A 144,179-nucleotide genomic window follows, 5' to 3' on the forward strand; every position below is an offset into this window, starting at 1 on the left:
CCCGGTGGCCCTAACTGGTTGTCCAGGGAATCCATGCCCTCAAGACACTTAGGCTAGGGCCCCAAGAATTCTGAACTGCACAGCCTGGCAGTCATACTGTGCACTGCGCATGCCTCTCTGTCTGCTTGTGATCTCTGTCTCTGTCAAATAAATAAAATCTTTAAAATAAAAAAGAAGTCCAGGTCCAGCACTGTCCCGGAGAAGTAGGTGCCCCGAACTTCAGATCTGACTGACTTCTGCGTGGCAAATATATTATAACGGCTGTTATTTTCATCTAGGCCTCCTTTTCTTTATCTGTAAAATGAGGGGATTAAACAAGACAATGTGGGGAGAGATGTGAAAGATGTTGAAACAGGGCAAAATGATTACCAGGTGTGTGAGTTAAAAACAGGGATAGACTTACAAATATCTATGCTCATGTGTGTATGTTGGGCTTGGGAACCAGACCGACAGGACCATTCTGTGCAAGGTCCCATTTCCTCCCAGCCCTGGCAATGTAGTTGAGATTTCTCTAGCTTTCTCTTCAGAAGGAATATGTGCATTTGTAAAGATTATGGCTTGGAATTAGATAGATGCGGGTACCCCCTGATAACCCCCTCCATGAAACTGCCTCAAGATACATAGTCCTAAAAAAATAAAGATAAACAGTCCTGTTCAAGGACCCTGGGGGCCTTGACCCACGCAGCTTGCATGCACACACACTATGTCCTCCATCAGTCTGGCAAGGGGGCCAGGACACTAAGACCTGTGTACCTGGTATCAGTTGAGTATCACTTGCCTGCCTCTAGGGCAAAGAAAGTCCATCCCACAAGAATCTTTCTTTCTTTCTTTCTTTCTTTTTTTTTAAAGATTTTATGTATTTATTTGACAGAGAGAAATTACAAGTACACTGAGAGGCAGGCAGAGAGAGAGAGAGAGAGAAGGAAGCAGGCTCCCCGCTGAGCAGAGAGCCCTATGCGGGACTCGATCCCAGGACCCTGAGATCATGACCCGAGCCGAAGGCAGCGGCTTAACCCACTGAGCCACCCAGGCAACCCCCCACAAGAATCTTTCTAAGGCAGCATCCTTCATCTGGTGACAGTGCCCATTTGGACTGGCTGCCTGATGAAGTCCCATGCTTTCCAGTAATCAAGTATGCTAGGTGTTTCTCATGGGAGACTATCCCTGCAGCCTCTCAGCACCTGTCTTGGCGAGGCAGTCTAAATTTTCCAGCTTTATCCTAAGGGGGAATAAGTATGTACATTTGTGTATTTTAGACCTTGGAAAGAAGGTAAGATGCCTTGTACCCCAACAGCTCATCTTGTGATCAGCCTATCTGATGGCAGGTCCCTGGCTACCTTGACTTGCCACGCTCCTGAATGAACATTACGACTTTTGATCCTCTAGGATGGGTGGCAAAGAACCCATAGGACTGAAGAGATTCTTTGGTCTGGAAACACTTGCATAGTCCTGGGCAGAGAGATCCCACCCTGAGGGAAACCTGGGAAGCTTGATTGCTGGAGAAGTCCAGGACGGCTGAACACAGTAAGTACCGCTGGGGACTGGCCTCCATCCATTTCAGGGGCTGCCTCCAAGGGAATTTCAGGGGTGGGCCCCTTCCATGTCTGAGGCAATGCAGGCAATTAGGGATGGACCCCAGCGCCATGGGTAGTTGACAGGCTGTGTCCTGCTCAGATGTGAGCCTCACAGGTCAAGGTAGCCTGGGACAGGGGGCCATGTTGGGTAAAGGTGGGTCACAGTAGCAGGCTCTTGGGGATAACTGGTGTCTGCCTAAACCAGCCCTAGAGTGCACACATGCACATGATTCCCCTGACATCTGCTTGGTTTGGGGGGCAAATAATACTCAGACTGATTATGTCTTTGCCAACACTCTCTTTAGTGCTGGTTCCCTGTGTAGATTTCCCCAACCAACAGCATACAGGATCATATTTTAAATTGACAGGATTACAGGGCTACCTGAGGGCTCAGATGGTTCAGCATCTGCCTTTGGTTCAGGTTGTGATCCTGTGGTCCTAGGATTGAGGTCCCGGCTCAGCCGGGAGTCTGCTTCTCCGTTTCTCTCTCACTCTCCCGCTGCTTGTGGGTGCACTCTGTCTCTCTCTCTCTCTCAAATGAATGAATGAAATCTTAAAAAAAAAAATTGACCATTACAGAATTAACATAGTTCCACGTTAGATCAATCCCATTAATCACACTATTGTCCAGGTAAGGAGAGAAGAAAAGAATAAAGTTCAAATTAATTTGAGCTGTATTTTTACAAGTAGGTAATTGGAGAGACATCTGACTGAGCCAATTGAGTTCTCATCTCCAGCTGCCAGGGCAGGAGTAAAAGTCCAGGAATGCTAGGGCACTTTTCAGGGAAGGAGGATGCTGGTGTTGATGGGCAAGATGTACTTTGCTGAGGGGACTTTGCATGGCTTTTACCAGTGCCTGGAAAGTGTCTCCTTTGTTGCAGCAGCAGTGAATTTCTCCAAGGTATTTGGAAAGATACTTTAGATGAGCAAAGTGGAACCTTGCCAGTGAGAGCACTCTCGGAGAGTCCTTATAGCTCCTAGGACTCATGATCTAAATGTCCCTTTGTCTGTCTAGTGGCATCTTCCCATGGGGTCTCTCTGCCGCAGAGCTACTACTGAGTTCTCATGGGTGAGAATAGAAGAGACAATGACATCCTGACACGACTCACTTCTTTCTTAGACCAAAACAACTTTATTACGAAAAATAACTTTTTGGGGGCACTTGGGTGGCTCAGTTGGTTAAGCATCTGCCTTTGATGCAGGTCCTGGTCCCAGGGTCTTGGGATCAAGCCGCATCAGGCTTCCTGCCCAGCGGGGAGCCTGCTTCTCCCTCTCTCTCTGCAGCTCCCCCAGCTTGGGCTCTCTCTCACTTTCCCGCTCTCTCTCAAGTAGATAAATAAAATCTTTAACCCCCCCAAATCCCACAATTTTGTCTTTGCCATAAATGAGTGGATTTGAAATCATATCAAACCACAACAATCCATCCTGTGGTTTCAAGTCACTCAGACACTAATGAATGCTGGGGCCCAATGCCCTAACAAATCCAAGTTCACAAAAATACCAGCCCACCCTCTGATTCTACATCAATTGCAATCTTAATCACACACAATTATATTTTGTTTATCCTCCTACTTTGATGCACATTCTTTTACATCATAAGTTAATCACCAGTGTAAGCAACCATATTCCTAATATTATCAATGAAAGCATGAAAAAGGACTCTTCGACATGGGGCCATATCCAATCACCAACTGACCAAAAATTAAGTGCCTTAAGCCACCTTGTGCAACTTCCTTGACAATTACCTCTCCAAGTAGAGCTCCCAGGATACAAGCTTAACACAGCACTATCAAGCACACGGTCCTTTGTCAAAACATCAGAATCCAAGGTTATCATTATTTTAGGTAATGCATGTGTTTTTTTTTTTCTCTTTTCAATTCCTACAAAGTTATTTTGACTTTAGTCAAAATTAGTCTCATCTTTGAAATGTTTTTAGTTTTCTAATATAAAGTTTGCATTTATTAGATTAACTTTCAAAAATCCAATATGAAATATTCCCTTAGTTATTTGCCTAGTTCCTTTATCCTCTTTAACCCCAAGAAGTGTTTTTTTCCTTCTACTATCACACTCATTTCCTGTTTCAGTTTTATATGCTTTATCATGTTGAGTTCCTTGGTTTTTGCATGACTATAATAGGTTAGCATGAGGCTGGCAGATGCTGTACTTTCCTCCAGTTTCCCCTATTTTGTGTAACTGTTTGGGGAAACATCAAGGTCACAGTCAGAGGTGTAGCCACAGGCATAGCAGTAATAAAGGTATTTTGGTTCCCTTTTGCCAACATATCCTTAAGACTATGTTTTCCTTCTGTCGTGAGAGGCCTATAGGCTCCACTCTCTTATTTGACATTGGGGAGCCACAGAAGTATGGAAACCTAATGTCATATTTCCTCCTTTGGTGCCAGTAATCCGATTCTATAATTGATCAAGGAATCACAATCTACTTTACTTCTGGCTGTGTTGTCACCTTAGATAGGTGACCAGGGTTGTCCTGAGAATATAGCTATTCCACCAATCTGAACAGAAACAATGTCTGTCTACAGTTTGAGAAACATCTTTTATGTCATTTTTTAGTTGTTTCCTTATTTGCATTTTCTCCTCCAGCTTTATAATTAATTTCCATTGCTCTGTTTACTTCTGTATAAAAATCATTAATGGGTTGTAATATATTGCTGCTTTTTTTTTTTTTTTTCAAGACAGGATGGAAGAGAGAGAGAGAGCGAGGGGGAGAATTAGAAGCAGCCTCCATACCCAGAAGCAGATCCTGATGTGGGATTGGATCTCATGACCCCGAGATCATGATCCTGAGATCATGACCTGAGTTGAAATCAAGAGTCCAGCATTTAACTTACTGAGCCACCCAGGTACCCCATGTGGTTTCCTTTTTAATGATGAACTACTTCTACTTCCAGACTTTGAGGGGATACAAAGAAAGGCTTTCAATAATGACAACAAAATAATTTAGCAGTAGCTAGCATTGAGTATGTACTGTGTGGTAAGGAACCTGTCAAGTATTTAATATATTTTATTTAATTTCTGCAGTAAACCTTTGGGGTAGGTAGTATTACATATCTTTAGATGTGAAGAGTGATACTTGGAGATGTTGAATAAATGGCCCAAAGTCACACAGATAATAAATGTTGAAGTTAGAATTCAAAATTTGTCAGTCAGGTTTTATACTGCATGTTTGTGTTCCCCCACAAATTCGTATGTTGGAACCCAAATTCCCAGTGTGATGGTTTTGGAGGTGGGGCATTTGGGAAGTAATTAGATCACACTATGGGATTAGTGCCCTTATAAGAAGAGCCAGGAGAGCATTGCTTCTCTCTGCTTTCTACCACCTGAGGATAAAGGGAAGGACATCTGCAAACCAGGAAGAGGGCCCTCACCTCACCAAGTACCAAATCACACCTCCAAGTACCCACACCTCCATGTTGGACTTTTCAGCCCTCAGAACTATGAGGAATAAATGTTTGTTGTTTAAGTCACCCAGTCTGTGGTATTTTTGTTATAGAAGTTGGAGTAGATGGAAGACATTGGGATTCTAGACATTCTTATCCACTGGATGATACTGCAAGTAAAGAAAACAGACTTAAGACAGTATGTGTGGTAAAATCCAACTTTTGTTGTTTGTATTTTTGTTGGCAGGATCTTTTTTATTCAAAACAAAACAAAGGTCAAAACAAAAAACTTTGGCAACCACACACAGGAGGGGTAGGGGTAGGCGTAGGTGTCTGTCCATCCAGCCCCAGCCCCAGTCCATATGGTTTTGGCAGCAGCTAGGCCTGTGGGGTAACGGCCCTCCAAATAAAAAAGGTGTGTGTATGGGAAGGGTGAAAAAGCAGGAGGGATGGGGGGGAAAGGGGCAGCCCAGGTAACTGGGAGCGCTGCAGGTGGGAGGCCATTTCATCCCATTTCTTGTTGATCTCACCGCGGTGGACACCTTTGTCCGTCAGCAGGACTAGCGGCCTGGCAGTCGTGGTAACAGTGATGTTGACAGTCGGAGCTCCGCAGAAATTCCCGGTCCTGCAGCAGCAAGTCCCGCTTAACAGAACATCTGGGACTCCCCAGTGTCAGTCCATTCACGAAAGAACTTGACGGGTCTTTGCCAACCAGGACACCAACCTCCGCTGGCGTGATGTTGACGAAGTTTCCCCCCTCCCCCCGAGGGCGGTCCCAGCCAAGGGCGAATCCATAGAGCGCGCGGTGGCCACGTCCTGACAGGTCCCTCCCGCCTGGAGGTGGGGGATGGGGGCGTTCCCCCGGGAGGTGGAGAGGCTGCTGCGGCCGGGCGCTGTCCTGGGCTGGGTGGGTGGGAGAGGCCTGGGGGCCTAGGGACCTGGGGCCGGTGGGTGGGAGAGGCGGGCACGAGAGGCCCAGAGCTGGTTGCGGGTGGGGGTGGGGGTGCGGAGTTGTGTGGCCCTCAGGATCTGGCTCTGCTGGCTGCCCAGCGGCCTTCCCACTGCTTCGGAAATCCCGTTTCGGTATGTAATAAGCTGCTCAGCAAGGTAGAATTTTGCATTTTTATTACAGAGCTAATACCATTTAAAATGGACGCTGTTGGGGTGCCTGGGTGGCTCAGTCGGTTAAGCATCTGCCTTCGGCTCAGGTCATGATCCCAGGGTCCTGGAATCAAGCCCCGCATCAGGCTCTTTGCTCAGCGGGAGCCTGCTTCTCCCTCTCCCTCTGCGGCTCTCCCTCATGCTCTCTTTCTCTCTCTCAAATGAAGAAATAAAGTCTTAAAAAAAAAAAAAAATTGACAGGTGTACGCGACCCGGCTGGCTCAATGGGAAGAGCATGGAACTCCCGATCTCCAGGTCCTAAGTTCAATCCCCTCTACACTAGCTATAGAGATAACTAACTAAGTTTAAAAAATAAAATTGACAGCTGTGTCTCTGTTAGTCGAGGTCCTCCACTTATCCTTTGTTCTGGAAGGGGGATTCCTTTTAATTAGGTAGGAGTAAGCCAAGCAGGGGAAGGGTGTAGCTGGGCACTTTGGGAATTGTGAATGCTGCTCCTCTTGTCAGATTCTTTGGGAGCAAGTCAGCCACTTTCGCAAAGACTTCTGGGAGGTCTCCCGGGAAGAAGGAAGGAAGTTCTCAGAAGAAGTTTTTGAGACCCAGGCTGCTTTCTTCAGGAGGGTTAGTGTTATGACAGCACTTTCAACGCCCTCAAGGGGCCCCGACCTGAGACGGCAGCAAGACACAAGGGCCACCCAGGAGCAATTCACCACAAAGGAGAGGGTGGCTTGGACCTAACCTTGCTGGCCCGGAGGACAGGCTTCCTGCTCAGTCTTTATAAATTTCGCTCTTGTGTGTCCTAAGAGAAAGAACCTTGGTGTTTGTAACGTTGGAACTGAATACTTGTTTCAGTAACAGCTCCATCTGGTGAGCGTTGGTGACAGAGCCGATCTTCGGTGTTTCAGCAGTGACACCTTGTGGGGCAGAGGTAGAAGACACTGGGGTCTGTGAGAATGAGCAGTTTCCCCATCTTTCTCATCGTTTCGTTTTCACCTTTTTTTTTTCTCCTTCAACTTTATGGAGGTAGAACTGACAAGTGAGATTGTAATATATTTAACCCCACTTTTTAAAAAAAAGATTTTATTTATTTATTTGACAGAGAGAGATCACAAGTAGACAGAGAGGCAGGCAGAGAGAGAGGAGGAAGCAGGCTCCCCGATGAGCAGAGAGCCCGATGTGGGGCTCAATCCCAGGACCCAGGACCCAAGAGATTGCAATATATTTAAATTGTGCAATGTGATATTTTGATATACATTGTGAAAGAATTCCCACCTTCCATCACTTTCGTGTGTGTGTGAGAACACTTAAGTTTTCTCTTAGCAAATTTCAATGACTGTAGTCCCTATACTGTCATTAGATCCTCATACACTGTTCATCTTATAACTGAAAGTTTGTACCCTTTACCAACCAGCCCTTATCCCCCCACCCCAGCCTCTGTCTACCATTATCCTACTATGTTTCTAGGAGTTTGACTTTTTTTTTTTTTTTTCTCTGAGGCACATATAAATGATAGAATGCAGCATTTCTCCTCCTCTGGCTTATTTCACTTAGCATAATGCCTTTCCATGTTCAATCAGGATTAACTTCTTTTTTTTTTTTTTAAGATTTTATTTATTTGACAGACAGAGATCACAAGTAGGCAGAGAGGCAGGCAGAGAGAGAGAGAGAGGAAGGGAAGCAATCTCCCTGCTGAGCAGATGCAGGGCTCCATCCCAGGACCTTGGGATCATGACCTGAGCCGAAGGCAGAGGCTTTAACCCACTGAGCCACCTAAGCGCCCCAGGATTAATTTCTTCTTATGGCTGAACTTATATATACATAAAATCATACTTACTGTCAGCATATACTTAGGCTGAGGCTATTGCAAATAGTGTGACAATGAATAGTGAGGTACAGATATCTCTTTGAAATAATTATTTTGTTACTTTGGATGTATACCCAAAAGTAGGATTGTTGGATCACATGGTATTTCTATTTTTAATTTCTTGACAAAATTTCATTTTGTTTTCCAGAGTGGTTTTACGTTCTCACAAATGTCCAAGGGTTCCCTTTTCTCCACGTCTTTGCTCGCATTTAATATTTATCTTTTTTTATCATAGCTGTTCTAACAGGTGTGAGCTTATAGCTCACTGTAGTTTTGGTTTGCATTTCCCTGATGATTAGTGAGCATCTTTTCATGTACCTGCTGGCCATTTGTTTATCATCTATTCAGGTCCTTTGCCTGTTTTGTTTTTTTTTTTAACTGGGTTATCTGTTTTGTTTGGTTGTTTTGCTATTGAGTTGTTGAATTCCTTACAGATTTTTTATATTAACCTCTTATTGGACATATGGTCTCAAAGTATTTTCTCTCATTCCATAGTTTCTTTTTGTTGTGCTGATGGTTTTTTTCCTGTTATTTTTTGGTATGCTTTAGTTTGATTTAGTCCCATTTTTATATTTTTGCTTTTGCTCTGTGTCAAGTCCAAAAAAATCATTGCCAAAAATAATGTCAAGGAGCTTATCCCCTGCATTTTCTTCTAAGAGTTCTTCTTAAATTCAAGTCTTTAATCCATGTGGAGTTGGTGTTTGGGTATAGTGTAAGACAGAGGTCCAGTTTCATCCTTTGCAGATGGATATACAATTGTCCCAACACCATTTACTGAAGGGGCTATCCTTTCCTCATTGTATATTCTTGGCTCCCTTGTCAAAAATTAATTGACTAAATATGCATGGATTTATTTCTGGGCTCTGTTCTGTTCCATTGATCTACATATCTGTTTTTATGCCAATACCACACTGGTTTGATTATTACAGCTTTGTAATGTAACTTGAAAGCAGAAAGAGTGATGTCTTCAGCTTTGTTCTTTCTCCAGGTTTGTTTTTGTTTTTTTTCTTTTGGCTTTCTCCAGGGTTTTTTTTTTTTTTCTTTTGGCTATTCGGGGTCTTTTGTAATTTCATATGAATTTTACGGTTGTTTTTCTATTCCTGTAAAAAATGCCATTGGAAATTTTAAAAAAAGATTTTATTTATTTATTTTACAGAGATCACAAGTAGGCAGAGAGGCAGGCAGAGAGAGAGAGGAGGAAGCAGGCTCCCTGATGGGCAGGGCCTGATCCCAGCACCCCGAGATCACGACCCGAGCCGAAGGCAGAGGCCCAACCTACTGAGCCATTGGACTTTTGATAGGAACTGCATTCCATCTACAGATGTACAGTATGGACATTTTATTGTATTTATTTATTTTACTTGTTTGAGAGAGAGTGAGTGAGAGAGAGCATGAGAGGGGAGAAGGTCAGAGGGAGAAGCAGACTCCCCCTGGAGCTGGGGACCCGATGCGGGACTCGATTCCCAGACTCCGGGATCATGACCTGAGCCGAAGGCAGTTGCCCAATGAACTTAGCCACCCAGGCTTCTGGTATTGACATTTTCACAATGCAACTCTTCCAATCCATCGACACAGGCTCTCTTTTCATTCTTGTGCGTCTTCTTCAGTTTCTTTCATCAGCGTTTCCTAGTTTTGAGTGTATAGATCTTTCATCTTCTTGACTAAATTTATTCCTGAGTATTTTGTTTTATTTTTTTTTAAATGATTTTATTTATTTGACAGAGAGAGAGAGAGAACACACGCAGGGGGAGAGGGAGAGGGAGAGGGAGAAGCAGTCTCCCCGCTGAGCCGGATCAGGACCTCAGCTAAAGGCAGACGCCTAACCTACTGAGCCACCCAGGTGCCTCCAACTTGGTGCTTTTAAACTCCATAAATCAAATTTAAAAGCAAAAAACAAACTGGAGAATAAGGCTATTATCCTTATAAGTGAAGGTATTTAGGAGGTCAGAGGACCTTGACATTTACCAGACAGAACAACTTATCTTAAACCCCTTAGTTGTACTCTGTACCCTGCTCTCACATGTGTATTCCTCTCTGGTGCTCTCATTTCCATGTGAACACCTGTCACATTGCTGCTGGTTACCACCTGGAACTTCTGGACATAGTCACCAGGATAGGAGGTAGCTGCTTCTTCCTGGGGTCAGCAGAGGGCTCCTTCATTCTGATTTAGTGAGAATTGGGACAAAAACTACAACAAGTGGGGGCGCCTGGGTGGCTCAGTGAGTTAAAGCCTCTGCCTTCGGCTCAGGTCATGATCCCAGGGTCCTGGGATCGAGTCCTGCATCGGGCTCTCTGCTCAGCAGGGAGCCTGCTTCCCCCTCTCTCTCTGCCTGCCTCTCTGCCTACTTGTGATCTCTGTCTGTCAAATAAATCAATAAAATCTTAAAAAAAAAAAACTACAACAAGTGATAATGCCTTTCTCTTTAGTTTAATGGAAAAGTCCTTATGAAATTCAACCCTCACTGTTATACCCACTTCCTAATTTTTCTCCCCTATTCTTAAGCACCGATCTCTCTAAACAATGCTTCTTTCTTGCCTCTCAGAGAAAGTCTTCTTCATTCTTTGGAACAACCCACCCCTTCCAATGGATTGGATTATACCCCTAGCAGCATATTCCTCAACATTTGGAGCCCGTTCTGAAAAGGGCATTTCTCCAGAGTCAATCTCACCCTTGGTACTATTGACATTTTGGACTAGATGACTTTTTGTTGTGGAGCATTGTATTGTGCATTGTAGGTAGCATGACTAGCTTCTACGCACCTGATACCAGGAGCATGCCTCCCCCATCGTCCTCCACCCCCGCAAACCGTGAAAACCAAAAATGTCCCCAAACATTGCTAAATGTCCTCTGGGGGACAGAATTACTTCTTACTGAGAACCACTAGACCAGTACCCTCTGGGAGAGTGTGGTGGGTAAGAGCAGTAAAGTCCCCTCATAGTCCAAGTTTGGGTGGGGAACTTTGACTATCCAGACCACAAAAAGTAGGTAGATGAGTCACTTTGTTCTCTTAAAGGTACTGCAGATTACTGTTGAATCACCAACTCCCAAAGACAAATACTAATTTTCATAGAGTGCAGCCTAATAACAAAGTAGAATATACCTTCTCATCTGCCCTATAATTTGCAAGGCCACATGTCTCAGAATGAGGTATTATACATTATTACTTTTAATCCACCTACCTTACTTCCAAGTCTATCTTCTTTAAATCATCCCTGAGCAATAGTCCTTTTAATTCCTTTATCTACTCATAGACTTGGCCCAAAGATTTGAAATTATTATTTTTAAAAAATATTTTATTTGTGTATTTGACAGAGATCACAAGTAGGCAGAGAGGCAGGCAGAGAGAGAAGGGGAAGCAGGCTCCCTGGTGCACAGGGAGCCCAATGTGGGATTCGATCCCAGGACTCTGAGATCATGACCTGAGCTGAAGGCAGAGGCTTTAACCCATTGAGCCACAAGATTTGAAATTATTACTTGGAAATTTAATCGTGTAGCTTTTTTGTGATGGCAGTCGTTATTTGGTACATAGTATAAACATATTCGGTACATGGATTTTAGGTTGTCTGATACACAGTTATTAAAAAGTTTTATTTGTAGTCTTTAGTTACATTTTTTTCCTTGGAAATTTTATCTTTTAGGATTGTGAAGTGTTCTTAATTGTATTTAAGTCTTTCTGTCTTCAATTGTCTGATATCAAGATAACAACCTTTGCATTTTTTTTTCTAAAGATTTTATTTATTTGACAGAGAGAGTGAGAGAATGAGCACAAATGGGGGTACTGCAGAGGGAGATGGAGAAGCAGACTCCTGGCTGAGCAGGGAGTCTGCCTCAGAGCTCCATCCCAGGACCTCAGGATCATGACCTGAGCTGAAGCAGATCTTAACCGACTGAGCCACTCAGGCACCCCAACCTTTGCATTCTTGTTTTATCCATTTGTCCAGTGTATAGTCATCTGTTCCTTTCTATTTATCCTTTATGAACCACTTACTTAAGGTGTATCACCTGTATGTACCACAGTGGTGGTATGTCAGTTAATGTTTCCTGCCTAATAAGCCATATCAAAACTTAGTGGTTTAGAACACGAGTCATTTATTTAGCTCATGATTCTGTTGGTTGGGTGGTATGTGTTGTCTGGGATGGTTCCCCCAATCTCTGATGGGCTTGCTCATGTGTCTGGTGTCAGCAGGGGTCTGGCTGGAAGCTAGATTATCTAAGATAGCCTCACTCACATGTCTAATGATTAGCAGATTGTTGGCAAGGGCTAGGAGAATGACTGGGCCATGTGTCTTTCATAACTTGACAGGGTAGACTGCACACACAGAGGTCATAGGGTCTCAAGAGCTGCTAGAGGGGACCAGCCCTAATGAGTGAAGTGTTCACTGGCATGACAATCGCTAATGCCCCCTGGCCAAAGCAATTAAAATCAACAGCCCAGACTTAAGGGGTGGAGAAAAAGATTCCACCCCTTGATGGAAAGATCTATAATATCACACTGCAAAGCCAGAGATGAAGGGAGGGAAGAATTTGTGGCCAATTTTATAATCTATCACATTTGAGTTTTCCTTTCTGAGTCAATATAAAATTTTGTCTTCTCCTTTCATTGGTTCATATAAACCCAATTACACTTATTATATGATTGTTATATTTGATATCAATTTCATCATACCTTTCTGTGCTTTATTTGTTGAGTGTATCATTTTTACTTTTTTCCTCCATATGGCCTACTTGCTCTTTTTAGTTTTCTTTTGGTGTTTAGAAAGTTTATATATATATTTTAATATTTACCTTTATACTAATGCCCTTTTCTTATTTGGTCTCTCCTTTCCTCACTTCCTTCTGCTATTTGATTAGTTGGCTTTAAATGACATTTGATGATATCATTTAAATATCTTTTGATTCTCATCACCTATTCATCAAATTACTTATTCTACTTTTCCTTTTTTATGTTTTCAATGTACCATGAAATATATCCAAAAAGTAAGGTAAATTAATGGATAGATGGATAGACAAATGACTAGATAGATGTGTGATATTATAAATACATATGATAATAAAATATTAATGTTAGAATCTAGGTGGTGGGTATATAGATGTTCGCTTCAAAATTCTATACTGTGTTTGAATTTTTTTTTTTTAACTTTTTTGAAAAAGATTTATTTATTTGAGAGAGAAAGTGCATATAGGTGGGGTTTGGGGTAGAGGGAGAGGGAGAGAAGCAAACTCCTCACTGAGCCCCATGGAGGGCTCAATCCCATAGCCCTGAAATCATGACCTGAGCTAAACCAAGAGTCTGATGATCAACAGACTGAGCCACCAGGTGCCCCTGAAATTTTAAATTCAAATGTTGGGGTAAAAGAACATAGGAGGGACACCTGGGTGGCTCAGTCAGATAAGTATCCGCCTTGGGCTCAGGTCATGATCCCCACATTCTGGGATCAAGCCCAGCATTGTTGGGCTCCCTGCTCCATGGGAGTCTGTTTGTCCCTTGCCCTCTATTACTCTTATGTTCTTGTGCTCTCTCTCTCTCAAATAAATAAACAAATAAAATCTTAAAAAAAAAAAAAAAAAAAAGAACATAGGAAACAGCCTGAAGGTGCTTCCATTGGTTCAATCTTAGACAAAACAGAGTTTTAAATTATATCATAATAGGAATAGATTATGATCTACTTGATAAAATAAAAATTCATGAATCTTTGATGATATAAATATATAACTGAATGAATCAACAAATAAATGGGAGAAAAAAAAACCTCTTCCTTACAAAATAATGCCAACAAATAAATACTGTTTGGAATGATGGGTAAGAACATTTCCATTTTGCAGGCGCCTGGATGGTTCAGTAGGTTAAGCTTCTGCCTTCAGCTCAGATCATTATCCCAAGGTCTTGGGATAGAGCCCGCATCAGGCTCTCTGCTCAGGGGGGAACCTGCTTTCCCCCCTCTCTCTGCCTACTTGTGATCTCTGTTTGTCAAATAAATAATTAAAATCTTAAAAAAAAGAGAACATTTCCATTTTGCAATCATCATCATAATAATAGATTCAGGCAAGAATCATCAAAGCATGAAAAAAACAGTGGAAAAATGTTTAATGAGAAACAACATATTTATACAGTCTCACAGTATATTGCCACAAATTACCTGTTAGTTACAAAGAGAAAACAGTAATTTTTCCAGGAAAAAAACTGGTGGATATCACCTTAAAAAATTACCGTTTAGAAGTACCTGCCTGGCTCAGTTGGTAGAGCATGTGGCTCTTGATTTCAGGATTTTAAGTTCGAGCCCCAAGTTGGGTTTAGGGATTACTTAAAAATAAAATCTTAAAAAAATTAATGTTAATTATGAGTGTAAATTTTGCTAATAGCATACTAGGCTATGTACTATGATTTATTTCCTTACTTGCTCAGTCTTTTTCCTTAAAATATTACTGTCATTCTTTCCTTCTTCCTGATAATATATATATTTCTGAAGACTCCATCATATAAGGTAGTCTATATAATCCCATCAATCTTTTCTTCTCTCTGGACCTTCCTTCTGGAGCCCTTCATCCTTCTGCTTTAATCTGGGCTGGCTAATCTTTAGGTCTGTTGCACAGCTGCTGTTTTAGGACTTTCCTTAACTGTTCTTCTAGACCTCTTCCTATGAACAACTATCTCCCAAACTATTCTCTGTGAGGGGGGAATCAAGACCTCTATAAATATATACAATAGATTGATAGGTTGGTTACAGAATTCTCTTGATTTAAATTTTGCTTGGCATATAGTGGGAACTCAGAGACATTTGCTTAACTTAGTATGGTCATCCAAATGTTACTGATGCTTTGTACTAATAAAGCTTACAGGGTTTGTTTTTTAGCATGGGGTCATAAATATTAAATAAGAAAAGATAAATGAAATTATACATACTCTTTATATACTCATAATTTATTACTCAATATTTATTGAGTATATAATTTATATACTCAATATTTATTTATTTGACAGAGAGAGAGAGAGAGATATCACAAGTAGGCAGAGAGGCAGGCAGAGAGAGGAGGAAGCAGGATCTCCGCAGAGCAGAGAGCCCAAAGCGGGGCTCAATCCCAGGATCCTGGGATCATGACCTGAGCCGAAGGCAGAGGCTTTAACCGATTGAACCACCCAGGCACTCCTACACATAATTTTCTTACAAAGAAACTCAAGTGTGTTTAATACGAAGAGACACTAAAAACACTTACTGACTGCTCCTTGGATCTGAAACAGAGCTAATGTGTGCCTCAGGGAACAGACTAAAGATACATTCTCATATAGCTGTAAAAGCAAATTAACAATAAAAGTCAGGGGGAGAGGGTGAGGGTGCTTCTCTTTCAACCTAAAATACTTAAACAAATATTGGATTTTAGTGAAAATAGGAGTCTTAAAACATGCCCTCAATGTTGAGATGCTCACAAGATAATTTTCAGCTCTCTAGAAATATTTATTTCTATCCTATAAAGCATTTAAAAAATAATTCTGATACTTTATTCTTAGAAGTTATCTTACTCAAGTGAAATGACTCAGTCGGGAGACACTTTGGCGACAAGGGCAGTAGTTATTACAATAGCTGTGAATGGTGTTAGAGAATTGGCAACTGATGGAAATAGGAGCAGTAGTATATAGGATGAGAGTGGGCTTACCTAGGGAGTAATTCTAGATAAAAGGCTTAATAGTTTCCCTATTTCTCTTTAAAAATTTTGGACTTTAACAATGAGGCAGAAGAAAGAGAAATTAAGGAGTTGATCCCATTTACAATTGCACCAAAACCCATAAGATACCTAGGAATAAACCTAACCAAAGGCAAAGGATCTATACTCAGAAAACTATAGAACACTCATGAAAGAGACTCAGAAAGACACAAAGAAATGGAAAAACATTCCATGCTCATGGATTGGAAGAATAAATATTGTGAAAATGTCATGCCATGTCATGTCATGGAACCAGAAAAGACCCCAAATAGCCAAGGGAATGTTGAAAAAGAAAACTAAAACTGGTGGCATCACATTTCTGGACTTCAAGCTCTATTACAATGCTGTAAGCATCAAGACAGTATGGTACTGGCACAGAAATAGGACATATAGATCAACGGGACAGATTAGAGAGCCCAAAAATGGACCCTCAACTATATGGTCAACTAATCTTCAACAAAGCAGGAAAGAATGTCCAATGGAAAAAAGACAGTCTCTTCAACAAATTGTGTTGGTAAAATTGGATAGCCACATGCAGAAGAATGAAACTGGACCATTTCCTTATACCACACACAAAAATAGACTCAAAATGGATGAAATTCCTAAATGTGAGACAGGAACCCATCAAAATCCTTGAGGAGAACACAGGCAGCAACCTCTTTGACCTCGGCCATAGCAACTTCTTGCTAAACATGTCTCCAAAAGCAAGGGAAACAAAGGCAAAAATGAACTCTTGGGACTTCATCAAGATAAAAATCTCTTGTACAGTAAAGGAAATAGTTGACAAAACCAAAAGACAACTGACAGAATGGGAGAAGATATTTTGCAAATGTCTGACCAGATAAAGGGCTAATATCCAAAATCTATAAAGAACTTATCAAATTCAAAACCCAAAGAATAATCCAATCAAGAAATGGGCAGAAGGCATGAACAGACATTTCTGCAAAGAAGGCAGACAAATGGCCAACAGACACATGAAAAAATACTCAACATCACTCATCATCAGGGAAATACAAATGAAAACCATGTGATACCACCTCATACCTGTCAGAATGGCTAAAATTAACCACTCAGGAAAGGGGAACCCACTTACAATGTTGGTAGAAATGTGAACTGGTATAACCTTTCAGGAAAACATATGGAGGTTCCTCAAAAAGCTGAAAGTAGAGCTACTCTATGACCTAAAAATGGCACTACTAGGTATTTACCCCAAAGATACAAACGTAGTGATCTGAAGGGACATCTGCACCCCAATATTTATAGCAGTAATGTCCACAATAGCCAAACTATGGAAAAAGCCCCGATATCCATCAACAGATGAATGGATAAAGATGTGGTGTGTACACACACACACACACACACACACACACAATGGAATACTACTTAACCATCAGAAAAATGAGTGTTGGCATTTGCAATGACATGACTGGAACTAGAGGGTATTATGCTAAGTGAAATAAGTCAATCAGAGAAAGACAACTAACATGATCTCACTCATATGTGGAATTTAAGAAGCAAAACAGAGGGGCATAGGGGAAGGGAGGGGAAAAATACAAGACAAAATCAGAGAGGGAGATAAACAATAAGTGACTCTTAATCATAGGAAACAAACTGAGGGGACGGGGGTGGGGAGATGGAGTAACTGGGTGCTGGACATTAAGGAGGTCAAGTGGTGTATACCGAGTATTATTTAAGAGTGATGATTCACTGAACTCTGTTTCCAAAACTAATAATACACTATATATTAATTGGATTAAAATAAAAATTCTGGTGCCATGTGGACAAAATTTATACACCCATATGTGAAAAATGACTAATTTTCTTTTTTTTGGCATATTTTTTATTTTTTTGGAAGTTAAATATGCAAATAGATTAAAAAGACAAATGGTTCTCTATTACATATTGCAAAAAAACCTGTGCCTCTGCCCCATACCATTCCCCACTTTCCATTCCTTACACAGGATGTGTCTCCCAGGTGACATGGGGTACCATTCTTGCTGTTCTTGATTTCACTGTCTCATTGTTTCTACTCATCTCCTTCCCTTGAGGACTTCCCCCGTCTCCTATCTACCCAACATTATAGAGTATAGAGTAAGGAAGTGAGGACACCTCATTTACCTTGTGCCCTTCACTCTTTCTCAGACCCTTCCTCTCAGCACCCAAAGGCCTTTCTCTTTATTACATTGCATGAACTTCCCTTCCATCAAACCCTTGCCCTATTTACCCTCTCATTTATTTAAAAAACTCTTTATTGTGGCCTTCTGGGCTTGGCTTTTATAAGCCTCTTTCCTCAACAAAGCTTGATTTCGGGGGCGCCTGGGTGACTCAGTTGGTTGAGTGTCCCACTCTTGACTTCAGCTCAGGTCACGATCCTGGGATGGACCCATCAGGTCGTCTGCTTCTCTCCCTCTCTCTCTGCTGCTCCCCCTGCTCAATCTCTTTGTCTCTCTCAAAAAGATAAATCTTAAAAAATAACAAACACCACCACCAGCAACAACAACAAAAAATCTTGACTCCTCCAAAAATCACAAGTCCTTACTTTCAGGCTATTGTCTCAATATGGACTTCAAGAACTCTGGTTTGAAACTCACCCATTTTCAGTGGGGTTCTACCCGTCCAAAGAAGCAATTATTTCCATTGGTTCAATCAGTGGGGGTAATGATGGGCCTACCAGAACTACGGATTATCAGGGAGGAAAATCTGTTGATTTAGTATCTCCCCAAACATTACACTGAGACTATACTCTCTCTCTCTATACATATATATATACTAGAATGTATTTAATGGAGTTTCATTCCACAGATGGAAAATCATCATTACTATTAAGTAAGTTTGGAAGCAGTGAAACTCATCCTTAGAATGCATCACTGGTGGTCCTTGATATCCAGCCCACCTCTTCTTCCTGGGCACAAAGGTTACCCTTCCCAGTCCAACTGCAGTTTGATGGGGCTAAGTGAGAGGTTCCGGCCAGGGAAATGGGAGTGGAAGTGAGGGCTTCGGCAGTGAAAAGCTGTTGCATAATGCTCTAGATTTCCTATTCCCCTTCGAATGTGTCATCTCATGTTGCGATAACTAGCTGCTTGTCTTATATAAGACTTTATGTAGATAAGGGACAAATGTTTACTAAATTAAAATACTGAGATTCTGAAATTGTTTATTATCAGAACACAAAGCTAGCCTATCCTAATATGCAATCCTTCTTTGGCCACTGATCTACTGCCTAATTAATTACACTGGCTTATTGCCAAATTAATGAGGGTATCTGTTATTGAGAAATGTGTTACTTTGATAATAGAAATCTAACTTTTCCTTTTGCAAGCAGCAAAACTCACTTACTCATTTAAAACTATTTACTGAGGGGCGCCTGGGTGGCTCAGTGGGTTAAAGCCTCTGCCTTCGGCTCAGGTTATGATCTCAGGGTCCTGGGATGGAGCCCTGCATCTGGCTCTCTGCTCAGCAGGGAGCCTGCCTCCCCCCTCTCTCTCTGCCTGCCTCTCTGCCTACTTGTGATTTCTGTCTGTCAAAAAAAAAAAAAAAAAAAAAACAACAACAAACCTTTAAAAAATTAAAAAAAAAAAAAACAAAGCCTATTTACTGAGTACCTACCATGTGCCAAGTGCTGGATATAAAAGTATTAAAAAAAACCCCACAATTTTGCCCTTATAGAGGTTATATTCTAGTGGGGAAGTCAGACAAGTATTCAATCAACAACAACAACAAAAATACTTGCTAGTCAGGATAAGTGTTTTGAAAGAAATAAACAATGGCTGAGTTAGATATTAACAAGGGGGAATCTACTTTAAACGCTATGATGGGAAGGAGACATTTCATATGAAGAAAAGCGAGGGGGGAAGTATTCTAAGTCTTATGTGGAAAGATCTCAGTGAATTCGAAAAACTGAAATAAGACCAATGTGACTGCACACTAATAAATGAGGAACAAGTGGTAAAATATGAAATTGAAGAGATATGCAGAAATAAAACAAGCTACAGTAAGGACTTCGGATTTTTAAAAATTAACATACAGTGTATTATTTGTCCCAGGGGTATAGGTCTGTGAATCATCACGCTTACACACTTCACAGCACTCACCATAGCACATACCCTCCCCAATGTCCATCACCCAACCACCCTCTTCACAAACCCCCTTCCCCCAGCAACCCTCAGGGGGAGTTTGGATTTTAAGTTCCATCAGACAGGATCACCCTAATCTTCCTTTGACCAATGCAATATAATTAGGCACATCTATGTTCATTCTCCATCTGCCTCAACAAATGATTTATCTTACATCTTTCTGATAGTTAATCCCTCCCTTCTACCCTCTCAGTTCTGGTGACCCTTTCATCTCCACTTTTCACATGCTTTGCTCCTCAGGCTCTTCTGAATGTTCATTCGCTCTGCAGTACGTCAGTTCTGTCAACCAACCTTACAAGATACTCTATCATCTTCTGCCTTAAATATATTCCTAATCCGGGTGTCTGGGTGGCTCAGTGGGTTAAAGCCTCTGCCTTCAGCTCAGGTCATGATCCCAGGGTCCTGGGATCGAGCCCCACATTGGGCTCTCTGTTTGGTAGGGAGCCTGCTTCTTCCTCTCTGCCTATCTGTGATCTCTATCAAATAAATAAGTAAAATCTTTAAAAAAAAATTCGTAATCTGATTCTATCTTTCCTAATCTATAGCTTTTTTTTTTTTTTTTAAAGATTTTATTATTTAATTGAGAGAGAGATAGAGAGAGAAAGATAGCCACAGAGAGTATGAGCGGGGAGGAGAGGGAGAAGCAGCTCCTTGCTGAGCACGGAGCCCTACGCAGGCCTTGATCCCAATTAAGACCTGAGCCAAAGGCAGATGCCTAACCGAGTGAGCCACCTAGGCATCCCTAATTGATAGCTTCTGATCTATTTCTGTTTGTCTTCCTTTATATTACCAGGGGTTTAAAAATAATTTGTATGCTGACGGCCGATTCTCAAACAAAACCTCTCTCTGAAGCTCTAATCCCCCATAAACCCAACTATCAATTTCTTGACTCCACTTGAATGGCTGGATACAAACACTCCCCACCCCCTGCCCCCATCAGTGGAGGATACATCAGTTCTTCTATTAGTAAATGATTCTACTGACCACTCAGAAGATCAGGCACCCAAACCAGGAGCTTTCTTGATCTCTCCCTCCCTTCTCTTCACCTTCCTATCCTGATTATCAGTAAATTCAATTTTTAACTCAAAAACACATCAACTTAGCTCACTCCCGCTAATGCTGGCTTTCATGATCTCTTGCCTGGATTTCTGACATGATCTCATAACTTTCACCTTGCTTTTCTTTTTGAAAAAAAATTTTTTTTTTTTAAATTTCACAGAGAGAGAGAGAGAGAGAGAGATCACAGGTAGGCAGAGAGGCAGGCGGGAGAGGGGGAAGCAGGCTCCCTGCTGAGCAGAAAGCCAGATGTGGGGCTCAATCCTAGGACCCTGGGATCATGACCTGAGCCAAAGGCAGAGGTTTTAACCCACTGAGCCACCCGGGTGCCCCTCACCTTGCCTTTCTTTAATGCATTCTCTATGTAGAGCTATGTAGCAGCTAAGTGGCTATTTTATTTTAACCTAGAATCTTTTATTAAAAAATGAAAATTTGGTAAGATAAACTTTTATAACAACAGTATATATGCTGTAAAAAAATTACACAGAAAAGACAGGCAAAACCCATAAATACAGAGAACTGATGGCTGTCAAAGGAGGGGGGTGGAGGATGGGCAAAATGGGTTAAGGGGAGTGGGAGACAGGCTTCCGGTTATGGAATGAGTAAGTCACAGGGATGAAAGGTACAACATAGGGAATACAGTCAATGGTATTGTAACAGCATTGTATGGTCACAGATGGTAGCTACACTTGTGGTGGGCATAGCATAATTTGCAGACTTGTCAAATCACTATATTGTACACCTGAAAATAAAAATATGTACTCCACTTCCAAAGATTACAACTGTTAACACACTTACGGTATAATCCTAGATTTTTTTTGTAGTACACAAACACATGTATTTTGTATTTGTAACCAAAGTGAGAGATTATAACATACGTACTATGCTGTGACTTGCTCTTTTCAGTTAATAATCTCCATTTTCATCCTAGTCAGTCTATTTATACTGAAATTTCTTCAGCATTTTATAAGGTGGTCTGTTCATACCAGGATTCAATCTACTCTTGTGTACCTTAGATTTCTTTTCATACAGCAGTGGCTTTTTTCATAACAATACATTGTTGAAGAGATGGGGCCAGTTATTCTGCAGAATATTCTACCTCCTCGATGTTTGGTTGCCTCCTATGTATTTTGCTCCTCTATCCCCAGTATTTCTTTTTTTTTTTTTTTTTAAAGAGAGCGAGCGAGCGAGTACAGGAAGACAGAATGGCAGGCAGAGGCAGAGGGAGAAGCAGGCTCCCTGCCGAGCAAGGAGCCCCATGTGGGACTCATCCCAGGACGCTGGGATCATAACCTGAGCCGAAGGCAGCTGCTTAACCAACTGAGCCACCCAGGTGTCCCTATCCCGGGTATTTCTAATAATTGTGTTGGATGCAAAGGTTTGATAGACTCAAGCTAAACATTTTTGCTTGGAATATATCACAGATGATATCGTATACTTCATACTACAGCCCATCAAGAGATCAGATTGATGCATACGATGACCTTTTTAAAATGCAAATTCTATCATGTCAATATTGCTTAAATCCCATTTATTGCTTCCTTTGCATTTATTCTATAATACAAATTCTCTGACTTGGCCTATAAGTTTGTGATGATTGATGCCTGCTTACTCCTCCAACTTTATCTCATTCCATTTCCCGTGTGGTTTTTAAGTTTTTGCCACAGTTTGCTTCAACTCTCAGAAGAAGGGAAGTGCTTGCCACCTAGGGCCTTTGCACTTGCATTTCCTTGGTCTGGGAGGCTCTCCCTTGGCACTCTTCCGTTCTTCTAACGTCAAGCACTTCTCAAAGTGTGGGTCATTTTAAGTTAATCTTCTCAGAGAACCCTTCTCTAATTATCTTGTTTAAATCAGGTTCTTCCAAGGGACCCTAATACCCTACAGTCCAAACCCAAACACACTGTTGTTCGTCCACCTGAGTATCTGTGTCCTTACCTGACTGTAAGCTGCACAATGGCTGGGACACCTTGCCTACAAGGCTCAGTCCTTGTGTAGAGCAGTCCGTTGAACGAACTACCATCGGTCACAACCACCCTGAAGCCGCGTCTTGGACAGATAGCGGAAAACTCTCCTAGATGGCAGTTCAACAGTACTTCACCAGTTGTTCGGACGGAGGAATAGTTACTTATACGTGAAAGCGCTCGGTCCACGCGCTGCGACAGCGAGCTGGAAAGGGAGAATTCCTTTTCCGAAAAGAGTCAGCTTCTTACCGCGCAGCCCAAACGAAAGTGGGCCCAGGAGAAGAGCACCCGCGACCCCCGTCCGCTTCACGTGACTGCAGGCGGCGCGCCCAGTGCGCCTGCGCGGAAGCTCCCGGAAGTGGCCGGACCCAAAGCACCGGCGGAGAACCCGTCCGTCGGCTCCTCGGTCCGCCAGCCGGGTAGTCCGCGCGAGTCGACTCTCGTCGCGGTCCTGCGCTCTTTGGCCCGAACGGCGGCCGAGGTGCTCGCCATGGCGACGTTCATCTCGGTACAGTTGAAAAAGACCTCGGAGGTGGACCTGGCCAAGCCGCTGGTGAAGTTCATCCAGCAGACGTACCCGAGCGGAGGGGAGGAGCAGGCCCAGTACTGCCGCGCGGCGGAGGAGCTCAGCAAGCTGCGCCGCGCCGCCCTCGGCCGCCCGCTGGACAAGCACGAGGGCGCTCTCGAGACGCTTCTGAGGTGGGCCCGGGGGCGAGCGAAGGGGAGGTGGTCTGCGGCCTGTTGCTCTCCCCACCCCCCTTCTTCCTCTGCCTTTCCTGCGTCCCGCCCTCGCACCCTGGTCGGAGTCGGCCGCCCCGCCCTGGCTTGGCCGGGAGCGTAGGTGTGGTCTGCATTCCTTCCTGGTGAGCCGGAGCGGCCCGGTAGGCCACCACTCACCCTGCCCACTCGTCCCGCCGGCTAGCCTCAGCCCCAGGTCTGCTGGGACTCCGTCCGTTCTTTATGGGGGGTGGGGGGGGGGAACAGTCGGCCGCGTCCTATTCGCTCGCCACGTTTTCCAGAACTAATTTTCCTCACTTTTTTGGGGGGGTGGGTGGGTGGGTCTCTGAGACTCCACCCTTCCCCATTTTTGCATCACCGCAAAACTTTCTTGGCCAGGTTTAGATTTCATAATAGTAGTTGCTTGAGGAAAGTGAGAGAATTGGGGCCTTGGGACAAACGTCTAGTACTCATTACATTGTTTTTACTTTCAGTGGGCTATCTTAAGTATCATAATCCAATGATGGAGAACTCCAAAGGTTCGGAGCTGTGCTTGTTTGAAATTAAGCTTCAGTGACAGAACGTTCAAGATAGGTTGCTTAAAATGAGTTTGTTCACAGGAAGGTATGCACATAAGGAAGTGATTTGTTAACAGTGCTTATTGAGGTCATACTCTATTTAATGAGGGTTCCTTTTGTGGTACTTTTCGGATGGGATGACAACATTTTTATAGTACTTCATAGTTAAAAATTTTCTTTTGCCTAGTTGGTACCTATGGGAAACACATTATGCTTGTTTCACAGGAGAAACAGCTGAATTAGGATGCAAAGAGAAGCCTAGATTAAATTAGTTTGTTCCTGTGTCTGAGAATTTTAGGAGTATCACTACTTTAGCTTTACACATCACTGGAGATCATCTTGGGTTTGTGATCCCTAAGTTTAGGTGAGCTTTGTTCCTGTTCTGGAGGACATGGTCCCATGTAGCTCTACTGTAATTACAGTGGTCCCGAATACTCAGGATCTTAAATGAGGAGTAATTTTATCTCTGGCGAAAGTCCATGGGAGGTCTCTGACTGGGTTGGCTTGTGCCCATTTATGATGATGGAAAATAGGGAAGTAGGCTAATTTAATTGCCTTTGTCTGAGTCAGTTTAACTTTTCCATCCCACATGGATCAAAGTGGTATTAATATTGGCATGGGGAAGGGCTGGTTCCCCGAAAGAAGTATACTGAATAGATTGCTCAGAGAGATTATGACCCTTTGGTGTCATTTTTAAAGATATGACTATTGGATTGCAAAGATCATTAAAAAATAATAAAATTTAAAAAAAAGATATTCTGCTTGCTTGATTGAGAAAACATCTCACAACTGTCTGATTTTTTTTTTTTATAAAGATTTTATTTATTTATTTGACAGAGAGAGATCACAAGTAGGCAGAGAGGCAGGCAGAGAGAGAGAGGGGAGGAAACAGGCTCCCCGCTAAGCAGAGAGCCCGATGTGGGACTCGATCCCAGGACCCTGAGATCATGACCTGAGCCGAAGGCAGCGGCCTAACCCACTGAGCCACCCAGGCGCCCACAACTGTCTGATTTTTGCATACTCAAGGAAGTTTTATACACATCTTATATACCTTAACATCTCCTTATAGACTTAGCAGTTTTGTTAAGTAGATTAAATTTGATCCCAAACCTTAAGGAGCTTGGAGTGTTCAGAGACAATTGGTGCATGGTAGTTTTTTTTCTTTTTTAAAGGTTATATATTATTTGGCAGAGAAGAGAGACTGAGCGAGGCAACAAAGCAGGGGGCTGAGAGAGCAAGAAGCAGGCTTCCTGCTGAGTAGGGAGCCGGACTTGGGGCTCAGTCCCAGGACCCTGGGATCATGATCTGAGCCAAAGGCAGACACTTAACGACTGAGCCACCCAGGTGCCCCAATTGGTGTATAGTTTTAAGACTCACGGCAAAGAGGGAATGGTGGATAGTGGTTGTGATAGGGTTCTGCTGTGAATTTTAAAACATCATTCATTTGTTCAGTCCTTTATTCTTTTCTCAGGCATAAATGTGAGAACTGTTCCTAGGTACTGGGGCTGTTCTGGAGATAGTCTCTTTGAAAGTAACCATGCTTCATTAGTAGCTCACTGTATAATCCTCTTCTTGCCCATTCATTGAACAGCTATGTATATATTTTTTTCACTTCTTGCCTTTTTATTGTGTTAAGGGTAAGCTAACAGATATACTGTAATCTATTAAATTTTAGCATGGGGATGTATATAAAACTTCCTTGAGTATGCAAAAATAAGACAGTTGTGAGATGTTTTTTCTTTTTTTTTAAAGATTTTATTTTTATTTGTCAGAGAGAGAGACGGAGAGAGAGCAAGCATAGGCAGACAGAGTGGTAGGCAAAGACAGAGGGAGAAGCAGGCTCCCTGCCGAGCAAGGAGCCCGATGTGGGACTCGATCCCAGGACGCTGGGATCATGACCCGAGCCGAAGGCAGCTGCTTAACCAACTGAGCCACCCAGGTGCCCCGTGAGATGTTTTTTCAATCAAGCAAGCAGAATATCTTTTTTTAAAAATTTTTATTAATTTTTAAAAATAGTTTCCATACCCAGCGTGGGGCTTGAGCTCATGATCTGGAGATCAGCATTGCATGCTTTACCAGCTGAGCCAGCCAAGCATCCCTGGAATATTTTACTTTAATAATTATGTTTAAGTAATTGTGTAAACTGAACATTACTTTACATATTTTTAACGGTGAACTTTTATTTTTTTAAAAAAGGACTTACTGAATACACACAAGTGCGAGTGGGAGAGAATCTCTAGCAGACTCCCCACTGCGTCAGCTGAGCAGAGAGCATGATCCGTGGCTCATCCCATGACCTTGAGATCATGATCTGAGCTGAAATCAGGAGTTGGAACTTAACTCCAACTCCTGGCTGAGCCACAAACTTTTTTTTTTTTAAAGATTTTACCATTTTTTTGAAAGAGGGAAAGAGAGCGCAAGCAGGGGGAGCGGCAGGGAGAGGGAGAAGCAGGCTCCCTCCTGAGCAGAGAGCTGGGCACGGGGCTTGATTTCAGGATTCCAGGATCATGACCTGAGCTGAAGGCAGATGCCTAACTAACTGAGCCACCCAGAAGGCGTACATAATGAACTTCTAAATAAAATTTTTGAATCAGAAGATTGGAGCTAATTTCTAAGGAACAGAAGCTAGCTTGATGAGTACTGATACATGGTACCATGTAGAGGTTCAGTGATTAACTTGCTTTCTTATCATTACTAACTTGTAGAGCTCTATTAAAATTTCCTAAAATATACATTTATGAGTATCATGTTGAGAATGGACATCAGCCTTTACAAAGTGGCTTTAACTTAAAACTGATTAGAAGAGCCTTGGTAAACTTCAGGATGGTCAGAGAGGATCCATGGTTTTGGGGAAGGAAACATCAGATAGCAGTGTCTGCGTCTTTTGTGGCAATTAGAGAGAGAAAGCTTCCAGTCTCCTATGAAAAAGCCTGGTTGTCAGCTTTTTGAAATTTGATCAAGGGGAATGGAGGTTGGGGATTTTAGTAGTCATATATACATTACCTAGTCTAGTGTGACATCTGTATTAGGGTTGGATTTAGCTGCATGTATGAGATCTTACATTATTAGTGAGTTAAATTATGATTGTATTTCTTTGTAAAAAGTTCTGCTTGTCTGGGGTTGGTATAGTGGTTCTGTGAAGTTCATCAGGCTCAGGTGTCTTCTAGCTGTCTGCTCTGTAAAACCTAGAGTTGTTGTTCTTAAGGCCCAGATAGTAGTCATACCCAAGGTTCGGATAGTTGGAAAGAAGAAGGGAGAAAGGCGGAGGGCTCAGTTTCCAGAATATTCCCTGGAAACTGCCCCATAACAACACCTTGCTCATATGTTAGCATATGTCCATATCTCCTAGAAGGGTAGGATAGAAAAGGGAGTTTTTATTAAGGGTAGCCATATAGCCACATGAAATCTGGGGTTCTGTTAGGAAGGAAGAAAGAAGGAAGGAACAGGAACAGAAGCTAGCTTGATGAGTACTGGTACATAGCACCATGTAGAGGTCTAGTGATGAACTTGCTTTCTTATCATTACTAACTTGTAGAGAAGGAAGGAAGAAGGAGAGAGAATGATGCAGGCAGTTAGCGTTCCCAGCCATAGCCTCTCAGTCTGCATCCTCCTCCCCACTTAGTTGTGCTTGATTCCCACTTTAGCTGTGCTTGGTGTACCTAACATGTTTCTCAGAGTAGAGGAGCTGGGAGCCTGATTTTTTTTTCAGATTTTCAACCATTCTCTTCCCAGACTTACACTGAATTCCTTTCTTTCTTTATTATTTTTTTAAGATTTTATTTATTTATTTGACAGAGATCACAAGTAGACAGAGAGGCAGGCAGAGAGAGAAGGGGAAGCAGGCTCCCCACTGAGCAGGGAGCCTGATGTGGGGCTCGATCCCAGGACCCTGAGATCATGACCTGAGCCGAAGGCAGAGGCTTTAACCCACTGAGCCACCCAGGCACCCCCTAAATTCCTTTCTTGAGTGGTACCTTACGTTTCTTAATTCATATCCTTTCTGACTTCTCTGGGATGGTTTGACTTTTATTTTGTTAGCTCCTCCCCTTTAGGGAGTCAGATTTTCAGCTTTCTCTCTCTGCTTCATTCATCCACTTCTCATCTTTTAGAAAATTTCCTGAAACCTCTTATATGCTGTTGTGCTGTTTCCTGTTGTCTTTGTCCTTGTGCATTTACATCTTTTAAATTTTTTATTCCTTTTTTAGTGGAATTTTGGGAGGAAGCAGAAGGATGTTCATTCAGATCTCTGGTTAACTGGAAGAGAGTTACTTGTATTTTGGGCTCTTCACAGTGGTTTTATCAATTTACATTCCCATCAACAGGTATATGTGAGTTTTTATTCCTCCACATCCTTGCTGGTACTTCCTAGTTAATTTAAATTACTGCTTTTTGTGAAATGTTGGATGAGAGATGGTATCTTGTTTTTGGCTGCATTGCCTGGGTTTTTCTGAATTAGAGTATCTTATGTTTACTGGTCACTTAGTTTCTTTTTCTGTGAATTGCCTGTTCTTTTTCTTTGCCCATTTTCTGGGTTGCTTGTTTTTTTTTTTAATGATTTTTAGGAGCTTTTTACATTTTCTGGTTATTTACCCTTTTCCCCATTATGTATATTTGTAAATATCCACACCTGTGTTTTGTTTGTTTGTTTGTTTTTTTTAAAGATTTTATTTATTTATTTGACAGAGAGAGAAATCACAAGTAGGCAGAGAGGCAGGCAGAGAGAGAGGGAAGCCGACTCCCTGCTGAGTGGAGAGCCCAATGCGGGCCTCAATCCCAGGACCCTGAGATCATGACCTGAGCTGAAGGCAGAGGCTTAACCCACTGAGCCACCCAGGCACTTTGTGTCTTGTTTCTTTCTTTCTTTCTTTTTTTTTTTTTTTTAACAATTTTATTTATTTATTTGACAGAGAGAGAAATCACAAGTAGGCAGAGAGGCATGCAGAGAGAGAGAAGGAAGCAGACTCCCTGCATAGCAGAGCCTGATGCAGGGCTCGATCCCAGGACCCTGGGATCATGACCCAAGCTGAAGGCAGAGGCTTTAACGCACTGAGCCACCCAGGCGCCCCTGTGTCTTGTTTCTTAATTGCATTTATGATACCTTTTGTCATACAGAAGTCCTCACAGAATTTTTTATTTTCATAATTGGTAGTTGAAATTTTTTCTTATTCCTAATGTGCATGTGTTAATGTGGTTTTCTCCCTTGATACATTTGCTAAGGGCTTGGAACTACCTTTTTTTTAAATCAAGTCAAGGGACACCTAGGTGGCTCAGTCAGTTAAGTGTCTGACTTCGGCTCAGGTTATGATCTCACAGTGCTGGGATGGAGGGAGTCTGCTTATCCCTCTGCCCTCTGCATTCCCCATGCTTGCACGTGCGTGCACTCTGTCTATTTCTCTCAAACATTTTTTTTTTTTAAATACGGCTTTATTTTATTTTATCAAATAAATGTGTGTGTGTGTTTTTAAAGATTTTATTTATTTATTTGACAGAGAGAGATCACAAGTAGGCAGAGAGGCAGGTAGAGGGGAAAGCAGGCTCCCTGCTGAGCAGAGAGCCTGATTTGGGGCTTGATCCCAGAACCCTGAGATCATGACCCGAGCCAAAAGCAGAGGCTTAACCCACTGAGCCACCCAGGCGCCTCTATCAAATAAATGTTTTAATGAAGTGTATGTTTTTTTTCTGCCTTTGTCTTTTACTTTTTCTTTTTTGTATTCAGTGATCAACTTTTCCCCTCTTGTTTTTCTTGTACATTTATTTTAGAACTGTGTGCTTTTCCTCAGTCTGCTTTTGGCTGCATTCACTGGTTTTGATATTAGTATTTTCATTGACTTTTTTTTAATAGTTTGTAATTTTAGCTTTGTGTTAAGTCATTTATATAGGTCTTATAAAAATTCTAAATTTGTCATTCTCTTGTGGGTTAATGTTTGTTGTGTTATGGTAGTATCGTTTTCACTTGTAAAAAGTACAGTTGTTGGAACTAGTCTCGTAATTTCTTCCATCCAAGTACTAACCAGGCCCGACCCTGCTTAGCTTCCGAGATCAGACGAGATCGGGCGCGTTCAGGGTGGTATGGCCGTAGACAGTCTCGTAATTTCTTAATTCTTTTTTCAAACACTAGTATTTCATGGATCAGGAAAGAAAATATTGCTCTTCCATTTTACTTCACAACTGTTGCTTACATTCTGATTGTTAGTTTGGGGGTGAAGATATTAAGATAATTTTAGTATTAATGACATTACTACAGATTTGTTATTCAAACTGTGTAGAGGAAAATAAAGATACTTAATAGTTGGCCCTTGGTCTCAGAAAGTGCTTGTACTTGACAGACCTTGATTTGGCTTAGTAATTTTATTCTGCATAGATGAATAAACATAAATTTTTTTTTTAAGATTTTACTTTTTGGGGCGCCTGGGTGGCTTAGTCATTAAGTGACTGCCTTCGGCTTAGGTCACGATCGCAGGGTTCTGGGATCAGATCTGGCATTGGGCTCCCTCCTTGCTCAGCAGGGAGCCTGTTTCTCCTACTTTTCTTCCTGGTTGTGTTCTCTCTCTCTGTTAAATAAATAAATAAAATCTTTAAAAATATTTTTTTATTTTTTTGAGAGCATGCACGAAGGGAAGGGAGAGAATCTCAGACTTTGCACCAAGCACAGAGCCCCTCTTGGGGCTCAGTCTCATGACTCTGAGGTCATGACGCTGAAACCCGGAGTCTGAAGCTTAACCAGCTGAGCCAGCCAGGCTCCCCTGAATAGACAGAATTAAAAAAAATTTTTTTTTTAATTAACATATAATGTATTATTTGCCCCAGGGGTACAGGTCTGTGAATCCTCAGGCTTACACATTTCATAGCACTCACCATAGCACACACCCTCCCCAGTTCCATAAACCAGCCCCGCTATCCCTACGCCCTCATCCCCCAGCAACTCTAAGTTTATTTCTTGAGATTAAGAGTCTTTTATGGTTTTTCTCCCTCCTGATCCCATCTTGTTTCATTTTTTTCCCTTCCTACACTCCATGACCCCCCACCCTGCCTCTCAGATACCTCATATCAGAGGATCATATGATAATTCTTTCTCTAATTGACTTATTTCGCTTAGCATGATACCCTCTAGTTCCATCCATGTCATTGCAAGTGGCAAGATTTCATTTCTTTTGATTGCTGCATAGTATTCTGTTTTGTGTGTGTGTGTGTATGCCACTTCTTCCTTATCCATTCATCTGTTGATGGACATCTAGGTTCTTTGCATAGTTTTGCTGTTGTGGACATTGCTGCTATAAACATTCAGGTGCACATGCCCCTTTGGATCCCTACATTTGTAGTTAGGGTAGATACCCAGTATGCGAATACTGGGTTGTAGGATAGCTTGAATAGGCAGTTTTAAGGAAGATTTAAAATCTGATTTGTTGGGGCGCCTGGGTGGCACAGTGGGTTAAGCCTCTGCCTTCGGCTCGGGTCATGATCCCAGGGTCCTGAGATCAAGCGGGCTCTCTGCTCAGCGGGGAGCCTGCTTCCCTTCCTCTCTCTCTGCCTGCCTCTCTGCCTGCCTCTCTGCCTACTTTTGATCTTTCTGTCAAATAAATAAATAAAAATCTTAAAAAAAAATAAATAAAATCTGATTTTTCTGTGTTTTGACTTCCTTTTTTTTTTTTTTAAAGAGTTTATTTGTCAGAGGTCACAAGTAGGCAGAGAGGCAGGTGGGGGTGAGGGGGGAGCAGGCTCCCTGCTGAGCAGAGCCTGACATGGGGCTTGATCACAGGACCCTGAGATCATGACCTGAGCTAAAGGCAGAGACTTAACCCACTCAGGCACTCCTGTGTTTTGACTTCTAATGTTTAGTAAATAAAAAAGCTTGTTAGGATTGTCTTCATTCTGTGTAACCTTAAGGAAGAATCCTTTGCCCACAGGATGTTTAAGGCCACACAGTGGACTTTGTGGTAGGGTTAGACTAAGATCCTGACCTCTTGACTCCCTGACTATTTACTTTTTACTCTATTTTGCTGCAAATGATTCATTAATGATTCTTCATGTGATAAAATTGGGTGAAGAAGTGTAAAAATAAGGATGCGGAAGGATCTGTTAACTCTGACCAATAAGTGGTCCAGCTCTTTGGATTCTCTTGTTTCTCTCTGGTGGGTGGTCAGGAGTTGCACAGCCCTAAGTAATGACTAGAGCTCTATAGGTCATGTAAATTTGCATTACAGTGTTGCTTTGGCTAGTGTGGATTGGTTGTTCTCAATCTCCACATCTTCCCTCAAACTTTAAAACTAGAATTTTTTTTTTCTCTCTCTCTCTCTTTTTTAAAAGACTCATTTATTTATTTTAGGGGGATGTGGAGAAAGAGAGAGAGAACACAGGCAACAGGTACATGTGCATGAGTCAGGAAAAGGGGAGAGGGAGATGCTATAAGCAGAATCTCTGCAGGGAGCCTAATATGGGGCTTGATCCCATCACCCATGAGATCATAGCCTGGGCCCAAACCAAGAATTGTATGCTCACTGACTGAGCCGCTCAGGTGCCCTTAAAACTAGAACCTCTTAGGGCACCTGGGTGGCTCAGTGGGTTAAGCTTCTGCCTTCCGCTCAGGTGATGTTCTCAGGGTCCTGGGATTGAGCCCCGCATCAGGTTCTCTGCACCGCAGAGAGCCTGCTTCCCCCCACCCACTCTGCCTGCCTCTCTGCCTACTTGTGATCTCTGTCAAATAAAATCTTTAAAAAAAAAAAACCCAAAACTAGAACTTGCTTCTTCTTTTTTTTTTTTTTTTTTTAAACTTTAGAAGAGGGACACCTAGGTGGCTCAGTGGGTTAAGCCTCTGCCTTTGGCTCAGGTCCTGGGATCGAGTCCCACATTGGGCTCTGCTCGGTGGGTACTGCTTCCTCCTCTCTCTCTGCCTGCCTCTCTTGAATACTTGTGATCTCTCTGCCAAATAAATAAGTAAAATTAAAAAAAAATTTTAGAAGAAAGCTTTATCTTCTTTTTTTTTTTGATATGACATTTATTTATTGGTCAGAGAGAGAGAGTGCGGGGGCACATAACCAGGGGGAGTGGCAGGCAGAGGGAGAAGCTTGATCCCAGGACCACAGGATCATGACCTGAGCCGAAGACAGACATTTAAGTGACTGAGCTATGCAGGTATACCTAAAACTAGAATTTCTGATGGGAATTTGTCCTATAACTGTTTTTTGGTCTTTTGTATATTTAGAGAAATGAATTCATTTCCTAGGGTTCTTTTGCCTTTCTGGATAGTTGCAAAATAATCTGTAGCTACCATTTATGTCAAATGTACTATATATCAATGCTGCTTTAAGTATTTAGTATATATTGTATCATCTTTTTCCTCATGCTTAAATTAATGAGCTATCACCTCACATTAGGAAGGGTTTGGAGAAGTTATTCATAACTTTCATACAGTCACACAACTTTGAGTTGGTGGAGTTGAGATTCAAACTCAGGTTTGTCTGACTTGCAAGCCTGAGCTATTACCCGCTGTGACATTATACCTCTTAAGCATGGTTAGGGTTTTATATTTGATTAAAAAAGTACTTATTTTTTTAATACTAAAGTACATATTTATCATACTAAAGTACATATTTATCATAATCATAATGAACTTTTTTTTTGTTTTTTTTGGCCAATTCTGGTATAGGACACTGGCTTTCATTCTTCCTACTTGTGGAAAAGTTGCAGTCCTGGTCTACTTTTTTAGAGGTGTAGCCTAAGCTAGAATCTGCTGATCTAGTAAATCATATTTATTTATTTATTTATTTTTAAAAGATTTTATTTATTTATTTGACAGAGAGAGATGCAGCGAGAGAGGGAACACAAACAGGGGGAGTGGGAGAGGGAGAAGCAGGCTTCTTGCCGAGCAGGGAGACCGATGCGGGGCTCCATCCCAGGATCCTGGGATCACAACCTGAGCCGAGGGCAGACACTTAAGGACTGAATCACTCTGGCGCCCTTAGTAAATCATATTTAAATGATAGAACAAGTTTCTGCTCTTGTTCCCTCTTTAGGAATTTTGAGACCTGAGATTTAAGCTGAATTACCAGGGGTCGTATGATGGAAATATATCAAAGGAGTAATTGGTGCTGTAGGAACAGCATTTTAACTGTAGTTAGCAATGGCTCCTTTCCTTGAAAAGCATTATTTCGTCTCTCTTGGCGTTTACTTCATGTGAATCAGATATTGTTGATTTCCAATGACTGCCGTCCTTATATAACCTCTCCTGAGACAGCTGTTTTTAAGGATTCCATCATAAAGCTTCTAGTCAGTTAAATATAGGCTACAAATGCACTGTTTCCCCACACAACTTGTTTTGAGAGTTGACCCCAAAATCTTTGAATAGAGTAGGTGTAAAAAATTTAAGACATTCTGTTTAGCCTTTCTTTTTTTTTTTTTTTGTTCCTGGTCCATTTGCAGAGGAAGTAGCTTTATCCCCTACTACTTCCTTTCCTGCTTTCTTTGGAGCAGAAGTCAACAAACTAAGGCCTGCCCAGCTGCCTATTTTTATATTTTCCATAGCCACCACTCTAGTTGGTTAGTGCTCTGAGCCTTGGAGACCTCGCTGGACTGTTCCCTCTGTCCCATTGTCCCCTTTATTCCCTGCACCTGCCTCCCTGTCCATTGGCTGCACCTTGTTGCTGCTCAGGGTTTGCTCTGGTGCCACCTACACTTGGCAGCAAATGTAGAATCTCAGACTGGGAACTGGTGACTCAGCAAATTGCCTTGTCTCCAGCAGCTGAGCCAGCTGCCCAAATTGAGATGGCTGGGCTCTCTGGGAGAAGAGAAGGGCGTCCTGGAATTTGGGTGTCACTGGGGGAGAGAATGAAGTTCAGTAGAATGAAGTTCAGAGAATGAAGTTGTGTTTAGTATTATCCTACCTACCCCCTCACCCCAGCCGCCCAGTGGTGCCCACTCCACGGAACTGGATACTCTTCCTTTGGAAATGGCTCCAGCTAATGACAGTTGTACCTAGTGTGCCCACCATCTGAGATGGCCTGACTTTGGTAAAAAGGATATAGGTTAGGCAGGATTTTTCTTTCTTGTTATAAGGACCAACATGTTATCCTTGATTTTTTGCCTTTTGCTTGGCAAAGCCTACAATAGCCATTCTCAGAAAGAGTTTGTAAATCCCCACCTTATAGCCATATGAGACTTCCTGCTGTGCCATGAACACCCTTAGGCAAGCAGTTGCCTTCTGTTGCCTCAGGTCCTTGGTACTTGGTATTCTGTCCTTATGGCCGTGTTCTTTAGTAGGGTCTGTTCATTATCAAAATAAGAGACTCTTGGGTTTCTTTTTCAGAGATTTAAAAAAAAGTTACTTTTAAAAACTTCACATTTTACTGATTTATTTGTTTAGGGTAGTAGTAAAATAGTGAACAAACAGACCCAGTCTTTGCTTTCAGGGAGCTTAGAATCTTTTAAGAGAAAAGATGTTAAACATAATTCTGCAACTAAATGTATTGCAAACTGTTTTAAGTTCTATGAAGGAAGAGTTCAGAGGCCTAAGAGATTATAAAGGATGAGGGGAACTAATTTTATTTTTAATTTTTATTTTTTTAAAGATTTATTTATTTGACACAGAGAGAGATCACAAGTAGGCAGAGAAAGAGGATGAAGCAGGCTCCCTGCTGAGCAGAGAGCCTGATGTGGGGCTGGATCTCAGGACCCTGGGACCCTGGGATCATGATCTGAGGTGAAGGCAGAGGCTTAACCCTCTGAGCCACTCAGGTGCCCTGGAAACTAATTTTAAGTAGGAGTTAGATCGACTGCCTGTATCAAATCTTTTTTTTTTTTTCCTCTGTATATTTTTGAAGATTTTATGTTACTTATTTTAAAAAAGATTTTATTCATTTATTTGTCAGAGAGACAGCAAGAGAGGACAGAAAGCGGGGGAGTGGGAGAGGGAGCAAGCAGGCTTCCTGCTGAGCAGGGGGCCCGATGTTGGGCTCAGTCCCAGGACCCTGGGATCATAACCCGAGCCAAAGGCAGACATTTAATGACCAGCCACCCAGGCACCTCAATTTCTTAAGATTGTATTTATTTGAGAGTGAGAGTAAGTGAGCAGTGAGGGAAGGGGCACTGGAAGAGAATCTTCTAAGCAAGCTCCCCGCTGAGCCGGAAGCCCAGTGCAGGTCTTATATCCGTGAACCATGAGATCGTGACCTGAGCTGAAACTAAGAGTTGGAGGCTTAACCGACTGAGCCACCCATGCACCCATGCCCTTAACACTTTTGCCACCAAAGTGGAACACCCTGTCCACGCTACCATTATCTTCTGACTGGATTATAGTAATAGCTTCCTGACTGGTTTCTTTAGTGCTTTTGCATAACTGCAAGTCAGTTTTCCACACAGCAGCCATGAATGGTGACTTTGTGAAAATGGGTTAGCTCATGTTACTCTTTTGTCCAAACTCTTTGATGGGTCCCCTTCCTATTTTATATAGTAGAGGCCAGAAGTCTTACAGTTGTATTCAAGGCATCATTACTTCTTTGATTTCATCTCCTACTGTTTTCTCCTGTGCTTGTTCTGTGACCTTATTGGCCTTCTTGCCATGGCAGCGTATTTTCAGGCATACTCTTGTCCCAGCTTTTTGGCACTTGATCTTCCCTTGACTGGTAATGCTTTTATCTCATTTATCTGCTTGCCTCATCACATCACCTCCTTCTTGCCTTCTCCGTTATTCATGATGTTTTAAATTATTAAAATTTTTACTTCTATATATAGGCAAGTGACCACATGTAGAGATTTAAGACTGTCTTCTCACATCACCCTCTATAACATTTTGTCCTTCTTATTTATTTATTTATTTTAAAGTTTTTTTTTTTTTAGGGTTTTTTATTTATATATTGGACAGAGAGAGATCACAAGTAGGCAGAGCAGCAGGCAGAGAGAGGGGGAAGCAGATTTCCCGCTGACCAGAGAGCTGGATGGGCTGCTGGATCCCAGGACCCTGAGGTCATGATGACCTGAGCTGAAGGCAGAGGCTTAACCCACTGAGCCACTCAGTCACCTCTATTTTAAAGATTTTGTTTACTTATTTGACAGAGAGACAGTGAGAGAGGAAATACAAGCAGGGGAAGTGGAAAAGGGAGAAGCAGGCTTTCCACTGAGCAGGGACTTGGATTGTTATAGGTGTTGGTCTCAGGACCCTGGGATCATGACCTGAGCCACAGGCATATGCTTAACGGACTGAACCATCCGGGCACCCCTTTGCTCTATTTTTACTTAGCTATCTTGTCTTTCCCTCTAAAAGTAAGCTTTACAAAGGCTCAAAATTTTAAGTGTTTATTTACTACTGAATTTCTATGTCTTAGAACTGTGTTTGGCATATAGGAAATTCTTAGTATGTATTTGTTGAATGGATGAGTGAATGAGGGAAGACTTTTTTTTTCTTTTTGAAAGATTCATCATTTGCCAGAGAGGGTGTGTGAGTTGGGTGGGGGAGGGGCAGAGGGAAGGAATCTCAGATCTCAAGCAGTCTCCCTGCTGGGCAGGGAGCCCCAAGCATAGCTTGATCTCATGACCCTGAGATCAAGACCTGAGCTGAAATCAAGAGTTGGATTCTTAATTGACTCAGCCTCCCAGGTGTTCGGAGGGAAGACTTTTTGATGACATAATCAGCTTGGACAAGAAAAGTGGGGAGTTACAATGGGAAAGTTCCCAGAGAAAAAAAATTTCCAGAGGAAAATATAGGTGAAGTCCCTAAGCTACGGGAAAGCATAGACTAATGACTAAAGTGTGTAGTCAATAATTCTCAAATGAGGCTGGAGAGTTGAATGATGGCTAGATAATGCCAGACCTTGTCAAAAATTTTGTACGTACTTTTGAGTATAATAGGAATCCATTAAAGGGTTTAAGTGTTTAATACTTCAAAGTTCAGGGGTGCCTGTAGCTCAGTCAGTTACACGTCAGCCTTTGGTTCAGGTAAGGATCTCAGGGTTCTGGGATCAAGCCCCACATTGGGCTGCTTACTCAGTGAGCAGTCTGCTTCTCCCTGTTCCTCTGCTCTTTCCTCCACTTGTCTCCCTGGCTTTCTCTTTGTGTGTCAAATAAATAAAATTAAAAAAAAAAAAAACAAAAAACTTCAGAGTTCATTTTTTTTTTCACAGTTCATTTTTTAAGTATAAGAATACTCTTATTATGTATAACCATAGTACAACTTTCAAAATCAGGAAATTAACATTGGTTTAATATTACCATTTAATCCATTAAACACATTCAGATTTTGCCAGTTCCCCCGATAATGCTGTTGGACAGAGTCATGTACAGATTAGAGATCTAATCCAGGATTCTGCACTGCATTTGGTTGGCTCTTTTGTCCTTCGGTCTGGAATAGTTCTTCTGTTTCTCCTTGTTTTTCACAACCTTGACATTTTTATTTATTTGCTTATTTATTTATTTATTTATAAAGATTTTATTTATTTATTTGACAGACAGAGATCACAAGCAGGCAGAGAGAGGAGGAAGCAGGCTCCCTGCCAAGCAGAGAGCCCCATGCGGGGCTCCATCCCAGGACCCTGGGATCATGACCTGAGCCAAAGGCAGAGGCTTTTACCCACTGAGCCACCCAAGCGCCCCAAACCTTGACATTTTTAAAGGATATTGGCTAATTTCTTCATAGACTGTCCCTCAGTTAGAGTTTGTCTTATATTTTCTTGTGATTTATGCACTTTTGGGCAATAGTACCACGAAAATACAGCTGTGTTTTTGTTTTTTTTTTTTTTGTGTGTGTGTGTCAGGAAGAACTTGAAGTTGATTTGTCCTGGGCTGTTAATGTTTAACTTGTATCACTTCGTCAAGATGATGTCTGCTAGTTTTCTTGACCTGACAGTTAATGAGTATGTTGAACTAATTAATTAGTAAGTACTTTGTAGGGAGATACTTTGAATCTTTGTAATACCCTGTTTCCATCAAACTTTTTTTGCGTTAGCACTCATTGATGTATCTTACCCGAAATAGATATTATACTCAGGAAGGTGCCAAATGCTGATTTTTATAACTCTTTCTTATATTCTCGTGTTGTTAGTTGGCATTGTACAGTAAGGTGGTGCTTTCTCTGTTCACCTATTTATTTGTTTTATTTGCTTCAGATTGACGTTCTTACTTTCCTCAGTGGGTTGTGATTTGTTATTTTGTTTGAAACTTTTTGGATTTTGCTAGCAGGAGCCCCTTGAAAGCTAGTTCTTGTGTCTTTGACATGTTCTCATTTTTTGAGTACTTTTTTTTTTTTTTTTAGATTTTATTTATTTATTTGACAGAGAGAGAGGTCACAAGTAGGCAGAGAGAGGGGGACGCAGGCTCCCTGCTGAGCAGAGAACCTGGAACCTGGAACCCTAAGATCATGACCTGAACCGAAGGCAGAGTCTTAACCCACTGAGTCATCCAGGCACCCCATGAGTACTTCTTTGGCTTTCTGACACAGCAAGATGTTTTAGGCTTGAATCTTGAATTTTCTTGGTCTCAGCCATGGAGTCTGCCATTTCTGAGAGTGTTGGCTTCTGAAACAGAGCATTACTCATCAGGGCTTTGGGTATGCTTATTGCTACTGAGATGTTATTGCTTCTAGGCTCTCTCGGTATATACACTTAGGAAATCACTCACACACATTTATACCTGTTTTTGTATTTCTCCACTATATTAAAAAAATAAGTTAATACTGATACCTCCAGTTCCAAGCAGAAGCCACAGAATTTATTCTAGCCATCTTTCTTCCTGTATTTGTAACTCCTTTGTCTGATTGTTTAGAATCTTAGCCTACATTATCTTCAGTGTATTTACTTAAGTGCTTATTAATACTTCCTGTTTGTAATCAAACTCAGGGCTGTGTCAGAGAAAATATTTGGTCTCAGATGTATTGCCTCTCTCCCTGAAAAATTTGCCTCAGAAACAGTTACTGGAATGATAACTCTGATGAAGGAGGGTGGAGGGAGGCGATAGTAAGGGAAGGAGGAAAGATTATGGGCCAGTTAGAAGGCTTGGCCTTGGATACTCCCAGCACTCCTTGCTAGCTCAAAGTTCAGCCTGGTGAGGGAGAAGAATGCTTTGTGTTTGATGATTGTTCTGGTTGCTGTGTGGAGAACAGGTTGAAAAGAATGAGGAAGGGGCATCTGGATGACTCAGTTGTTTAAGTGTCTGCCTTGGGCTTATAGATCATGATCCTGGGGTCTTGGGATCAAGCCCTAATTGGGCTCCCTGGTCACCGGGGAGTCTGCTTCTCTCTTTCCCTCTGCCCCTTGGCTGCCCCCCACCCCAGAGGGAGAGAGAGAGAGAGTACCTGTGTACACGCACATGCACACACACGCTCTCTCTCTCTCTCTCAAATAAATAAAATCTTAAAAAAGAGAAAGGACTCAAGGAGACAGGGAGGTTGGCTAGGTGACTTTTTCATTAGTCTAAAGGGAGGGTAGAATTATTATTTTTTTTAAAAGATTTTATTTACTGGGGCGCCTGGGTGGCTCAGTGGGTTAAGCCGCTGCCTTTGGCTCGGGTCATGGGTCATGATCTCAGGGTCCTGGGATCGAGTCCCACATCGGGCTCTCTGCTCAGCAGGGGGCCTGCTTCCCTTCCTCTCTCTCTGTGATCTCTTCCCTTCCTCTCTCCTACTGTGATCTCTCTCTGTCAAATAAATAAATAAAATCTTTAAAAAAAAAAGATTTTATTTACTTATTTATTTGGCAGAGGGAGAAAGAGAGAGAGAGAGACAGACAGACAGACAGACAGACATGAGAGGGAACACAAATAGGGGGAGTGGGAGAGGGAGAAGCAGGCTTCCCACCAAGCAGGGAACCTGTTGTGGGGCTTGATCCCAAGACCTTGGGATCATGACCTGAGTGGAAGGCAGATGCTTAACAGCTTAGCCACCCAGGAGCCCTAGATGTTTTTTGTTTTTGTTTTTGTTTTCTTTTTTTGTTTAAAGATTTTATGTATTTAGAGAGTCTAACAGAGTGAGTATGAGCAGGGGGAGGGACAAAAGGAAAGGGAGAAGTAGATTCCCTATTAAGCATGGAGCCCTATGGGGCTCCATCCCGGGACCCTGAGATCATGACCTGAGCTGAAGGCAGACACCTAACTGATTGAGCCATCCAGATATCCCATTAAATTTTAATGCCAGTATAGGTAACATAGTGTTAGTTTCAAGGGTACAGTATAGTGATTCAGCATTTCTGTACATTACTCAGTGCTCATCAAGTAAGTGTAATCTTAATGGGGAAAAACTTAGAGTTTTTTTCCTCTAAGGTCAGGGATATGACAAGGATGGTAACTCTCACCACGTTTATTCAGCATAGTACAGGGAGTCTTAGCCACAGCAGTCTACAGCAAAAGGATATAAAAGGCATCCAAATTAGTGAGTAAGAAGTAAAACTTTTGTAACTCTTTGCAGGTGACATGATACCATATATAGGAAACCTGGAAGATTCCATCAAAAAACTGTTCAGAGGGGCACCTGGGTGGCTCAGCAGGTTAAGCCTCTGCCTTCTGCTCAGATCATGGTCTCAGGGTCAATGTGGGATCGAGCTCCACATCGGGCTCTCTGCTCAGCAGGGAGCCTGCTTCTCCCTCTCTCTCTGCCTGCCTCTCTACCTACTTGTGATCTCTCTCTCTGTCAAATAAATAAATAAAATCTTAAACTGTTTAGAACTGATAAATTCAGTAAAGTCACAGGATACTAAATTAGGGTACAGAAATCTGTTGCATTTTTATGCGCCAATATTGAGCACAGGCAGCAGGAAGAGAAATTAAGAAAACAGTCCCATTTACATTTGCACCAAAAATAATAATATACCTAGAAATAAACCTAACCAAGGAAGTGCAAGCCCTGTAATGAGAAAAAGAAATTGAAGATGACACAAAGAAGTGGGAACAAAATTCATGTTCATGGATTGGAAAAACAAATATTGTTAAAATGTCTATACTACCCAATGCAGTTCACTCATTTATTGTAATACCTACCAAAATACTAACAGCAGTTTTCACAGAACTAGAACAATCTCTCTCTTTTTTTCCCAAAGATTTTGAGAGAGAGCGAGAGAGAGCGTGCGCACATGTGCACTCGCGAGCATGATAGGGGAGAGGTCACAGGGAGAAGCAGACTCCCCATTGAGCAGGGAACCCAAAGTGGAACTCGATGCCAGGACTCTAGGATCACGACCTGAGCTGAAGGCAGTTGCCCAACCAACTGAGCCACTCAGGCACCTCTAAAACAAACAAGAATTTGTGTGGCACTGCTAAAGTCTGCAAATAGCCAAAGCAATCTGGAAAAAGCAAAGCTGCAAGCATCACAATTCTGGACTTAAATTATATTATAAAGGTATAATAATCAAAACAGTATGGTACTGGCACAAAATAGATACATAGATCAATAGAACAGAATAGAAAATCCAGAAATGAACCCACAGTTTTATGGTCAATTCCTCTTCGACAAAGCAGGAAAGACTATCCAATGGGAAAAAGTCTCTTCAACAAATGGTGTTGGGAAAACTGGACCACTTTCTTAGATCATACACAAAAATAAAATGGATTAATTGGGGGTGCCTTGGGTGGCGCAGTTGGTTGAGCATCTGACTCTTGGTTTCAGTTTGGTGGTGATCTTGGGGTTATGTGGTAGAGCCTTTGGGACACTGTGCTCAGCTTGGAGTCTACTTGGGATTCTCTTCCCCTGCCCTTCCCCTGCACATGTGGGCGCTGTCTCTCTCTAAAATAGGTAAATAAATCTTAAAAAAAAAAAAAAAAAAAAGGACCTAAGTGTGGATGTGAAACCAAAAAAATCCTGGAAGAGAGCACAGGCATTAGCCATAAAACTTTTTGTAGATGTGTCTCCTGAGGCAAGGAAAGCAAATGCAGAAATAAATGATTGGGACTACATCAGAATAAAACATTCTGCACAGTGAAGGAAACAGTCAGTGAAACTAAACAATAATCGATGGAATGGGAGAAAATACTTGCAGATGGCATATCCAGTGAAGGGTTAGTATGCAAATATATAAAGAATTTTTAAAATCTTAACACCCCAAAAACAATCCAGTTAAAAAATGGCAGAGGATGTGGTGGCCAACAGGCACGTGAAGAGATACTCAGCATCACACATCATCAAGGAAATACAAATCAAAACTATGAGTGCTTCCTGGGTGTTTCTGTCGGTTAAACATCCCACTCTTGATTTTGGCTCAGGTCATGATCTTGGGGTCCTGGGATCAAGTCCTGCAACTGGCTCCCTGCTCAGTGGGAAGTTTGCTTTTCTCCTTCTCCCTCTGCCCCTTCCCCTGCTTGTGTTTGTACATGTGCTCTTTCTCTCTCTCAAATAATTAATCTTTTTTTTCTTTTAAAGATTTTTTAATTTATTTGACAGAGAGAGAGATAATGAGAAAGGGGGTAGTGGGAGAGGGAGAAGCAGGCCCCTCACCGAGCAGGGAGTTTGTTGTAGGGCTTGATCACAGGACCCTGAGATCACGATCTGAGGCAAAGGTGGACACTTAATGACCGAGCACCCAGGTGCCCCTCAAACAATAAATCTTTAAAAAGAAAAACTATCCTGAGACACCACTTCACACCTGTTGGAATGGCTAAAATAAGAAAAACAAGAAACAGGTGTTGGTGAGGATGTGGAGGAAGAGGAATCCTTGTATAGTGTTGGTGCAAACTGGTACAGCCACTGTGGAAGACAGGGTGGAAGTTCCTCAAAAAATTAAAAATAGGGGTGCCTGGGTGACTCAGTCAGTTAAGCTCTCCACTCTTGGTTTTGGCTTAAGTCATGATCTCAGGGTCATGAGATCAAGACTCTTTTTGGGCTCTGTACTGGGCATGGAGCCTACTTAAGATTCCCGCACTCCCCTTCTGCTTTTTCCCCCTCACTAAAAAAAAAAAAAAAAAAAATTAAGTATAGATTTGTCATATGATGTGGTAATTCCACTATTGAGTATTTACCCAAAGAATATGAAAACATTAATTTGAGTAGATATATGTACTCCTATGTTTATTTAAACATTATGTAAAATAGCCAAATTATGGAAGCAGCCTAACTGTTCATTGATAGATGATGGATAAAGAAGATACTGGTGTACACACACACACACACACACACACACACACAAGAATATTGCTCAGCCATAAAAAAGAATGAGATCTTGCCTTTTGCAACAACATGGATGTAGAGAGTATAATAGTAAGCGAAATAAGTCAGACAAACACAAATATCATGAGATTTCACTTGTATGTGGAATTTGAGAAACATTAAATGAACAAAGAAAAAAAAACAAACAAAAAAGCAGACTCTTAACTATAGACAACAATTCCTGTGTCATCACAAGTGTACTCCTTAATCCCCATCACCTTTGTGACCTGTCCCCACTATCCTCCACTGAGAAAGTGATCCAGTTTTGTTCTTTTTGCATAGTTTGCAAAACCGTTCAGTTTTCCCGACATCATTTGTTGAAGAAATTGTCTTTTTTCTTTTCTTTTTTTTAAAGATTTTATTTATTTGAGATAGAAAGCAATCACGAGTGAGTATGAGTAGGGGGGCAGATGGAGAGGGAGGAACAGCCTGATGCAGGGCTTGATCCCAACACCCCAGGATCATGACTTGAGCCAAAGGCAGACACTTGACTGACTGAGCCATCCAGGTATCCCAGAAATTGTCTTTTTTCCATTGGATAGTCTTACCTTCATTGTTGAAGATTAACTGTCCAATATAATCATGGGATTATTTCTGGGGAGGGTAGAAGCTTTGATGAACTGTTGTGACAGTGGTGGAGAGTGGTTATATCTTTTGGATATAACCAAAGCATATCTGAAAGTTAGTAAACCTGTTTTTAAATAGCAGTTTACTAACAAAGTTAGCCACGTGGGTGGCTCAGTTGGGCATCTCACTGTTAATTTGGCTTGGGTCATGATGTCAGGGTCACAGAATCAGGCCCATCTTTGGGTTCTGGGCTCAGTGAGGAGTCTGCTTCCCCCGCCCTACCCCCCTGCTCACATGCACTCTCTGGAATAAATAAATAAATGTTTAAAAAAATATATCATTTTGCCAGATATATTAATTTACCCAATGGATACAAATAGTTACCTTAATAAGAAATAGTATTTTAAGAAATACAGTGGTTTTGGGCAGATGTTAGTTTGCTTTTAGTCATTAATACTTAAGTATTTTTTTTTGGTGGTGAGTATGTGTCTTTTGTACAGTTTTTTTTTATTGTATGCATTTTAGATTCTTTTTTATGCATTGAAGGGTGTGTTTATTAATTTTAAAATGACTGAATTTGATTTGTGGGCCACTCAAAGCATGAGTAAGTTTTATGTACTCTTAAACCAGTTGTATATACATAAATGTACATAATATTTAGCTCTGGTAATTATAAATTTTCTTGTTTTTTAGGTATTATGATCAGATTTGTTCCATTGAACCCAAATTCCCATTCTCTGAAAATCAAGTAAGTCATTAATTTTAATTTGTTTTAAAGTTGTATAATGTAAACTTTCCTCCCACACATGGTATCACTTTACTATTTTTATGTTTTTATTATACCTTTTGGTACAAATTAGAAGCTTATAAGCCCATTTCATAAAAATTGGATGTCTTTTTGAAGAATGTCTTGGAATTCTGTTGCTGTCTGTGCTTAGTTACTACGTTTATGTGGAACGTTGGGCTGCATTTTTTTCCCCCTACATTTTATATCAGTATGATCTGTTGACTGATTAACATAATCTGTGAGGTCCTTCTCTTTGGCTTTTACAGAATTAAGAAGGAAACTATAATTGAGGAGGTATTAGTCTCAGTTTATGTGTTTTAAAATTTGACACATATAGTTGCATATGAAGTTGCAAGTTCTGGTATGATTAGGTGTTACACTGTAAGAATGTCTGCTTTCTCTTAAAGGCTAGATATTGGAAATGCTGAGAGACTTGTTTTTTTGTTTTTAAAGATTTTATTTATTTATTTGACAGAGAGAAATCACAAGTAGGCAGAGAGGCAGGCAAGCAGACTGTACAAAAGAGAGGAAGGGAAGCAGGCCCCCTGTTGAGCAGAGAGCCCAATGTGGGACTCGATCCCAGGACCCTGAGATCATGACTTGAGCCCAAGGCAGTGGCTTAACCCACTGAGCCACCCAGGCACCCCAACTGAGAGACTTGTTAAACGAGATTTTATTTTTGTGACATTTCTAAGTTTTAAAATAATGTAGTTTATGAAAAATACTTTAAATAATCTTGTACTGATGTTTTACAGGTGACATAGTATGTTGAAATTTGCTTTAAAATACTCAAGGAAAGAAGTGTATGTTTAGGGGTTGGAGGTGGGGCAGGGGAAGTCAGGGGTAGGTGAACCAAGAAGGACAAATGGCTAAAACTGGTGATGACTATGTGGGGTTCATTATGTTACTCTGTCTGGTTTTACATATATATAAAATTTCTCTTAATTCTGAGTTGCAAAATTTTTGTATGGGATTCCAATACATGATTTAAAAGATGGTTAAGTTCTTTTTAAACTTTATGTATGGAATATTTTAGAAGCAGGGTGAGATGTAGTTTTTTTAAGTGAACTTTTTATTTATGTATCGCATACGTATGTGTCATGTTTGTAGCTTGAATTTTTTTTTTTTTAAGATTTTATTTATTTATTTGACTGAGAGACACACAGTGAAAGAGGGAACACAGGCAGGGGGAGTGAGAGAGGGAGAAGCAGGCTTCCCTTCCACTGAGCAGGGAGCCTGACGTGGGGACTCCATCCCAGGACCCTGGGATCATTATGTGAGCCAAAGGCAGCCACTTAACGACTGAGCCACTCAGGCGTCCCTATAACTTGAATCTTTACAAAGGGAATATACACGTATGAACACAACCCAAATCAAAAAACTCATTATCTCACCTCATTACCCCCATAGTAACCTCTCTCCTACTTTGTCATCATGGAATCGTTTTTAATTTTATTTTCTGGGAAACCTATATAATACTTACTTTGTTGCCTTTGCTTCTCTTGGCTTATTTGACAGTTATTTAAGTGCCTGTTTTGTTCAAACCATTGTATGTTGTAAAGATGCATAAGATAGTGTTTTCTGGAGAGGATAATATATGTATAATTGCTGAGGCAGAATTACCTTTGGAAATATCTTAGTGCCAGTAATTTTGCTTTAAAAAAAGAAAATTTTACGGTCCAGGAATAGGGAAAGGAGTTAGTTAGACTAGAGAGGATAATGTTTTGACAAGCTTTGGTCCTTTTCCTCATTGTGGATTTTCCTTCAAAAGAGACCTAATATTTTATAAGATCCAAGAAAGTAGGATAATTTTCTGTTTTTTCTCTTTCTATCAAGATCTGCTTGACATTTACGTGGAAGGATGCTTTTGATAAAGGTTCGCTTTTTGGAGGATCTGTAAAATTGGGTATGTAATTATTTTAATAAAAATGATAAGAAACTAGGTCTAAACACTTTGTATTATTTTAGGTTTTTTAAAATTGCTCTCCTAACAACTCTTTGTAAATAATAAAAAACTTTACATTTTATTTTCTTTTTTACTTAAAATTTTAATGTAATTTCCAAATATTTATAGAGAGCCTACACCTTGCCAGGCACTGTCCTAGTTATAAAAATGTATTCAGTCTGACTAGGATGACAGCTGATCATTCTAAAATACAGTGGGTAGTATATGAGTATATGAACTAAGTTGTGGGAGCAAAAATGAAGAAGACATGGATTCTGCTTATTGAAAGAAAGCAGTGTTCAAATTAGGCTCTGAAGGGTGAATTTGGTTTTCTCACCTAAAAAAATAACCTTACAGGTTGAACATTAGAACAAAAGGTCATTTTTTTGATAAGTGGGGAATAAATAGTACTGTGAAATACCATTTATCTCACTGGGTTCTTGCATGGATTAAATGAGTGAATATATGTGAAGTCATTAGAGGAGTATGCAATAAATATTAGCTGCAATGAACAATAGTAATATGTTTTGTTATAAATGATTACATGTAATGTATTATTTATAGTATGTATGTGTTACAGAGTATATGTTTTAATAACATACAATAGAAATTATATATAATACATATTAATATCATTATTGTTAAGGCTTGAAACCATAGGTTGAATTGAGGATGATGGAGGGTGAAGACATTGGAAAGTAGATTATGAACAGTTGAAAATATACTCTGAATTTGTATTCTTCTCTCTTACACATTAATAACTAACATTTATTGAGTATTTATTACACCTAGGCCCTGTGGAGGGGCTTCACACTACTATCTAACTGAATTCCCCAGAAGCCCAATGAAGAAAGGCACTGTGTTTTTTTTTTTTTCAAAAAACCTTTTTTTAATTAACACATAATGTATTTGTTTCAGAGGTACAGGTATGCGATTCATTAGTTTTACATAGTTCACAGTTCTTTTTTTTTTTTTTTTTTAAGATTTTATTTATTTATTTGTCAGAGAGAGAGAGAGAGCAAGAGCGAGCACAGGCAGAGTGGCAGGCAGAGTCAGAGGGAGAAGCAGGCTCCCTGCGGAGCAAGGAACCCGATGTGGGACTCGATCCCAGGACGCTGGGATCATGACCTGAGCCGAAGGCAGCTGCTTAACCAACTGAGCCACCCAGGCGTCCCCATAGTTCACAGTTCTTACTGTAGCACATACCCTCCCCAATTCCATCACCTAGCCACCCCGTCCCTCCCACCCCCCTGCACCCCAGCAGCCTTCAGTTTGTTTCCTGAGAGTCTCTTATGGTTTGTCTTCCTCTCTGGTTTCATCTTGTTTATTTAAGAAAGGCACTATTATTACCAGTTGGACATACTGGTTTAGAAAGATTAAGTGACTTTCTGAGGTCATAAGGCAAGGATTTAATGAAGTGGGATGTGATTCCTGAAAGTCTAACTCTAGAGACTAAAGGAGATATGATAGATCAGTGAAGAGACTGGTGAAGGTTGGTGAGACAGGGTGGTATATGTGGGTCAGAAGAGGAGGAGTGGGTGTGAGTGACATTTCAGAGTTGAAACTAACTGGATATGCTGACTATTTCTCAGAAAAGAGTAGTAGTAGTTGAGGGTTGACTCTCAGATTTATAACTTGGTTTGACTTGTTGGATATTTTTTCCTTAAGATAGACGAATTCAGGGGCACCTGGGTGGCTCAGTGGATTAAGCCTCTGCCTTTGGCTTGGGTCATGATCCCAGGGTCCTGGGATCGAGCCCCACATCGAGCCTCACATCGAGCCCCACATCGGGCTCTCTGCTCAGCAGGGAGCCTGCTTCCCTTCCTCTCTCTCTGCCTGCCTCTCTGCCTACTTGTGATCTCTCTCTCTGTCAAATAAATAAATAAATAAATAATTAAAAAAAAAAAAAGATAGACTAGTTCAGTTTGACCTTTCTGTGTTATGTCTCAGTAGACATTTTTCTTTGGCATTTGAGAATTGGATTTAAAAATCAGAAGTGGCAGAGGCACTGATTTGAAAACAGTTATCATTAAATGATAAAACTGTCTCCTCTGGTAGTGTGTAGATTGGGAAAAGTGTGAAAGAGGTAGGTATTATAACATTTAAGGATAACAGGGGAAGAGGTTTCTGGGAATGAGGATGAGACAAAGCCTTCAAATCTCAGAGGAACCAGGAGAAAATAGAGACATGGAATTAAGTGCCAGGAGAATTTCAGAGGTCATGTCCAGTGGTTTCTGAGCCTGGCTACAATAGAATTACCTGGGGAAAAGGTGAAAGGTATAGATGTAAAGATGTAGAATGCCAGATGTGATAGGGTAGGAGGAATTTTCAGGGTGGGCCACTGAAATTAGTATCTTTGAAGATACTTCCAGGTAACTCTAATATTCATTCAGGTTGGAATGTCACCAACAGAGTCGTTGTGGCAGAGGTCAAGTCATGTAAAGTTGGAGAAGTTGCTGGATTCGGCAATGAAAGAAGTTTCACTAAGGGGATGCTCAAGAAGCCAGATTGCATCCGGTTGAAGTGTGGACCAGAAGTGAGGAAATGAAAACAGCAAATATGAATTGCTTATTTCAGAAAATTTGCAGTAATGATTTAAGGACAAGGGTGCATTATGCTGAGAGGGAGACCAGGTCAAGAAAAAGGATTTTTAATGCCAAATTGATAGGTTGAAAAGGAGTTGATGGTGAGATAGATTAAGTGACGAACCAAGTTCCTGGAAGAAGTGGGAAGCAAAAAATTTAGCATAAATAAAGCAGGAGGTAGTTATGAAGGCACATCCAGTAGCAAATACTGGGAATCAGGTGTCCTTCAGTAATGTCTTGCTTAAATAAAGCATGGCCTACCCACTCATTAGAATATTGTGTAATTTTAGGATGCTAAAAATAAGAGTGCAAATATATTTTTGTTCACATGTAAAGCTTTGTTTTATTTCTCAGTGCATATCAAAGTTACGTTTATACTATGTTATAGTCTGTTAAGTATGCAATAGGATTATATCTGAAAAACTGGGTATATAACTTAATTTAAAACTTTGTTGCTAAAAAATGTTAATCATCAGTGACTTGTAATCACTGATCACAGATCACCCTAATAAATATAATTATAATCATGGTGAAAAAATTTGAAATATTGTGAGAATTATCAAAATGTGACACAGAGCTACAAAACGAGCAAATGCTGTTGGAAAAATGGCACTGATAGACTTGCTTGATGCCACTAACTAACTCTCAGTTTGTAGAAAGAAATGCAGTTATCTGCAAAGCCCTATAAAGTGAAGCACGATAAAATGAGGTATGCCTGTAAGTTTGTCTTTTTGTGATCTGCGTATTTCACTTAACTTAATGTTCTTGAGGTTTATCCACTATGTAGCATGTGATGGCATTTCCTTCGTTTTTAAGGCTGAATGATACTCCATTGTATGTACATACCACATTTTGTTTATCTGTTTGTCCATCAGTGGACACTTCAGGTTTCTTCTACCTTTTGGTTATGATCATGGGTGTATAAATATCTTTTTGTGACTGCTCTCAGTTCTTTGGGTATATACCCAGAAGTGGAATTTTTGGATCATGTGGGAATTCTATTTCTAATGTTTTGAGGAACTGCCATATTGTTTTCCATAGCAGCTGCAGTGTTTCACATTCCCACCAGTAGTGCACAGCAGTTCCAGTTTTTCCCTATGTCTGCCAATAATTGTTATTTTTTATTGTTGCTGTTCTTGATAGTAGCTATCCCAGTGGATGTGAAGTGTGTAGTTTCTTGAGCAGAGTTGTATTTTAACCACATTATCTACTAGCCTTCTGAGAGATGTATTGGCATAACGGAGTCAGGCTTGGAGGTGCTTGAATTGGGTTAGGTTTGTGGTAGTGAAGAATTGGCTTGAATGTGGTGAGAAGATACAATTTTGAGAGCGGTGATGAGAAAATGGAAATAATTTATTTGGATTTAAGTGACAAATGACTTCATTTGGAACCTCACAACATTTTGGACATAAAGGGAAGGAAAGAATAATTCCTTGATCTTTTGAATTTTAGAGGATAGGAATATTGCTGTGGAAATAAATGCCTGGCAGGACAGCATTAGAAATATGGGCACTATTTTGGGTGAGAAAAGAGGTTTGGAAACTTGTTTTTGTGAGTCAATCTCTGAAACATTCATTTTTTTTAGAAAAATAAATGAAAAATTTTTCCTTCTTAATTTTTCACAGCTCTTGCAAGCTTAGGATATGAAAAGAGCTGTGTGTTGTTCAACTGTGCAGCCCTAGCTAGCCAAATTGCAGCGGAACAGAACCTGGATAATGATGAAGGATTGAAAATGGCTGCTAAGCATTATCAGGTATGTAGAAAAGTAACCATATAATGGTTCACGCTCCATTGTATTAAATTGGAAATAATCTATATTGAGGTTTATAGATGTTTCTTTATACTTTTCTTGAAAAGTAATGTACTTTTTAATGAGTTACTGAGTACTTTTGAATTTTGATAAATGTCATACCTATAGTCCAGCTCTGTTTTCTTCACCATTGTATACCCAGCACCTAGCACAGTGCCTGGCACATAAGAAAGGCTCAATAAATGTTGGGACAACAAATGATTGAATGTTTTAGGTGAAGTTCTTGGTAAATCCCTTTCAAATAACTGATCTCATGTAAAAATTTTGTACAGTTGAACCTTGAAAGCATGGGGATTGGGGTACTGACCCCCTGCACAGTCAAAAAATACACTGTAATAACTTTTGACTCCCCTAGACCATAGCTACTCATAGCCTACTGTTGACCAGAAGCCTTACCCATAAAATGAACAATTAACACACATTTTGTATGTTACATGTATTTTATATTGTACTCTTAAAGTAAGCTAGAGAAAAGAAAGTGTTATTAAGAACTACATAAGAGAAAATATATTTATAGTACCATAGTACCATATAGTACCATACTGTATTTTTCGAAAAAAAAAATGCATGCATAAGTGCACCTGTGTAGTTCAAACCTCTGTTGTTCAAGGGTCAGATGTACATTATTTTAACATATTTTTTATTAGAGTGAGACACATATAAAATTTCACCATTGTCAAAAAAGTTAAGACCTAAGAAAATTTTAACTCTGAGAAACAAAGAGGTCATATTTAAAGGTGGTCAGATATGTAATGTTCTTAAGTTGGCTAAATTTAGATTTTAGATATTATCATTTACTAATATGCTATAATTGTGGCAGTGTATTAACTTTTATTTTTGTTTTTATTTAAAGAACAAATTGCTGCTGAGTGATATGTATAATTACATTCTCATGTTTTATATTATGTTGTTATTTACAAAGTGTATTCAAGGACATTATTTTACTATCCTATAAGCCTTGTAATGCATGTTACATAATGTCCTTCTCATTTAATATGCAAGGAGACTAAAAGGTCAGAGTGTTAATAACTGGTCCACTGGGGTTTCAGGTGTTCTGATTCCAAATTTTATGGAATTCCAAATGGTGCTTCTAGTGTCTTCTTTGGCTCTGGAATTTGCTTGTCTTAGAGGTTGAGTGTCTGATTTTTTCCTGATATTTAAGTTTATGAGTGAGGTGAGGAATGCTCTTTTAAAAGTGAGGGGGGTGCCTAGGTGGCTCAGTTGTTGGGTGTGTGTCTTTGGCTTGAGTCATGATCCAGGGTCCTGGGATCGAGCCCCACATCAGGCTCCCTGCTCTGTAGGAGGCCTGCTTCACCCTCTCCCACTCCCCCTACTTGTGTTCCCTCTCTCACTGTGTCTCTCTCTTCTAAATAAATAAATAAAATCTTAAAAAAATAAAGAAGTGAGAGGAAAGTACATTTTAAGCAAACAAGGTGCTCCAAATTGTGGCTTGCCCTGTAGTTTTGAATGGGCATGGATGACAAACATGACGCGCATCCCTTTTCTTTTTGAGGCTATAGAGGGCCAATATTTTAAAATGTGAAAATGGGGGTGCCTCAGTGGCTCAATGGGTTAAAGCCTCTGCCTTTGGCTTGGGTCATGATCCCAGGGTCCTGGGATAGAGCCCCACATTGGGCTCTCTGCTTGGTGGGGGGCCTGCTTCCTCTTATCTCTGCCTGCCTCTCTGCCTAATGAATCTCTCTCTGTCAAATGAATAAATAGAATCTTTAAAAAAAATAAAATGTGAAAATGAAGTAAACTTAATTATTTACTTTTCTGTTAACTGTAACTCAGTTAACTGGCATGTGATATCTTGGAGAGCATTCTTAATTACTGAGAACATTACATCCTGTGAGTCACTTCTGTGATTCACAGTAGGTCACTTACTGTGATGGAAAGGGAGGGGTAATATTGGTAAGAAGACCTAGATCCTAAGCCGGTCTAGGCTGTTTGCCACCAAGAAGCTGTGTGGACTTAGTTGTGTTCTTTAATAACCTCTGTGGGCCTCCATTTCCAAGATTGGTGAGAGAGACTGGATTCTTTGTTGTTCCACTCTGTGATTCTCTTAGTTTGTTGAGCAAGGTCAGGTCATCGCCTCTTGCACATGCTCTAGTTTTATACTTCTGACTGCAGAAAACATGATTTTCACTTTCAGTACAGTTAACCTTGAATTATCTCTGCAGAGCATCTCTCTATAATACACAAAACCTTTAATTACTTACTTAATTTATTTTTAAAGATTTTATTTATTTGAGAGAGAGAATGATAGAGCGTGAGCAGGGTGGAAGGGCAGAGGGAGAGGGAGAACCAGACTCCCTGCTGAGCAGGGAGCCTGACACTACTGATGTGGTGGACTCAATCCCAGGACCCTGCTCAGGTCAGGGATCATGACCTGAGCCAAAGGCAGGTGCTTAGCCAATTGAGCCACCCAGGCACCCCGCACAACACCTTTTAAACCCAGACTGATGTTTTTCTTTTTCCCAGGATCATTTGTTTCATAAAAACAGTTATTTTTGGGGGCGCCTGGGTGGCTCAGGCGGTTAGGCCGCTGCCTTTGGCTCGGGTCATGATCTCAGGGTCCTGGGATCGAGTCCCACATCGGGCTCTCTGCTCAGCAGGGGGCCTGCTTCCCTTTCTCTCTCTGTGATTTCTTCCCTTCCTCTCTCCTACTGTGATCTCTCTCTGTCAAATAAATAAATAAAAGCTTAAAAAAAACCCAAAAAAACAGTTATTTTTGTGTTAACTTCAGCAAAATATAATCAGGAATAAAAAATCTGATGGGGAACATTTCACCAGGGACCTTTGAAAGAAATCATTACAGTGGATAATAACGCTGTTCTTCAGAGGACTAGGCACCTGTACTATTTGAGGTTTCCCCTAAGTATGGCATGTTTAATTACTTGACAGATGGATTTGTTTGGGATCAAAGTAAACTCATTTTAGTATTAAATGCATTTTAAGGGACGCCTGGGTGGCTCAGTTGGTTGGACGACTGCCTTCGGCTCAGGTCATGATCCCAAATCCTGGGATCGAGTCCCTCATCCAGCTCCCAGCTCCACGGGGAGTCTGCTTCTCCCTCTGACCTTCTCCTCGCTCATGCTCTCTCTCACTGTCTCTCTCTCAAATAAATAAATAAAATCTTTAAAAAAAATGCATTTTAATCATGTTTTATCCCTGCCTCTATTCTTATGTTAGTCTTGAGAAAGTATATCTAAAAATAAATTTAACCAATTTGTCCTCTAAAGTTACTGTATTTTTGTTGCAGTGTACTTTTAATCTTTGTTAAATCTTTTGTTAACTTTACAGCATTGTTGTCTGTAGGTCAGTTGTTTTTAGATTTGTAACAAGATAAAAATTTAAAAATAGTAACTGTTCAACTAAATTAACATTTGAAATGATTTGTGTGTAATAGTAGAAAATTAAGTCTTGGCTGGGTTTCTGTAGATTTCAAGAAGTTCTTTTTTTCCTTCCTGTAGTTTGCTAGTGGAGCCTTTTTACATATTAAAGAGACAGTTTTATCTGCCTTAAATCGAGAGCCTACTGTGGACATATCTCCAGATACTGTTGGGACCCTCAGTCTTATTATGTTGGCACAGGCCCAAGAAGTATTTTTTTTAAAAGCCACAAGAGGTAATTGTAATTTTTCCTCCATTTTGTTGCATGTGAAAAGAAGTGATAAGCTTTTAAAATAGGAAGGTGATTAGAATATAATATGCTCAGTGTAGAGCTTTCCTCTTTGAACTTAACACATGGGTTATTGAAAATTTTCAACTTTCTTTTTCTGAAATTAAAGTGGTACAAATGAACATTTATGAATGTAGGCTGTGTTTGAAGCATTTTATGAAATAGATAGCTATTGTCTTAAAATACTAAACTCTGGAATAGTATTTGTGTAGGTTTGTAGTGGGTCAAAAATTCATTCATTCAGCATATATTTATTGGGTATGTACTGTGTGCCAGTCACTGCTCTAGGCTCTAGATACAGGTTGCAAATAAGATTCTTACTTTCAGGAAGCTTACATTTTTAGTGTGGGAAAGATGATAAGCAAGAAATTAAGTAGCCAAGGTGATTTTAAAGGGAGATAATTGGTATAAAGAAAATAAAATAGATTATGTAATAATGCCTGGTGGTCTGGCTTTGGGTGAGGATACTGGGGGAGTCATGGTAATTTTAGATTGATTAGTCAAGAGGAGTTTCTTCAAAGAGATCTACTCTAAACTAGATGTAATTAATAAGAAGGAGCATCTAGACAGAGTCCCTGGTTCTGTGAATGAGGAAATAAAAACAATTTTTAGGAGGCGTGTAAGTTAGTATGAGAGATTGGGATATGGTCTGATTGTGGAAGTGCATAGAAATTGAAAATAAGAGAGCAGTCATCTTATGGAAGCAATATGAACTGGAATAGTTTTTATCTTATAAAATAACAGCTAATAGTAAGATAGTAAGATGGAATTAATATATAGTAAAATTTACCCATTTAAAATTTACAGTTGATTGTTTTTTAGTATATTCAGAGTTTTGAAACCACTAGCACTATCCCTTATTTTCAAACATTATCGTCACCCCAGAAACAAACTCCAAACCCCCTCTCCATTCTCCTTTTTTCCCAGCCCGTGGCAACCACTAACCTATTTTCTGACTATGGATTTGCCTATAAAGTGGTTAAATTTTATGTGGAAGAATTGATTTAATCAGTAAGGACTTTTTTTTAGACAAATATACAAACTTGTGATCTTGGTGTTTATACTGTTAACATGGTTATTTTATATTTATTTTAATTATAATGGTCAATTTAATATTTTATTCCAGATAAAATGAAAGATGCCATCATAGCTAAATTGGCTAATCAGGCTGCAGATTACTTTGGTGATGCTTTTAAACAGTGTCAGTACAAAGATACTCTCCCCAAGGTCAGTTATTGTTTTTGTAAACACTTGGTTATTTTGCATGCGGAAATAACTTGGATGTTTTTGTGTATAAGAAGGTGCATTGAAAATTATGTTTTATAAAGAAACTTGAAATTTTAGGAGAGGCATTTGGAGAATGTATTTGTAGAAATTATTTAGGATGCATGGAAAATTCTTTTGTATTTAGGGTATGCCTTTGTTTCTACTCTTAACTAAATTTGTTTTTCCAAGCTAAAACTCTTTCTGGAAATTTTTGAACCTCTCCAGTAATTTACCGCATGAAGATTTGTGTAGTTCTGATTCATTGGTGATTTGGTTATAAGCATGAATACTTGAGCATTTTGATTAGTCACTCTTTTAATTTTTGTCCTGTTTTCTTAAAGATGAGTCTTAAGGCACAAAAACAGACATAAAGACAAAAGCAAAAGAAACAAATTCATCTAATATTTTGATTAGAAGTAAGTTTTGCCAACAGGGATAGAAAATTGGGCTGCTGTTGGACAGCTAAGGAAAACAACCATCTTAAACCACACATCACAGGGAGTATTAATTGTTTTAATGTAAACTTTTCTGAAGTGGCATTTGAAAAGACTAGTCAGTGATGATCATTTGTAAATGACAAAGCAGATGATTAGACTGACAAGTGAACTCAGAATGGTTAAAAAAAGGAATTAACAGATTGTGTGAAATGTATGTTTCAACTACTCTTTCAGAAATGTTCAGGTAATTGGGGCGCCTGGGTGGCTCAGTGGGTTAATAAAGCCTCTGTCTTGGGCTCAGGTCATGATCCCAGGGTCCTGGGATCGAGCCCCGCTTGGGGCTCTCTGCTCAGCAGGGAGCCTGCTTTCTCCCCTCTCTCTCTGCCTGCTTGTGATCTCTATCTGTCAAATAAATAAATAAAAATCTTAAAAAAAAAAAAAAAGAAATGTTCAGGTAATTGGTTTTATCTATATCTGCATATGGTTTTTGTTACATGATTTTTTGTAGGAGAATTTATTGATTTATGTCATTCAAGAATCTTTTAAATTATGAAATTGCAGACAATTTTTTAGTGAAGTAAAAAAGCACATAAATTATCTCAACAGCGCAAATTAGAGAATTAGGAATTCATGTGAAGGAATTCCTGGAGATTTAAAGTACACCAAGAGATCAGTAGATATTTGCCCAGGACTCTTGGATGTTAATACTGTTACTCCTGAAAAGAGCCTTGGGATCTTCTCTCACCTTTTTTTCATCTGAAAGACCTCATGTTCAGCTGCACAGTGTACCGTTACATCCTGTTGGGCCATTAGTTCAGTCGTGTCACGGAGAGAAGAATGTCACCTTCAAAGACTTGGAAACTACCTCTGCAGCATTCCTGGTATTCCTTGAAAATCTCCTGTTTAAATAGCAAGTTGCTCCAGCCTTACCTGAGACCTGGCATGAGTACAGCTTGAAATTCAGATGTCCTTTTTGCCTTTTTACTAATAAAGCTCATAAGGTATTTTCATATTCTAGTTATAAAACTGGAATATCTGCAAGTAGTGATCCAGGAAGCTAGCAAATTATTCACTGGGACACAGGAAAGCATACCAGGTAGTACTTGAGTTTTTGACTGTCTTTATTTTTTTTGTCTAGACCATGACTGCCTAGTATATTTCTTGGATTTCATATGTCATGTACTTCCTAAAGACAGCAAGATTGCAGGCTAGGATTTGACATTTTGGAAGAATATCTACTGAAATAAGTACTTCTCTGGTTCATGTGTTTGGGTCTTTTAAAACTAATTTTGACTGGAATTTTTTTCAAAGCAAATTAGGGCAAAAATAACACTTCATCATGTTAGGTATTAATTTAGTACATTTGTCTGTTTGCTCTGTGTTTTTGAGTATATGATCTGAAATGTTAGCATTTATACTAAATTTTTATATGGCTAGAAATCATCTTTATTAAAAAATTCTCTTAGGATATAAATGTAAGTGGGAACTTAATTTACTGTCTTTTGTCTTTTAAACATGACGAAACAGTCAGCTATAGAGCATTTTCATTAGTGTATGTGAGTAATGGTGGTTTAGTTGACTCTATGGGCTGGGTAAGGACTCATAAGAAAGCTTCTAAAGCCCTGTGCTTGGTATTCCTTTGTGAATGTCTGTTTCCCTTCTCTTTCTAATGCATGCATTCCTGTCTTTGTAAACAAAATGTTGACTTCATGGCTTGATTGAAGACTTAAAAAACTTAAATTGGCTTTACAGTTCAAAAGAAAAACCCCTTAATTTTAATTGGAAGAAAAAAGATGGATTCATTGAATTCAGTTCCTGCAGAATCATGTGGTCTTCTCTGTTTACACCTAATGACTAACCTATCTCTAAACCATTAATGGGGTGATTCTAATTTCTGTCTCCTTTTCCTTTTTCTTCCTGCATCCCATGTTGTCTGTGGTGGTTTGTGTGGTTGGACTCTCCCCTGGTCAGTATTTTTATTTCCAGGAGGTGTTCCCTGTCTTGGCTGCAAAGCACTGTATCATGCAGGCCAACGCTGAGTACCACCAGTCTATCCTGGCAAAGCAACAGAAGAAATTTGGAGAAGAGATCGCAAGGTTACAGGTGAGTCTCTTGGACTACTCTAGAATGAGTATCTGTCAGATATACTTAATTTATTAATGAAGAACCTAAGAAAACTGTTTTTGTGAAAGTATTGCTTGTTATTAGTTGTGATAGTAGTTTGTAGATATTAAGGAGATTGTTCTTACCAGATGTATGCTTACATATTTATGGACGAACTTTAGATTCAAATGATCCTGCAAAAAAAAAAAAAATACATGTAAGTGTATATATGGGAAAGAGTGATAAAGCAAATATGACAAATTGCTAACACTTGTTGAACCTAAGTGTGGTTCTATTATTATTCCTTGTTCTGTTTTTTCAGTTTTTCTGTGGGCTTGAAATTTTTTGAAATTTAAAATTGGGAAAATTAGGTATATGTAAAGGTATATACTATATCTTTCTCTGTTTGCCTTCTCTGTTTCCTCCATCTTTTTTCCCCACTGCCCTAAACGTGATTTCCATTAGATTCTCATTTAATCCTTTCAGTATTTTTTTCTTTGAAATATAAGCAAATATATGCACTTGCATACATAATACACACAATGCATGTTCTTAACTCTCCCCATTCTTACATATGAGGTACTATGCTTCATATAGCGTTGTGTGTCTTGCTTTAAGCATGCAACAGCATATCCTGAATATCTCCATTTTAATATAGCAATACGGTGCTTGCTTTGGCAGCACTTACAATAATAATAATAATAATAATAACAATAATAATATAGCAATAGAGACACCTTCCTAATTTTTCTTTAGAGCTGAAGTGTGCTTCATTGTATAAATAGAAGTTTATTGCTGTCCCCTTTTGCTGGATACTTGCATGTTTGCAAGGTTTCGTGCAAGTAATACTGCTGTGAATAATTATGTACGCATGGCATTTTGTATTTTAGCAGGTGTCTTGGCTCTGGCTTCCGTAATCATAGATTGAGAGTTTGAACAACAGGAATTTGTTTTCTCATAGTTGTGGAGGCTGAGACCAGGATGTCAGCATGGTTACGTTCTCGTTGAGAGTTCTCATGAGAGTTCTCTTCCTGGTTTGTAGACTGTTGGCCATTTTCTCTCTGTGTCCTTACATGGGTAAGGGGAGGAGAGAGAGCACATTCTCTGGTTCATCCTTTTGAAAGGCACTAATTCCATAAAGAGGGCTCTGCCCGCATGGCCTCATCAGAACATAATCCTCTTAAAGTCCCATCTCCAAGTACCATCACTTTCAGTGTTAGAGTGTTAACATAGGAATTTTTGGGGTGGGGTGAACAGTTTAGTCCACAGCAGCAGGCATACCTTAAATTTCTAGAAATTGGATTGCTGATAATAAAAGTATAATGCATCTGTAATTTATTGTATATTATACTTGGATCTTTGATCCACTTCAAATTTATCCTGATATGTGCAGTATGGATCCAGTTTTCCTTTTTTCAGATGGCTTACCCATTTGTCCCCAAACTATTTATTTATTTATTTATTTATTTGACAGACAGAGATCACAAGTAGGCGGAGAGACATTCTGAGAGATAGGAGGAAGCAGGCTGAGCAGAGAGCCCAATGGGGGGCTCGATCCCAGGACCCTGAGATCATGACCTCCTGATCATGATCATGGCAGAGGCTCCAACTCACTGAGCCACCCAGGCACCCCTCCCCAAACCATTTATTACAGTGACTTTCTTACTCCGCTGACTTGAGATTTCGGCTTTGTCACACACTAAATTCGTCATATATATTTGGGTCTATTTCTAAACCTTTTTTCCTTTTCATTGTTCTAGTTCTATACAGTTTTAGTCATTGACTCTTTAGAGTGTTTTGATGCCTGATAGGTATCCATCTCTCATTTCTGAATTTTCTTGATCTTTTTGTATATGCTTCTCTCTATATATTTTTTTAAAGATTTTATTTATTTATTTGACAGAGATCACAAGTAGGCAGAGAGGCAGGCAGAGAGAGAGAGAGGAGGAAGCAGGCTCCCTGCTGAGCAGAGAACCCGATGCGGGACTCGATCCCAGGACCCTGAGATCATGACCCGAGCCGAAGGCAGTGGCTTAACCCACTGAGCCACCCAGGCGCCCTATATGTTTTTTTTGATTTAAATATTTACTATGGAAAATTTGAAAAAAAAAATCTATGTAATGTATGAATCATCAAATATCTGGGGCCCATGGTTATCAGTATTTTGCTATTTGTGTTTCATTTATTTCCCCTTCCCCTCTTATTTTCTTGGAGTATTTCACATATTTCATCCTTTACTATATATCTCTAACAGATAAGACTTAAAACTCTAGAACTACAATGTCATCCCACTCAGCAAGGTTAATAACTGGTTAATAACTATTATTAGTAATATAATATTATCCAGACCTAGTTTAGTTTTCCCGGATTTTTTCTTACTGTTTTTTTACAGTTGGTCTGTGCAAATCAGGATCCATACAAGGTCCTCACATTGTATTTGATTGATGTGTTTTACAAATCTTTAATTTGTAATTGCCTCCCTCTCCTTGACTGCCATATTGAATTTTCCTCACTTTCTTGGATTGTGTGTTTCTTAAATGGTGTCTGTGATGTCTCATCTCTTTTTTGTTACTTGTGTAAATATTTCAATCTTTAAAAGTGATTTTGAGTTTTTCTTCATTTTCTTGCTTGAGTTCTGTCAGTTCCTATTGCACATTCTCTTGCTATCTGCTGTTCATTCACTGTTGTCTGGACCATCTGGTCCTCTGTTCATATTTTGTGTTCTTTTGATACTATGATTATACCCTTAAGTTTTTTAGTTTATTTTAGTTTTTTTAGCATGCTGTTTTCATCTGCTTTGTGACAACATTTCTTCGGTGAATTTTTATTACCTGTTGGAAACTTACTTATATGCTCATTTTCATCCTTTTCCTCTTGGTTTCTTTGTGTTGAGGCAGATGGCATGCTGTATTGGTTACTTGTATTTGAATGAGGATTGATTCTGATAGATAGCAAGAGGCTCCTGAGTGGGGGAATGGCCCTTGGGAGTGTTTCATGCCTCTTTGTGTAAGGGCACCCTCCTCAGTTTCACTTCTTTGTCTCTATAAACCTAGACTGGTTGAGGAAGGACTGTTAACCTCCAAATCTGTGTTTCCCTGAATCCCTCACAGCCTTTGCTTTGTAGAGTGGTGTGTCTGCTTTGAGAGTTTATTTTGTTGGCCTTTTCTGAGTGCTTACCCCCTTTGTTCTTTCTCCCTGCTTTTCACTCCTCCTTGTCTACTTCCCCCAGCCTCTCTGCCTTTGATTAATCAGCCTCTTGCTCTCAGTAGTTCCCGCTTGGGATGCACTTTGGTTTTTCCTGTGACCCCTGGTGGCTGACATGGGCCATTTGGCTTTGCCTTTATCATCTGTTGGCACTTGTTACTTCATTTCATTTCATCATTTTCAGATTTGCTTAAAGTCATTTCCGCTCATGGGGGGAGGGGAGCTTAGTAGTCCCTTTTTTCTCCAGTGTGTTCAGTATATCTGAATACTGTAGTACTAACTTTGCTATTTGACCACATATTTACAAATCAAATGTGATAAGTGATTTAAATTTGTATATTTTCCATCTCCTAGTTTCCATTGAAGATGGAGCTTTTGTTTTGCTCTGTTGATTTTGCATCTAAGCCACCTCTCTCATTATTTAGAATAGTGTAGTTGACTTTTAGGTTTTCCTGATATACAAATACATCACCTGTAAATGATTTTTTTCCTTTTTTAAATTTCATATGTCTGATTTCATTTTTTTTTTTTTGATCTTGTTTTGACATACTCTGTGGTTGTTGATGATACCATTTTATTTTGACTCTAGGAATGGTTTCTTAAATTTTTCTGCTAAGTATATTAGCTTTGGGGGTTAAGATTTTATCATGTTAAGAGATTGAATATCTATTTTGATTTTACCAAGATTTTCAAAAATATCAGTGTTGAATATTGAATATTATCAGTGCTTTTTCAATATCTGTGTAGATAATTTGATTTTTAAAAATTTATTATTTGGAGAATTATAGAAGTAGGTTTTCTTAAACCATTCTTGTATTTCTATATCATTAAGCCGTTCATTTATTTCTATAATTCGGTGTTTCATACTTGCTTTATTTTCAGTGGTTATTCTGTATACATGTTCCCTGTGTCTGAGGATACTATATATTCTCTAATTGTGGACTCCAGGGTTCTCAATATCTCATAAATCAAACTCATTAATTGTGCTGTTCAGATCTTCTGTAATCTTAATAATTTTTTTGTTTACTTGGTCTGTCATGTTGAGACAGGAATGTTAAAGTTTTCCCCTCTGATGAGGGGTAGATTTATCCATTTTGCATTTTAATTGTTTATATACATAGAGATTTATTAAATGCAAAGTATAAGAAGTTTTATGTCTTTCTGGCAAATTGGCACATGTTAAGCATTAAGTACTTAATTTATCCCTAATGATGATTTTGGCTTTATTGCCCATTTTATCTGATGTTACTGTATCTGAAACCACCTAGGTAATGCAGTTTGAGCCCTACATTTACGTGAGGCATTTGCTCATGTTATGAATTATGACAGACCTTTTTTAAAAAAATATATATATATATATATACTCCTGTTGATACTGAGATAATATGCTTCTTCGTTGCCTTCCTGTGTTGGCTGGGTCATTTTTTCATGATTCATCCTTTCACTGTTGGAGTAGCTCTTCAAGGTTCCTGCCTCTATGTGAGGTGAGGGCATGTTTCTCAGTAGATCGATATGTCTCTGTATTTCAGGTTCCATGAGAGCTTTTAATGTGTGTGTGTGTGTGTTAAAGATTTATTTATCAGAGAGAGAGAAATAGTGCATGCACAAGCTGGGAGAGAGGCAGAAGGAGAGGGAGAGAAAAAGGGAGAGAAGCAATATCCCTGCTGTGCATGGAGCCTGATGTGGGGCTCAGTTCCACAACCCTGAAATCACCACCTGAGCTGAAAACAGGATTTGGATGCTTAACTCGCTGAGTCATCCAGGTGCCCCACTTCTAATGCGTTTTAATTGCTAGTCTTTTGGGATACAGAAATATTTGACAGCCAGCCTCCCTCACTGTCAGTTTATTCTTATTGGCCCATGGGTTTCTTTTACTTTACTGGTAATTCACCCATGTGTTTAGAGGGATGCTGGCTATGTTTATTCTTTGTTTTTGATATTTTGGTATTTTGTGATGGGGTAGTTTCGACATTATTCTGTTGACCACATTGCTGGAAATACAAGTCCTCAAAGATTGTTTTGAAAAACTAATGCTTGGATCCTTGGTTGAAAAAAAGAAAACTTTTTTCTTTCTTTCTTTCTTTTTTTTTTTAAACATTTTCTCTTTAGCATGCAGCAGAATTGATTAAGACAGTGGCATCTCGCTATGATGAATATGTTAATGTGAAAGATTTTTCTGACAAAATCAGCCGTGCCCTTTCTGCAGCAAAGAAGGATAATGACTTCATTTATCATGATCGAGTTCCAGACCTTAAAGATCTAGACCCTATTGGCAAAGCCACACTTGTGAAATCTACCCCAGTCAGTGTACCCATCAGCCAGAAATTCACTGGTATGTCAAGTATTCAAATACACTTTAATGTTACTCATCTTTCCCCCAGTTTAATCTGTTTTTTTAAGCTGAAATCATATAACTGCTATTGTATGCTTTGAATATGATTTGCATTCATGTTTAAAATGAATATGAGAATAAAAATGAAGTGGTGTATCTATAGTGAAATTTCAAGAGGGAGAGTAAATGGTAATAAAGTATCTGTATACAACAGAGAATTTGAAACTGAGTAATGACAGACTTGAAGCATTTGTCATTTTGTTAACATTTGTTATTGATTTAAGAGTCTGCCATTAAAAATGAACATTCATAAATACGACTTTAAATATATAAACTTATGGAGTCATGGTTGTATGAAGTAAATAATATCCTTGAATGTTGTAGATACATTCAGTATATAGTAGTCTAGCTGAAATCCCAAGATTAATATTCTAAATTATTGGGAAAGGATGATTATCTTACTGTTTTCTACTTAGCAAACAAGATGTGTTTACTGTGTGCCAGGGATTCTTTTAAATACAGATGCTAGCTCAGAATTCATATTCTAGCAGTAGTCCCATGAGATATGTACTGTTATCCCCAGTTGACTGATGAGGTTATTGATTCACAGAGTGCTTAAGTAATTTTGTCCAGTGTTTCAGAGCTAGGAAGTGGTGGAAGGAGCTGGAAATCAAACCATGGCACTGTAGGCTACTTAATCAGCAAATGAACAGTGTGTTTTCTTACATGTAAGTCTTCTTTACCAAAGATCTTAAAATGTCAATGACAGACACATCTTAAAAAGTTAAGAAAATTAAGATCAAAGAAAAAGAAAGCTTTCATTGTCATTGTCCCTGAATATAGTGATCTAAAAATCCTCTTCATTATTGTACTTTTAATAGTGATTTGGTTTTGATTTTTAAGTATTTGTAGACTTTTTCTGTGAATATTGGAAAGGGAATATGAACATTCACTTTACAAGTGTTTTGTCTTGAAATTTTGTTGAAATTTTCATTCCTAATTTTAGATTTGTTTGAGACTATGGTTCCTGTGTCAGTACAGCAGTCACTGGCTGCCTATAATCAGAGGAAAGCTGACTTGGTTAACAGATCAATTGCTCAAATGAGAGAAGCCACGACTTTGGCAAATGGGTAGGTAGAGCTTAACTTCCATGAATGTATCTCTAAAGTTCTAATGTTTCTGTTTGAGTGTTTTATAACTAAATAGTTCATGAACATTTTAGTTTTCTGAGCTTGCAGATGAATGTCAAGAATATGTGAGATCGCAAATACACACCTATGTGCACTTCTTGTGGCTGCTGTGTATTTATTAAGTCCTAGTAAATGTATTTGGAATAAATTTGATTACTGAAACAAAGAGAGTAGTTTTGGCTACTGATTTGCATTTTAGGGAATATTTATACTTGTAAGTTAAAGTACATGGTATATTCAGTATTCTTATCCAGTTTTTGTTGCTGGTGGATTAAGGCTTAAAATAATTCATTGGTTTTTTAAAATATCTTAAGTATAATTTTCAATAAAATGCAACAGAATACACTTGTTTTAAGTGTATAGTTCACTTCTTTCTGATAAATGTTCATACCCGTGTAACCACCACCACCATGATCAAGGTAGAGAACGTTTCCATCACCCTAAAAAGTTCCTTCATGCCTCTTTCACTTTAGTCTTTCTTCCCCTGGCCCTTAGCCACTGCTCTCTGCTCCTTGTCACTCTAGGTTAGTTTTACTTTATGCAGTTTACTATAAATGTAATTATTATAGCATGTGTATTATATCATATGTACATTACAGTATATAGCATATTGTAGTGTTGCTATAGTATTTATAGTACCTATTGCATATACAGTATATACTCAGAATGTTGGACTTCTTTCACTTAGCATAATAATTTGAGATTCATCTATGTTTATATCAGTTTGGTCCTTTTTATTACTGAGCAGTATTTCATTTTATAGTTAAATAACAATTTGTTGATTCTGTATTCACTGATGGTGGACATTACAGATGCTGTGAGCACTGATGCATAAATCTTTGTGTGGACATGTTTTAGTTCCCTGGGTGAATAGTTAGGATTAGAATTGCTGAGTTGTGTGGTTGGTGTATGCTTAACTTTATGCAGAATATCCAGCTTGTTTTCCAGAGTGGTTATTCCAGATCATATTCCCACCCGCTCAGCAGCACTTAGTATTGTCAGTCTTTTCATTTTTATTCATTTTAGTGTGTGTGTGTAGCAGTATCACACTGTGGTTTAATTTGTATTCCTGTGATTACTAATGGTGTTGAGTAACTCTTCATGTACTTATTAGCATTTATATATGTTTTGTGAAGTGTCCGTTGAATTTTTAGCTCATTTTTAAAAATTGAGTTTTTCGTGTTCTTTATGTATTTTACAGCAAGTCCTATGTCAGATACATATCTTTGAGACTTCCTTTCTTTCAAGATTTTATTTATTTATTCTTATTAGGGAGAGAGAGAAAGAAAGCAAGCAAGAGCTGGGAGAGGGGCAAAAGGAGAAGGGCAGAGGGAGAGGGAGAAGCAGGCTCCCTGCTGAGCAAGGAACCCAGTGGGGGACTAGTCCCAGGATCCTGGGATCATTAAGGCAGATGCTTAACTGCCTGAGCCACCCAGCTGCCTCAGATTTTGTCTTTTAATTACTTAGACTGAAAGAAGTTAAGTTTGAGCTGTGAGCCCACGGTAGCTAGTATTTTTTTTTTTAAGATTTTATTTATTTATTTATTTGACAGAGATCACAAGTAGGCAGAGAGGCAGCAGAGAGAGAGAGGAGGAAGCAGGCTCCCTGCTGAGCAGAGAGCCTGACTCGGGGCTTGATCCCAGGACCCTGGGACCATGACCTGAGCCAAAGGCAGAGTCTTTAACCCACTGAGCCCCCCAGGTGCCCCGGTAGCTAGTATTTTTTAATGTGCATTTCTTACTTTTTGGTTTTTAATTCTGAACTGTGAACTTAATTATTTGACAGTTTTGTTTTCATTTTATCAATCACTATTTTTTTTTCCTTTTTTCCCCCTTTATCTTTATTTTTCCATTGATGAGGGTACTCAGCTTTTTTGGGGTGCTAAAACTTCATTGCTATTGATTAGGATATATAGGAGATTAATTTTTTAAAGATGATTTAGACCTCTAGATGACATAGTATCTCATTTTTTTTCAGGGTGTTAGCTTCCCTTAATCTTCCAGCAGCAATTGAAGATGTATCTGGAGATACTGTACCTCAGTCTATATTGACTAAGTCCACGTCTGTGATTGAACAGGGAGGCATCCAGACTGTTGATCAGCTGATTAAAGAGCTTCCTGAACTACTACAAAGAAATAGAGAAATCCTAGATGAGGTATGTTTTAAGAAATTTGTTTTTTCAAGTAAAAACTGTTTGCCACTTGGTGTCCAGCAGGGATTAGGACTGGATGCTTTCTTCTCTTGGGTTTTGTAGGGTAATAGTCACCATCCTGATGAAGTTAATGTGACCCAGAACTGCCTTTCAGCTTCCCAGAGGAATTCTCATTGAGTGAGAACGGGTTCATACATGTCTTAAGGGTTTATAAATGCACATTAATGAAACTCATGGACCATGATGTAATATTGATATACTGTGAGAAATTACAATCATACAAACTGTTCAGAGCCTTCATAACTAATGAGTTCTTTGAAATATTAGATTTCTTGGTAAATGTGGAATCAGACTAAGGAAGTTAGGCCTTCAAGTGTTTTATAAGCCCACCACATCCATCTTTCAGTAGAGAGAACATATTTTATCAATAGGAAGTTTTTTGGCTGAAGTCAGCTGTTTGACAGTATTATTCTTTTACTGTGCCTTCATGTCTTTCCCCACATTGATTCACTTCTTTCTTTAGTGATAAATATAGTCAAAATGGTTACATTGGCTTTTACCAGTTTAGGAGTCCGTTTTTTTTTTTTTTAAAGATTTTATTTATTTATTTGTCAGAGAGAGAGAAAGAGAGCAAGAGCGAGCACAGGCAGAGTGGCAGGCAGAGTCAGAGGGAGAAGCAGGCTCCCTGCGGAGCAAGGAGCCCGATGTGGGACTCCATCCCAGGACGCTGGGGTCATGACCTGAGCCGAAGGCAGCCATTTAACTGACTGAGCCACCCAGGCGTCCCTAGGAGTCATGTTTTTTAGTTAACTTCTGTTGTCAGTGCTTCAATCCATGTTTTAATTTTTCAATTAATTTTCAAAGAATGTATCTATCATTTCCAAGTACTTTGGGGAAGGGGTATAGTTTATCTTGAACAACAGGGGGTGGCAACCCCCCATGCAGTAAGAAATATGAGTATAACTTTTGATTCCCCCAAACATAACTACTCATAGCCTGCTGTTGACTTTGGAAGCCTCACTGGTAACATAAACAGTTGACTGTCACATATTTTGTATGTTACATATATTATATATGGCATTCTTAGATTAAAGGAAGCTAGAAAAAGGAAACGTTATTAAAATCAAAGAAAATCATAAAAATCAGAACGTTTATAATACTGTACTGTAGGAAATCCACTTACAAGTGGACCTATAAAGTTCAAACTATGTTATGCAGGGGTCATCTGTACTTGAGACAGTGTGAACCTTGGGGATGAGAATATTTGCCTCCCTTTTTTTTTTTTTTTTAAAGGATTGCCTTTTAAAAGGATTATTATGATTATACTAAATGATAAATTGATAGTGGCATATTAGCTATTGGAAACTTAAATGAAAACTTACTTGCAGTATTGGCCTTTGGAATCTGATTCATGAGGGGTTCTACATTAATTACACCAGCAGTGTTATCAACCTCATCTATGTAGATATAGTCAATAAAAAGAAAATTGAAAGCAAACAGAATTGATGTTACGTAGTTCAGTACCAAAGCCTTGCTGTGCTGAGCTTGCTAGACATGCAGAATCTTAGACCTTATCTCAGACCTTCTGGATTAGGAGCTGCATTTAACAAGATCCCATGGTGTTCCATGTGCACATTAATATATATTTTTTAAAGATTTTATTTATTTATTTGACAAACAGAGATCACAAGTAGGCAGAGAGGCAGGCAGAGAGAGAGAGAGAGGAAGAAGCAGGCTCCCTGCTGAGCAGATAGCTCGATTTGGGGCTTGAGAACATGACCTGAGCTGAAGGCAGAGGCTTTAACCCACTGAGCCACTCAGGCACTCCTGCACATTAATATTTGACAGAGACCGCTCTTAAGGTCATAGATTTATTCATGAGAATGCCTTATAGTCCTTTAAAATTTGTTGATTGTTAGATTAAGCAAGCTTGTTATCTGGTGTTGCACTTGAAAGGATGTTAGAATAGTAGATAAAGAGAGAAAAAAATGGAGAGTAGTGTTTAAGATCACAAGTTTGTGAAAGCAGCAAGAAGTAATTGTCTGATGGGAAAAGACAAACACTGGAAAATGCAGGTATAGCAAGTCAGTAGCAGTCTGGGGCATTTAGTAGGTAAAAGTTATAATAAACCATTATTGAATATTGGACTTATATTTGAACTTGATCCCCAGTTTTTATTGTTAGTGTGGCCCTGGGCAGATTACTTAACATCTTCATGTCTCAGTTTACTTATGGAAGAAAATGGGATAATAATATTTATCACATAAAATAGCTGTGAAGTAGGATCAGGCATGTGCCTGCTGCTTAGTAGTTATTTAAATATTACTATATATCCTTGATTTTAAGATGTCATTGATTAGAAGAATCGTATTTGATTTTGAAACAAGTTTTGGAAAAGAACATTGTCTATTGAAATGCTGTGTATCAGTTGTGAGCAGCATCTTCATTAGAAATACTAATGTGTAAAAAACTTATAATTAAAAACTGGCATTATTAACGTGTATGGTATATGTCTGTTGTCTGCCTATCTTAATATGAGGTACTTTTGTTTATCTTATTTGATGTTTCTAACAACCTTGTGAAGTAGTCACTGGTACTCTGTCAGCTGTACTTGGAAAATCTCATTTTAATTAAGTTGTGAGTTGAGAGAAGTAAGGTTGTGAAGCTGGACCTCTTTTTGAGTGTTCATTTCTCTCTGGTAGCTTTTAGAAATTAGGGCTGATTTTCAAAAATATTTAAGTATTCACTATTTTTTTTTTTTAATGATAAATTTATCTTCACTAGGGAACTGTGGGGCCCTATTAACCTTGGATTCCTGCCCGTGGATTCTTTTTCTTTAGTTACTTTTTTTTCTCTGCCCTCTCTTAATGGATTTCTGTCAGATGGGTGGTAGTTCTTCTGGTGATGATCAGTTTTCCTATCTTTCAACATTTCTTCTTTTTGTCTTTGTGCTCTCATTCTTCCTGGAAGACTGGCTCAGGCTGGCCTCCCAGCTCATTAATTGGTTATTTAGTGTGCTTTTTGTGCTTTTCAGCCACCTTGAAAGTTGTTTTTCATTTGTTGATATCTCTTGTTTCAACATACCTGATTCTTTAAAAAAATCTCCTGTATTTATTTCACAACTGCATGTCTGTTTTTGAGGTTAAAATTTGCATAACAAAATTCATTTTAACCTCTTTACAGTGTACAGGACTGTGGTTCTTAGTATGTCTGCGGTATTGTGCAAGCACCAACACTGTCTAATTTCAGTTTCCATCACCCCAAGGAAACTCCATTCTCGCTAGCACTCACTCCAGACTCACTAGCAGTTACTACTCATTCCTCCTTGTCCCTGCTCTTGGCAGCCACTACTCTGATTCTGTCTCTGTGGATTTGCTTATTTTGGACATTTCATATAAATGGAATCAGAAATGGTATGTGCACTTTGACCTTCTGTCACTTAGAATAATGTTTCCAGGTTCATCCATGTTGTAGTGCCAGCATTTCATTTCTTCTTATTGCTAACACTTCATTGTGCGGATATATCACATTTTGTTTATTTGTCAGTAATAAATATTGGTAATTTTGCTTTTTTGGTAATTAATAATGCTATTTGTGAACAGGTTTTTTTTTCTTAAGCACCTGTTTTTAATTCTCTTGGGTATATACAGAAGAGGGGAGTTTTTGGGTCATACAGGAATTCAATGTTCAGCTTTTTGAGGAACTACCAAACTGTTTTTCCAGAGCCATGGCACCATTTTACATTCTTACCAGCAGTGTGTAAAGGTTCCAGTTTCTTTACATTACCTTTCCAACCCTTAAATTGTTCAGGTTTTTTTTTTTTAATTTTATTTATTTGTCAGAGAAAGAGAGCACAAGCAGGGGAAGCAGCAGGCAGAGGGAGAAGCAGGCTCCTCAGTGAGCAGGGAGCCTGATATGGGGCTCAATCCCAGGATTCTGGGATTGTGGCCTGAGCTGTAGGCAGACGCTTAACCGACTGAGCCACCCAAGTGCCCCTGATTGTTCTGTTTTTTTAATTATAACCATACTGTGGGTATGAAGTGGTATCTCATTGTGGTTTTGATTTAACCTTTATATATAGGAAATCCTAAAGTTAATAGTTGGATAGGAATTGCACTGCATGTTTAGACCAACCTGGAGAGTATTGCCAATCTTTACAATATTAAATCTTCCAATACATGAATATGAACAGAATGTCTTCCCATTTAGTTAGGTTTTCTTTAATTTCTTTCAGCAGTGTTTAGTAGCTTTTAATGTACAAGTCTTGCACCTCCTTGGTTAAATTTATTCCTAAGTATTTAATTCTTTTGGTGCTATTGTAGATGGAATTGTCTTAATTTCCTTCTTGGATTGTTTATTGCTAGAGTATAGTGTATAGAGTATAGATTTTGTATGTTGATTTTGTATTCTGTAACTTTACTAAGTTTGTTTATTATCTCTAATGGTTATATTGTGAATTCCTTAGAATTTTCTTCATTAAGGTCATGTAATCTGCAAGTAGAGATTGTTCTACTACTTCTTTTTTGGATGTCTTTTTATTTCTTTTTCTTGCTTAATTGCCCTGACCACTACAGTGTTAAATGGACGTGGTGAGAACAGATGTTCTTGTCTTGTCCCTGATCTTAGGGGAAAGCTTCCCAACTTTCACTCTGTTGACGTTAGCTGTGGGTTTTTCATAGATGTCCTTTATGAGGTTGAGGGAAGTTCTTTCCTATTCCTAGTTTGTTGAGTTGTTGTTGTTGTTGTTTTAATCATAAAAGGACATTGGATTTTGTCAAATATTTTTTCTACATCTTGACATGTTCTTACATTTTTTTCCTTCATTCTGTTACTACAGAGGATTATATTAATTGGTTTTTTGATTTTAACCATCCTTGCATTCTTAGGATATTCTACTTAGTCATGATATATAATCCTTTGTTTTTTGTTTCTGTTTTTGTTTTTAGAGAGAGTGCTTGCATATGGAAGTGGGGTAGGGAGGGGCAGGAGGTAAGGGAGAGAGAGAGACTCTTAGGCAGGCTCCATGCTCAGTGCAGAGCCTGATGCCAGGACTTGATCTCATGACTGAGATCATGACCTGAGCTGAAATCAAAGAGTTGGATGCATAACTGACTGAGACACCAGGTGTCCCAGAATATAATCCTTTTAATTTACTGCTGGATTTGCTTTGGTAGTATTTTTTTGAGCACTGTGCATCTGTATTTATATATTTGATCTGTAGTTTTCTTGTAATGTTTTTGACTTTCAACTTGTTTACCCTTGTGGCTGTGTCTTGTAAATAGCACGTAGCAGAAGTTTTCTTCTTAATTTTGTTTGACAGCCTTTATATGTTTCTGTGGAGGGTTAAGTCCATTTATATTAACTGATTATTCATATTATTCATTTTCTGCTATATTTTGTAATTTCTACTTGTCTCTTTTTCTTCCTATATGTTTCTTTCTCTTTTATTCTTTCCCACCCCCATTTCCACTTTTTCCTGGTTTTATTGTATAGTTCCTCTCTCTCTCTCTCTTTCTAAACTTGCATAGAAGTTGTGGACTCTTTTCTTCTTTAAAGTTTATTATGTTGTGTCTGGGTATGGATTTTCTTCCATTTAAATTGCTTGATACTGATACTTTATTGGATTCAGTGAATTTGAGGAATTGAATCTTTTCATCCATCTTGGAAAATTCTTAGTTTTCATTTCCTGGAACATTTCTTTCTTCCTATTGTCATTAGTAATTCTTTCCGGGTTGCTAATTATATTTAAGCTGACTCTTCTTAATTTTCTTTTTTTGAAGATTTTATTTATTTATTTGAGAGAGAGAGAGAGTTAGTGGGGTGGTGTAGAGGGAGAAACAGACTCCCCTGTGAGCACAGAGACTGAAATGGGCTGGATCCCAGGACCCTGATACTATGACCTGAGCCAAAAATCAAGAGTTGGATGCTTAACCTACTGAGCCACCCAGGAGCCCATAACTTTATTTTCCATGTCTTTTAAGCTTCTTATTTTCTGTTGCTCTCTGCTTTATTGTCTATAATTTCTTCCTATTCTTCTCCCATTTGCTGATCCTTTTCAGTTATATCTTAGCAGCTTTTAAGTAGTGATTAGCTTCCTAATTTTATTATGTTTTTCATCTCTAGAAATTCTAACTTAGTCCTTTTTTCAGTTCTTTCTGTTCTCCTTCTCCTGTGTCACACTTTCAATTTATCTTTTACTCTAAACACATATTAAATATATTTTATCTTTATCTTATAATTCCAGTATCTCTTGTCTTTGTGGTTTGGTTCTGTGATTTGTTCCTTTTGCTGACTCTTGCTCACCATGGTTTGTTTCCTCTTGAGTTTGGTGGTTTTTTTTGTATGTGTTCTTGCTTTTACATTTTAAAACTTTAATTTTGAATAATTTTAGACTTAACAAAAAAGTTTCAAATTTGGTACAGAGTTCTTTACCAAGCTTCCCTTAGAGTAAATCTTAGGTAGCCATGGTTCATTTGTTAAAACTCAGAAGTTAACATTGGTACAATATTATTACTCAGATTTTACCAGTTAGTCCATCAGTGCCCTTCTTTTTCAAGATCTAGTCCAAAATACTCCATTGCATTTAATGTTCAATGATTTTTTTTTTTTAAATTATGAATTCACATTTCCTGGAACTTTATATGTGGGAATTCGTTGAGTTCTAGGTTTTAAAGTGAATTCTTCTAGAGAATTTTTATTTTTTATTTTATACTGTTATTATTAATTTTGTAGTTAACCTTTTTGTCAGAGGTATGTCTTAAGGCTTTGTTCACACAGGTAGTGTGATTTCCAGTCCTAAGTATAGGCTTTTGATAGGAATCTTAGGTGATATTTCTTTTCTTTTCTATTTAGAGCCAACACAAGTAAAGTTCCTTTGTCAGGCAGTCTTCGTTTTAAAAAATTCATCCAGTGAGTGTCACCCATGTGGAAGTATCCCAGTCTGTGGGAGGGTAATGCCTTTGATGGGACATCCACTCATAGCAGCCCCACCCATGTTTCTTGTGTCCTGCTCCTGTTCTGTTACCTTCACATTCTAAGCCAGTAGTGAACTGTATAGTTGGTGAACTATGTACAGTGGACCAGTTCTGGCTTGTGACCTATTTCTATGAGATTCACTAGTTAAAGATGATTTTAATCTGTTTTTAGAGGGCTGTAAAAAAAAAATGTGGCAGAGATGGTCGACAAAGGTCCACAAAACCTAAAATACTCTAGTGTTTGACAGAAAAGTTTGTAGACTTCTGCTCTAAGATGCCAGGGATTAGCAGGTACCTGTGCTTTAGCACTTATTTCTCCTGGTAGATTATTAACACTTTCTTGTGTTCTGGCCCCCGACTCTTCTGTCTTCTCAGGTACACATTCAGAAGCCATTTTGTACATGTTACTTTTTAGTTTGTTGTACTGGGATAAAAGTCTGAATCTTTGATTTTCATGTGGATAAGTTAACGTCTTTCTCTTTGTTTTGTTTATGGCATCTAAGGTCTTAAGGCTTTCTATTTATTTTAATCTTAGAAAGAATCTTTGTTCACAGTAGCCTTTGTGCATGGATATACATAATCTCTTAGTTTATCTTACTTTTTAATTTATTGAGTAAGGTAATGGCTAACCTAGTCTTAAATTTTATAAGTGTTTGTTAAATATGTTATAACTTGGATTTGTGCAACAAAAATTGTACCATTTTATAGTTCAGCCAGTAAAGTAGAGGTATTCCCATCCATTAATCCTCAACCAGTATTGAGTCTGATCATTTAAAAAATGTTTTAATTTTTTTATACCAGAAATGATACTTCATTGTTATTTTACTTCTTTTTAAAAGTCATTAAGATTGTTAGATGAAGAAGAAGCAACTGACAATGATTTAAGAGCAAAATTCAAGGAACGCTGGCAAAGGACACCATCTAATGAACTCTATAAGCCTTTAAGAGCAGGTAAAATGTATATAAGTGGCTTTTACTTGAATAAATTCCCAATTTTTCTTTTTTAAGATTTTATTTTTAAATAATCTCTATACTCAACGTGGGGCTTGAACTCACAGTCGTGAGATTAGGAGTTGCATGTTCTACTGACTGAGTCATCCAGGTGCCCATATAAATTCCCAGTTTGGATCCACATTTTTGCTTGATTAAATTAGGGTCTGTTGTAAACCTGTTTTTACTGAAACTGCTATTTTGAAAACACAGGTTTTTTTCCCCTCAGTTCAGGGTGAGATAAAAAATAAATAACAGAGGTGATTCATGTTCATTATAAGAAATTCAGATTCTTAAAAATTCTGAAAAATTCTTTTTTAAAAATGATTGAGCACATGGTAGGGGTGTGTGTACAGGAGAAGGAGAATCTCAAGCAGACTCCTTATGAGCACAGATCCCGACCTGGAGCTTGATCTCACGACCTGATCCGAAATCAAGAGTTGGACACCCATCTGGCTGAGCCACCCAGGTGCCCCCCAAATTCTAAAAAATTCTTTTTTTTTTTTTTTTTAAGATTTTATTTATTTATTTGACAGACAGAGATTATAAGTAGGCAGAGAGGCAGTCAAAGAGAGGAGGAAGCAGGTTCTCCGCCGAGCAGAGAGCCCGATGTGGGGCTCGATCCCAGGACACTGGGATCATGACCCAAGCCAAAGGCAGAGGCTTTAACCCACTGAACCACCCAGGCGCCCCAAATTCTAAAGAATTCTTAAAAAATACAGAGTAAAAATGGAAATGATTCTGTATCTCTCTTTTCATATTCTAAGCCCTGTGCCTTTTTTTTTTTTTTCCCTTAGAGCATCTATATAACCACTAGATATCACTGGTTCCAGGAACTGGTATTAAGCTCTAAGCATATTTTTAAAATAAATGAGATCAGTTCTGTATTTTTTTTATTATTTTTTTAAAGATTTTATTTATTTGAGAGAGAGTGAGAGAAAGGGAAAGTGCTAGTTGGGGGAAGGGGAGAGAGAATCTCAAGACTCTCCACTGAATGTGGTGTGTGACACAGGGCTTGATTTCAGTGACCTTGAGATTGTAACCTGAGCTAAAAACAAGAGTTGGATGCTCAACTGACTGAGCCACTCAGGCACTCCTAAATGAGATCATATTATATGCATATGGTTTTGTAATGTCATTTCACTTAGTAGTGGGTGGTAAAAGGTGAGTTAATTTGAAATCAAATTATTATTTTTTTAAGAATTTAATTATTAAGATTTGTGTTTGTTAAGGTTACTGTCTTTATGATAGCTAGAGACTTATTTATTTATTTACTATTATATAATTAGTACTATAGACATTTTTTCTTAAAAATGTTAACGGCTGTTCTTTTAAAGTCAAGTTGAAGCAGTCAGTGATCCTTTGAGAGGGGAATACTTTTTAAGTAAGTTGCAACAATTTCTGGAGTGAATGGTTTCTCTCTATATTAATGAGTTGTAGGAAAGGATTAGACTAATGCCGGTTAGTTTTTATTTGGTGGATAGTAACCACAAATACATGCTAAGGTATACCCATGTGTTTTGCCAGAAACAAAAATGCCAAGGGCGACAGGAGCTCAGTTTCCATTATATAATGAATGAATCAGGGTCCATAGAAGAGGGGGGGAAAAGTAAAGTTGGAGAGCAGAACTAAAAGTATAATCAGCCTATAAATGTTACTATTAAAGTCATTGCTGTACTCTGGCAACATTTTTTTTCCCTCACAGAGGGAACCAACTTCAGAGCCGTTTTGGATAAAGCTGTGCAAGCAGATGGGCAAGTGAAAGAACGTTATCAGTCTCACCGTGACACCATTGCACTTCTGTGTAAGCCAGAGCCTGAACTGAATGCTGCCATCCCTTCTGCTAACCCAGCGAAGACTATGCAAGGCAGTGAGGTAAGCAGATGCATTTTGATGTGGGTGGTTATCTGTTTAGGAAAACTATGTTCAAGCCATTATGAATACATTAATTGACAATTCCTTACTGTCCTCTTTTCAGAAATGCAGATGTAAATTGAGGTTATATTTGAAGTAGCATGATACATATACTGTGTAATAGGTAATTAGATTAATAATATTACCATCTTGTAATAATAATTAATTTCTATTTATTGAATGTTTCCTATGAGCTTGGTACTATATTCTAGATACTTTATAAAAAGTTCAGTATTCAATTCATTCAGGTTTTATAAAAGGGAGAGGTTGGGAAACATAGAAACTTCCCTGAAGTGAAAGGACTGGATTTGATCAGTTGCTCTTCCGACCATAAATTCTTTGTTGTTTGTTACATCATTCTCTATTGGCATCCACTGTATTCCACTGGGACTATCTTTAAAGGGAAAATCAACCAGCTGTGATTGTTAATAAGTGGGTAACATCATTATAGCATTTCTCTTTGTGACAGGAGGGGGAAAATCAGTAGTGGGGCATGTCAGTCAGAAAGTCCAAAGGTGCAAATAGGCTTTAGTGGCTGATCACTGTAGTAGGTGTTAATTGAATAAGATAGATCCTGAATGAAGTGCATAGGAAAATAAGCCAAAGGGCAAGAAGTGTTTGCTGAAAACTTCTTGAAAAAGGTGAATTTCCTGGGATAGTAGTCCTCAAAAGTTATCAGTGTTGTGCCTTGCCTTTCCACAGAAACATTTCATGTGTTTTTCCAACCAAGGTTTTAGATACCTGCTCTGTAAGGCATTATGCTAGGTACTTTGAAAAATCAGCAAATGAATCATACATAGCCTTTACCCTCAATTCATGGTCCAGTGTGGGAAGATTAGACCTATACAAGGAGAACTGTAGTACAGGGTAGATATGTGTCGTGACTATAGAAAGTATGCTGTGAGGATTTAGATGATGAAGCACTTAAATTCCAGTATTTTGGAGCTTATCTCTTTAGAGGCCTCTCAAGAGATTGGCACAGGACGAGAACAGAGTAGACAGGCAGACAAAGTGTACACATACAAAATCCAAGGAGGATCGAGAGAGTGATGTGTCGGAGATGCTACCAGAGGTTCGGTGGAAATGAGCCCCAACAGTGAAGACTGCATAGTTGAATGTGCACAGAACCCAAAGCTCTAAAGGTAGGGGGAACCTGATGGAACAAAGAATATCAATTAGATGCTTTAAGGAAAAGGAGAGAAGGAAGAAGGAAGGTGGTTAGATTAATTTGTGAGGAGCAGAGTCTGCAGACCCACTGAACAGCAAATTATTTTAGGAAAAAGAAAATCCTGCTTCCCATTCTCTTCTCTCTCTCATTATTTATTTATTTAAAGATTTTATTTATTTATTTGACACACAGAGAGAGAAAACACAAGTAGGCAGAGAGGCAGGCAGAGGGGCGGGGGAAGCAGGCTCTCTGCTTAGCAGAGAGCCCGATGCGGGACTCATCCCGGGATTCTGAGATCACGACCTGAGTCAAAAGCAGAGGCTTAACCCACTGAGCCACCCAGGCGCCCTGTCTCATTTTTTAAAAGTATTCTCTATACCCAACCTGGGGCTTAAACTTAAAACCCCCTTGATCAAGAGTCACATGCCCTACTGACTAAGCTAGCTAGCCACCCTGCCTTCTCCTTTTTCTTTTTGGTGTCTTGTACGGGACTCAGAACTTAATGTGGCTTTTGTCCTTTGATTCTCCTGCTTTCACTAGAAAAGCAAAAATGGTTTCTGCTGAGCAAAATCAGAATTAGCATGCACTACTTTGTTATTTTATATAGTTGTCGTCACGGTTGTTTTTGTTAGTAATGGTATTATATAGGGGAAGAAAACTTTTATAATCAATATGAAGTTATTTTACTGAAGCTAGATTTTCTAGATAGAAGCAATCAAAAATATTCAGTGCTCTATATATTCATTAATTATGTGCCTTTATCAAAAAGACTAATTAATACCATGTTTATTAAAGCTCTTTCAGGTAATTGTCATAGTTGTTGATGACACATTTTAGCCAGAGTTTTTATGATAAAAGCATAGTTATTTGAATTCTGATTATTAAAGTGAACACAAAGGACATACATGTTTTATTAAGAAGTCCAGTCTTAATGATAGGGCTCTTTTTTTCTTTTTTTAAATTTAAATTGTGAAATGACTTACTACTCTACTTTTTATCTTTAGTCTCTTTGGGCATCTGTTTTTACATCTTGAGATACTCTGAAAAATGTTGCAAAAATGACAAATTATGGGTAATTTGTATTTAAAGATCCTTTTTTAAATACTTAGGACCATTGCTTGTGACTGTGCACATCTGATCAGCAGGGGATGGAATCTAGTCTACACTTGGCCAGCCAAGCCTTGGCCCTGGTGTAGGGCTGAGTCTACCCAGAGGAAGGGGCATCTTATTTTTTGGTACAAAAGTGATATCCATTTATACTTGTAGTATTGCATCTGTCTTGGGTGATGAAGGGGTCCCTTTGGGGGGAAAAAAGTGTCCATCTCCTCAGAGATAGCGCATAAACTAGCACTGTCCAAAGCTTTGTAGGCCTTTTTTTTTCCTGGTTCACACAAAGTCATCTAGTAGGTGAACTGCAAATGCTACTTTTACTCTCTGTTTTTCATAACAGGAAGTGTCTAGATAGGTGTTGAGGTTTGTTCACCAAAAATTTGTTGAAGGCCTATTGTATGCCAGGAATTATGGCACCATGGTTACTAACAGAGAGGGGTGCAAAACTCTAGGTTTGCTTTAGTGTAGGGCAAGTGTGATCAGGTTCCCACTGTTCTGTTGTTGAGATATTCTCATGTCTGCCTTTTCTGAAAATAAAATGGCAGGGACTGAAAAGTAAAGCTGAAAATCTCATTGAGAGTATTTGTTCTACGCCTAAGTATGTATGGTGCTGTTAGATGCTACAGAGAGCTTTATCATCTAATGGGGCTGGCACACGATGGTCTGCGGGCTAAATCCAGCCTGCCTTCTGTTTTTGTGTGGCCTGTGAGCCAGGAATGCCTTTACATTTTTAAATGGTTGAAAAAAGTCAAAAGAATAATGTTTTATGACATGTGAATGTTACATGAAATTTAGATTTTAGTATCCATGAATAAACTTCTGTTGGAGCATAGTTATACTCCTTCACATTTCATCCGTGGCTGCTTTCACACTAGAAAGGGAGAGATAGTTGCAACAGAGACTATGGCTTACAAAGCCAAAAATAGTTTCTTTCCTTTCCCCTTCTGTTTGGTTCTTTATAAGAAAAGTTTGTAGCTCTTCGTCTTAAAGGTAAAGTATAGACAGCTGAGGTGATCTCATTCCTGCCTTTCTGTTTGACCTCATCTCTCTCCCTTTTATCTTTTTTTTACTGTGTTAAAGTCATACTAGCTAGGCCTTTTTTTTTTGGTCTTTTGCCTTTGAACAGGGGAAGCTTGTTCCTGCCTTAGGACTTTAACATTTGCTTTCCTTCTATTGGGGTCTTTCTTCCCTTTCCATGGCTACCATGAGTTTTTTCATTAAAGCCCCAGATGTCACCCTTTGCCTTTCTTTGTCTTTGTCTACTATACTGCTCTGTTTTTTTGTGTGTGTTTAATTTCCTCCTCCCTTCCCCTGTCCCCACATGAACCAATTCTGCTTTTGTTAATAATTGTATTTTAGAACCTAGAGCAGTACCCAACATGTAAGGATTCAAAAAGTGTTGATGCAGTGATAACTACTGACAGCCTAACTTATTAATAAGGGGATTCAATTAATTGCAGTTGAGAGGTAATTGGAGCTGTTTTTAAAACATTGAAATAAATTTTTGAATTTTTTTATTTGAAGTATAATTGACATACAACATTATGTTAGTTTCAGGTGTACAACATGATTCAGTATTTTTATATATTGTAAAATGATCACAGTAAATCTAGTTAATATCAGTTATCACACATAGTTACAGAATTTGTTTTCTTGTGGTGAGAACTTTTAAGAATGCAGCGTATTATTACTATTTTTAAGATTATTTATTTATTTGATAGTGAGAGAGGGAACACAAGTTTTCCGCTGAGCAGGGAGCCTGATGCAAGGCTTGACCCTAGGAGCCTGGGATCAGGACCTGAGCTGAAGGCAGATGCTTAATGACTGAGCCACCTAGGCTCCCCTATTATTATTATTATTATTATTATTTTCTTTTAGAGGATTTCATTTATTTGACAGAAAGTGGAGCACAAGGTGGGGTAGGGGGGAGCGGGAAGAGGGAAGGCAAAAGCAGACTCCTTGCTGGTCAGGGAGCCTGACATGGAGCTCGATCCCAGGACCCTGGGATCACGACCTGAGCCAGAGGCAGATGCTTAACCGACTGAGCTACCCAGGTATCCCACAATATAGTATTATTAAATATAATCGCCATGCTGTACGTTATAGCCTCATAACTTAATGTATATATGTATGTATATTTATTTTTAAAGATTTTATTTATTTGACAGGCAGAAATCACAAGTAGGCAGAGAGGCAGGCAGAGAGGGAGGGGGAAGCAGGCTCCGTGCAGAGCAGAGAGCCTGATGGCGGGGCTTGATCCCAGGACCCTGGGATCGTGATCTGAGCTGAAGGCAGATGGTTAACCAACTGAGCCACTCAGGTGCTCCACAATATAGTATTATTAAGTATAATTGCCATGCTGTACATTATAGCCTCATGACTTAATGTATTTAATTAATGGAAGTTTGTACCTTTGGATTACCTTAATCTCTTTCACCCATCCCCATACCCCACCTCAGGCAGTAGTCTCTCTGTTCTCTATATCTGTGAGCTTGGTTTTCTGTAAATTCCACATGTAAATGAGTTCATGTGGTATTTGTCTTTCTCTGTCTGACTTACTTCGTTTAGCATAATGCCCTCAAGGTGCATTCATGTTGCAAATGGCAAGACTTCATTCTTTTTTAATAGCTCAATATAGACTCTGTGTGTGTCTATGCATATGTGTGTATATCACTACATTATCTTTATTCATTTATCCATTGATGGACATTTAGGTTTCCATATCTTAGCTGTTTTTGTAAATAATGCGGTAGTGAACATGGGGATGCAGAGGGATTCTAACTATTGATATACTTTAACTTGATGACACATTAAGCTTCAAACTTAATGAGTGAATAAGAAAATGTATTGATGTTGAAAGAAAGAAAATGTAGGTAGTGGTTTACTTTTCTTACTATTCTGGTCATTCATTTGTGCAAGCAGTTTAATTAATTTTCTTCTGTAGTCACTTTTAAAATAAGGCTGGTATTATACAATCTAAAATATGGCTAAACTAGTATATATGACAGTTTGAAAAAAAATAAAAAAAGAGGATGCTTGTCATATAAGGACACTTGGTACTGTGGTCTAAAAGTTCATTTATAAATTGGTTGCTTCAAATGCCATTTTTTCCCCCAGAGACTTAGAATCATAGCATTTTGGAATAGAATAGGACTTACTAAATACATACTTGGTCCTTTTTATCACTGATTTTAAAACCCCTGACTACCATAAAAGTTAGGGAGTTAGCTTTTCTACATAGTGGAAGTGGTATTAGAACTTGTGATTCTGCAGATTCTGCTGGGGTTCTCTTCCCACGTTACTCTGCTGCCCTGTGTGGTGTTCCTCAGTGAAGAGGAGGTTTTATTCATGTGAACTGTGTCTGTCTTCTCTTATTATTTATTAGCTAATTTGGGATACTGTCACTACAATATTTGATGAGAGGCTCTTATTTGCTGTACTGTGGAAGAAGCACCCAGTCTCTTTCTCTATAGATAATAGTGTTACAGTGTACCTGACTTTCAGCTTTGTTTAGTAGACTAGTTTTTTTTTTAAACTTATTTATTTGACAGAGAGATCACAAGCAGGCAGATGGGCAGGCAGAGAGAGTTGGGGAAGCAGGCTCCCCGCTGAGCAGAGAGCCTGATGTGGGGCTCGATCCCAGGACCCTGGGATCATGGCCTGAGCTGAAGGCAGAGGCTTTAACCCATTGAGCCACCCAGGTACCCCTAGTTTTTTTTTTTAAAACCAGTTCTGCATATTCCTGTTTCTCCCCCAGTTTTCTTTTAATTGACTATTTTTAATTTTTTTCTTTCTAGTTTTTTTGGACATAACTGGGAGAAAGTTAAAAGGTGGCATTTTTCTTATAGCTAAACAAATTTCAGGAAGGCAGATGCTTATCATCTGAGTCACCAGGTGTCCCCCCCCCCCTTTTTAAAAGATTTTATTTACTTATTAGAGAGCTCATAAGCAGGGGCAAGGGCAGAGGGAGAGGGAGAAGCAGACTCCTGCTGAGAGGGCTTGATTTCAGACACTGGAATCATGATCTGACCTGAAGGCCAACGCTTAACTGTTTGAGCCACGTAGATGCCTCCCTGCTGCCCCCCTTCTCTCATGGAAAACTTTTAATGATATGAACAGATGTACAAGAGCCCTCTCCTCTCTCTCTCTCAGTATGTAAAATAAACACATGGTTTATAGCTTTTTATCTGCATCTCTGGCTCTCTTTAAGATGCTCTGTCCATATTTATATATCTGTATCTGTATCTACATGTCTGTCTGTATGTCTCTCAGTCTCTCTTTGTCAGCAAATAGGGTATCTCCTTACTTGGCAGAAACACACCTTCCTCTGCCTTGCAGCCATGACAGGGACATGGTATATAGTATTGAGTGGTTAAGAGATTGATTTTGGAGTTAGGCAGACTTAGGTCTCAAATTTTACCTCTACTCCTTAGTGTGTAACCTTAGGCAGCTTACTTAATTTTTCTGAGACTCAGTTTCTGCAACTGTGGAATAGAAGTAATAAATATGTACCCAATGGAATTTTGGAAGGATTACGTTAAATTATATTTGTGAAATGTTTAGGACAGTTCCTGGGACATAGTAAATGTTCAATAAATCGTTGTGCTTGGTGCTGTTACAATTATTGCTGCCTCCTGTTACAAGCTGAGTCCACTAAAGGTACAATGTCTGTCTCTAAGTAAACTTGATGTACAGTTGATGCTTGGCTCTTTGAGAAATCATCCAACTCTGAGTGAACCTTTGTATATAATTCCCTTCTGGAAATTGGCTTCTGGGTTTTTTGGGCAATTAAACAAAGGGGTTTTATTTTGTTTTAATTGTTTAGGTTGTAAATGTATTAAAATCCTTATTGACAAATCTTGATGAAGTAAAGAAGGAAAGAGAGGGGCTGGAGAATGACCTGAAATCAGTGAACTTCGACATGACAAGCAAATTTTTGACTGCTTTGGCTCAAGATGGTGTCATAAATGAAGAAGCTCTTTCTGTCACTGAACTGGATCGAATCTATGGAGGTCTTACGGCTAAAGTCCAAGAATCTCTAAAGAAACAGGAAGAACTTCTTAAAAATATTCAGGTAAAGTTTATATGCTTTAGTAAGATTTATGTAAAGAAAATAGGATAAACCTGGACTAAATCTATATCTGTTTAGGATTTTTTTTTTTTTTGTGAGTGATGCATGTTAATAGAAATCTGCAGTCATTGTTGATTGTGTTTGATACCCACTGAATTTGTGGGATTTTTACTTTAAGGAAAGATTTAAAGTACTGTGTTATCACAGAAGAAATAGCATATTTGGTAAATTTATAGTAATTCTGGCATGCAGTCATACGATTTTCATATGTAGTTGGCAAAGTAACAATAAAAATGTTATGAGCTATATTAATTTGGTCAATAAATCTTTCCTTTAACAAGGTCTCACACCAGGAGTTTTCAAAAATGAAGCAATCTAATAATGAAGCTAACTTAAGAGAAGAAGTTTTGAAGAATTTAGCTACTGCGTATGACAACTTTGTTGAACTTGTAGCCAATTTGAAGGAGGGCACGAAGGTATGATGTACAAAAATAATAGTTCACCAGCACAGATGTAAAAATATGGTTTGAGCATACAATAACTGTATGTTTTAGGTGCTTTCTAGTTCTATATTTTCTTAGATACTATTCTGTAAAATGGAGACGTTTGATTTCTAAAATTGTGGGATTATGTCATTTAAAACTGATTTTTGAATCAGTCCTTTTATAAGAATAAAAGACTTTTGTTTTCCTTTTAAAAAAAATATGGTTTGAGAAGTAAATTGTGTTTCCAGTTGTGCCACATTATTCTTGAAATCCTAGCTCTAATGACTTTCGTCTCTGAGAGGTTTATTGTGAGCAAGAGAAAGCTTAAAGGTGGCAATATTTCATGGGAATGTTGAAGAATGAATTGTAAATTCCATCAGGCAAAAAGGGTGTAGGAATTTCAGACAAAAGAATTAGCACAGAGATGTCAAAGGCTAATGATACGTTCTGAGGAGAAAGAAAAGAAAGAAAATTGACTAATTAAAAAAATTTTTTTGGAAAGATTTTATATATTTGAGAGAGAGGGAAAAGAGAACTTTTTCAAAGTGAGCAGTGGGGAGAAGTAGAAGGGGGGTGGGAGAGGGACAAGCAGACTTGGTGCTAACCATGGAGCCTAACATGGGGGTCATTCTCACAGCCTTGAGATCATGACCTGAGCCGAAATCAGGAGTAGGAGGCTTAACTGACTGAACCAACCAGGTGCGCCGAAAGTTGATTATTTTGAGTGAATTATGAGGGAACAGGAATAGTTGAAGTGAAGTTGATCTGTGGTGGGGAAGGGAGGAGGGGGGTATGGCTTTTATATTCTGTGCTGATGGTGCTGATGGATGATGATAGACTTGTGATCTGCCTGAGTCTTAGGGTGCTTACTAAGTATGTTAAGTACTTTTTTGCTTTGCCTTTAAATAGCTTAGGGAAGTGATTATATTTATTTTTACCATTGACTTTGCTTTTGAGAGAGCAAGTGATTTTTAATTTTTTTAGGTACATCATACCTTGTGGTTTTTTAACTCCATAATGATCACTGAGTACAGTTATCTTGATACAAATACAGTGGATATAATGTAAAACCCTGTGAACAGGGGGTAGAAATACTATACAGCCTTGAAAATAGAAGAGTAAGACACCAGTTTATTTGGTTTAAAATGCTTTGTTGAAATAGATAACTGAGAAAACTCTTCAGAGAGCCTTTGGAAATACTTCTAAGGGTTTCTGAAGTGATACCTATATTTCTGAAGTGAATATACAAATTAATCCTTCCATTTAATTAGGTCTCATATTTTTATCATAGATTTATTAAGTAATTGACTTTTCTCTAGGAATTGGAAATATAGTCACCATCGTGGAACTTACAACTTGTTCCATTTAATTTTTGATGACAAATGTTCTCTAAAAGTGATTTTTTAATTTTTATTTTTTTTAGTTAGGTCATATTCAATATTAAGTTGTTGAACCTCAGGGGTATGACTATCTTAGGAAGATTATTTTAGTTCTTTAACTTTAATCATGATTAATGAACTTTAGATTATGTTCCTCTATAGATTAAAAAGAAATCACTCTAGTTTATTACTTGTATTTCTCTTTTGCTTACAGTTTTACAATGAACTGACTGAAATCTTGGTCAGATTCCAGAATAAATGCAGTGATATAGTGTTTGCGCGGAAGACAGAAAGAGATGAACTCTTAAAGTAAGTTTATTTTGTGTATTGAATTGTATTTTTCTTTTGAAAAGTTGTATGTGGAGACTTTGGGGTGAACTTGGCAGTATGAAATAGCAATTTCCTCCCTTTCCTCCTGGACATTTACAAAATAACAAGCAAGCTGCGTGATCTGAGATTAAAGATGAAAAGGAACAGAAATGCCGGTGCTGGAAGCACAGTGATGTCATAGAAATGCTAAAACAATAGTTCAGGGTGGCAGATATCAGAAATGCTAATAATAAACATAAGTAGTGTACCTTGAAATGGCAGACAGGTTCCTCATGTATAACTAGAGGTACAGAATATGGGGAAGACCGGGTGAATAGCTTAGAAAACATCAGCTATGACCCTTCAGAGGGAGGCAGCTGAGAAAGGTGGGCCATAGCATAGGACTTATTCCATGGTGAGTGACCTGTAGAGTTGACACAGCATTGGTACAAGATACAGTGCTTATTAAAAATGGTGAAAAATGAACAAAATTTAATAAAATCTAATAGATGGAGAATATTCCCCAGAATCATATTGTTACAGAGCAGATGAAAATTCTGAATGAATATTTCATTATGAGTTAAGAAAAAAAGAGAAGAGGGTTAGGAGGCAATCACCCTGAGGAATGCCCACACAGAAATGCTAGAGCTCAAGGAAGATGGTGAAAAGACAGGACATTATAAAATGTGAGGTGCCAGGATTTAGGAAACAAGTAGAAGAGAGAACAACAAAACTGTCACCGAAACCAGATGAAATGGGAAGGAGTGAAAAGGGGAATAGACCATGAAGAAGACAACAGGAGCACAGAGTAGAAAAGAGGAAATCAAAGAAAATGAAACCAAAGTAAAAAAAGAATTAAAAAGGACTAAAGAGAAGATGGTCAAAGAAGATCCAAATTTGCAAAATTGAATTCTGCTGAAAGAAGAAAAACCAAAACCCTGAATAGAACAAATACTTAACAGTATTACTGAAGAGCATTTTCCTAAAATAAGTGAAAGCTTATCAGAAAGGTTTATCTGACGGTCAGGAAAAATGAACAAGAACTGTCAACACCACATATAAATTTTTAGCCTTACAAGGTAATGGCGGAGTCCTTTAGGCAATTGGGCAAAAAAGTCAAGTCCATTTATAAAAAGGTGAAAAAGTTGAGGCTAATAGCACTGTGTGCTAGGAGAGAGTAGAGTGATTGCTACTGGAACTCAAGGAAAGCAAATATGAGCCAAGGATTTTATATCCAGTCAAACTGTCCTTCAGGATAGTCATGAATGTAAAGAACTCAGAGACTATTATATTCATGAGTCTTTGTTGAACCCTTCAACCAGCCCCACCCTTATTCACCCCTCTGTTCACATTTAAACTGTTTTTCATCGAAGTTGTTGGAGATACTGTCAAAGAGCTATCCCCTTCCACCTCTCTCTTGGCAGTGTTGTTTTTAGAGTTTTTTCTGCTAAGCCCTTTTTAAAAAAATTTTTTTTTCCTTTTAATTATCCATGAGAGACAGAGAGAGACATAGGGCAGGCTTGTCACAGAGCAGGAATGCGGATGTGGGACTCGATCCCAGGAGCCTGGCATCATGACCTGAGTTAAAAGCAAATGCTTAACCGACTGAGCCACCTAGGCACCCCTTCTACTAAACATTTGAAAAGCAAATAATTAATGAACTTTTAACATGGCTTTAGAGACTAAAAAAAACCCCTCCAAATTATTGATAAGAAAATCTGACAAAGAATAAGACAAACCAGACTTCAGATGAGTTTCACTTATGAATATGGTTGCAAAAGTCCTGAATAAAATACTTAACCATTGATACCAGTATGGTTAGAAAAAGAACCATGAACAAGCCGGGATAGGGTGGTTATTCCAGTAATGCAATGATTGGTTCAGTATTTTTTTTTTACATGTAAGGGAAAGAAGATTGTTTTTATAGGTGAGGAAAAAACAATTGAGAAAATAAGTCTCATGTGGTTCATATATACAATGGAATATTACACAGCTGTCAGAAAAGATAAATACCCAACATTTACATTGACATGGATGGAACTGGAGGGCATTATGCTAAGTGAAATAAGTCAGTCAGATAAAGACAATTATCACATGGTTTCACTCATATGTGGACTGTAAGAAATAGTGCAGAGAGTCGGTCATAGTGGAAGGGAGGGAAAACTGAATGGGAAGAAATTAGAGAGGGAAACAAACCATGAGAGAATCTTGATTCTGGGAAGCAAACTGAGGATTGCAAATAGGGAGGTGGGTGGGGGGATGGGGTAGCTGGGTGTTGGGGATTTAGGAGGGCACGTGATGTGATGTGATGTGATGAGCACTGGGTGTTGTGTGCAACTCATGAATTATTGAACATTTTATCAAAAACTAATACGTTGGCTAATTTAAATTAAAAAAAAGTCTTCCGGTATTCAGTAGAATAGGAGTAGGTAGATACTTCCTTAACACTGTGTGTGTGTGTGTACCAGTCTTTTTATATCTGCGCAAAACTCAGCATCATGGTTCATGGAGAAACAATGTAAACATTCCTTCTAAAAGAAAGGACAAAATGTCCACTATCAACTCTATTATTTAATACCATACTGGCAGTATGAGCCAGCATAATTAGACAAAAGAGTAAAATTCGAAATAGATAAATTGAAAAAGAGAAGTTAAAATCTTCACTATACAACTTTATGATAATACAGCTTAAAAATCCACGAGAACCCCAAAACTCTGCAAATAATAGAATTATTACTGAAGACAGTGGATTATAAATATAATTTATAGAAAACAGTAGCTTTCGTATAAATAAATATAGGAGATACAATGGAAGAAAAGACCCCCACTTGTAATAGCAACAAAAACCATAAAATACATAGGAATTAATTTGTTGTCTATGAGACCTATGTATAGAAAACTTTGAAACACTGGTCAAGGGCACAGGGGAGGGCTTGAATTTGAAAGATGTGTCATGTTTTTGGGTAGGATGACTCAACTTCATAAAGATGTCAGTTCTTACACATTCAACATAATTTATTGATTTAAAATAAACAGATTTTCACTTAAAACTAGGTAAGTTGATCCTAAAACTTAGCTAGAAAAACTGTCAAATTATTAGCCAGGAAAATAGTGTAAAAAGAACAGTACGGGAAACTTATTCAATGAGATATTAAAATATATAACATTGTGTCTAATTAAAACACAGTGGTACTGGTACATGATTAGACAGACCAAAGACCAAATAGAAAATACAAATAGACTCTGATACATTGTGAATTTAGTGTAAAAAAGATCCTAGCTAATCAGAAGATGTTAGAGACAATTGCCTTGCTGTTTAGAAAATAAAAGTTATTTTTATACCAGAATAAATTCCAAGTGGATCAAACTTGAAATGTGTAGGACAAAATAGAATGTTTATGAGAGAATTCCTTTATAAAGCTGAAATGGGACAAGTCTTTCTTACTCTGACTTAAAATCTAGAAGCCATTTCTTAAAAAGGAAAAATTCATCATAACATAAGCTGAGTCTTTATGTAATAAACTAGGGGAAAATACTTGACTGGTTTATGAAGAACTGGTTTATGAAGAACTCAGATATTACCGAGGAGAAGAAAAACCCAATGGAAAAGTTGGCAAAGGCTGTAAACAGAAATTTGGCAGATGAGGAAATATAAGTGGTTCCTAAGCATTTATGAAAAAATACCTGTCTGGGGCACCTTGCTTGCTCAGTCAGTAGAGCACGCAACTTTTGATTTTGGGGTTGTGAGTTCAAGCCCCACTTGGCCTAGAACTTACCTAAAAAGTAGATAAATAAACTGGAAACCCATCCTCATTCAATAAATGTAAATACAAATTAAAACTATTCTGAAGTAACATTTCTCAGGTTGGCAAAAATCTGGATTTTGAAAACATGCTTCGTTGGCACATGTGGGAGAACAGGTCTCATCTGTGGCTGTGAATGCATGCTGGTGCATCTTGTGTGGGGCAGTTTTGCTCTAAAGGTCTGGATTATAAATCCGTACATCTTTTAATCCAGTTAGTCTGGTTTTGATGATTTATTCTGGTATGTGTTAGCATATGCTAGAAATGACATTAACCAATTCATTTCTGAATTGCTTGTAGCAGTAAAAGAAACAAATATCTAGGGCTGGTGAAATAAATAAAGCTATATCTATACAGTCTTTTTCTTTTTTCTTGTTTTTCTATTTATTGGTATGGAGAGATTTTTTTTTTTTTAATTTTCTATTTTTTATAAACATATATTTATATCCCCAGGGGTACAGGTCTGTGAATCGCCAGGTTTACACACTTCACAGCACTCACCAAAGCACATACCCTCCCCAATGTCCATAACCCCACCCAGTATGGAGAGATTTTGAAGATAGTCATGGTAAAGAAGAAAGATACAGAACAGTGTAAAGTATGCTTTTAGTGTAAAAAAGAGAAAATAAAATACATTTGAATTGGTTTATGTGTCAGGTAATGCTGGACAGGTTCATAAGAATAGTGTATCTGGGGGTGTGAGTGGTGGAGCGGGAACTTGCAGATAGGGATCTTTCACTCACTTTTTGGTTTTTGAAGCAAGTGAACACATTACGTTTTCAGAAAGTTATGTGAAATTAAATAATTAATGGGTCTTCGTATGTTTTTTTTTTTTTTTTTTTGTTTTTAACTGTTTCATTTATTCAGGTACTCTCCTGTTGAGTGCATATATATTTATAATTGTTATACCTTTTTATTAGGTTGTCCCCTTTATTATTTTGTAGTGTCCTTTGTCTTTTTTTTTTTTTTTTTTAATTTTTTATTTTTTATAAACATATATTTTTATCCCCAGGGGTACAGGTCTGTGAATCACCAGGTTTACACACTTCACAGCACTCACCAAAGCACATACCCTCCCCAATGTCTATAATCCCACCCCCTTCTCCCAAACCCCCTCCCCCCGGCAACCCTCAGTTTGTTTTGTGAGATTAAGAGTCACTTATGGTTTGTCTCCCTCCCAATCCCATCTTGTTTCATTTATTCTTCTTCTACCCACTTAAGCCTCCATGTTGGATCACCACTTCCTCATATCAGGGAGATCATATGATAGTTGTCTTTCTCTGCTTGACTTATTTCGCTAAGCATGATACGCTCTAGTTCCATCCATGTTGTTGCAAATGGCAAGATTTCATTTCTTTTGATGGCTGCATAGTATTCCATTGTGTATATATACCACATCTTCTTGATCCATTCATCTGTTGATGGACATCTAGGTTCTTTCCATAGTTTGGCTATTGTGGACATTGCTGCTATAAACATTCGGGTGCATGTGTCCCTTTGGATCACTACATTTGTATCTTTAGGGTAAATACCCAATAGTGCAATTGCTGGGTCATAGGGCAGTTCTATTTTCAACATTTTGAGGAACCTCCATGCTGTTTTCCAGAGTGGCTGCACCAGCTTGCATTCCCACCAACAGTGTAGGAGGGTTCCCCTTTCTCCGCATCCTTGCCAGCATCTGTCATTTCCTGACTTGTTGATTTTAGCCATTCTGACTGGTGTGAGGTGATATCTCATTGTGGTTTTGATTTGTATTTCCCTGATGCCGAGTGATATGGAGCACTTTTTCATGTGTCTGTTCGCCATCTGGATGTCTTCTTTGCAGAAATGTCTGTTCATGTCTTCTGCCCATTTCTTGATTGGATTATTTGTTCTTTGGGTGTTGAGTTTGCTAAGTTCTTTATAGATTCTGGACACTAGTCCTTTATCTGATATGTCGTTTGCAAATATCTTCTCCCATTCTGTCAGTTGTCTTTTGATTTTGTTAACTGTTTCCTTTGCTGTGCAAAAGCTTTTGATCTTGATGAAATCCCAGTAGTTCATTTTTTCCCTTGCTTCCCTTGCCTTTTGTGTTGTTCCTAAGAAGATGTTGCTGCGGCAGAGGTCGAAGAGGTTGCTGCCCGTGTTCTCCTCAAGGATTTTGATGGATTCCTTTCGTACATTGAGGTCCTTCATCCATTTTGAGTCTATTTTTTTGTGTGGTGTAAGGAAATGGTCCAATTTCATTTTTCTGCATGTGGCTGTCCAATTTTCCCAGCACCATTTATTGAAAAGGCTGTCTTTTTTCCATTGGACATTCTTTCCTGCTTTGTCGAAGATTAGTTGACCATAGATTTGAGGGTCTATTTCTGGGCTCTCTATTCTGTTCCATTGATCTATGTGTCTGTTTTTGTGCCAGTACCATGCTGTCTTGATGATGACAGCTTTGTAGTAGAGCTTGAAGTCCGGAATTGTGATGCCACCAACGTTGGCTTTCTTTTTCAATATCCCTTTGGCTATTCGAGGTCTTTTCTGGTTCCATATAAATTTTAGCATTATTTGTTCCATTTCTTTGAAAAAGATGGATGGTACTTTGATAGGAATTGCATTAAATGTGTAGATTGCTTTAGGTAGTATAGACATTTTCACAATATTTATTCTTCCAATCCAGGAGCATGGAACATTTTTCCATTTCTTTGTGTCTTCCTCCATTTCTTTCATGAGTACTTTATAGTTTTCTGAGTATAGATTCTGTGTCTCTTTGGTTAGGTTTATTCCTAGGTATCTTATGGTTTTGGATGCAATTGTAAATGGGATTGACTCCTTAATATCTCTTTCTTCTGTCTTGCTGTTGGTGTAGAGAAATGCAAACTGATTTCTGTGCATTGATTTTATATCCTGACACTTTACTGAATTCCTGTATAAGTTCTAGCAGTTTTGGAGTGGAGTCTTTTGGGTTTTCCACATATAGTATCATATCATCTGCGAAGAGTGATAATTTGACTTCTTCTTTGCCGATTTGGATGCCTTTAATTTCCTTTTGTTGTCTGATTGCTGAGGCTAGGACCTCTAGTACGATGTTGAATAGCAGTGGTGATAATGGACATCCCTGCCGTGTTCCTGACCTTAGCGGAAAAGCTTTCAGTTTTTCTCCATTGAGAATGATATTTGCGGTGGGTTTTTCATAGATGGCTTTGATGATATTCAGGTATGTGCCCTCTATCCCTACACTTTGAAGAGTTTTGATCAGGAAGGGATGTTGTACTTTGTCAAATGCTTTTTCAGCATCTATTGAGAGTATCATATGGTTCTTGTTCTTTCTTTTATTGATGTGTTGTATCACATTGACTGATTTGCGGATGTTGAACCAACCTTGCAGCCCTGGAATAAATCCCACTTGGTCGTGGTGAATAATCTTTTTAATGTACTGTTGAATCCTATTGGCTAGTATTTTGTTGAGTATTTTCGCATCTGTGTTCATCAAGGATATCGGTCTATAGCTCTCTTTTTTGGTGGGATCCTTGTCTGGTTTTGGGATCAAGGTGGTGCTGGCCTCATAAAATGAGTTTGGAAGTTTTCCTTCCATTTCTATTTTTTGGAACAGTTTCAGGAGAATAGGAATTAGTTCTTCTTTAAATGTTTGGTAGAATTCCCCCGGGAAGCCGTCTGGCCCTGGGCTTTTGTTTGTTTGGAGATTTTTAATGACTGTTTCAATCTCCTTACTGGTATGGGTCTGTTCAGGCTTTCTATTTCTTCCTGGTTCAGTTGTGGTAGTTTATATGTTTCTAGGAATGCATCCATTTCTTCCAGATTGTCAAATTTATTGCCGTAGAGTTGCTCATAGTATGTTCTTATAATAGTTTGTATTTCTTTGGTGTTAGTTGTGATCTCTCCTCTTTCATTCATGATTTTATTTATTTGGGTCCTTTCTCTTTTCTTTTTGATAAGTCGGGCCAAGGGTTTATCAATTTTATTAATTCTTTCAAAGAACCAGCTCCTAGTTTCGTTGATTTGTTCTATTGTTTTTTTGGTTTCTATTTCATTGATTTCTGCTCTGATCTTTATGATTTCTCTTCTCCTGCTGGGCTTAGGGTTTCTTTCTTGTTCTTTCTCCAGCTCCTTTAGGTGTAGGGTTAGGTTGTGTACCTGAGACCTTTCTTGTTTCTTGAGAAAGGCTTGTACCGCTATATATTTTCCTCTCAGGACTGCCTTTGTTGTGTCCCACAGATTTTGAACCGTTGTATTTTCATTATCATTTGTTTCCATGATTTTTTTCAATTCTTCTTTAATTTCCCGGTTGACCCATTCATTCTTTAGAAGGATACTGTTTAGTCTCCATGTATTTGGGTTCGTTCCAAACTTCCTTTTGTGGTTGAGTTCTAGCTTTAGAGCATTGTGGTCTGAAAATATGCAGGGAATGATCCCAATCTTTTGATAACCGTTGAGTCCTGATTTAGGACCGAGGATGTGATCTATTCTGGAGAATGTTCCATGTGCACTAGAGAAGAATGTGTATTCTGTTGCTTTGGGATGAAATATTCTGAATATATCTGTGATGTCCATCTGGTCCAGTGTGTCATTTAAGGCCTTTATTTCCTTGCTGATCTTTTGCTTGGATGACCTGTCCATTTCAGTGAGGGGAGTGTTAAAGTCCCCTACTATCATTGTATTATTGTTGATGTGTTTCTTTGATTTTGTTATTAATTGGTTTATATAGTTGGCTGCTCCCACGTTGGGGGCATAGATATTTAAAATTGTTAAATCTTCTTGTTGGACAGACCCTTTGAGTATGATATAGTGTCCTTCTTCATCTCTTATTATAGTCTTTGGCTTAAAATCTAATTGATCTGATATAAGGATTGCCACTCCTGCTTTCTTCTGATGTCCATTAGCATGGTAAATTCTTTTCCACCCCCTCACTTTAAATCTGGAGGTGTCTTCGGGCTTAAAATGTGTTTCTTGGAGGCAACATATAGATGGGTTTTGTTTTTTTTATCCATTCTGATACCCTGTGTCTTTTGACAGGGGCATTTAGCCCATTCACATTCAGGGTAACTATTGAGAGATATGAATTTAGTGCCATTGTATTGCCTGTAAGGTGACTGTTACTGTATATGGTCTCTGTTCCTTTCTGATCTACCACTTGTAGGCTCTCTCTTTGCTTAGAGGACCCCTTTCAAGATTTCCTGTAGAGCTGGTTTGGTATTTGCAAATTCTTTCAGTTGTTGTTTGTCCTGGAAGCTTTTAATCTCTCCTTCTATTTTCAATGATAGCCTAGCTGGATATAGTATTCTTGGCTGCATGTTTTTCTCATTTAGTGCTCTGAAAATATCATGCCAGCTCTTTCTGGCCTGCCAGGTCTCTGTGGATAAGTCAGCTGCCAATCTAATATTTTTACCATTGTATGTTACAGACTTCTTTTCCCGGGCTGCTTTCAGGATTTTCTCTTTGTCACTGAGACTTGTAAATTTTACTATTAGGTGACGGGGGGGGTGTGGGCCTATTCTTATTGATTTTGAGGGGCATTCTCTGAACCTCCTGAATTTTGATGCTCGTTCCCTTTGCCATATTGGGGAAATTCTCCACAATAATTCTCTCCAGTATACCTTCTGCTCCCCTCTCACTTTCTTCTTCTTCTGGAATCCCAATTATTCTAATGTTGTTTCGTCTAATGGTGTCACTTATCTCTCGAATTCTCCCCTCGTGGTCCAGTAGCTGTTTGTCCCTCTTTTGCTCAGCTTCTTTATTCTCTGTCATTTGGTCTTCTATATCACTAATTCTTTCTTCTGCCTCATTTATCCTAGCAGTTAGAGCCTCCATTTTTGATTGCACCTCATTAATAGCTTTTTTGATTTCACCTTGGTTAGATTTTAGTTCTTTTATTTCTCCAGAAAGGGCTTTTATATCTCTCGAGAGGGTTTCTCTAATATCTTCCATGCCTTTTTCGAGCCCGGCTAGAACCTTGAGAATTGTCATTCTGAACTCTAGATCTGACATATTACCGATGTCTGTATTGATTAGGTCCCTAGCCTTCGGTACTGCCTCTTGTTCTTTTTTTTGTGTTGAATTTTTACGTCTTGTCATTTTGTCCAGATAAGAGTAAATGAAGGGGCAAGTAAAATACTAAAAGGGTGGCAACAACCCCAGGAAAATATGCTTTAACCAAATTAGAAGAGATCCAAAATCGTGAGTGGGGAGAAAGGGGATAAAAAGAGGTTCAAAAAGGAAGAAAGAAAAAAAAAAAAAAAAAAAAAAAAAAACAAAAAAAAAAAAAAAAAAAAAAAAAAAAAAAAATAAAAAAAAAAAAAAAAAAAAAAAAAAAAAAAAAAAAAAGAAAAGAAAAGAAAAGAATTTTAAAAAAAGAAAACACCTAAGAAAAATGTAAAAAAAATATATATATATATTAGATAAACTAGTAAAAAAATCGTTAAAAAAGAAAAAGGTAACAGTTAAAAAAAAAAAAATTTTACCCGAAGGCGAGAAAAAAAAAAAATGAAAAAGAAAAAATTAAATTAACTGCAAGACTAAAAAAAAAATCACAGGAAAAAAGCCATGAGTTCCGTGCTTGGCTTTCTCCTCCTCTGGAATTCTGCTGCTCTACTTGGTATTGAAACCGCACTCCTTGGTAGGTGAACTTGGTCTCGGCTGGATTTCTTGTTGATCTTCTGGGGGAGGGGCCTGTTGTAGTGATTCTCAAGTGTCTTTGCCCCAGGCGGAATTACACCGCCCTTACCCGGGGCCGGGGTGAGTAATCTGCTCGGGTTTGCTTTCAGGAGCTTTTGTTCCCTGAGTGCTTTCTGTAGAGTTCCAGAGGACAGGAATACAAATGGCGGCCTCCTGGTCTCCGGCCCGGAGGAGCCGAGAGCCCAGGGCCCCACTCCTCAGTGCGCCCTCAGAGAACAGCGCCCAGTTACTCCCGTCTGCCTGACCTCCGGCCGCGCTCCGAGCTCACCGAGCCTGCGACCGGTTCAAGGTAACACGGAGCTACGAGCTTACTGTCAGCTCTGTCTCTGTAGCCGGCTTTCCCGTTCCAATACCCGCAAGCTCTGCGACACTCAGACACCCCCGATCCTTCTGTGACCCTGCGGGACCTGAGGCCACGCTGACCCCGCGTGGGCTTCGCCCCGGTTTAGCCTCTGGAGCGATGTCCCTCAGCGGAACAGACTTTTAAAAGTCCTGATTTTGTGCGCGGTTGCTCTGCCGCTTGCCGGGAGCCGGCCCCTCCCCCCGGGGTCTATCTTCCCGTCGCTTTGGATTCACTTCTCTGCCGGTCCTACCTTTCAGAAAGTGGTTGTTTTTCTGTTTCCAGAATTGCTGTTCTTCTTCTCTTCGATCTGCCGATGGATTTTCAGGTGTTTGCAATCTTTAGATAAGCTATCTAGCTGATCTCCGGCTAGCTGAATCAGTCTCAGCTTGCTACTTCTCCGCCATCTTGACTCCTCCCCCATGGGTCTTCGTATGTTTTTATAGCCACATGCAAGTAGTCTGATTTTTATTTTTCAGACTGTACAGCTGAATTTTCAGAGTCATTCCCTACTGCCCACCTTTTTTTTTTTTTTTTTTTTTTTTAAAGCTGCAGAACCCTTTGCTCAAACTTAGTGTTACAGAGAAGCCTGGTTTGTAAAACAGATAAAGATTAATCTGGCTCAGATGCAAGTGGGGTGAGGGGCTTGGAGCAGGACCTTTTGCCCCTCTTTCCTTTCCTTCACCTAAGCAAGCAGCTGCCACTGAGATGACTGTACAGGACCCTTAAATTCTGTATCTCAGGACCAAATGAGAGCCAAAAAAGGTTTCTTTTTTCTTTCTTTCTTTTTTAAAATTTTATTTACTTATTTGATAGAGCACAAATGGGAGGAGCAGCAGGCAGAGGGAGAGGGAGAAGCAGACTTCCTGCCAATCAGAGAGCCTGCGGTGGGGCTGGATCCTAGGACCCGGGAATCATGACCTGAGCTGAAGGCAGCCACCCTACCAACTGAGCCACCCAGGTGCCCCCCAAAAAAGGGTTTCTAAGTTTAAATTGGAGGTTGGCAGACTACAGTGCCCAGGTTAAGTCAAGCTTGCTGCTTATACAGTCAAGTTTTACTGGAACACAGCTGTGTTCTTTTTGTACATACTAGCTATGACTGGATTTGCCCTGACTACAGCAGTCTTGAGTGTTTGTGACAGAGACCTTATATCCTGCAAAGCCTAAAATATTTGCTGTCTGGCTCTTTATGCAAAAAATTTTGCCAACTCCTAGTTGAAATCCTTTTGTTGCCTGTGATAATTTACTTTCTAGTTGTGTGTACTGTTTTTCCACTTAAATCTTTAGGGTAAAACAGGCTAGCATAACTCTCTTCAGAATTGTGTAGTATAATACAGGTTCATGGCTTAGCAAGACATTTGGGGATATTCTTGTTTTCAGATATTTCATATTTCAAATATCTAGCTTGAAAATTAGGCTTGTTACTATTTGCATGTGTATCTCTATATACTATGAACAAAATCAGTTCTGAAACACTCATCAACTTGTCAGGTGATTTTAGCTTGATGATTGAAAGGTAAATGAAGGATGGAAAAGTAGGCCAGGGCGCCTGGGTTGCTCAGTGGTTAAGCATCTGCCTTTGGCTCAGGTCATGATCCCAGGATTCTGGGATCGAGCCCCGCATTGGGCTCTGTCCTAGGCGGGAATTCTGCTTCTCCCTCTCCTACTCCCCCTGCTTGTGTTCTCTCTTTTGCTTTGTCTCTCTCTGTCAAATAAATAAATAAAGTCTTAAAAAAAAAAAAAGGTAGGCCAAATAGACATAACATTAGCTTTTAAAAATCTGAGGGTTTATTTTGTTAAAATCACTTTTAATACCAGGGGTCTAAATTCCTTCAAACATATTTATTGATTATAAAATAAAAACACAACAGAAGTATATATAAGGGGCGCTTGGGTTGCTCAGTGGGTTGAGTGCCTGCCTTCAGCTCAGGTTGTGATCCCAGGGTCTTGGGATCGAGGCCCCAGGTCAGCTCCCTGCTCAGCAGGGCATCTGCATCTCTCTCTTCCTCTGCTGCTCAAATAGATAAATAAAATTTATTTTATTTTATTTATCTCCCAAATAGATAAATAAAATCTTTTTTTTTAAAGATTTTATTTATTTATTTGACAGAGAGATCACAAGCAGGCAGAGAGGCAGGCAGAGAGAGAGGGGGAAAAGCAGGCTCCCTGCTGAGCAGAGAACATGTGGGGCTCCATCCCAGGACCTGGGATCATGACCTGAGCCGAAGGGAGAGGCTTTAATCCACTGAGCCACCCAGGCGCCCCTAAATAAAATCTTTTGAGAAAGTATGCATAAGTGCATATCTTACTGACTCTTCACAAACAGTGTAGTCATGCACTGAACACTTGGGTCAGTTCACAGGACATTGTCAGCCATAGAAGCCTCATCCACACATCTACTCAGTTAACCATTTTCCCAGAGCAGCCATTATCCTTACTGTGAGAGTATGGACTAGTTTCTCCTGTTTTGCACTGTGTATCTGGAGTCACATGCACTCTTTGGTATCTGGTTTATAGGCAGCATTGCGTTTGTGAGACTCATCCGTATAGTCGTGTATAGTTGTAGATATTTAATTTTCATATTTGGGTGCATTTCATTGTGTAAATGTGCTATAAGTTACATACATATTCTGTTGGGTGTTGGAATAGTATATAGTTTTAGCTACTGTATTATGATGAGTGTGAGGATGAATGTTCTAAAATCTGATTCCCCAGTTTTGCTGTAGCAGTAAAAGAATAGAAGCAAACCAAATGTCCAGGGCTAGTGAAATAAAGCTTTGTCTGTATGGTGAAAGTACTATGCAGCCATGTATGCAGTTTAAAATTTCCAGTAGCCACATTTTATAATTTAAATTTTCAAAAATGTATTTTGTTGGGTAGCTCAGTTGGTTAAGCGTTTGCCTTCAGCTCAGGTCATGATCCAGGGGTTCCAGGATCAAGCCCTGCATTGGGCTCCCTGCTTGGCAGAGAGCCTGCTTCTCCCTCTCCGTCTCCCTTTCCCTCTGCTACTCCCCCTGCTCAGTTGCCCCCCCCCCCCGCGTCAAATAAATAAATAAAATCTTTAAAAAAACCCTCACAAAATCCCCCCCCAAATATATTTTGTTTAGGCTGGTATATCCAAAATATTATAATTTAAACATAATCATAAATATATGTACGACATACTACTTTTTTCGGAGTAAGTCTTAGCGATTTGGTGTGTAATTTCCACTTACAGCACATCTCAGTTCACACTAGCCCCATTTCAGGTGTTTAATAGTCATATGGGCTAGTTCTGGGTCCTGCTTTTGGTGAGCAAATACATGCAGTACTGTTGGATATATATCTAATAGTGAAATTGCTAGGTGAGAAGGTGTATGTATATGGAGCTTTAGTTGAAGCTTTCGGTTTTCCAAAGTGGTTGTACTAATTTATATTTCTTCCAGCTGTGAATGAGAGTTGGCTGTTTTGGTAGATGTGTAGTGTTATTTCATTGTGGTTTTAATTTTCATTTTCCTCATGACTAATATGTCTTCTTTATATTCAGTGTGCAAAAAGAATAAATATTTTTCTCTAAACTTTACCTTCTTTTCACTAGTGATTTGAAACTAATGTCAGTAATGATGGTTTTGGCAGTGAAATACTGGTGGGGTTTTTATTTCATATGTTTTTGCTTTTTTATGTTATTCGTCTCATGATTTAATAGCTCTGAGTTATATAATTATTACTAAGTGGCTAGGAAATTCTCCGTTGTCCTGTAAGTATATTATTTATTGCAGCTATCTCTGGAGTTTATCAAAGATAAAGAAAAGTATTATGTTAAGGCTTTATAATATAATCACATATGTTAGATATTACATTTGTAATATACTCAAGTATCTCATCAATTATAATTATATAAACCATTATAATGGAAGTATTAGATATTAAATATGATTAAACATATTTGTATATATGAAATATACACACAAATATTTAAAAAATCAGAACTTTTTGAATTTTAATATTGATTAAAAACTTCTAATTTATGTTGTGAGCAGTTATTACAAACTTACAAATGTTAAAGAATTATTTTTGCCTCCCCCCCTTTTTTTTTAAAAGATTTTATTTATTTATTTGACACACAGAGAGAGAAATCACAAGTAGTCAGAGAGGCAGGCAGAGGAAGCAGGGGGAAGCAGGCTCTCCGATGAGCAGAGAGCCTGATGCAGGACTCGATCCCAGGACCCTGAGATCATGACCTGAGCTGAAGGCAGAGGCTTAACCCACTGAGCCACCCAGGTGCCCTTTAAAGATTTTATTTATTTGAGCGAGCGAGCGAGAGATAGATCACAGAGGGAGAGGGAGGGTTAGTGGGAGAAACAGATTTGCCACTGAGTGGAGAGCCTGATGCTGGGCTGGATCCCAGGACCTTGGGATCATGACCTGAGCCCCGAATGCAGATGCTTAACCGACTGGGCCACCCAGCTGCTCTGTAGTTTTGGTTTCTTGATGAGTGTGTATTAGCTTTCTTTATATAGAGATTTACTAATTTATCTTCTAACTGGGACCCTGTTTTGGTAGTGGTGAAAGTGTGGTCTGGTGGGGACTTTGGGAGTTGCAGTTAATTGTTACGTTAGGACATCAGGTGCTGTTGCGAACATGTTGGGGCTTGCCATATTTACTTTTTTGTGTATATGACTCAGTTCAGATAGAATTGGTCAATACCATGTGTTTCATAGAGTGCATTTTACCTTAGGGTTTTGGTTAGTGAGATTTTGGGATGGATTTCAGTTTACTGTTGGAGGGGACTTTAAATTATTTTCCTAAAATTTAATACTCTATTTTAATAGTCCTTTTAACAGTCTGTCATGCATTTACCTTAGTTATAGATGTTAGGGTTATCTTTTAACATAAAATATCTCAGTGCTGCATTTCTTTGAATATCTTCAGAAAATTTTCACCAAGAAATTTGCATAATGGTTTGAATAGGTTAGATTTTTCACTTGTTGTTTTGTTTCCTAAAACACTAGTATGAAACACCTGGCTGACTGTGTACAGTTGTGGTATTCTGATAATTTTTAGATAGGCCAGTATATTAGGAGTTTCCATCTAGGGGTGACTTCTTAATAGTGAGTGGGCAGTCTTTTAGGACTGCCTGCCAAGTTTGACATGTTCCTTACTCTAGCTATAACTAATCTCTGATCTTTTCCTAGTCTTCAGAAATAGAAAAAGAACTAATTTTATTTTTTTAAATAGTAGGAAAAAATATTTGAGTTCGTTCTAGTCAAGAACAGAAATGAAGTATATTTTAAAATACCATCATTGTTTTGAGTCTATTTTCTGTTTCCTATATGAAGAGAAGAAAAAATTTAAAAAGATCTGGTATTCATCTCACACCAGTCATGTCTAAAATTAACAATCAGGAAATAACAGATGTTGGTGAGGATGCATGTGAGAATGCAGACTCGTACAGCCAGTCTGGAAAACAATAAGGAGGTTCCTCAAAAAGTTGTAAATAGAGCACCTTATGACCCTTACCCCAAAGGTACAAATGTAGTGACCTGAAGGGGCACCTGCACCCCAGCAGCAATGTCCACCATAGCCAAACTATGGAAAGAACCTAGATGTCCATCAACAGATGAATGGATAAAGATGTGGTATCTGTCTACAATGGACTACTACTCAGCCATCAAAATTGAAATGTTGGTGTTTGCAATGGCGTGGATGTAACTAAGAGGGTATTATGCAGAGTGAAATAAATCAATCAGAAAGACAATTGTCATATATCATACGATCTCACTCATACATGGAATTGAAGAAACAAGACAGAGGAGCATAGGGGAAAGGAGGGAAAAATAAAACAAGTTGAAATCAGAGAGGGAAACAAACCACAAGGGACTCTTTTTTTTTTAAATTAACATGTAATCTGTTATTTGCTCCAGTGGTACATGTCTGTGAATCATCAGGCTTACACATTTCATAGCACTCACCATAGCACATACCCTCCCCAAAGAAGAGACTCTTAATCATAGGAAACAAATTGAGGGTTACTGATGGGGAGAGGGATTTGGGAGGATGGGGTAATGGGTGATGGGCATTAAGGAGGGCACATGATACAATGAGCACTTGGTGTTATATAAGGTTGATGAATCACTGAACTCTTCCCCTGATGGTAGTAATACACTATATGTTAATTAATTGAGTTTAAATTTAAAAAAACTATGAATAAAAAGGATCTGGTATTTTATATATGTTGTTTTTTAAAATTGTGTTAATTCCTAACACTTCTGTCTTTAATAAGGGACTTGCAACAAAGCATTGCCAGGGAACCTAGTGCTCCGTCAATTCCTACACCTGCGTATCAGTCTTCCCCAGCTGGGGGACATGCGCCAGCTCCTCCAACGCCAGCACCAAGAACCATGCCGGTCAGTAAGCAACCACAGTTTGTAAATGGAAGTTTTACATTAGTGCTTGCTTGCTGTGAAGGATGAAACATGCTTTATATTGTGAAGATCTGGTGGTTACCAGTTTTCATCAGATTGACCAACCTTTTGATGTTTTGCAATATAAGGGATTCAGCATCACTCATGAATTCTTGCCAAAAAGGTTCAACTTGAATCTTACCAGGTCTTTAGAACCACCTCTCAGTTTATAGCAAATACATTGTTACAAAATAAGAAGTTAAATTGTGCCATTAGGAAATAATTGGACAAATCCAGAACTGGGGCATTCTGAGGCACTTTGTCTTTTCTAAAAGTGAATGTCATGGAGAGAAAAAAAATAGGTGTGGGACATTCTGGTTTAAAAGAGGAAAGATTCATAATAATCATGTAGTACATGAACCTCGATTGGATCTTGGTTTACAAAAATTCCTTTAAGAGCTTTTTTTGGTGATAAATAGGAAAACTTGAATGTGGAGTGGATTCTCAATGACATTAGGAAGTAACTGTTCATTTTCTTAGAGTGAAATGGTATTTTGATTATGTAGGAGAATATTAGGACTTGTATGACAGTCTTTAGGGCTGGTGTCATGAGGTTTGCAACTTCCTTTCACATGGTTCCGCAAACATTTAGGTAGATAAATATATGGATATAACTACAGATAAAGCAAACATGACCAAATGTTAATAATTACTGAATTTAATTGGTAAATACTATATTTATTATACTGTTCTTTTAAGTTTTCGAGTGTTTGAAAATGTTTGCATAAAAAATGTGGCTAGGAGGAGATTATAGTAATAAACTGTACCTGACTTGCTCCTTCCTCCTATCTCAAAAGTCTAACCATTGATGGGAGCAGTAATGAGCTACAGAAATGATTAGGCATTAGGAACAGAGCAGTAGCTGTGCAGTTTCCTGAAATTGGAGAATTATTCTTCAACTTGTTACATTTCTAGAGCAACAAGTCAACATTTAAAAATGGAAACTAGAAATATATTTGGTTGGATTCTAGAGTTTCTCATATACCCTCACTTACAGTAATTTGACAGCAACATAAAACATTTTGTAGTCAATGTTGACTTTTTCTTATAGCCTGCTAAGCCCCAACCCCCAGCCCGGCCTCCACCTCCTGTGCTTCCGGCAAATCGAGCTCCTCCTGCCACTGCTCCAGCTCCAGTGGGGACAGGGACCGCCCCGCCAGCTCCGTCACACACTCCTGGTTCAGCAGCTCCCCCTCCACAGGCCCAGGGACCCCCATATCCTACCTATCCAGGATATCCCGGGTAAGGCTGCAACTGAATATCTGAATGAATTGATTAATGTTTCTAGCTCTGGTTAGACTTTTAAAAACAGGGTTACCCCTTCTCTAATGGAGGTGTCATGAATGAATAATCTGCATTGTCAGCTTACACAGAAACGAAAATAATTTTACAGGCACTTATTTGAGCAATTGAATGGCTATTTCCCAGGCTTATTTATGTTTTTAGTTTTTACATGCTGGGTTCATCTTAAATCTCTTCTGTATGGGATGTGGAATGTGTTTCCTTGGTCGTCTTTATTTTGGTGATAAACAGATAGGCACCTTTTCTGAACTTAGCAAGACTAATAAGGCCTTGCTTATGTACCTGTACTTTGAAATACTGGCATTCTGACAGACTGTTGAACACGACTCTAATTATGGCATGTGCTTTCTTAAAGAACATCTTTCTTTGTGATAATTTTTTAATCTTAAAAATTCAGACATTTGACTACCTCTTAAGATGTGCTCCAGACTTTGCTTTGTAAGTATATTCTGTCTTCCAAATATTAAAACTTTGTTAACAGTGAATTTATGTGCATTACCGTGAGTATTGAGTCTTGTGAATCAGGAAGGTCCTTAGGTTGGTACATTAAAATTAAGGGTTTTAATTTTTATTGTTTGTTAATAGTTTAATATTTAGTCTTATTTCCATTACAGTATTATTTTCTGGATAGTGTTAAATACTCGATATTCTTTTATCTCAAGTATTAACAAATAGGAACACTTTTTTTCTAATAAGTACCTTGAAATAGCTGTTTTTATCTCCCTAGTTTTCTCTGCTAGACTGAGAAAGAGAAGAATGACTTTCTTGAAAAAAACTTGGTTTTAGAATAATTGTTACATTTCATTTTCCAGTATTTGATTTACCAATCCCTTTGTTTGTTTTCTTTTCATCAGGTATTGCCAAATGCCCATGCCCATGGGCTACAATCCTTATGCATACGGCCAGTATAATATGCCATATCCGCCAGTGTATCACCAGAGCCCTGGACAGGCTCCATACCCAGGACCCCAGCAGCCTTCATACCCCTTCCCTCAGCCCCCACAGCAGTCTTACTATCCACAGCAGTAATATGTCAGCTCAGAAGCTCAGCTGGTTCAGTTCAAAGGGAAAGAAGTACCAACCCTGCAATAAGTGTACTAAACTCTATGTTCTGGTTAATATAATGTACTCTGTTATACTGAACACAGTGTATAATTTCTGTCTGTGGCTGAAAGCTAAAAACTGTGCCCCAGTTCCACATTTGATTGCACACTGAGAGATGCTGCTGTTGCAGTATAAACACTATAATAGGTATAATAGGATTTGAAATGAATTACATTTCAGCGCATAAAAGTTGAAAATGAGAAATTAAACCCACAAGTGAAACGTTTGAAATTATTATACTTATGTCTACGTAAGACGTGGTTGGGACATCAGATACTTACAATGATGGTTTAAGTACTGATATTCAAGAAAACTAAGTTTTCTTTCTCTTTTGGTTTATCAGTTTGGTTTAATTTCCATTATACTATTTTGCATAATCAAAGCGTTGTAAATCTTATAATTTAAAAATAAATTACTTAAGAACAGTTGTCATTGTTATGTTTTGTCATTGATTCTCATTACTGTCTAATTTCTTTCTGGTATTAGTCTCTCATTTTATATGTACATAAGTTAAACAGATAACTGTGTTTAAGTGCATGATTAGTGCAAGTTAATATTTCAGTTTTATAGGAAAACCAAAAGAATGGTACCATAATTTATCTTTCATTGCTGATTAGTAAATTAATTTTGACATTTATTTTGAAAAGTCCTATAATGTGGAAGAAACACAATTGCTACCAAAGATTATTCAAATAAATATACAAATAAATATGTATATTTAAAGTTTTATTATCCTCTCCAAGAAATTGAAACAAATTCTGATAATTTTTTCCCTTTTTTTCATAACCTATTTAAAATATATACATATCATTGACAGTACTGTCTAATGTAATGTAATTGTTTAAAGAAAATTTGCTGTACCCTTCTATTCCTTTTTTCCACCTTACTCTCTTAACCTAGGAACATTTAATGCACAGTGTATCTGAGTCAATCTAAACCCTTTCATTTTATGCTCCTAAAATATTAGACTATTTTATAATTCAGGGAGCGTACAAAACAATTGTTGGGAGCATATGCCAATTCTGGAATAGGCTGTATATTTAATATTAAGCTCTGCTGTTAGGATAATTAATCACTGTATAAACCTCAGTAAAAATAGTGAGACATGCATCATGGAGTGAGTAAAAGAGAAATGTATGAGTTGTCTAATAGTGGGATTTGTTTTGTGTGAGGTTCATTTCTGAACACATCAGGCATATGAGCAGATTTCCAATGAATCTGTTTATGTTTATTTTCTAAGTTTTGATGCTCACCTTTTCTTGCATTATTGTTACATTTAAATAATACTGTCATTTGGTCCACTGTTCTTTTCATTGACATTTTGGTTTTATATTTTAAATGTTGGACTGGAGGTGTGATTGTAAAAGGGAGTGCATTGGTTAAAAATTATATGTACATTTAAAAAAATCTTACTTTGCTGTTGTACGTAGAAAACATGAAGGCATGTTACAAATGACCTTTCCATGGAATATTGAAATTGGTTTAAAGTCCAATAGTTAAAACCTTGGCAAAAGTAGTTTTTTACATATCATAGCTAAATTTTATTAATGTGGAATCATCAAACTATGACATAGGCTTTTTTGACACTTATGTAAAAGGCATTAAAGTTCTACATTCTTATTATTCTTATTATTCATGGTATCCTATACTAACAGGAGATACTCAGAGTTAGGGGTATTCCAAATTGCTAGTTTATTCTTACTAATGCAGAAAAAAACAAAAAACAAATTTGCCTGAATATTCTCTTGGGGAAAGAAGGCACTAAGAAGAGTAAGAGCATCAGAGGGGCAAAAGAGGTTATAAGGCCACTTAGCCCATTCTATGTGCTAAGCTAGGCCTGCTCCTAGAGATCCATGGGAAAATTATTCAGAAACTGTTAGAAAGGAGGCTCCAAAGCCCCAAGTGGCAGCCTCTTCCATCATCCTGACTCGCTCAAAGACTTTTTTACACAGTAATGCAGACCCACTCTCTGGTCAGCTCACTCATCTTTAGGTAACTGTGGATGCGTTGTTTTGGTCACCTTTGTCTGGGTACAGATGATCAGATTTCTGCAGCCCGTCCTTGCTGGGGCTGTCCTCATAGCGTTTCTAGTTTCATTAGGGTAGCTCATGGTAAGAAGTTTCTGTTAGTCTGTTTTGCATTCTAACAAACAAGGAAGCCCCCACTGGGATTATGTTTGTTATCAAACTTTTTTGTCCTTTGTTTAACTTCTTATATTCCACAGAATACCCTAAAAAGGTGTTATGGACAATGGTATTTATCTCGAGGTAGGAAGGTGTCAACTCTGGTTTAGGTATTTTGTTACCTATGTTTATAATTAGACTTTTTGATAATTTTCCTAAACTAAAGAAACCATTCCCAGACCTTAATTTAAGATTGGGTTTGGAATACTGTTTTTAAAAGGACTGCAGGTAATGAAGCTCTGCATGGAGGAGCTAGTCAGAAGTGGGGGAAAAGCCTCACTTCTCCTATTTCTTGTTCCTAGTTGGAGACAAATAGCTTGACTTCTCAGTCTGGTGTAAAGTATTGGTTTGCTCCCATGTCCTTTGATTTTTATTCTCAGTTGAGAAGAACAGTTATATGTCACTGCAAACCAGTCAGTCTTTATGAGACATTCTTGTACCCATAACCCTGGTTTCTTTGCAGTTTATAATCCCTCCTTCCACAAATGTAAGTAGTTAACAGAAAAAAAGAACAAGATTTCACAGAACCTTCTGTCCCTGACACTCTATCCCAGTCAGCAGCCTTTCTAGTTAAAACAGATTTTAAAAATGTTTCCATTAGAGCTTTACAAAGTTTGCAAAAGTGCTTTATACACATTTTCTAATTTCATAAACATGATAAAATGTAGTTTGTTCAGTAGGTTGCAGTTTGCTAATGGGGATTTTTTTTTTTCTTTTAATGATTGGTATATCTTGAAGAATCTTGCTACAACCTAGTGGCATCTCTCTCATTCTCTCTTTGTAAACACTTCTGCAATTATTAGTTGATTCACACTTCAGAACAGGATGCAAAGTAGGGAAAAACTGCTATAGTGTTAAAATTACTAGTATAAAAATAGATTGTAGAACTAAATGGCTGATTATAAGATTTACCTGGAAGAGCTAAGAGGGAAAAATTATATTTTTAAAGAAAAAGAGAATATTCAGGCTTTATTTCTGGTATGAAGTTTATATTTTTTAAAAAAAATCCTATATTATCACACCAGAGATTTTAGATTCTTTTCTAGTTAAAAACACTGCTGGTAGTTGGATTATATTTTTATTGTATTCATTTCTCTTAGGGGGAAAATTGTAAAGCAACATAAAGGTTCCAGATGAATGTATCCTAGAAATAAAAGTTGAAAGATTCTTACTTCCTTGGAGTATGAATTCTTATTTGAAGTGTTTATCCTTCAGCTTTATAGTTTCTGCAGTTTGACAGATGGTGGTTTGGGAAATAAAAAAATACCCACTCTGACTAAATGCGTGAGACTGTGTTTAAGTGTTTTCTTACAGTGGTCAGCCCCATACTTGATCCATGGATGGACTATGTTTTTCATTAGTTGTGATTTGCCCCAGTTCTTTTTTTTTTTTTTCAAACAAGCAAAACCTATTGTAATTTTATATGTGTGTGTGTGTGTGTGTGTGTGTGTGTTTAAATTAACATATAACGTATTATTTGTTTCAGGGGTGCAGGTCTATGAGGAATCTTTTCAGGTGTCATTTCTTGGGTTAATTTTTGAAAATGTATGGCATATTATTCAGTTGGTTAGGAAAGGGGTGGTGGTGAATTGTGTTCATGTTTTATTCTTAAATATATTGAAATGTGTTCGTCTTTTAAAACATTTTGTTTCTACTTCTTCCATGTTTTAAGGTCAGATGCAACTCTTTTATTATATAGGTCACAATGCACAATTTATCTGAAAATGTGTTGATGCTGTATGTCTTCCAAATTTGTTGAACAAGCTGGCTCCAGGAATGAATCAATAGTCTGAATCCCTATTATATAAATTTTAAATACATCAACTGGACATAGTTAAATCTGACTTCTGTTTTTAGTTATCTGGCATCTGTGTTGGAGAGTACAGAGTTCACACTAGGGGCTTGGACACATTGATGTCTGCAGTGAGAGGCCAGTGCCTGGTGCTTGGGTTGTGCTGCAGTCTAAAGGGAAAGGAGCAGTTTCGTGTGCTGGGGTGGCTTCAGCATTTATTTCAGCACGGCGCAGGGGGCTGGCTTAGGAACTGCAGGGAGCAGGGGCTGGCTTAGGAACTGCAGGGAGCAGGCTTCAGCTTTCCCAGAGCCTGTGCACCAGAGAGCCTCAGGCTACTGCCAATCAGTGTCCCCATTGGCTGCCAGGCTCCCCTGTGTAGATAATCAGTCCAGGCACATCCTGAGTGTCTGCCTTAGCATCCCGCCTACAAGGGACCCTGGCTTCTGTCAGTTCTGTGGCTCCTGATCCTCTTCCCTTCGCGTTTAAAAGTTGCTTCGTCCTCCTTTTCAACTAATGAACACTCAAGTGGTACAGGTGAACAGGCTCACGTCCGTTACCATTTAATTTACTTTTCAGTTTTACTGTATTTTTAACTCTCTTTATGTATTTTGAAGTCATGTGATTCATATTCATGTTAATTATGTCTGTTGTGAACATGAAATGACTGTTCTTTTCCACCTTGTAATATCTTTTGTTACTAAAATTGCCACCATTGTGTTCTTTTTGGATGCATTAGCAAAATTTCTAAATTGTGTGTGCTTGCCTTAGTTACAGGTGTTTAGATATAGTTACTGGATCCAGTCAGATTTTTTTTTTTTTTTTTTGGTGGATAATTGATTAGGAAAGTTTCACTTGCAACTTTGTTAAAATTGTAATTATATGATCTTTTGATCATTTTGTTTGGTATATTTTGTCTTCTCTGTTTCCTTTTCTTGTCTTTAATTGGTTGGATTATGTTTTCTCTCTTCTAGTTATTTGGAACATTAAGACTTTTCTGGGCGCCTGGGTGGCTCAATGGGTTAAGCCATTGCCTTTGGCTCAGGTCATGATCTCAGGGTCCTGGGATCGAGTCCCGCATCGGGCTCTTTGCTCAGCAGGGAGCCTGCTTCCCTCTCTCTCTCTCTCTCTCTGCCTGCCTCTCTGCCTACTTGTGATCTCTCTCTGTCAAATAAATAAATAAAATCTTTAAAAAAAAAAAAAAAGACTTTTCTTACCACACCACCCCCAGCCAAGTCTTGTCTTTTAAAATTTTTTATAAACAGGATTTAGATTGCTATTGTTAATGCACTATTATTTTTACAGTAGGCATCCTCTCTGGATTTTAATGATTGGGCTTTGCGTTTTGTTTGTGTTTCTCTTCAGTTTTATATTACTCAGTTTACAAAATACATTAACACGGCAGAGCTGGCTCCTCCTTTTTTCATCTTGGGGTGGCCTTTGACCATTTAGGATGTTTGATCTTGTGGATGTTCAGATCCCCTAGTGCTTCCAGTCTTGTGGCTTTTCTGTTATCAGTAAGCACCTGATCCCAGACAAGGGACCCCTGTGAAGGGCCAATGCCTTCTCTTTCTACCAGAACCTAGGAGAAGGGATAAAGAAGAACACCCTTCAGCCTTCACCACCCAGCACAATAGACTGGGCTGCATCACATGTTCTTTTAAAATTTAGTGTACTTTTGGAGGAAGTATATACACGTGGTGTAAATTACAAGAGGTAAGAAAAGGCATGTGATAAAACAATGTGTCATCCAGTTTCCTTCCTTGGAGACAGTGTCTGCTACCAGCATGCACAGAGTTTAAATTGTCTTTAGGTTTATCAACTCCCAGCAGCAGATGTGATGTGACCTTCTGTGGAAGGGAGGCAGTGAACTGTGACAGTTGTATCTAAAACCAAAATCTGCCTTGGCTTCCTTTCTTTCATAAAGACCAAAGACTGCCTTTTTAGCTGGAAACTTCACGACTTTGTTTGAAGGGCAGATACACCTGGCATTATTTGCACTAATGACGTCTTGAACAATCACTAATCTCTAATCCCATTGTTTTATGAGTTTTCATAATTACCCAGAGTAGATCTCACAATTTTTGACAGTATTTGTATTTCAGACTCCTAACTTACTCAGCAAGAAAACTTTCTAACATTGGAGCACAGAAAATAAACTGCACCTAAAAGAACAGAACATAAGCACATTTAATATTACTTTGTGGTAACAGCATAATGATCTCCCAAACATGTCTCTGTCTTATTCCTCAGGACCCATGAGTATATTAGGCTGCAAAGTGGGAGAATTAAGGTTGTAGGTAGAATTAAGGTTGCTACTCTGCTGACCTTAAAATAGGTACTTGATCCTAAATTACCAGTGGGCCCCGTGTAATCACAGGTTGCCTTAAAAGTGAAATGAGGGAGACAGGCAAGAGAGAAACGGATGGCAGCCTGCAAACGACTCGACTCCATCAACCCTGCTGGCTTTGAAGATGGGGCCAGGGGAACATGAACCAAGGAAAGCTGCAGCCTCTAGAAATAGGAAAAGGAGAGGAAACATTCCCCCCCCCAGAGTTGACAGAGGGGACACTGTCCCACCAACACCTCGACTGTAGCTCAGTGAATCTTATTTTGGACTTCTGATCTCAAGAACTTTAAGATTACTAGTTTGTGTTGTCTTTTAAAAAAATACCTTATTTATTTATTTGACAGAGAGACAGCGAGAGGGAACACAAGCAGGGGGAGTGGGAGACCGAGAAGCAGCCTTCCTGTTGAGCAGGGAACCTGATGTGGGGGCTTAATCCCAGGACCCTGGGATCATGACTTGAGTGGAAGGCAGATGCTTAGCAACTGAGCCACCAAGGTGCCCTTAATTTATGTTGTCTGAAGTCACTAAGTTTGTGGTCATTTATTACAGAAGCAATAATGAGTTACACTCAGTCTGGTCTATGAACAGGTAGTTTCCTCTTTGGGCTCCCTGGGTCATACGGAATATACGACATGCCCTAGCTTATCTCGTGAGCAGAGAGGTGGAGATCTACAACACAGTGGTGACTCTCCAGAGGACATACAGGCCCAAGTGCCAAATACCCAAACCAAGACGAACAACCTGTTTTTTTTTTTTCTTGCCTTTTAACACACCTTGTAGTTGTTGAAAGGCAGACATGCTGTTTTGGGTAAGAGAAGCTGAGGTAAATAGACCTGTAGTGAGAGGGTTTGTATTTTTCTGGTGAGTTAGATTGTGTTTACTGTTTTCTGGAGGTTTGTAAGTGCAAGTTCCCTCTAGTGTCCTTGTTTTTTGTTTCTTCTGTTGTCTCCCTAGGAACTCCTTAGGTGGAGTCCCGGCCTCCCGGTCCTTGCGGCTGGAATCCGCTACCTGGGAGCCGTGCTGATGGGGTCAGGCTGCAGGCGGGATGAGTGTGGGCTCTAGCTTTCACCAGTGCTTCCCAGCACTCCCCCACGCCTTATCCAATAGGACGGCTGAGGACCCCGGAACCCGGCGGGCGTAGCCCTTGGCTGAAGCTGGTTCGGCTCTGATGACGCAGCTCCGCCTGTGGGCCAGCAGAGAAGGAACAGTCCTTTGGTTCATCTCCTTCTCCTCTGCTGGTAGTCAGAGGAGGTTTTCTCAGTCTTCCCCATGGAAGCCTGGTGGGGCTCCTGGAGCCAAAACTCATGAAATAGGAGGGCCCTTCCATCTAAGCCTGGGCCCCCAGGAGCTTTTAACTCTTGAGCTAGTCCTTGCTCTGTTTCAGTGTTTGGTCCATTCCTGTTTATTTTCCTCCCAGATCCCGGGGAGCGGTGATTTCCTGCCTTTGCCCGTTGCTCCAGTTTGGGGCCTCCAGTCTGTGTCCCCTGTGACCTCAGTGCTCCAAATGCTCTAAGAAGAATGGTTGGTTTTCAGTTTGTTCGGCCTTTTCCTTGTGTGTGTGGAGTGGTCACACGTCAGAGCAGAAACTGGAGATCAAATGAACTTTTTGATAAAAACACATTGGAGCCTGGGGCACCTGGGTGGTTTAGTCGGTGAAGCATCTAGACTCTTATTTCCTCTCCCAACATAATCTCAGGGTTGTGAGGTCAAGCCTTGCACAGGAGTCTGTGCTCAGCAGATTGAGAGCCTCTCCCTCTGCCCCTCCTCCCACTTGTGTGTGCATGTGCGAGTGTGCATACACGCGTGCACACTCTTAAAAAAACCTCAAGCCTTTCTTAAACTTAGAGAATGATCTCTCGTCCATGTGCTTTTTGATTGCCCTCTGGAATTCCTATTGTTATGATGCTTCATCCCCACCCCCCATATGTTTTCTGTGTGCCTAGCATATAAATATTCAACAATATTAATCATTTTTTTTTACCCATTATTTTAATCTTCAAACTTTTTTTCTCTCAGTTCTGGGAGACTTTCTTGAATTGGTTTCCTCCCTGCTATTTTAAAAGTAGACGTCATACCCAGTGTGGACATGGGGCTCGAACCCAGAACAGTGAGATTAAGACTTGAGCCAAAATCAAGAGTCAGACAATCAACTGACTGAGCCTCCTAGGTGCCCCGAAATAGTTTTTTGTTTTTTTAAGAATTTTTTAGAAGATTTTATTTATTTGAGAGAGAGAGAGAGAAAGAGCATGCATGAGTCTGCAGATGCGGACTCCCCACTGAGCAGGGAACCCCATGTGGGGCTTGATCCCGACCCAAGCCAAAGGCAGATGCTTAACCAACTGAGCCACGCGGGGGCCCCAGAAATGGTTTTTGCATTAGTTATAAGAAATTGACTCCCATATTTATGGAGGCTGAGCAGTTCCAAGATCGTCAGTCTCTGGTCCTGAGAACCAGGAAAGCTGACGATAGGAATTCCAGAGAGAGAGAAGACATGCCTGCCTCCAAGAACATGAGCAGGAAGCAGATTCTCTCTGGCTCAGCTTTTTGTTCTGTTCAGGCTTTCAGTGGGTTCCATGAAGCCTGCCCCTATTTGGGAGGTGGTCTGCTTTACTCAGTCTACCGGTTCAGGTGTTAATCTCATCCAGAAACGCCCTCACAGACACACCCAGAATACTGTTCAACTCCGTGTGGACACCCCCTGGTCCAGTCAGGTCGACAGGTAACATTAGCCATCAAAGACTTCTAACTCAGAATTCATTTTTTCTGCAGCATTTACTCTTCCACACCCCATCTCCAAAGCCTATTTAATTTGGCTGCCGCAGATATATTTTGTTGCTGTCTTTACCAGTTTCACATTTCCCTCCATGGCCAATCACTGTGTTCCTAGTAGTTACTCTGTTTCATCTAATAGTGACTTGCTCAGCATGGACTATCCAGTTCAACTTCTAGGCACGCTACTCTGTCTTTCAATAGTAATTCATTATGCTTCATAAGAACCCTATGAATGTGATATTATTTGATTCACCCTCCAAACAGAGGAGTCACTGGCTGTGGATAAGTCCAGCCACTCGTCCGAGGTCACATGGCTGCTTCGTAGATGAGCTGGGCCTGGGCTCTCGCTCACCTGTGGCCTCTGATTTCAACATCTCTAAGGACAAGCAGCGCTTCCTCTTCTGTGCTGCTGTTGCTGCAGCCGCCAAAAATAGCTAACGTTGGTTGAGTGTCCGTCATCTTCCAGGTTCTCTTCTAGGCATTCAAAATCCACTGCCTTGTATGAACAACCACTTACGAGGTGGCCACTAGCTTCCCCCCAGTTTATAGGAGAGGCAGAAACAAGGGTCAGAGAGACTGAGTCCTGGGGGCTGGCATGTCATGGAGCTGAGCCCTCATCGAGATGAAAGTTAAAGAGGTTCTGAAGTTTCCCCTGTTGCTTGGAGTGTGTTTTATAAGAGGGCATTTGCTCCCATTGCATCTATCTCTCTCTCTTTTTAAAATTTTATTTATTTGACAGAGACAGTGAGAGAGGGAACACAAGCAGGGGGAGTGGGAGATGGAGAAGCAGGCTTCCCGCCGAGCAGGGAGTCTGACGCGGGGCTTGATCCCAGGACCCTGAGATTGTGACCTGAACCAATGCATAGATGCCGACATGCATCTATGTCTTTACCCATTCATTTTCTTCTCCCTAGTAATTCAACGTTGTATGTTGAGAGACTCCTTATTGTTCGAGGTCCTGGGATGCAGCTGTGCCTGCAAGGAATTTCTATTCTATGAGAGTGAAGTTGACCTGGGAACAATGGTGGGCTTAAGGTGGGTGTTATATTATGAATTTGTGTGAGGGTGCTCTCCATGTTTTCTTCCCTGTTTTCAGCTCCAGCCAGGTAGCCAAGCCCTTTATTCCTGTGCAGGGGTTGCCTACCGTGTGGGGTGGGTGCAGACCCCCCCGGCGTCTCTGGGAGCAGGAGATGAAGTGGCAAAATCTCAGAGAAGTTAGCTCTTTGTTGTAGAGGGATTGCAGCTTTCCCAGAGAGGGTGTCACAGCACGTGAAGTGGGGCGTCCATGAGGCTGTGTGGCATGGTGTGGGGACCCCGGACCCGGCACCAGCTTGGCATTTGTATGGGGAGCCAGTAATGGCTGAGACTGAATTTCTCACCAGCCTGTGGGATGGGCTTTACTGACTAAACAAATGGACATTCCTTGGGCACCTGGTGCGGTTAGCTGTGGTTGACAGCCACCTACCGCTGCATCGGGGCTGTCCCCGGGACAGCGAAGGATGTTTGCTATGCACGCCCGCACTCATGGTCTCAGGCAGCACCGCATTCATTTGGGTGGGTTGGCTGGGATCCCGCTGGAGGATTGGCCAGCAGAAGTATGGGGGCTCTCAGGTCCTCGGTCCGGTACAGGATGAGATGGGGTTCAAAAGACTAAATGGTTTTGTGCACTGGTTAGATATGGGGGCTGGGAGAATGCAGAGGAGGTAAGTCATGTGTGTGGCAGGGCTGAGGAGACAGATTTTTCGCATTCCCAGGAGGCAGGGTGCCCCGTGCCTGGGAGGTAGGTGCCTGGATCTTAACATGGCCCTAGTCTGGTCATACCATGGAAGGCCTAGGCCAAGTGGTTGCCCAAATTGTGGGGATAGCTATTCTGTGGTAGAAATGAGCCCACTAGAAACCATGAGTTTTGGGGGGAGATAAATAAAGCTCTGGCTTGGTCCCAGGAGAAGTCTTTTAGTCTTACTTGGGCCCTGTCTGAGGTGCAGCCAATGGGTGGCCAAGAGACCATGAAATCCCAAGGGTGAGGTCCTCAGGCCCCCAGGGCTCTTGGAGCAAAGGTTCAGTTGCTGAGACCTGCTCCTTAGAGCCAGAGCAGGCCTTCAGAGCACACAGCTGGCTGTTGAAAGGCGTTCGCACCGACAGATGAGTTGAGAGGGTGTGGAAGGCCCTTCCTTGGAGAGTTCTGGAATTTACAAGCGAGGCCTGTACATTCACAGTAGGTGTTGCCTGACTTGAGTGGCATACCCCATCCCAGGTTCTGACCGACAGACCCTCACCTCATACCTGCCAGCCACCGATGCTGTAAAGACTGCGTACTCGCGGGTAAAGGGAACCAGTTAACGAGGCTGGTTTTGGTGGCTCCACAGCAGGTCCTGATAGAGTAGGCCAACAAATGGAGATGTGCTTCAGACTCCCGGGAAATGGGTTGTGGAACCTGAATTTTGGGTGAGGGTGACCCTCAGTCTGTCCTTGGTGGGGTGGCTTGGATGCTGTGGGGAGAGACCTGCTCAGGAAGGACTGTGAGGTGAGCCAGGCGGACCCGTCCTCAGAAAAGGTGGTCCTGAAGAGGCACGGCATGTGCATGGAGGACACAAGGGTATTGAACAGGGTTCTTAGCCCTAGAGAAAATCCATAGTTGGTGAAATGGCTGAGGAGGACTTGGAGTGGGATCCAGGGTGGGTGTACTGAGTGTGGCCAGTCACGTTCCTTCCTGTGATGTCTAGATGAGCGAGAGAGACTTCCCCTCACTGTGTGTGTGCGCGCACGCGCGCATGTATGTGGCGGGGGCGGGGCAGGTAGTGGTGCTTGTTGGGAGACAAAGGCGATGTTTGGAAAGTTCCAGAGGTGAGAAAGGGCAGCAGGTGAGAGACCTCACCCGGCTATAAAAGGCCCCACGAGGGTTGTAGGCAGAGAGAGATGTGGTGGAACCAAGTTTAGACAGCCCAGTGGGGAGAAGGGACACATTTGGACTTGCTGTGGAATTGCTTGGTCGGTTAGAGGCTTGTGGAAAGTGGACCAGACCCTCTAGCTAGGAGGTCCCTGGTTGCCATGTTTGTTGGGTCATTCTCCATGGGGAACCCTCCGCTGACCTAAGTCCTGCTCCTATGTTGCCTTTCCTAGAAGCACTGATGGGACAGAAGTTTGCCCTGTGTCTGGCTTCCCCTTCAATTTATCATTCCAAGTAGTGGCTATCATAGGGGTCCATTGGGTTTGGGGTCCTTCCCACTGAGGCAGCTGTTGAGGCAACAAATCGATTATACTAGCCCTCTCCCTCTGAGTGAGGGTTCTAAAGAGGCCTTGGCCTGGCCTAACCCATGCTTTCTCCTGTCGCCGTGCAAACCAGGCCTGCCACCATTGAGGGGTTAGAGAAGCTGAGTACCATGTATGGATACCCTCACTGATTAGACATTGATTAGGGGTCACATTTAGAAGGCAAAATATGCAATACTGGGAAGAAGAACATGATACTGAATGGAGATGCATGTCCCCTAAAACTCACAAGCAGAAAAAAAATGGAATATTAAAGCAGCAGATTAAATTGCTAACAGGTAAAATCACCTTGGCAGGGCTGGGGGACTAAAGTTTCAAGCTTTAATACGTTAAATGGTCGACCAGTTGGGCCTGGTGCCCCATAGGCAACACTGGAGACCCCTGCTGAGTCACCCAACACCATGAAGGTATGGAAGTTGAGGGAGACTGCCGTTGCCCTGACTCTCACCGAGGATGCTGAGAACAGCGAGTCCCATCGAGACTGGGAAAGGTTTTACCTACGGGAATGTGCAAGGGGATGTCCCTCCAGGTTGGGTGAGGTGCTTTGCACTAGGGAGAGAGGGAACTGCTCCATCTCTCCTGGGATCCCGTTGTCTTGCTGTAGCCAGACCTGCTGAAACACACTCTACATGATACACGTATATACACAACCATTTGGCTGCTGTCTTTTTTCCCTCCCTTGGCCTGGAAGCCTTTATCACACAAGTAGAAGCCCTTGCTGAATTCGCCCAGTAAGTCTTAGATGAGAGCCAACGAAACCTCTCTTGGCTGAACACTGAAATGTCTTTAACGAGAAAAGCTGTCTTCCAAGACAGGATGGCCTTGGACATTGTTGCTGCCTCGCAAGGAGGCATCTGTGCTGCCGTCCCAACCGTCATGCTCACACCTGATGAGTCTGCAGATGCATTTTCCTTATCACATCTCATGAGGACACAAGTGGATACCGTGAGGGATTGGACTCCCCTTTACTCTTAGGGACCTCATAAATCAGTGCTTTGGATCATGGAGCTCTTAATGGAAAACACTTACTTGTTTGGGGGATCATTATCTTACTCTGTTTTCTTACACGTGCCTGTGTTGTTGCTATGGTATCTGCCTCCACTGCAGCCTGAGGGCTGCAAACCAGCCATTTCCAAGCTGACTGAAACTCCTTGCCACCACTCGGGGCCCCCTGTGGAGTAAGGGGGATTGTAGGACTGGAAGAGCGGGTCACGGGGCACAATTTTGGAGGCGGTCATCCTGTTGATCCACGAACTGGAGAGGGCACTCACAATCTCCTCACCCCTCCTCAGGCCTCGAAATGTACATTCTGCCCACTTTTCTCACCCTGGGAGCCATTTTCAAGGGTGCAGCTCTGACAGGGCAGTAAGACCCTTTGGATGGTATAAGCTAGCTGACCCCTGTGAAGACCTCTTGAGAAACCTTCAGATTCCGGCCATGGGTGTGGAGATCCACTCATTTTGCAGCTGCCTAAGACAAGCCTCGTAAGTTCCTTGGCTTGTCCACCTGCCACGTACTGATCTGGGGTGCTCGGCCTCTATGGCCTCTCCCTGAGCTCTGAGTACAGGGGGGCGGTTTTGGATTTCACCTGGGAAGCTCCTGGCTTTACAAACCAACAGGGATTGAAGACTTTGTAGTAAGAACCAGACTGACCTGGGCTGCAGTCCTGGCCTTACCACGAGCCGGCTGTGTGATTCTGAGCAAGACACTTCTGCTGTCAGCCCCCCGTTTCCTCGTTGCTGAAACAGGTAATAATCCCTCCCTCAGAATGGCAGAATGACTGAAAGATGGTCCCAGTAGATGCTCCAACACTTGGCCATTTCAATTATTACTAGTGTTGGCAGTTGGTTGGACAGTGAGGTATTCCGGGCCAGTGTCCCCAACAAGACAACACAGAATCAGGACAACTAAGACAAAACAGCACTGACATCCTGTTCTGTGGCTTAGACAGGACACACTGACATTCTGCTTTGCAGCCTTTGCAGGAATGACTTCTGTAAAATGTTCTAAAAGAAGACAGTTATCCGCAATGCACTTGTCACTATCATGGGCAAGGGCAGTTAAAACGTAAGCCCCTAGATGTCAGCAAAAAAAAACCCATCCGTACTTGATATGAGCCTAATATCGATAGGTAGATGCATGACCAAAGCCCTGACTGGCACGACTCAGCACACCCTGATTGCTTAAGATAGTTCCACAGAAGAGCTCATAAAAACTCCCTAAACTTAGAAACTCTGGGCCTCCCCTCCCCCTCCAGGATCCTGTACAATCGCTCAGTGAACTCTGCTCTGCTGCTCACCACACTTCTTTTGGTCTCCCTCTTCATTCTTCCAAGCGTTGTGACCAAGAACCGCAGGCACCAACAGAGTAGAACTCCCGCATCACTAACACAGGCAAATGTCCCCTAACCTGTGGGGAACTGGATGGGATTGTTGGCCTTCTATGACTTCTGATTCTCTCTACTTGATCTTGCTTCCTTTCCCTGCATGTTCGGGCCAGGCTGGGTCAGAAGCTAGCGCTTCTGGCTTTTAGACCAATGTTGTTTCTGTTACACTAAACATGTTGGATTGGCCGTTTTCTTCAGCATCCCTAGTTTGCACACACCCTGGCGATAGCAATTGCATTTTTGTTCCTGATGTATTACAAATTGGCAACCTTGCCTCATGTGGCAAAGCTGCTCACTGATTAGATTAAGCTAGGTTAGACCAGCTGGGCTCCCCCGACCCCTGGGGTCTGTGGATGAACTCAGGAAACCTATGCACTGGAATGGGGAAGGACTGGAGCTGGACCTCTAATTGAAATACAGAATTTCCTTCAGTTGCAAATGACAATAAAAGGTCAAACACTGACCTATGTAGTAGTATCAGAACCCATAACTTTGTCACTCCCGCAAATTCTAGCTATTTGCATATTGTGTCACAGTTGTCCCTGATTTCTCAAACTATCATTTATTCTCATCACTACTTTTTATTTATGGTAGTAAGCGTTTTGGTAATAAGGCTTTGTTATTTATTGTGTTAAAGAAGTACATATATTTATACAGCCCCTATTTATTTAATAAGTGGGTGAAATCTAGATTTAATTGGTTTTCCTTGTAATTCTATGTATTTTGACTTATGAATTGGGAAAAGGTCCCTTGGCTTTACCTTCCGGTATGGTTTATGGCACAAAAACTTTTATGAATTTCAAGCAGTGGAAAACTTTCTGGGTAAGAGTAGCAATTCCCAGTTAGACCACAAGAGGGAAATATTTCCCCACTCATGTTTTAGAAGAGCACAGCAGGGAATTTTCTGTATTCCTTTTTAACTCTTGTTCTAAAATTGGTTCAAGTTTTCTTCTTTACTGTTAGCAATGTAATTGGGGCCCTGTCATGAGGCTCTGTCGTTGAGACCTTGCCAAGCGCCGAAGCATTCTTGTTCTGTGAATCTGGGCAGATGTGCTATGAACAAGAGAGCCTCCCAGGCCTAGCTGAGACCTGAAGTTGAGTGCCCAGGTCGCGTTTGCTGTCTTCTCAGCACCAGGTCGCGTTTGCTGTCTTCTCAGCACCCCCCCCCCCCCGGGCAATCCCAGGCTTGTAAAGCAGACGGTACACTCAGTTTGTTATTCTAGTAGACGCAGACCCTCAATCAGAGACGCTGCAGAAAGTTTGCCAAGCACTCAATGACTGTTAGGAGAAGGTGCTGTGTTTGTGTGAGAGGGAGGAGGGGACACAAACCTAACAGAAATCTGAGGCCTGGGCCAGGCCCGCCACTTGCTTATGCAGTGGTTGCCCCCAGGGCTGATTTTAACAGTTTCACACGTTTTTTGTCCTTTGGCCGCATCAGCTCATAGGTCACTGTATATGTTTAAGGACTCAGAATGGAGGTCTAGGCTGTGTAATTGCAAAGGGCAGCAGCCACTTTTACAAGTCAGCATGGAATCAAGGAACAGCTCTCCAAGCCCTCCCTAGAGCTGAACTGGGTCAGGCTGAAGAAGCACCAGCAAGAGGTCTCTGTGTGGGGTGGGGTGGGGGTGGGGTCACTCCCACACTGCAGCTGGCTCTGTGATCCCACCTCCCGCAGTGACTCTAAAAGTAACATTTGCTACACAACCTTCTTCTCCGGCCTTGGACAACGGTTGGCTGTTATTTTTGTGGCCCTAATTATGGGCAGTACTGTTCCTTGTACTCATCCCCCTGTGCACGCATGCACTCATGTCCTGAGGACGTCATCTATTGCGAGGTGCCTTTTCCGGCACCATCCTGGGTGCTGGGGCCACAGCAGGGGCTCCCCCTCCCCCACAATGCTATGTGGCTCTACAGTGTGCCACGGAGTGCTTAGCACATGTTGGGTAAATACCACCATTCTGAATAGGTAGGGGTCTTTCTCTTTTTAAAAATATTTTATTTATTTGTTTGTCAGAGAGAGATGGAAGGAGAGAGAGCACAAGCAGGGGTAGCAGCAGAGGGAGAAGCAGGCTCCCTGCAGAGGAGGGAGCCCGATGCAGGACTGGATCCCAGGACCCTGGGATCATGACCTGAGCCTAAGGCAGGCACTTCACTGACTGAGCCACCCAAATAGAGGCTTTTCACGTGTGTCCTCAGCATGACTGGGAGGCATGTTGTTCATCTGCTCTGAGCCTCAGTTTCCTCAAATATAAAATCAGAGTAATATTACCTATCTCATGAGAGTATCGTGAGAATTAAGAAAACAAAGTGAGTACCGAGCTAGCCTGGCAGTTGTTAGGAAAGATGATAGCTTTGTTCCTGAAGCTCGTGATGTTCCCTGGTGAGTCTTAGCAGCCGGGAGTGGGAGCTGTGGCAGCTTTCTGCTGTTTATGAGGTGGTACCTCCAATAAGCAGGGGACTTAATGAATACCCTTCATATAAGTGTCATAGGCTTATTGGGTGAGGTGACAGTGTGACAAAGTGGTCAAGAGCGTGGGCTCTCAAGCCAGGTGGCCTGGGCTAAGTCCCAGTGCTGACACTTATTAGCTGCAGCACTTAAGTGAGTCACTGAGCCCCTCTGTGCGTCGGTTTCCCCTATTCCTATTTGGAATAGGACTGGTGATGAATTTGCACATGCAAAGCACTTGGAGTGGTCCCTGGCATGTAGGAAGCATTCACAATGCTGAGCTATTATTATTATTGTATTGCCCAAGGCAACTTGTTACATATGTTCTGATGACAAAGTTAAAGGGTTGTGAGAATCTACTACGCATTCGAGACTAGTGGTCTCTCGTCCCTGGACCCCGTTCCTCGATATTCTATGGTGAGTGGTAGCAGTGTAGGAGTCCTGGTGGGGTAGTGTTGCAGGAGGTCGTGGAGAGGACGTGACCGTGGACTGGCGGGTGAGCTGCCTGTGGGCAGTCAGAGACTCCTCACCCCTTCCTGTCCTTGGAGTATACCATCCGCCCACCTTGCCCCCAGTGGGGCTGTTTTCAAGGACGCAGCCTTGAGAGTGCACTGCACTTTTGAGACCTTTTGGATGGTATACATGACTGAACCCCTTTAAAGCCTCTCTAGAATCCTTAAGATCCTGATGGCAAGTGTGGAGGTCCGCTCATCCCCTTGTCATCCAAGACAAGCCTGGTAAGTTTCCTTGTTCATCAGACTTGCCAGCTGCTGGTGTGGCCGGCCTCTGTGTTCCGTCTGTCCCTGCTTTATATGCAGGGGTGGTCCATGAGCCATCATGTGGGGATGATGATGGATGGGTCTCGGGGGGAGTGATGGCAGGGAGTTGCTGGTAGCCGAGGTGGGAGGTGGCAATGGAGCAATGGAGGCAGAGCTAGGAGGGCCCTAGGAGGGCTAGGTGGCGAGGTAGGAGGCCAGACCTTCTCTGACTCCTTGGAGGCTGTCCATGCTGTGGTTAACTTCAGGAACTAGCTGTGTCCTTGACTGTGCTCCCAGAGGGACCTGTCCCTGGTGTGCTGGAAACACAAGCAGCAAGATCAGTTCTGGCGTGTGATGTAAGAGCTTGCATCATTCATTTCTGGATGCTTATTTTATAGGCTCACTTCCTCCACCATCCCACCACCCCCGGAGAACCACAAGCACTTGAAAGATTTTGTATAAATGTTTCTTGTAATATTCCTTTGATTTGGGGCTCAGAAAAAAGAACCCCACCTTCAGGGGTGACAGGTCATATGTTTCTTTTTTTTTTTAAATATTTTTTTAAAGATTTTATTTATTTGGCAGACAAAGATCACAAGTAGGGAGAGAGGCAGGCAGGGAGAGATGAAGGGAAGCAGGCTCCCTGCTGAGCAGAGACCCCCCGCCCCCCAACGTGGGACTCGATCCCAAGACCCTGGGACCATGACCTGAACCAAAGGCAGAGGCTTAACCCACTGAACCACCCAGGTGCCCCCGGGTCATATGTTTCTTAAACTGTTGAGAAGTGGCATCTGGTTTACAAGTCTTCCTGTGGCTGGCAGAATTAATTAGTGTTGAAAAAAATGGGACCAAGTTGTTATCTTTCTACCTCCCTTCAACTATGGAAAAAGAGAGAAGAAAAGCTCTTTCTTTCCTTTGATTTCAGAGTCCTGCTGGGCACCTTGTCTTCTGTGTATTGGTCTGTGAGCCCAGTTCTTTCCTGATGGGACCAGGTACTGGGACGGGGGCAGAGGCTGCTGTAGGAGTGAGGACACGGTGGGTAGACATGAAGCTTTCATTTGGAACTTGGGTGAGCGAGTGGTATGTGCATTGACCTTACCAACTAGGGAACCATTTTGGACAGAAAAGAAAGTAAGCGGGACATCTGGGTGGCTCAGTCGGTTAAGTGGCCAACTCTTGATTTCCGCTCAGGTCATGTCTCCAGGGTCCTGGCATCCAGCCCTATGTTGGGCTCCCTGCTCAGCGGGGAGTATGTTTGTCCATCTCCCTGTGCCCATCCCCCTGCTCGTGCTCTTTTCTCCTTCTCTCTAATAAATAAATATAATCTTGAAAAAAAGAAATCTTAAAAAAAAAAAAACATAACTACCAAACCTGATATTTTTGACCCTTAAAAAATTTTGCTCCACATTTAGTAAAGCTGGGAAACATGATGTTTTCCTTGGAAAAAAGCAGCTGCCATTTCTTCCAGAATGCTGAGAGGCTGCGCTAGGTGGCTCAGGGACCAGGGCCAATGCCGCTTGCCTTCAGGTCGCTGAGTCCAAGCTGAAGAAAGAATCAAAGGGTACACTTCAGGACGCGCTTGTCTCCAAAAGGCTGCTTCCTAAAACTGCTAATTGTGCATGTTAAACAAGAACCAGAGGCTCCGGGCAGCCTCTCCGGCTCCTCTTTGCAGATGTTTTATGGAGGTGATTTAAACCCTAAGACTCTTCCCTTCCTCCCTCTGGTGAAGGATCTCGGGGTTATCAACTCATTAAGTCGTGTTCCTGTTATTTGCCTGCTGCTGCCGTCCTCGCTTTCAATAAAGTGGCACAGCACCGTTGGGGGCTGCTAGAGTCACAAAGGGGCCTCGATGAGTGATCAGCGGTCGTGGCGACTTGGCCAATTTAAGAACAGCATGTAAGGCAAAAATGGGAAGCCACATCTGAAGTGCTGATGAGGAGCAACTTTCTCGTGGTCCCGTGCTCTGGCTCCATGTGAGGCGGGGGTGGAGAAGGATGAGCGCTTAGGAGCCATTTGGTGCTGGGCACAGAGGTTCCCTGTGCTGCTTTGGGGTGTGGAATGTTGGGATATTTATTCTGCAGCCATCCCGGTGGCCTGCCCAGGGAGTAAGCAGTCTTATGGGAGAGGTCGTGGGACCTCTCAGTTACAGCAAGAAGGGCAGCACAGCAGGAAATGTCGCTGCAGGGTGTTGTTCTGAACAGAGTTCAGGGAGGTGGGACGTCTACGCTGGAAACACAAAAATATGCATTTTGTTCTGCTGGGTTGGGGAAGGTCAGAGACGATGGGATGGTCCACAGCCATCTGCCAGAGGTTCCCAGGAACACACACTAGTTAAAGTTGTGTTTGTAACTTGCCATGCAAAAGGAGAACACATACGGCAGATAAGCATGGGGGGTCTGGGTTAGAGGGTGCTTGGAGGGGCTTAATAGAGGATCTGGGCTTGTGTTTGGTGATTTGAGTACAAGGAAATAAGGGATATTTTCTGGAATAGTTGTTGGAAAGTGGGGCAATTTGGTAACTGGACATTTTTAATTTTATTTTTAAATTTCATTTTATTTTATTTTTTCAGTGTTCCAAGATTCATTGTTTATGCACCACACCCAGTGCTCCACGCAGTATGTGCCCTCCTTAATACCCACCACCAGGCTCACCCACTTCCCACCCGTCTCCTCTCCAAAACCCTCAGTTTGTTTCTCAGAGTCCACAGGCTCTCATGGTTCATCTCCCCCTCAAATTTCCCCCAACTCCCTTCTCCTTTCCATCTCCCAATGTCCTCTGTGTTATTCCTTATGCTCCACAAGTAAGTGAAACCATATGATAATTGACTCTCTCTGCTTGACTTATTTCACTCAGCATAATCTCTTCCAGTCCTGTCCATGTTGATACAAAAGTTGGGTATTCGTCCTTTCTGATGGAGGCATAATACTCCATTGTATATATGATCATATATTCTTTATCCGTTTGTCTGTTGAAGGGCATCTTGGTTTTTTTTTACAGTTTGGTGACTGTGGCCATTGCTGCTATGAACATGGGGTACAGATGGCCCTTCTTTTCACTACATCTGTATCTTTGGTTATCTTTGGGGTAAATACCCAGTAGTGCAATTGCGGGGTCATAGGGTAGCTTATTTTTAATTTCTTAAGGAATCTCTACACTGTTTTCCAAAGTGGCTGCACCAACTTGCATTCCTACCAACAGTGTAAAAGGGTTCCCCTTTCTCCACATCTTCTCCAACACTTGTTGTTTCTTGCTTTGTCAATTCTTGCCATTTTAACTGATGTAAGGTGGTATCTCAGTGTGGTTTTGATTTGAATTTCTCTGATGGCTAATGATGATGAACATTTTCTTCATGTGTCTGTTAGCCATTTGTATGTCTTCTGCCCATTTTTTGACATAGTTATCTGTTTTATGAGTGTTGAGTTTGAGGAGTTCTTTATAGATCTTGGATATCAGCCCTTTATCTGTAGTGTCATTTGTGAATATCTTCTCCCATTCTGTGGGTTGCCTCTTTGTTTTGTTGACTGTTTCTTTTGCTGTGCAGAAGCTTTTTATCTTGATGAAGTCCCCAAATTCATTTTCGCTTTTGTTTCCTTTGCCTTTGGAGACATGGTAACTGGACATCTTAAAACTTTCAGTCTAGGAAGTGGGAGGAATGGAGTGGGATTAGAGATACCATTGGAAAAGAAGCAATAGAGATTCATGTTGGGATGCCTGCATGACTCAGTCAGTTAGGCATCTGCCTTTGGCTGAGGTCATGATCCCAGGGTCCTGGGATCAAGTCCCACATCAGGATCCCTGCTCAACAGGGAATCTGCTTCTTCCTCTGCCCCTTCCCCTGTTCATACTTGTACTCTCTTACTCTCCCTCAAATAAGTAAATAAAATCTTTTTCAAAAAAAAGATTTATTTGTCTGTCAGAGAGTTGCAGCGAGAGAGAGAACACAAGCAGGGTGAATGGGAGAGGGAGGAGCAGACTCCCAGTGGATCAGGGAGCCCCATGTGGGGCTTGATCCCAGGACCCCGGGCTCATGAACTGATCCGAGGGCAGCTGCTTAACGACTGAGCCACCCAGGTGCCTCAATAAATAAAATCTTAAAAAAAAAAATAGAGACTCATGTTATCCTAGGGGGGGAATGATTTGTTGTTCTGTGGTTGCACAGTGTATTTGTTTTTATCTCTGTTCAGAGGTGATTATGGTGTCGTATTGTTTTGTCTTGTTGGAGTTCTGTGCCGATGTTGATATTCTATGAACTTGCTTTTTCATCAGGGGAACATCACAGCCTATTTGATAACAACTAGGTCAACTGCTGGATAAAGTCTCTCAGGGCTGCTTTTCTCAAAATGCTTGATCTGGGCACTTAAGGATTAGTCACGGCCAGAAGAGGGGGACTAGCCAAAGGCAAAAGACATGTGCCTGATGAATATGTTGTTCTCATCAGTAAAACAGTTGATTTCCCAGAAGCCACATCTTGTAGATTTCCACTTACATCTCATTGGCCAGAAATGGTCACATGGTAATCACCAGCTGCAAGGGTGCCTGGGAAGATAAGTATAACTGTTTACTTTGAACATTGTGAAAAAAAATCAAGGTCATGTTAATAAAGAAGGGAAGAACAGACCTTGGATAAGAAGCTGGCAATGTCTGGCATATTCATCTTTTAGATTTTACATTGCAAAATTCTCGGGGGCTGATCTGGCAAAAACAGAGCTCTTCTCCATGTTGGGAAGGGGGTAAGAAGCTAATGAGGTAAAGTTATTCACAAGTGAATTAATATTTGCTTAAATGAGTATGATCCATTCTAGAGTGTATTGATTTGTTCTCATTTTGCAAATTAAAAAAAAAAAAGATTTTATTTATTTATTTATTTGTCAGAGAGAGAGAGAGAGAAAGAGCGAGTGCGCACAAGCAGGTTCCCTGTCGAGCAAGGAGCCCGATGCGGGACCTGATCCCAGGACCCTGGGATCACGACCTGAGCCGAAGGCAGAGGCTTAACCGACTAAGCCACCCAGGCATCCCTCATTTTGCAAATTTTTAACCTATAAAAATAAGTTGGAAATTTAAATAGACATTAATGATAATTTGCCTATAGGCAATTTTTCCTTTTTTTTCCTTTGTCACATATCAGATTTATTGATGATACATCAGTTGGGGAAAGAGATAGCAGACTGGGATCCAATTCTGTTTGTCAAATCCTGGTTGAATTGGAGGTATAATTTGGCTACCAATATAAGAGTTTGGAAAATACCAATGGAAGCTTTCTGTTAGCATCAGTTGGCTATGCAGAATTTTTAATGCTAAGTATTGTGTATTTTATTATTATTTGTCAATTGTATGCTAAACATCCTTTATGGTAATAGCAATTTATAATAAACTTATGTTCATATACACATGCAGACATTTACTTTCTTCACAGAGCCTATTGATTAATACTTGTCAGTATACTATTGGCAAGTGCTGACATGTTCTTTAATTCTCTTATTTAATTCTATAACAAGTCCTTGAAATAGGTATTATCTTCTCTTTGTACATATGGAGAATGGTTCGGAAACAGTACCAATGACATTCAGCTGGCACAGAAGTGGTCGGGTTGGGATCTTAAGTATATTCTGGTCAAAACCTTGGCTTTCTTATTGTCACCATTCTCATAGTGACATTAAATATTTAATGACTTTAGTTACTTGTGCTAGGCTCTGGCCTCAGTAGCCTCTTCCATGAAAGGAGAATGATACTATTTATACATCCTCAGAACCATCATAAGGATCAAAAGTGAAAATAATTTGTAAACTTAAGGTGCTAAAGAAATATATAATTATTTACTGGAGAGTTAGACATTTGAGATAGCCAGAAGAGCTTTATTATCCTCAGTCTGACCTCAGGCTCCTTGAAAATGAACTTTTCCATATATTACCTGAAAAACAGAATGGGATTTCATTTCCTTTTGGAAATGCTTTCTATGACAATTTTTTTTCAAAGATTTTATTTATTTATTTGACAGACAGAGATCACAAATAGGCAGAGAGGCAGGCAGAGAGAGAGGAGGAAGCAGACTCCCTGCTGAGCAGAGAGGGTGATGCGAGGCTCGATCCCAAGACCCTGGGATCATGACCTGAGCTGAAGGCAGAGGCTTTAACCCACTGAGCCACCCAGGTGCCCAACAACTTTTTTTTCTTAATGAGTTATACCCAACATTAGGATTTACTCTGAGAGATCTCGATTTCAAAAAGACAAGTTTCTAAATACAGTCTGCTTAGAAAGAGTATAGTTGTTTTTCTCTTATTATACACTAAAATAAAATAATTACAGAGAATAATATCATCAAGCTTTTAGAACTGTAATTCCAATTCTCACCTTTGTCAAATAGTATTTGTATTTTGTACAAATAGTCAATGTACAATAGACAAATATTACAATGGGTACGTTCCCTTTGATAGTGACCTGCTCTTTTCCATTTAATATTATTTTATAGGTATGATTTCATGGAATGATGGTTCAACATAGTTTTTTTTTAGCAAAAATATAATACTCAGATATGTTATAGGTGACATAGGCACTCCCCTTTGGTCAGAAATAGTCTTCAAAATATTTAACAACCAATTTGTCATTAACACTGAATAATCGGAATAGACCAGGCTATAGACACAGAGCAAGTCTTGGAGGCCCCTGCTGGACCAAGCACCAAATTTTTTGTTGTTGGAATGTAGAGCAGTCCAGGGGTCCATTTGTTAGTGGTTGGGGAATTAAGTAGTGAATATTTACTAACTGATACAGAAAAACTGTAACAGTTTAATGACCAGTCTTATCAGTTAACTTAGGCTGTGGAAGAAACTATTCCAAAACGTAGTGACTTAAAAAAATGCATTTAGCTCATTCTGTGCTTTGGTAATTTGTGATGGGGTCAGTGATTTTTCTGATCTTGACTAGGGTCAATCACGTGTCTGTGGTCTGCTTCCGGATGGCTAGATAATTGGTTTCTGGGTGTTACAAGGTTACCTGGCATGATGGGAGTGATTTGGCCATGTATATTTTATTCTCCAACAGGCTAGTCTGGGTTTTTCACATGGCTGGATGGAGTTCTAAGAAAATAAGCAACATTTTGATTCAGATTTTGTTTGGTTTTCCATTTTTGTGCATCTCTGTCCCTTAAAAAAATAGTTTATTTGAGATAAAAACAGCAAAAACAGTTCACCTGTTCCCCCAACTCCCCTTACGTCTTGCAATCACCAATTTGTTCTCTGTATCTCTGAGCTTGGTTATATATATATTTAGCTTCCACATATTGTATTTTTCTTTCTCTGTCTGACTTATTTTGCTTAGTAAATTGTCCTTAAGTTCTATCCACATGGCCACAAATGGCAAGATTTCATTTTTTATGGTTGGATAATATTCCATTGTGTATATATGTGTATATGTGATATACATATCACATCTTTATCCATTCACCCATTGATGGATAGTTAAGTTATTTCCATATCTTGGCTATTGTAAATATGCTGTAATGAACATGGAGGTTCATATCACTTTTTGAATTAGTGTTTTTTTTTTTTTTTTTTTAGGGTAAAAACCCAGAAGTAGAATTACTGGATCTTATATTATAGTTCTATTTTTAATTTTTTGAGGAGCTTTCATACATTTCCCATAGTGGCTATACCAATCTACTTTCCCACCAACCGTGTACAAGGGTTCCCTTTTTCCACATCCTTGCCAACACTTGTTATTTCTAGCCTTTTTGATAAAAGCTGTTCCAACAGGTACGAGGTTGGTATTTCATTGTGGTTTCCATTTCCCTGATGATTAATGATGTAGGCATCTATTCATGTACCTGTTGGCCACCTGTTTGTCTTCTTTGGGAATAATGTCTATTCAGATCTGCTAGTTTTTATTTTTAAAAATTTTTAAGTTAGAAAAATTATTTATTTCTTTGAGAGATATAAAGAGTGAGAACATGGGCAGAGGAGGGGGAGGTAGAAGGAGAAACAGACCCCCTGCTGAGAAGGAGCCTGATGTGGGGCCTGATGCCAGGACCCTGAGATCATGACCTGAACCCAAGGCAGACGCTTAACCAACTGAGCCACCCAGGCACCCCTTTATCTGCAACTTTAATAAATTTGGTTATAAGTTCTAACAGTTTTCTGATAGAGTTTTTAGGGTCCTCTGTATATTGTCTGCAAGTAGTGACAATGTTACTTTTTCCTTCCCAATTTGGGTACCTTGTCTTTCTTTTTCTTGTTCAATTATTCTGGCTGGGATTTCCAGAATTATTTTGAATAACAGTGGTGAGAATGGGCATCCTTGTCTTATTCTTTATCTTTTTTTTTTTTTAAAGATTTTATTTATTTATTTGACAGAGAGAAATCACAAGTAGATGGAGAGGCAGGCAGAGAGAGAGGAAGGGAAGCAGGCTCCTTGCTGAGCAGAGAGCCCAATGCGGGACTTAATCCCAGGACCCTGAGATCATGATCCGAGCCAAAGGCAGCGGCTCAACCCACTGAGCCACCCAGGCGCCCCGTCTTGTTCTTTATCTTAAAGAGGAAATGTTTTTAGCTTTTCACCATTGATATAATGTTAGTTATGAACTTGTCATAAAGAGCCTTTATTATATTGACATACATTCCCTCTATATCTGTTTTATTGAGAGTTTTTGTCATAAATGGATATTGAATTTTCTCAAAGGCTTTAACTGCATCTATTGAGAGGATCATGTAATTTTTATTCTTCATTTTATTAATGTGATTATCACATTGATTTGCAGAGGTTGAGACACAATGAAGAGCTGAGGCAATGTTGAACAAGAGTCATCTACACGAAGCCATTCCTTCAAGACTAGGAAAGATGTTTGTTTCATCTACTGAATAGATCCAACACAGAGAGTCAAGGAGAATGAAGAAGCAAAGGAATATGTTCCAATTGATAGAACAAGATAGAACCTCAGAAGAAAAGCCATAATGAAGCAGAGATAAGTAACTTACCTGAGAATAAGTTCAAAGTAATGTTATAAAGATGCTCACCACGTGGGAGGGAAGAATGGATGACACAGTGAGAACTTCAACAAAGAGATAGAAAATATAAGAAAGTACCAAAAAGAAGTTGCAGGGCTGAAGAATATAGTAACCAAATTGAAAAATACACTAGAGCATTCAACAGCAGACTGGATGAAGCAGAAGAAAGGATCGGTCAACTCAAAGACAAGACAGCAGACAAGACGCCTAACCAGAGAAGGAAAAAGAAAAAAGGGTGAGAAAAGTGAAGATAGCTTAAAAGACTTATAGGACAACATCAAATGGGATAATATTCACAACAAAGGACTCCCAGCTCAGCTCTTATCAAAGCAGCCTATTATATTTTTAACAGCTCCCAGTAGCTGAGGATGTGCTATGACCTGTCAGTGTTTTTATTTAAATTAAAAAAAAAAAAGCAAATTAAAAAAAAGCATATCCATCAACCATGGTCAGAATGATTAGCTAATAGGTCTTCTTCATAGACAGTCTGAACCTCTGGATCTGTTGCTTCCTCAGTGTCCTAGAGGTGGGAGCTATTTAAGCAATATTTCTTCACTGGCTATTGTCCTGCGAGGTCCGAAAGTATAAGCCCCAATATAGAAGTGTCTCCAGATGGCAGTTGTGAAAATCAGGTGCCAGGCAAGGGTATGACCTCCTCTCTGGGTGACACCAGTCATTACAGTTTCATGGTGCCAGGAATCCAAACTTCCTTAGCTTTCAGAGCCAAGCAATCAGGAGATGCCCCCTAGGTGGCAGGTTTAAAAATCAGGGCACCAGCTGCTTGTAAAATCTATCTTCTGGGACATACTGGTTCTGAAACATGTCAAAGTGAGCATGCAAAGATGGCACCTGCCAGTCTGTGTTCCTGGAGACTATTCTAGCAGGCTCCTACATGTATGTGTTAAATTAGATGCCTGACCGTCAAGCTGAAGCTTTAATGTAAGAAGGTGAGTCTCCTTCACTTTAAGTCTGGATGTGATTTGCTGCCTGTCAGCTGGGCCCTAAGGTGGGTGAGTGCAGGCGGCACTCTGGTGAGTCCTTTAAGAGTGGTTTCTCAGACTGCTAGAGTTTTATAGGTCTTGGGACATGACTCCCATTGTTTTTCAAAGTGAAGTACTTTGGAAGCTCCTCTCTTAACAGTATGTCTTAAAAGTTCAGATGCCCAACATGGGATTTGAACCCTTTGCTCCTCTTGGGGAAGCTCTGGGGTTTTGAGTTTCCTGCCAGTTGTAGGAAACCATGTCAGGGTGGGGTTTATGGTGAGATTGTGTTCTAGACTCCATTTCCACTTCACTGTGGTTTTCCTTTTGTTTCCCCAATATGTAGTTGTCACTCAACCGAACGTCAGTGATCTTTTTTTTTTGTTGTTGTTGTTTTCAAAGGAAATAGTATTACATGGAGCTATATAGACTCAGTGTGTTGGTGGGAGGACATGAGTTCAGGATCTTCTTACATCTCCATCTTGAACAGAAATAGAAGTATTATAAGGAATAATAAAATGTCAGGACAACCACATTTTCAGAAGTAAAAGCAAACCTCAGAACCAAACTGTGATGTGACACGCATGCTTGAACTACTACACGGGATTAGTAACAACGCTTACTATGTTAAAGTCTTTAATGTAAAACGCAGACAACATGCAGGATCAGAGAGGTAATTTTGGCAGAGTTATAAAAATAATAAGAAAGACACTCAGAAATCAAAAGTACAGAAATTTAAAGCAGAATGCCTTTAACAGGCTTATCACTAGGCCTGACACAGTTGAAGAAAGAAATAGAGCTTGAACTGGCTAATGCAAATCAGTGAGATGCAGAGAAATACAGGGAAAGAAAACAGAGGACACAATTTCCAGGAGATGGCGTAACAGCCACCACCCTAACATGCACAAAACTGGAAATCCTAGGAGAAGTAAAGGGGAAAGAGGCAGAAGAAATAATGGGTGAGAATTTTTCAAAATAGTGGTAGGTGTTACACTAATGATCAATGAATCTCATAAAATGCTTAGTAAGATAAATACACACACACAGACATTTCATATACAAACTGCAGAAACCAAAGACAAAGTTAGGAATGAAGCCAGAGGGAGGTAAAAAGAAAAATCACGTTACCTGGAGAAGAAAAAGGCTAAGAGTTACAGCAATCTTTTCCCGAAATCATCCAAACAAAAAGGAAAGGGAGTAAAATGGAGCGACACATTTAAATTGTTGAAAAGAAAGAAAAGTAGGGGCGCCTGGGTGGCTCAGTGGGTTAAGTCTCTGCCTTCAGCTCAGGTCATGATCTCAGGGTCCTGTGATTGAGCCCCGCATCAGGCTCTCTGCTCAGCAGGGAGCCTGCCTCCCTTCCTCTCTCTGCCTGCCTCTCCTCCTTCTTGTGATCTCTCTTCGTCAAATAAATAAATAAAATATTAAAAAAAAGAAAAAAAGTAAAGCCGGAATTCTATTTCCAGCAAAAATACCTGTTGTATTAGTCAACATTCTCCAGAGAAGCGGAACCAACAGGTATGTGTGTGTGTGCACGTGCACATGTGTGCTTATGTGCTTGTGTGAGCACGTGTATGCATGTGTGTGTGCATTTGTGTGCATACACAGGCATACATAGCAGAGGAGAGTCTCTTAAATATATGGTGCTGGGAAGACTGGACAGTCACATGAAAAGGAATGAAACTTACCACTATTTTACACCAAACACAAAGTCAACTCAAAATGGGTTAATTAAGTTGAATGTAAGATCTGAAGCCATTAAATTCCTAGAAGAAAACACACAGCAAGCTCCTTAACATCAGTCTTGGTGATGAGTTTTTGGACTGGATACCAGAAATAAAGGCAATAAAAGCAAAAATAAACAAGAGGGACTGTATCAGGCTAAAAAGATCTGCACAACAAAGGAGACCAGCCACAGAAGGAAAAGGCAACCTACAGAATGGGTGAAAGTATTTGCAAATTTTACATATGATAAAGGCTTAATATCCAAAATATATAAAAAACTCATATAATTCAATACCAAAACCAAACAAATGAACAATCTGATTAAAAAATAGGCAGAGGAACTGAATAGAAAAATTTCCAAAGAAGACATACAGATGGCCAACAAGTACATGAAAAGGTGCTCGACATCACTAATCTCTAGGGAAATGCAAATCAAAACCACAGTGAGATACCACCTCACACCTGTTAGAATGGCTACTCATCAAAAAGATAAGAGGTAACAAGTGTTGAGGATGTGGAGAAAAGGAAAACCCTAGGCACTGGTGGTGGGAATGTAAACTGGTACCACTATGGGAAACTGTATGGGGATTCCTCAAAAAATTCAAAATAGAGTTACCATATGATCTGGCAAACCCACCTCTGGGTGTGTATTGAAAGGAAATGAAAACAGGACCTGGAAGAGGTCCCTGCATTTTTATGTTCATTGCGGCATTGTTCACAATGGTTCAGATACAGAAACAACCTAAGTTGCTATCAATGAATGAATGGATAAGGCAGATGCGGTATATACCTACAATGGAATATGGCTCAGCCTTAAGAAAGAAGACATCCTGCTATATGCAACAACATGGGTGGACCTTAAGGGCGTAAGCCAATGGAGCAAGGGAAATAGAGCATGGTATCACTTACGTGTGAAATCTAAAAAAGACAAAGTCCAGCTCCTAGAAACAGAGAGTAGAAAATTTGCCAAGGACATGGGGGAGGTGAAGAAAATAAGGAGAGGTCAGTAAAAGGGTACAGATCTTCAGCTATAAGAGCTATAAGATGATTAAGGCCTTAGGATATAATGTAAAGCATGGCGGCCATAGTTGCTATCATTGCATTGCTTAATTGAAATTTGCTAAGAGAGTAGAGCTTAAATGTTCTCCCACACACAAAATGTGAGGTGACAAATGTGTTTAATTAACTGGATAGAGGAATCCTTTCTCTCTCTCTCTCTCTCTCTCTCTCTCTCTCTCACACACGCACACACACACACACACACATCAGCTTGATAGCAGGTCTGTGTTAGGTAACTTCTCAGAGCGTTACGTATGTAAATTTTGAGGCTTGAGAAAGGAGCACAAAACTCTGCCACATACGCGTCAACTCCTGACACGTCTTGGGTTTCATGGATCTGCCATATGTTTAGATCCACAAGGTATTACTACTCCCTCAGACTGAAGACACAGGGACATTCAAACATGTCTGAGAGTTCTAATAGAAGCTCTAGGAACAGAGCTAGTGAATCCTGTCCCCTCTATATATGCTATTTATTCATGAGAGATCACAATTTCTATTCCTTTTACAGTCCATCCATTTGATTTGTGAGGAAAAAATAAGATTAACATTAGGCTGAGATAAAAATTAGCCTAAAATGGTTGAGGAAAACTCAAATTGTGGTCCATGAGACAGCTAAAATGGAGGGGGAACAAAATTATGAGGGGAAATGCCTCCTACATGCTAAAAATAAAGGTTTTCACCCTTTAAAAACCATTATTTTTCTCTTAAAAATAATCTTAAAAAAAAAAAAAAAGAAAGAAAGACACACAAGGACTTCTGCCACACTTAAATGCCCAAAGCAAATCCTAAGACCAGACTCAAGGAATAGGAAGCCGACTCTACCTCTGCAAAAATCACAATGAAAAGAGGTGTCTGTACGGGGGAAGAGAAGACTTTGGGCCCTTTTTGTAGCAAACTACCACGCTGTTGTATAGCAGAAGGGCTGGCTGACTGTCAGCTCAGTTAAGCATTTATAATTTGCATTTTTGGGGACACTATATATACCACTGCTAGGAACTTCACCTCCTTGATGATTTTGCCACTCTTGGCGTTAGAAAAATACTTACAAGTGGAACAGGATTGGGGATCCTCACTGGTTCGGGAATCATTTCTGCAGCATCCCTTTGCCCTGGGTGGAGGGATAGCAGAAGTGGCAGACACATTTGTCAGCAGGCCAGCAGGGAAGACTCACAATAATGAACAGCACAATGTGGAATGTGGTTGCTGCTTTGGTAGTGGTGTGTGGGAGGGATCCAGGGCATGTACCTGTACATGAGGCCCAGACGGAGGGTTGTGGGTGGGGAATGTGTGCTCGTGTGTGATGTGTAAGGCACGGCAGCCGAAGGGTAATGGCTGGGTTTAGATTTGAAAAATGAGTGAGCAGCACATCAGTTGTGGTGAAGAGTGAATTCCAACGGGCACAAGCATTTCATCCCAGGTAATGAGGGTGCTCTGGGGCAGGGAGCAAGCCACAGTGAGACCAGCGTGAAAAGCAAGGCAGAGTCCCGAGTGCCTTTGCCTTTGTCATGGAGACAATGCAGGACCACTGATGACAGACAGACACCTCGTGCTCTTGGGAAGATTCTCTGAATTGTTACTGAAGAGGGTGGCTTTGACCAAGGCAGGCTCTTTGATTTCCTGTTGTTGGAAACAGGTTCCTGGCCTTGAACCAGAGGAAGAGCTGCTCTTCTTGTCTGAACACATTGGGGAAATAAACATGACCTTACCTCACATCCTCCATCAAAGTAAGGTCGAGGTGGATTAAAGATTTAAGTATTGAAAAAATTAAGGCATAAAGGATGACTAGATAATAAGAGAATAGTTTTAACCTCAAAATGGACAAGACTTTCCAAAGAATGATGCAAACTCAGAAGTCACAGTAAAAGAGATCAATGTATTTGACTCCATAAAAGAAAAAGAAAAAGAAAAAAAAGACCCAAGTTGCAAACAACACCATATACAAAGTAAAAACAAAACCAACCCCCCCCCCCGCCCCAAATCACAAATTAGGAAGAAGAAATATTTGTGATGTAGCAGGCCTGCTCTCTGGTTGTTTAGTTTTCCCAGCATCATCCCCCCCCATCTTATTTTATTTTATTTGATTTTATTTCTTTTCAGTGTTCCAGAATTCATTGCTTATGTACCACACCCAGTGCTCCATGCAATACGTGCCCTCCATAATACCCACCACCAGGCTCACCCAACCTCCCACCCCTCGCCCCTTCAAAACCTCAGATTGTTTTTCAGAGTCCATAGTCTCTCATGCTTCATCTCCCCTTCCAATTTATCCCAACTCCCTTCTCCTCTCCATCTCCCCATGTCCTCCGTGTTATTCCTTATGCTCCACAAATAAGTGAAACCATATGATAATTGACTCTCTCTGCTTGACTTATTTCACTCAGCATAATCTCTTCCAGTCCTGTCCATGTTGCTGTAAAAATTGGGTATTCGGGGCGCCTGGGTGGCTCAGTGGGTTAAAGCCTCTGCCTTCGGCTCGGGTCATGATCCCAGCGTCCTGGGATCGAGCCCAACATCGGGCTCTCTGCTCAGCAGGGAGCCTGCTTCCTCCTCTCTCTCTGCCTGCCTCTCTGCTTACTTGTGGTCTCTGTCTGTCAAGTAAATAAATAAAATCTTTAAAAAAAAATTGGGTATTCATCTTTTCTGATGGAGGCATAATACTGTGTATAGTGTATATGGACCACATCTTCCATAGTGTATATGGACCACATCTTCCTTATCCATTCGTCTGTTGAAGGGCATCTTGGTTCTTTCCACAGTGTGGCGACTGTGGCCATCTCCAGCATCATTTTGTTGAAGAAATATTTTTTCTTGCTGATTCAAAACATCTTCATCATACATTAAGTGTTCATTTATATACACACACAGGTATTCATGGATCTTTATTTGGGCTTCAAATTCTTTCCTTTGATCTGTCTATCTTTTCATGCACCAGTACCTAATTATTTTAGTTCCTACAGTATTGTAATATATCTTAATATTTGGCTGTCTTCTTTTATTGCTTTTAAAAGGAGACTTTTCTTGGAGAATTTGTGTGTGTGTGTGTGTGTGTGTTTTAAATTTTCAATGAGACACTTCCTATTTAAGACTATGGTACACCTCCTATTAAAAAAAGTCTTTTTTGGGGGACACCTGGGTGGCTCAGTCAGTTAAGTGTCTGATTCTTGATCTCCGCTCACGCCTTGATCTCAGGGTCATGAGTTCAAGCCCTGCGTTGGGCTTCATGCTGGGCATGGAACCTACTTTAAAAGTCTTTTTTTGGTCTGTGTCCTTCAGGGGTGATTTAAATTTTCTTCACATAGATTTTTGCACATATTGGGTTATTTCTCTATTTTTATCTTTTTTTTTTTTGTTATTACATGTGAGGTTTTTCTTTCCTGATACCTTTTAACTGGCTATTATTAAATTCGGTATATTAATCTTGTACCTATTCAACCTGCTAAAGCTTTTATTTGCTGTATATTTACACTGTATAGATTCATTCTTATTTCATAGATGTTTGCGATAGATTTCTGTAATCCTCTTAGACTTTTACTAGTTGATAATCCCACCAAGTACAATTATGGATAACTGTCTTCATTAAAATTTTTTTGTATTAAAACTATTTCTGTTGGGACGCCTGGGTGGCTCAGTTGGTTAAGCAGCTGCCTTCGGCTCAGGTCATGATCCCAGCGTACTGGGATCGAGTCCCACATTGGGGCTCCTTGCTCGGCAGGGAGCCTGCTTCTCCCTCTGCCTCTGCCTGCCATTCTGTCTGCCTGCGCTCACTCTCTCTGACAAATAAAATCTTAAAAAAAGAAACAAAACTATTTCTGTTTATTGTTGATTTACATTGGTTAATATTTCCAGAATCATTTTAAAGTATAAGAGTGATGGTGGGCATTTTGTTTTGTCCCTGACTTTAATGGGAGTTTCTTGTGTTTTCTCATTAAACAGGAGGCTGGTTTAAGAAATTGAGATAGATATATTTATTACATTAGAGACATATCCATCATTAGTAGCTTCTGTGTTAGCCAATTAATTTGGCTAGCCAAATATCTGCATGTACCTTTTCCTAATGTAGAACATACTCATCCATCCCCTGAAGGGAATAGAGTCCCATTGGGTCCTGCATCTGGGGCAAAGCCTAGGATCTTAGGGTAATGCACAGTTCTGTCCATCAGATCACAATAGGCTTCCCTTCATCTAGTGGTCTTGAAACTAAAAGGAAAATGATCAAATCACAACGTGGTCAATATATATGACTCAGTAAACACAGCACAATCACAATCCAAATTCCATCTTGAAAAGTGAAATTCTGCAGACATTGGCAGAGATAACACTGGGATGTAATGGCAAATAGTTCCTTTTTTTTTTTTTTTAAAGATTTTATTTATTTATTTGACAGAGATCACAAGTAGGCAGAGAGGCAGGCAGAGAGAGAGGAGGAAGCAGGCTCCCCAGCGAGCAGAAAGCCTGACGATTCAGGGCTCAATGCCAGGGCTCTGGGATCATGACCTGAGCCAGAGACAGAGGCTTTAACCCACTGAGCCACCCAGGCGCCCCCAAATATTTCCTTTTCTGGCTGTAGACCACATTTCATGATTAGTCCACTCAGGTCACCTACTTCTGGTCTCTGGGGAGACGGCCTTTGTTTATTGTCTGCTAAAGTCCCCCAGCTCTGCCTGTGGGAGATTTCTCCCTTGTCTTTCATTCTTCAAGGGCATGAAAGTACTCGACTCCCAGTCAATGTTGATTGCTGGCCACAGATAGAAGGTCCCTCTCCTAGCAGAATTATGTCCCCGTCCATTCTGTTTGTGGCTATCTCTAGGCAGAGTTAATCTCTCTTGTAACTTTGGGTAAAAGAGAAAGAAAGGCAGCTGAGGCTCCCGAAATTTTGAAATTTCCCTAACACTTCGTCTCCATTGTCTTCCACTGATGATGGTCCAACTAAGAGCTTTATATGGAGTAGCTAGGATCATCAGATGACCAGCCTGTGATACCATGTTTTATGGAAGATGTTACTGTTTGCTAAGGACATCTTATGCAACCATGTCACAATGTAAAAAATGGCCTATAGCAATTGTAATATGCTCTCAGTTGTGAGATGCAAATCAATTTCAGAGATGTTAAAATGGGCAAAAAAATGTCCATTTTAGATGTGATGAAATACCATGTCTGTATCCTAGCCATCTGCTGTCCTCCCAGTTCCACTTGGACAGCATCTCATTTTAGGTTTTGCCACTTGAAGCTCCCCACCTGTGGGTACCGCATTCTGTTTAAATTAGGATTAATTGTTGTTCCATCATCTTCAAAATTCTTTTCCCCCTTGTAGCTCAAGGTGACTGCTCCTGCACCACGCCCACTTTTCTACCAGCAGGGAGGAGGGAAGGGAATAAAATGGACATTATCTTTCCCAAATGTCCATTTCTGCTTATATCCTACCACCAAGAACTTAGTTACATAGTCAGACTAGCTGAGAGAATATAGTTTTGATTCTAGGTAACCAAGTACTCAGCTAACATTCAGGCGTTTAATTATTGTAGAAGGAAAGGATGACTATCAGGGATGACTTCACAGTTTCTAAAGATTTGTAAGACAGCTGGTAAAATAGTTCCTATTTTTATTAGGGATCAAATTGGCCTAAGAATGTGTGTAATTTCATTAAATGCCTTTCCAGCATCTCTGGAGAGGATTAGCTCTAGTCCCTGACTCAGTCTGAGCCTCTTGTCCTACAGTGTCGTAGTTTTGCCAAGCATAATTAAGCTTTCGTTCTTGTGATGCCTTGATTCAGATCTGGGCCCCCCACTGGCATGTATCCCTAGGAGAGAACAGGGGTGCCTCTGCTCTGCTCACCACTGGGAGTCTAGCACCTAATATAGAACGTGGCATAGAGTGAGAGCTCAGTCAATTTCTAAAGAGTAAATGAATGAAGGAGAAGTTCCTGCTTTGTGTAAGCTTTCTGGAGAGAACTGCGACCATTTCTCTGCCCCCTCCTGCCCAGCTCATCCCTTCTGCCCACAGGCTGCAGTTCCTACCAGACACTTAATAGGACGGGTGAGTGGCTTCTGGTGTGCAGGCTGTAGCTTCCAGGCCTGCCTCCTGGGGGCTGTGTGGACATGAGGAACTTTGAAGTAATGGTGGAGGAGAGCCCTCAGAGCCTT

At 40.0% G+C, this 144,179-nt stretch overlaps 1 protein-coding gene across 2 annotated transcripts; it reads left to right on the plus strand.

Annotated features, from left to right (window-relative positions):
* Positions 1 to 23,161: 23,161 nt before the first annotated feature.
* On the plus strand, positions 23,162 to 110,676 carry LOC101679153 (programmed cell death 6 interacting protein). 2 transcript variants are annotated; one of them, XM_004774199.3, is made up of 18 exons: positions 23,162 to 23,502; positions 45,466 to 45,520; positions 47,396 to 47,465; positions 51,715 to 51,842; positions 55,376 to 55,529; positions 56,710 to 56,810; positions 59,258 to 59,389; positions 64,703 to 64,925; positions 65,932 to 66,055; positions 68,093 to 68,270; positions 76,081 to 76,192; positions 77,937 to 78,106; positions 85,249 to 85,497; positions 85,836 to 85,970; positions 87,573 to 87,667; positions 104,736 to 104,859; positions 105,968 to 106,158; positions 107,073 to 110,676. In XM_004774199.3, the coding sequence occupies exons 1-18, from the start codon at positions 23,294 to 23,296 to the stop codon at positions 107,245 to 107,247; spliced, it is 2,625 nt and encodes an 874-aa protein (XP_004774256.1). In that variant the 5' UTR covers positions 23,162 to 23,293; the 3' UTR covers positions 107,248 to 110,676. The 2 variants fall into 2 exon arrangements, with proteins under 2 accessions (XP_004774256.1, XP_004774257.1); XM_004774200.3 differs by having other exon boundaries at positions 59,273 to 59,389.
* Positions 110,677 to 144,179: the final 33,503 nt, after the last annotated feature.

This window comes from Mustela putorius, unplaced genomic scaffold, assembly GCF_011764305.1.
Source record: "Mustela putorius furo isolate JIRA1106 unplaced genomic scaffold, ASM1176430v1.1 tig00003834_pilon_pilon_pilon, whole genome shotgun sequence".
NCBI classification, from domain to species: Eukaryota; Metazoa; Chordata; class Mammalia; order Carnivora; family Mustelidae; genus Mustela; species Mustela putorius.

Bases quoted from the DNA above. Each gene is read 5' to 3' on its own strand.
- LOC101679153 (XM_004774199.3), top strand. From the start codon at position 23,294: ATGGCGACGTTCATCTCGGTACAGTTGAAAAAGACCTCGGAGGTGGAC. The intron at 23,503-45,465 runs GTGGGCCCGGGG...CTTGTTTTTTAG, and splicing joins GCTCTCGAGACGCTTCTGAG to GTATTATGATCAGATTTGTT. The intron at 56,811-59,257 runs GTCAGTTATTGT...TCCCCTGGTCAG, and splicing joins ACAAAGATACTCTCCCCAAG to TATTTTTATTTCCAGGAGGT.